This window comes from Heloderma suspectum, chromosome 4 (genome assembly GCF_057233095.1).
Source record: "Heloderma suspectum isolate Gila_16-S chromosome 4, 16-S_ref, whole genome shotgun sequence".
Lineage (NCBI taxonomy): Eukaryota > Metazoa > Chordata > Lepidosauria > Squamata > Helodermatidae > Heloderma > Heloderma suspectum.
In genome coordinates, this window is record NC_139461.1 from 203313282 (window position 1) to 203457460 (window position 144179).

The 144179-nt window shown below is 44.4% G+C and overlaps 2 protein-coding genes and 1 long non-coding RNA gene across 3 annotated transcripts; 1 reads left to right on the plus strand and 2 right to left on the minus strand.

The window, feature by feature from the left end:
* Window positions 1-17054: 17054 nt before the first annotated feature.
* On the minus strand, window positions 17055-44547 carry SH3GLB1 (SH3 domain containing GRB2 like, endophilin B1). The gene is made up of 10 exons (XM_084852029.1): window positions 44516-44547; window positions 44404-44485; window positions 38792-38933; window positions 32368-32496; window positions 31833-31966; window positions 31478-31570; window positions 22948-23037; window positions 21247-21347; window positions 18606-18840; window positions 17055-17973 (listed from the first exon to the last, which is right to left on the minus strand). Exons 2-10 carry the CDS (start codon window positions 44473-44475, stop codon window positions 17866-17868), a joined length of 1104 nt encoding a protein of 367 aa, XP_084708155.1. The 5' UTR covers window positions 44476-44485; window positions 44516-44547; the 3' UTR covers window positions 17055-17865.
* A 102-nt stretch (window positions 44548-44649) lies between these two features.
* On the plus strand, window positions 44650-71603 carry LOC146347969 (uncharacterized). The gene is made up of 3 exons (XR_014790487.1): window positions 44650-44970; window positions 53012-53145; window positions 70252-71603. It is a non-coding gene; the product is annotated as an uncharacterized LOC146347969 (long non-coding RNA).
* Window positions 71604-74368: 2765 nt separating this feature from the next.
* Window positions 74369-117543, minus strand: LOC146347970 (calcium-activated chloride channel regulator 1-like). Its single transcript, XM_084852028.1, has 14 exons — window positions 117133-117543; window positions 115555-115695; window positions 103205-103355; window positions 101417-101525; window positions 100411-100579; window positions 98259-98480; window positions 94523-94747; window positions 92054-92231; window positions 89634-89740; window positions 86751-86981; window positions 85227-85497; window positions 81627-81791; window positions 78492-78728; window positions 74369-76602 (listed from the first exon to the last, which is right to left on the minus strand). Exons 1-14 carry the CDS (start codon window positions 117286-117288, stop codon window positions 76268-76270), a joined length of 2697 nt encoding a protein of 898 aa, XP_084708154.1. The 5' UTR covers window positions 117289-117543; the 3' UTR covers window positions 74369-76267.
* Window positions 117544-144179: the final 26636 nt, after the last annotated feature.

Below are 144179 nucleotides of genomic sequence, written 5' to 3' on the forward strand. Positions count from 1 at the left end.
TAGTCTTCCTGAGCAGATGGTGGTTAGGTTGTGAAACTGCTGGGGGCCCCTTACATTGGGAACATGAAGATCTAGAGACCTCTTTGTTCCTGGGCCTGAACAAAAAATAGACGTTGTTTGTCAAGTCTCATTAGTAAACAGTTAGAACACTTTACTGGCATATAGAAGGGGAAGAAATGGAAGCTGTGACAGATTTTATTTTCTTGGGCTCCAAGATCACCGCAGACGGTGACTGTAGCCATGAAATTAAAAGACGCTTGCTCCTTGGGAGGAAAGCTATGGCAAACCTAGACAGCATAGTCAGAAGCAGAGACATCACCTTGCCGACAAAGGTCCGTCTAATCAAAGCTATGGTTTTCCCAGTAGTAATGTATGGCTGTGAGAGCTGGACTATAAGGAAGGCTGAGCGCCGAACAATTGATGCTTTCGAACTGTGATACTGGAGAAGACTCTTACGAGTCCCCTGGACTGCAAGGAGGTCCAGTCAGTCAATCCTAAAGGAAATCAACCCTGACTGCTCATTGGAAGGACAGATACTGAAGCTGAAGCTCAAATATTTTGGCCACCTAATGCGAAGAGAAAACTCTCTGGAAAAGACCCTGATGCTGGGAAAGACTGAAGGCAAAAGGAGAAGGGGACAGCAGAGGATGAGATGGCTAGATAGCATCACCGATGCAATGAATATGGACTTGAGCACACTCCGGGAGAGAGCGGAGGACAGGAAGGCCTGGCATGCTATGGTCCATGGGGTCACGAAGAGTCGGACACGACTGAACAACAACAACAAGAACACTTTACAATTATTACCTCTCTTGTTACATTACTTCTCTTGTTACATTACCTCTCTTGTTCATGTATATTGTTCTGTTCATGTGTTTTTTATGGAATTGGCTTTTAAAATCTGTATATTGTATTTTTAAATGTTTTAATAGTTGCAAACCGCCCAGAGAGCTTTGGCTATTGGGCGGTATAGAAATTTAATAAATAAATAAAAATAAAATTCAGTCCTTGGCCTGGCCTTCTGAAGTCTGTTCCTGTTCAAGCGTCCTGTTCCCATCATTTCTTCACTGCTATCATATCCTTTTCACATTCTCCAAATACTCAGGACACTTCTAAAGTCATCTCTGTGCAGCACTTCTGCTCACACTCTACATCTAGTTCTTGAAGTCCACACGCACAAGGGCTTTAGCCTGAGCTGCTCTCCTATGGTCCACCTAGCCAGCAGGGATTATGACAAGGTTATTGTGCAAGCTGCAATATTACTCATCTGTCCCAGGGATACCTCCCACGTTCCATTAATATGTAATGCACCATCCAAATAGGACCCAGACATGTGCCTACAAATATACATAAAAGTTTGGTGGTGACTCAGGAATTTGCTTCCAATACTATAGCAAATCCATGTGGTGTTGGACTACAACTCCCATCAGCCCCAGCCAGAATGGCCAATGGTCAGGAATTATGGGAGTTGCTCAACAACATCTAGAGGGCTACAGGTTCCCATGCACAGCTTTAGAAGAACTGTTGTTGTTCAGTCGTTAAGTCGTGTCCGACTCTTCGTGACCCCATGGAGGCACACCAGGCCTTCCTGTCCTCCGCTCTCTCCTGGAGTGTGCTCAAGTTCAGTTCTTTACAGAAGAACTGTAAAAGCCTTTTAACTGAGACACACATTCAGTCTATAATCTGTTGGAAGCTGCTCAGTGTAATTTTGACCCCAGATTCTGTTATTTCAATTGTTTTTATGGCTTTTAAAATGTTTTATTTTTATATTGTCTTAGCAAGTTGTGAACCCCTATGAGGTTCATGATCAAAAGCAGGATATAAGTTTCTAAATAACACAAATGAGTAAATAAAAATGCACTTCTCACTTTGACTGATACTTCTTTTTTTTCACATGCATGCAAATAATGGAGTAATTTTCATGGTGGATAGGGCTATCAATGGTTACTTTTCATCATGGCTATTTATTCCCTCCAGTATTGTAAGCACTGTGCCTCTGAATACCAGTCTCTGGGGAATACTAGCAGGAGGGTGCTGAATTTTGCTCCTGTCCTTCTTGTGGGCTTCCCAGCATCTGGTTGGCCTTGTGGGAAACAGGGCACTGGACTAGATAGGCCTTTGGTCTGAACCAGCATGGGGTTCCTTATGTTCTTAATTCCTACCCTCATAAAAACAAAACAAGCTCTGAGCTTGATGAGATACACAAAAATACTTCTTTAAAAATCATGAATGAGTTCACTATCTAGAGTCATGATCTAGAGCAGTACTGCTGAAGACATTTGAACAGCGCTTGCAACCCAGAACTTGTGGAACGGCACACTCCAGCTATTTCTATCTCATTGTACTTATCACACATCCCTGTTGCATGTAACCAATATACAGCTGTGAAGCTGCAAACAGTCATATTAGGCACAGTTAAGCACACTTAGTCTTGTAGATTACAGGGAGCATCCACAACACATACAGTATAGATGTGTGGACCTGCTATTTCATTCATCACCTGTGGCCTTTAGTGATGCAGTACACTCAAACTAAATGATTTCTGTTTTCCTTAAAGGGAATAAATGGTGCCATCTGCTGGTCAAATTATATCACAAGGAGGAAGTTAAGGGCATTGCCGCATCACTAATCTCAGTGATCAGAGACAAGCAAATGTCTCATGATGATGGCAGGTGGGATGTGTGTGTAGAGGGATGGCTTGTATGTTGCAACCCGTACAGTGTGCAACATATAGCGGGGGGTTCAACATGACATTGTTCCTCCTTCTGGGATCCATGTCACTGAGGGCTGGGTCATCTGGAAGGCAGCTTCCCCCCTCATTACAACCATGTCCCTTAGGGCAGAACTAGATATTCTGAGACAAACAAAGGGTTCCCAACCCCATGTTTGCCTTCTAATATTAATGGAAGCAAGGGATTGGGTTCGTGGTTCTTTGTTTGGTTGACTGGTTGGTTCAACCATTAAAGGTGGGTTAGAAATAATTTTAGATAGATTTTTAACACAAATTTTATTCAGCAATGGTTCTTTTTCCAAAATTAAGACAAAAGGTTAGAGTTAAGAAAGCATACAATAAAATATCTAACCTAAATACAGAAAAATAACAAATACAAAAATAATAGAGAGATTTGATGGTAGGGAAACAGGGGAAAGAGTAGAAACATTAGCTAATTAAAATAGATTAAAATATGCACATTTGTGTTTAAGAAAGATACAATCACTTAGGGGAATAGCAGACACTGCACCTTCATCAAGTCAGATTTTTTTTCTTCCTATACCCCTCCCCACCACCACCCCTGGCAAGCTGCTTTTTGTAACATTTTGCCTGATAAAGGGATCTGGAGGTCTCAAACGCTTGCACATTTTTTGTGACCTTTTGGTTGACATGCATGATATTTTGAGCATGACCAATGTTACTTGAATGGTGACTTGCCCCACAAGTAACTACCTAGCCTACCTGTATTGCGCTGACCCTGTAAGAAATCTTCATGAATTCAAAGTTCTTTGTTTTTGGACCCTGTTTATTGGGGGGGGGGGGAACCTATGGTCTGAATTATGTAGGTTAATCTGAAGTAGAATTTTTATTATTATCATTATCATTATCATTATTATTATTTTCTATACTGCCGCATAGCCAAAACTTTCTGGGCGGTTTAAAGAGATTAAAAACCATTAAAAATACAGTATACAAAGTTTAAAAACCATTTACATAAAACACACAGACAGCATACACACAGAGCATCTCTACAGCAGCCTAAAATCCTGCCGTTCCGCTTCCGTTTTAAATGCAGGATCATGATGGGCTCCCTTTACATGAGTTTCCTTTCCCCCCTCCTTTCCCCACTTATCTGAGTCTTTGATATATTTCATTATACAGCCACTACATGGCTCTTATTCTGCGTTTTCCTCTTTTCACAGGGAACTTAAGAGGAACTCAAGCGCTGTAATTTGATAGCTCATTATCTCCAATCTTTTAAAAAATGGAATAAAGGTCATTTAGTGCAGGAGATGCAATAAAGGGCCCACAAACTTCCATGAGTAACCAATGTCAATAGCAGGATAAAAGCCCCATGTGAAGAAGCCCACAGGGAGACAACATATATCTAAAAAAACTTTGAACAATCAACCATAAGACAAATCCAGGACCTGATTAAAACTCATCATATGCTGCCAAATGCCTGAGAGAAGAAGGTCTTAACTTGGCACTGAAAAGATGACAATATTGGCACCAGGAGGGCCTTGTTGGGGAGATCATTCCATAATTGGGGGGGGCACCACTGAGAAGGCCCTCTCCCTTGTTGCCACCTTGGAGGAGGCACCCGCAGAAGGACCTTAGATGCTGAGCAGAGTGTACTGGTAGTTTCATGTCGGGAGAGCCGCTCCGTCAAGTATTGCGGTCCCAGCCCCAATATTGGCAGGGCTTTGGGCTTTATGTTCTTCTGATCCCTTCCAGACCAGCAAAGTTTGGTGAAAATATTTTTCCCTTTGCAGGAGAAAATAACTCATAGAAGGTTCAACACATATGTGGGAAATGAGAATATTTCTTTCTCTCCTCCTGTCTTCTACACACACACACACACACACACACACGTGCGCACACACCATTTTAAAATAGTAGGTATTTGGCAAAGATTTGCTTTCCCTCGAAATGTGCACAAAGCAAGGCTGAATCTACACATAGCAGTTATATCGTTATCATAACTATTGGTGCCCACTGGTGTCATGTGCACCAATAGTTATGATAATAGTATGATAACGATATAACTGCTATGTGTAGATTCAGCCCAAGCACCCAGAAACATCCTGGAGAAACTCCCCACCTTTCATCACTTCTGCACAAGCACAAAGAGGTTGTGGAGCTCTGTACTCTACCACTGATTTATGATCCCTTCTCCCAAAGAGGCTGGCGCACCTAAGAATGAAGAGCTTGACTAGGTGGCAACGGACAGAGGGAAGGCGCTCTGTAGGATTTCTCTCAAACATGATTCCTGAGGCAGCCCGTTAGGGATCTGATTCAGAGTGGAAATCCTGAGGCCTGCCTCTCTAGGGAGTCCAGCCTCTGTAGTGAGTGTGCATAACCATCAACCATCCTAACCCACAAAACAGCTTAGGAGGATGGAAGAGAAAGCAAACCACATGGGGGGGGGTGTCTCATAAAATATATCATGGCTCCAGTATTGATTAGTCTCAAGCTCTGCTCGTAAGTGGCAGCTTAAGGAGTACACAGAGTTAGAAGCAAGGGAAATCAATATACAAACATTGGCTTGATCCTAAGATGCAAAGCTTGGGACATGAAGTCTTCTCTGCAGAGCTAAGAAACAGGCAGGTATATATGGGAGGAGATACTTCTCAGTACACAGGACTTTAAAAGATCATTGACAGCCTTGGGGCTTGAGTGAGGTGACCGGGGGTAGTTAGGCAGGACAAAACAGAGCAAAGAATTAACATATTGTGGTTCTTATCTGTCACCATCTAGTAGATGGGAATTGATGCAGATTTATTTTTTATTAGGTAGTGCTAGATTTATATGGCTGCACATCGATACTCCTTGGCAGTAGCGCCCCACTTGTAGAATTCTCTGGTTGGCTCCTGTGCCATATAACAAGAGAACTCCTTTTAGTCCGAGGGTCAAATTCCATTTTGGAGAAGCTTTCAGGAGCCACAGTCCAGGCATGGGCAGGCCCAAAGAGAGAAGGGGCTGGTTGAAAAATGCCAGCATAGTTTAGGGTAAAGTTCGTACTGCCAGTCACTAAGCCTTAGGAGAGGCATTTCAACCTTTTAGAACGGGGAAAACTGCACAAAAGGCAGGAAACCATCCAAATGAACAGTAGTTGGGAGAAAAAGGCATGAGTATCTGGGGAACCCTAGAAGGCCAGATTTGGCCCCCAGTTCTGAAGTTCTGCACCCCTGCTATATACCTTTTGGCACTGATGGCTTCTCTTTTTCAGCAGGGCTTTGGGTACTGGGTTTTTATGTTTCTGTTTTTAAATTGCATCTATTTTTATTTAATTGTTTTGACCCTCGCCACGGTCACATGTGATGAAGGGTGGATTATAAATGTTATAAATAAATACATAAATAAATAAATAACTATCCATCTTCTGGGCAGTTTACAAAGCAAAGAATAAAATACAAGATAATAATTAAAAGCATCAACAAAAACGATAAAATGTAGCAATTAAAAAAACTATAAAATAGATCTTCCCTTGCATTTGCTGGTGGAGAAAAATACAATCAATTAGCAGATCAATAAAATAAAATGCAGCTTACACCATTACCACTCCAGTAGTGCTTACAGCAGAATAACTGGCTAGTGAGAGGGGCGAACCAGAGAATGTGAGGGGATACAGACTCATTAGCATTGCCTTCCCCACATTCTGCAATCTTCCCCAAGGTTTCTACCCACACGACATGAAAACTGTTCCTGAAAATCATGCCGACTACAGCTTGATTTTGGCACGATTTTCAGGAACAGTTGCATTTATGGAACCTGCACCAGAAACAGCATATTTCAAGAGAAGTAGTTTATATATGATTCTCCTCTAGAAACAGCAATTTCCTAACTCATTATTCCAATTTTGATAGTTGTGCTTCTGCCCATAACTGTGTAAAGACATTTGAAAGCTTTAATTCCATTTTGCAGTTCTAAATAGATTCCCTTAATTGCTCATGTCAGACACCAATTTCACATTTTTAAAAAATTTATAAAGCAATCCTGATCTGTCAGAGAAGGGAGTCCTTAGCATTCAAGTTTATTAACTTACTACACGTTCCTCATACTAATGAGTTTTCCATCAGTCACTCATGACAGGAAACTATTTGTAAAAGATTTAATATTCATAAAGTAACTCTGTATTTTCATTTACCAGACATCTATTGTACAATGCCCCAAAGCTCAGACGTAACATTCATCAAACTGTCTCCATTGTTCAGGGCAGGTTTTCCTCATACCAGCTGCCTTGCCTCCACATCACTGAACAGCAGAAAGAGGCAATGATCAGAAAAAGACACATGATAAAGAGAATGTGAGGGCTGTGATACATTAACAGTTTTAATGATTGCATGCCCATATGATGTACTTGCTGAACCTATCACGGTTAAAGTGCAGAAGCGTTTTTCCCTCCTGCATCTCATATTTGTGGTAACAGGAAAGCTGTTACAAAATCCCCGCCCCACACAAAACCCTTTCTCCCTCCATTTCTCACACACATGCAGCCTCCATCTATTCAGACATACAAGCACACCATTCCACCCCCACCCCAACACCTTCCCCACCATCACGGGTGCTCCCAGCCGACTCTCCCAGCCCCTGTGGCTTCCTGTTCCGCTCATTCCTCCCTCCCTGCTGGCTTCCCTACCCCGCCCCCTTACCAGAGGAGTCCCCATTTTCCCTTCTTTTTCCTGGTGGCTGAGTAGGCCTGTAGCCAGACACCATCTTAATTTCCTAAGAATGTCTCTTGGGGCTCCTTCACACTGAGCTTTTATCCTGCGATTGTGATTGCTCCCTCACAGACGTTTGTGGGCTCTTTACATGACACCATGATCATTCAAGGCTCTCCTGCACGAAATGCCCTTTGTTCCTTTTTAAATATGTCGCAGATAATGAGCTATCAAATTACCCTGTTGTGTTCTGTTTGTTTTCTCTTCAAAAAGAGTAAAAGCGGCAAGAAGAGGAGCAAGATCAATGAAGGGTAATGGAAGACTCAGGAATACGGGGAGAAGGAGGGGGAAGGGGGAGAGGGGAAAGGAAGCAGGTGAAAAAGGGAGTCGTTGTGATCCTGCATTTAAAATGGAAGCAGAAAGCCCCGTTTTAAATGCAGGATTTTAGGCTGGTGTAGAGATGCCCCAAGTCCAGAGACATTCATGGGAAATGAAGACTGCAGGGGCTGGAGGCCTTCAGTTTGCTTTGAAGTCAGTGTGTTAATTTTTTTATTATTTTTTTTAAACTGGGTTAGGGCATCTTGGCAAATGCCAAGAAAGGTGTTGGTGGGGAGGGCACACTGGTGTCTGCAGGCCGCACACTACCTACCCTGACTTAATTTATTGCACAGGAAGAGAAAGAATGGCCAATTCACATTAATATAGGGGGAAATTGACAGAGATTTTCCTAGACTCCAATATAACTTTCCATTACCACTTGCTGTAATGTTATATTTAGATAGATTAGAGACCAATCAGTTATACAATCCATACATATTTGGTTGATTATCCAATCATTTAACTGAGAGCATCCAACTTCAAAAATTGCAATTGCACTGATCCATTCATAGTCAGCAGGCCAGGTTTGGGAGAACTGTAAGGTTGAATGTGGTTGGTGCAGTCACAGGCATGTTCCCCCCAAGACTCCATGCAAACAGTTATGTGCCCGGATTTTTCCAAACAGCCTGTTGTTGTTGTTTATTCGTTCAGTTGCTTCCGACTCTTCGTGGCTTTATGGACCAGTCCACGCCAGAGCTTCCTGTCAGCTGTCGCCACCCCCAGCTCCCCCAAGGCCGAGTCCGTCACCTCCAGAATATCATCCATCCATCCATCTTGCCCTTGGTCGGCCCTTCTTCCTTTTGTCTTCCACTTTCCCTAGCATCAGCATCTTCTCCAGGGTATCCTGTCTTCTCATTATGTGGCCAAAGTACTTCCAGAAAAACAGGAAGTTTATCTAGCCCTAGTGGGCAGCCATTCAGACCTAGTGGGCTTCAGATTAGTGGGTCACCATACTTTCCTACATTTCACAGATACTGCTGTACATGACAGGAAGGAACTCAAGGCAGAGAATGGCAGCCCAGAAATGTGGTCTGATATAAAATGATGGTACCAACAGAATTCAAACTCATATATGGCGGAAGTGAGAACAAGAAATGGCTCTAGTTTATGAAAACATGAGAGACAATCCACAAGGAAAGTCAAATACATATAATACACAAATATGTACTATATTAAGGAGTTGTGCATTTATGCCATTTCATGGACAACAGTCCCTTCTTACACCCCAGAAATGCTGAGCCACAGCAACAGGTGGCTAGCCCAGGGGTGGGCAGAAAGTAGATTTCCAGATGTTTTGTATTTCAGTTCCCAGGATTCTTGACCATTGGGCATGGTGCAAAGACTTTTGGGAGTTGACATCCAAAACATCTGGATTCTACCTTCTGTCTACCCTTGTACTAGCCCTGATCAGTTGGTGAATCCAAAGCAGATAATTCTTAAGCAGAAGTAACTTCCACCTGCAAACAACCCACAAACTCAAGAGTGATCCACACCTATGGGCACATTTGGCATTTTGAAGAAGTATCCTGGGTGCCACCAAAAAATGGCGGCCTTGTGGGGGAGTGGCCAACCACAAAATGTTGGGAGTGCCCCCCACTTTCTGTGTGCATTGCTTTCTGTATGTGTGTGTGCAAATGTGGACGAGTACACTTTCTCTCTTTCTGGCAGCACTCTCTTGCCCCCTCTCATGACTTCCCCAACCCATCTCCTACCTTCCCTAGCCCCCCTCCCCGTTGGCTTCCCTAACCCCTTCACCACTGAATACCTGACCCCCACAAGCTTACCTGGCAGTAGAGTTTCCTTTGCTTTTTTCTTTTTTCCTGGGTGAGCTGCTGTCAGCTTGAAGCCACCTCACATCTTCATTTCCTAGGAATGCTGTCTGGGGCCATGTGGTGCCCAGGGGCACTGTGGGGAAATGAAGATGGTGGCAGCTGGAGGCCAGAGCTCTGCTTTGAAGTGATTCTATCCACTCAGGGGCAGGGTTTTGGTTTTTTTTTAATTAATAAAATCAGGAGGGGCCAGGTGCCTTGGTGGGTGGTAAAAGAGGTGAGGGCACACTGCTGCCAGTGGGCGCAGTGTTGCAGACCCCAGCTATACTGTAGTAAGATTGCAGAAGTGGAGTTTGGAGTTTTTTGTTCATTTGTTTTTTGTCTTGGTTCTTTGCACTATGCATGCCTGAAACAACTTTGGTAGGCAAGTCATACGTTGCTATCTCAAGGTGTAAGCTTTAGGTAACATTGTTGTTTATTCGTTCAGTCGCTTCCAACTCTTCATGACTTCATCGACCAGCCCACGCCAGAGCTTCCTGTCGGCCGTCGCCACCCCCAGCTCCCCCAAGGTCGAGTCCATCGCCTCCGGAATATCATCCATCCATCTTGCCCTTGGTCGGCCCCTCTTCCTTTTGCCTTCCACTTTCCCTAGCATCAGCATCTTTTCCAGGGTAGCCTGTCTTCTCATTATGTGGCCAAAGGACTTCAGTTTTGCCTTTAATATCATTCCCTCAAGGGAGCAGTCTGGCTTTATTTCCTGGAGTATTGGACTGGTTTGATCTTCTTGCAGTCCAAGGCACTCTCAGAATTTTCCTCCAACACCACAGTTCAAAAGCATCTATCTTCCTTTGCTCAGCCTTCCTTATGGTCCAGCTCTCGCAGCCATAGATTACTACAGGGAATACCATTGCTTTAACTATGCGGACCTTTGTTGTCAGTGTGATGTCTTTGCTCTTAACTATTTTGTCAAGATTTGTCATTGCTCTCCTCCCAAGAAGTAAATGTCTTCTGTGTTTGTTAATGTTAATTAACATTAATTGTTAATGTTTCTTCCAGCAATTTTAACTCCAGCCTTGGTTTCATCAAGCCCAGCATGTCGCATGATGTGTTCTGCGTACAGGTTGAATAGGTAGGGCGAGAGTATACAACCCTGCAGTACTCCTTTCCCAATCTTAACCCAGTCCGTTGTTCCTTGGTCTGTTCTTACCATTGCTACTTGGTCGTTATACAGATTCCTCAGGAGGCAGACAAGATGACTTGGTATCCCTATACCACCAAGACCTTGCCACAATTTGTTATGATCCACATAGTCAAAGGCTTTAGAATAGTCAATAAAACAAAAATAGATGTTTTTCTGAAACTCCCTGGCTTTCTCCATTATCCAGCGGATATTGGCAATTTGGTCTCTAGTTCCTCTGCCCTTTCTAAACCCAGCTTGTACATCTGGCAATTCTCATTCCATGAATTGCTGGAGTCTACCTTGCAAGATCTTGAGCATTACCTTACTGGCATGTGAAATAAGTGCCACTGTTCGATAGTTTGAACATTCTTTAGTGTTTCCCTTTTTTGGTATGGGAATACAAGTTGATTTTTTCTAGTCTGGTGGCCATTCTTGTGTTTTCCAAATTTGCTGGCATATGGCATGCATCACCTTGACAACATCATCTTGCAAGATTTTAAACAGTTCAGCTGGGATACCATCATCTCCTGCTGCCTTGTTATTAGCAATGCTTCTTAAGGCCCATTCAACCTCACTCTTCAGGATGTCTGGCTCTAGCTCACTGATCACACCGTCAAATCTATCCCCGATATTATTATCCCTCCTATACAGATCTTCTGTATATTCTTGCCACCTTTTCTTGATCTCTTCTGCTTCTGTTAGGTCCTTGCCATCTTTGTTTTTGATCACACCCATTTTTGCCTGGAATTTACCTCCGATGTTTCTAGTTTTCTGGAAGAGGCCTCTTGTCCTCCCTATTCTATTATCTTCTTCCACTTCTGTGCATTGCTTGTTTAAAAATAATTCCTTATGTCTTCTGGCTAACCTCTGGAATTTTGCATTTAATTGGGCATATGTCCCCCTATCACTGTTGTCTTTTGCTTTCCTTCTTTCTTGGGCTACTTCCAGCGTCTCAGCAGACAGCCATCTTGCCTTCTTGGTTTTCTTTTTCTTTGGGACGTTTTTTGTTGCCGCCTCCTGAACAATGTTGCGAACTTCTGTCCATAGTTCTTCCAGGACCCGATCTACTAAATCTAGTCCCTTAAATCTATTCTTCATCTCCACTGCATATTCATTAGGAATATTATTGAGCTCATATCTAACTGATCTGTGGGTCTTCCCTATTCTCTTCAGTCTGATTCTAACTTGTGCAATAAGAAGTTCGTGATCTGAACTACAGTCAGCTCCAAGTCTTGTTTTTACTGACTGTATAGATGTCTGCCACCTTTGGCTACAAAGGATGTAGTCAATCTGATTTTGGTGTCGACCATCTGGTGAAGTCCATGTATAAAGTCGTCTTTTAGGTTGTTGGAAGAGAGTGTTTGTTATGCACAGTGAGTTGTCTTGGCAAAATTCTATCAGCCTATGTCCCGCTTCATTTTGTTCTCCCAGACCATGCTTGCCTGTAATTCCAGGTGTCATTTGACTATCCACCTTAGCATTCCAGTCTCCTGTAATGAAAATAACATCTCTTTTTGGTGTATTATCCAGTAGGTGCTGCAGATCCTCATAGAACTGATCTCCTTCTGCTTCTTCAGCATCTGTGGTTGGGGCATATATTTGGATCACTGTGATGTTAAATGTCTTACCCTGAATTCGAACTGAGATAATTCTATCATTTTTTGGATTGTATCCAAGCACTGCTTTAGCCACTTTATTTTTAATTATGAAGGCTACTCCATTTCTTCTGTGGTCCTCTTGTCCACAGTAGTAGATCTGGTGGTCATTTGATGTGAAGTGGCCCATTCCAATCCATTTCAGTTCACTGATACCCAAAATGTCTATAATCTTGACATCTCCCCAATAACCACATCCAATTTGCCCTGGCTCATAGATCTTACATTCCAGGTTCCTCTGGTGTGTTGATCTTTAGAACATCGGATTCGTCGTTCACCACCAGCACCATCAGCCACTAGCCATCCTTTCGGCTTTGAGCTTGCTGCACCATCACATCTGGGGCTAGTTGAATTTATCCTCTGTTCCTCCCCAGTAGCATTTTGTCCAAACAGCCTACAACACCTAAATAGTGGAATATTCATTCTGCAACTTACTTAACCCTCTATGCAGAGTGAATTCTATTGCTCTGTCTGATGGCATCAGAGAATACATTCTTCACCACTTCTATATGTTATGTTTTGTTTTCTTTGTTGTTCTTGTTGTTGCAGATACTGCTTCCATGAATTTCTGATCATCTGCTACAGCATCAAGCTCAATAGCGTGGGAGATTCCTATATGGTCACACTTTTTGATGGGTATCTAGATAACCAGAGTTTGAGTTCCTGCTTCTTTGATGTTCATTGCTGACAATGACTCTGCACTCAGTGGCCCTAACACCAGGGACAACTTTAGGCTTATATAAATGTTTGCATGTGCCCAGCAGCATTTCCATAGGGCTCTTTCCCTCCCCACATTTGGAGCAACTCCTTAACCCAAAGGTGATCTGTAGCCATGTGGTTTCCGCCAGAATGGGGGGTGGGGAGGGTTCTGTTTTGCAATCCCTGTTTTGCATGTTGCCGTTTGGGTTGTGGCTCAGATACCCTAGCTGCAAAATAGCAATGATTGGTGGAGCACGCGGCATGCTTAGGAACAACAAAGGAGGAGTGGTGAAACCTGAAGACATTTTTTAACTGACAATACGCAGTCATGACATCTCCATTTGTGTTGAGTATGCCCTATAGGATGTGGGTCAGAGAAGGAAGACACAGCCTTGGCAAAGGCCACAAGGAGCAATACCCCATTTATGATTCATATAGTCATAATCATTTGAACAAAAGTAGTAGCCACATTAACACAGCCCAAGAAACTGAGCAAGAGATGCAATGTTGTTATTGGACCTACTAGTACTCAAAGTACTGGAATCAAGCTCTTGACTTAAGATCCGTTAGTTATTCAAAGCAAAAATGAAATGTAAGGAAACACTTTTGAGCGTTGTTTCTTTAGAAGCCCTCCATCTCACATGGGCAATAAATGAAATCTGTTTCTTTTAATATTTCAGCATACACCAGTAAAACCTGCAGTTGAAAGGTTTATGCCACTTGCATAGTTTACACCTATCAATTGTTGTCACATTAGTGCAGGCAGATCGAATATAATTACTAGCTTTTACAGATAAACAATTAAAATATGCATGGGTCTTAAGAGTAACTTCTCGTGTATCCTCTTCAAATGCAGAATTCTTTATACTCCATTACTTAGTGCAAAGATGTAGCAAAGAAGTAGATACATTTTTATCCACCATAAAGAATAAAAATATCTTTCTACACTTTTTGTCAAATTTTAGAGAGATTGTCTCATGGCTGAATCATACGTTGATCTTTAAAAGTTTTTACAAGGCAAATTTATATTTCTGGATTCAGTAACAGCAGGAAAGCTAAATGATTAGCGGTAAAAAGAAAAAGAAAAAAGAGTAGCTTGGTTTAAGGGTTCCACCCTTCAAGGTGGCCTAAGATTACTTTTAAATAAATAAAATATAAATACATTTAAAATGTTATTTCCAGACTAGTACAAGTAATAGATATACTTAGCTACAAAATGATTTAATACTATCTTTTTAGCAAGTGAACAGCTTTATGGCTGAGATGAGATCTGAAGAACTGCAAAGTGCTTTTCCACATGCACTGGGACACTGAGCAGTTCACAACAGCCCCACTCCAAAAGATCAGGGGACCCTTTGGTGAAGTAACCGATACAGCACAAGAGCCACTAACATGATTGAAAGTCGGGAAAGTTATGTGCCTATTGCAGCTTCACTTCAGATACGCCAACAGAACTCCATGGGTCCAACTAATATCATTGTGGAGACACTCATGTGCACAGAGCATGCTCACCATTGCAGCATTTAGCCATTTCCCCTTCTCTTGAAAAAACAAGAGAGAGCTCATGTAGGTAGATCAGGTGGCAGGTAGCAAGTCTAGAATTATTTTGGCAAAGCCCGTTATGAGGCAGGAAAGGAGCTACTTCTATCTTACGGTCTATGTAGTTTTGTGGTCCCTCTCTAAAATGGCACTTTCCCTTCTCCCTCCTCTATCGGAATTCCTCATGAGTGAAGGTTTTTTCATTTTGAAATTTTCTGAATAGAAAATATTTATGGAATTGTTTACTTACCCTGAATGCAACATCCAGTTCTTTCTGTGGGCTAATATGTCTAAAACCGGGGCGAGCACCTTGTAGGCTAAAACATCTGGCCACAACTCCCATCATCCCTTGGCTATGCTGGCCTCAGCTGAAGGGACTTGTAGCCCAAAACATCCGGAGGACTACAAGTTGTCCACCCCAGTCTGAAATGATCTGTTAGAGGCAGAGTATAAAAGTAGCCCCTCTCCACACCAATATAAGTACAATTGTTCCACTACTCCAGCTATCTGGATAGAAAGCACAGTAACTGGACAGCATACAAGTTGATCTTGCAGATGAAAGTGACATGTGTACATGCTTATCCCCAAAAGCTCCAATACTGTTTCAGCACCTCAAATTCAAGATACAAGAGACATTAACAAAGACCCAGTTTACAACGCAGTCCATTTTAAGTAGCCAAGGTGAATACCAATATCCAATTTGACAGCCGTTCATCATCCAGCGCTTACCAGATCTCCCTGACCAACCCTTGTACAGCACACCACTAGTATAATCAACTATAGCGCTTTAACTTTTCTAAGATCATCAGGTAAGAATTCATTAAGTTGTCTGGTGCCTTGAAATGTGCTATGAAACTTGCCAAACCATCTCTGACAAATAGCTAGGTCACTGTAGTCTTAAATGACACTCTTTCATTGACAGCCAAAGCAGCACATGCAGTCTTAAATATCACAGTACCTGGTGAAAGATTTTGCTGCAGATATAATTGGATTCCAAATTATCTATAATAAATTGGTTATATTGCTTCCAGTTGAAAACAAAACAGCCAAGAATACTGTCACAGGCTCTAATGCCTTCATGTATACAGCAACACTGAAATGTGCAGAGATTTCTGCATCAAGAGTAGCTGTAGCTTTAGGAACAGGATATACCAGTTTTTGGAGATTGGGATTCCCTTCCTAATTTCCAAGCTCTCCTCCAGTATGCTAGTCAGACTCCCCAAACATGCCCACCCTCCTCCCCTCCACACACAAAAAAATGACTTGCTAAAATGGCACAAAATCTGGCAGAGCAGTATTAACTGTGCTTTTAAAAACTGTCAAAATTCTGCACCAAGCTGAATTCTGCAACCTGTGTAAATCAGGGGTGGCAGAAGGTAAGTCTCTGGTAATTTGCAGTAGATGGACAAGGATTTCTGACTCCCATTAGCAGCAACAAAATGACACTCACACCATTATACTACTGAAATGAGGAAAGTTCAGGTAAGCAGGAGTGGATTTTTGTGTAGGACTATGAGCTCCATTCAGTTCTACTATTCCTGGGTTGAGAACACTAAATGTGTCTGTTTTGCACCATGCTTTGGTTATTGGATCTTGGGGCTCTAGTAAAGAACAGTAGATCTTGCAAGCCTGAAACCTGCCTGTACCTTGTGTAGGTTATACAGATCAAGCACTTTCACGGTTGAGCTTATTCTACTTCTACTAGTTGTGAGCGGTGATGCAGAGTACCAAAGCACTGTCAAGTAATTACTGGAAGGATAATTCAGCCACCCCTCTAGTTTCTGCAGTTCTTTATTCTGACCCATGGAACTGTTCAGTGGTCATGATTAGCAGTGTGTAGTAGAATGTATACACTCAAAGTTTTGTACACTCCCTCAGTGTACAAAACTTACTTCAGTCTTCACTGTTCAATACCTGCTCTTCTCAGGATCATTCTTTCACAAAAAAAAAAAAAAAATCCTTGATCACCTCCCAAGTTTGGACTGCTTTATACAGCTTGAACCTTTGATGTATGACAGCCACTTCTCTCTCTCTGCTCCAGTTACTGCAAAATGAAGACAGGCCTCTTCTCTATCCTTGATCACTCTTTTTTTGTTTCATGGATGTCTGGCCCATTCATACAAGGAAGGCATTCAAACCTCTGTCAATAAACCAAGCAACTGTAGTTCCCCTCCCCCATACATCAAACTCCTCAAGTTCATTTCTCTCAGTCAGCCAATTCCTTTTCAGGAATCCTAGCTAAGGAGTTTATATCTTATGGTCCTAGATTACATGGAAGTCCCTTGCCTACAAGGATGTGACATCCCATATTTTGTTCACCAACTGTATTAACAGCTGTGCAGCCTTCTTTCAAGATATTTAATAAAGCTTAACTAAATCCTCAATTCTTTTTCAGATTGCTCTTGAGCAGAAGTATGCTGTTGCTCCTGTGTAAAATGATCAAGCACAATGGATTTTGCAAATAAATAAAACCAGCATTTATTTTCAATTCCGTGTTTTCCAACATAAATGAAAGGTTATGTTTGTGAACACTGCAACTGTGTTTTGATTTTGGTGCACAATTTGTGACCCAGATATTTTCATTTGTGACACGGGGTGGGGGTGGATAGGAGTTCTGGTACCCAAACCTATACTGAAAGTCTATAATTCCGTCGTAACAAAGGATAGCCTATTTTTGTAAGCTATGCTTAGGAATAATGCTTCTTGGACATATCTGGAGCCAGACTGAGAAGTTTGAAAGAAAGAACGAAGAAACAAAAAATGGAGCTGTTTTGTGCTACCTTTTCGTTCATAACTGTATTTTATGTATGCAATAACATTGTAGCATTCTGCTGAAGACAACGATAGCCATAGCCCTTTAAGACATTAAACATTAAATCTGTCTAGCAAAAAAAGAGAGTCAGTCATTGTTTAACCATTTATTGTTTGTGAGAAGCTTGCCATTATGAAAAGTTCTGTAGAAAACAGTTCCTCCTGCTCTCGGGTTTAATTACTCAAAAGTAAATGTTTGTTTTTAGTGAAAACTCCAGTAGAAACAAAATTCTGTAGGAAACAATCTTGGCACATAAAGTAAAAGCTTTTAAACAACTTAGATCTGAAAAGAGTATCTACCATGCAACAATATTGGCAGGAAAGCCCATTTCTAATGGTTGGTATTCTTATCCATTAAGACATTAACATGGAAGACACTTAAACCTGCTTTATATCAAGTTAATTGCATATAAATATGGTCTCACCATAACTGGCAGTCTTTATACAAGCCAGTCATTCAGTTTAACAGTTCTAAGTAAGTAATAGGCACTTTGCCCTTTTGATTTCCTCGTTCACCCATCAACCAGTCTGAATCCATGCCAGGGATACTGTACACTGTTATTACCTAAAAACAAAAGCAAAACACAGCATTTGTCTCTTATGGATATGTCATTAATAAAGAAATCAGACAATTTGCTTATCTAAGTTCTCCTCCTACTTGCTAAGCAAACACTAGTCCAGAATACTGGGGTGCCTCCTAGTAGGGAGAGGGGAGAGCACCCTAGTGAGCTGGACTACCGAATGGTAACACTTTTATATGAAAAATATACACAACAAATCAGAATGTTGACAGATTTTGCAATCTCACTAGTTACCCCCAAAAGAGGTGTACACTTAAGATATTTGCCTTGTTAGCTTCGCAGAAAAGAAATGAGTGTTTTAAATATTAGTCTGTTGCTGATGAAATAGTTACATGAAAGATGGTGACTGGAACATCAAAGTAACATTACAATCGGATGATGAACATAAAAAGCAGCTTAATGCTCAGTGGCACCACAAGCTTTACATAAGTAGCTATTCTTTCCTCACTGCTACAGATTTAATTGTTGGTACAAAGACACACCCATTTCCAAGGACAAATGACTACTCAGGTTTATGGCTTGTGATGAGGATGATGTAAAGCTAAAAGATCGGTTCTCTTGTGCATTTAGCTTCCAAGATATTCACTCTTTACAAAGTAGAGTAGGAAGTGTGTACCTCATCTGCAAGAAGTGATAATTCGCTGCTGTTTGCAGCATCATAATCATAGAGAACTCTGGCTTTCCGGCTGCCACTTGATGACTGCAGTTCACCAAAGCTTGATGTAACTGCTGCATTGCTTATTGAAGACAGTGAGGGTGTAACAGAGGCAGAGGATGCAGTAGTAGTAGAAGAACTACTTGGAGCACAGGTTGAAGACTGATTATTGTTGGCGAGGAACGTAGATGGAAAGCTGTGAAACACACAAATTAACTTAGTAGTACTGGGTAAATACCAATGTGCAATGAATGTTCAGCTGGCAACCTAATTACGACCCAGTTATTATCAGCAATTTGCCATGCTCTGTCTTAAGACCTAAGCAGGCCTTTAAGTGCTTCTTCTAGCTTCCCCTCATCTCCCAAAAGAAAGCTCTTATGACAAGATGAACACCACAGCTATCCACAACTTACAACAACTTCTAGAAACTATTGCTGAAAAATAGACTTTACAAAACAGATTTAATTTGCACTGTCTTGTATGGTCGTTTAAGACACATGCACCCCAAATTTCTTTCGCTATTCAAAGAGAAAGTGCGTGACTGTATCTTACCATTATTACTAATTATTGACCTACCACTTTATATGATCAGAACCTTTCCACAATAAGATTCTCAAGGACCAGCCTTAAGATCTTTAAATAGCAAAGAAGAAATCTTTAGGTCAGATAGTTTCAGAGAAAATCCAATAATAGGGCTGTACTAGTTACATCCTTCAGGAGGCATCCCTGTAAACATCTGCAGTTTAGAGCAGCAAGTACTGTGCAATTAGAATCCTTTAAAGAGAGGCCTTTATGGGACTCAGTAGAGCAAACCATCACACATCCTATCTTTATGTATACAAGAACAGCTAGTAGAACAGTCATAGTCTGTAATACAAAGTGTAATTCAAGTATTATTTTTACAAGTTGCGTGAGAGAAATATTCCACACCAGTGTTGCATCTTGTTTTATGTACACTGCCTCAGTCAACAGTTAGTTGGAGATTATTTTAGAATATCACCCGCCACAAAGGAGTGGATTTGTGTGTGGAAAATATTTCCAGTCCCAGGATCATTGTCTGGATGGCTAAATATCTCAGGTGACTAGTCCCAAAGTACATTTATCCTTTTGCCTTAGTATAATTTTACAACATCTTTCCTGCTGACAGAGATATAGAACGGAACAGATACAGATTAAAGCCCCTCTGAATCTTGCCTTGCCACCATCTTCTTATATTTCTATTCTGCAAAAGGAATTTGAAGGCGCACATACAACACACATCTTCTTAAATAGATGAATCTGTAAAGTTAGCAATGGAAAAAGCAGCTACCCACTTATTTCTAAATCGAACAGGATTCAGAGAAGCCACAGTACTGCTGGTGTCGTTTTCAGCTCCAGTTGGGGGTATGTCGAAGAAGGCAAGAGGGTGTAGATCCTAGGCCATCCCTGACACACCCTCATCCTTCTTTCATCCCCACCACTGGTGGGGCAGCAACGGCAGTAGACAGGTCTGTCACCATCCCCAAAGTACCTCCGTGGACAGAACTCCCTATCCACAGGCAGAGGGGGAGGACTGCCTTGCAAGCAACTGCAGGATTGTATCATAACTAGACAAAACCTCTCTTAATAACCATGTAATTCCTTGAGATAGCATACTGCAGAAGACTGCCATTTCCAAGAACTAGAAATTTGTTAATGCAATAACTACAGTTAATTCTCAAAGTTTTTTTTCTGGCAAACAACACATTAACTTCACTGAGACTAGTTCTAAAATAAAACTGAGCTTTAGATTCCTAAATGTTTAAGACACCTTGACCAGCATATTGATATCTAACATTAAATGACTTCTTGCACTTGCTCTGAAAACAGTTCATATAATTGATCTATTAAACTACTGCTTTAGCCCTATTAACTTTCTACAGTAAGATATATATTCTCTCTCTCTCTCTCTCTCTCTCACACACACACACACACACACACACACCTCCATAGCAGCTTTCTGCACTTGTAAGCTGCTGTTATGTTCTGGCATGCTCCCAGAGATATTCTCAAACCAGGTCAAGGCTTTCTATTAGCAAGCCAAGTGTTAAGATGCAGCTGCCTGTTAGAGACTGCCTTTAGTGAATGCAACAACTGTTTACTAATATGAAGTAATACCGTTCTAGCTGAGCAGTTATTCTATGTTAGAAGAAATGTGGTGAACACCCCCTGCCAGAAGATATTTATTTTGAAGCATTTATTCCTTTGCTGGGCTCTACTTAGTTTAGTGCAGATGTCCTGATGTACACCCACATGCACCAGGACAAGCCTGTTGCACTTCAGGGCAAGCTTGTTAATTATTCAAACCTGCTATCCATATTACACTGGCTGAGCTGTTACTGTGCTTTGTCAGGACATTTCCTCAGATGTCTGAAAAGTCACCGAGGATTATAAAGAGACTGCTGCTTCTACTCATTTTTTTCTATCTCATATGATCTCTGTGGCAACCTTTTGGGTTAAATGGGCCTGTCAGAACAAGAAGGTGAAGTAACATCAATATCGCAGTCCTCCAAGTTGCCTTTATTTGGATGGTTTATTATCCCTCAGTTTAGGCAAGTAGCTATAGAGGATATAGTTTTGTTACCTTCCAAGCTGTTTCTGAAGGTCCAACATGTACTGGTAACACTGGGCATAATAAGTCATCTGAGCTTCTACAAAATCATTCAAACAACGAAGGTGATGTGCCTGTAACACAACAGTTCAACCTGTTAGTACAAAACCCCCAATGTGTTGCATTAACTAGATTGCAACAGTTACAGTGATGTTTCAATTAAGTTATGTTTGACCTTGATTCAAGAGGATTTCAAGAAACTGTATTTTAAAGCAGGGGTGGGCAACTTGTGGTCCTCCAGATATTTGGCCTGCAACTCCCATCATCCCTCATCACCAGCTATGCTGGCTAAAGCTGATGGGACTTGCAGGCCAAAACATCTAGAAGGCCACAAGTTACCCACTCCTATTATAAACATTACCTATAACAGGGGCCAAACAAAAAATCAATTTTGTGACAGTTAGGGAGCAATCTTATGTCCCCTAAACTGTGTCTGGGGGATATAGGATATTTCAGTTTCCTAGATCTGAGCTCAGAGACGGGGCTCCAAGCTTGAAGCCAGGAAACCACACTCCCCTCCCCCTTGTAGCCAATGAGGAGAAATGTGCTGACTGCTGTTATGGGCTTGCAAACATGGGTTCATAGGAGGGGAAAGTGGGCGTTTCCAGGGACAGGGAGGGGAGAAGACTGGGGACGTGGGAATACAAGGTATCCCCAGCCGTCCCCAGCCTCCTCCTCTCCCCCTACCCTAAGCCTCCGCTACCTAAAATGCAGAGCATGAGGTGAGATGTACCTTCTGCTCCACACTGGATACTCGTAATCCTCCGAGTTCGGAGGCTTACTAATAGCCAGGGCAGATCACATGGGATTGTGCCTTAACTCTCTCAAATAACATGATTAACAAGACAACCAGAAATTGACATAACTTGTGGTTCAAGTTCAGCTGTCGCGGCTCTGAACATTTTTAACTCGGGGGGGACGGGGGACTACATACGAGCACCTTAAAAACTAACTTTGCAGCAGCCTACCTGGTGCCCTACAGATGTTCTGTACTACAGCTCCCAGTATTCCTTACCACTGGCCATGGTGGCTGGGGCTGATGGAAATTGAAGTCCAAAAGATCTGGAGGGCACTAGTTTGGGGAAGGCTGCTTTACAGCATGAGCTTTTATTTCCTACAGCCAACTTTGTCAGCATTAGAGGAGGAGGAGCAGGAATATTTTCACCTTATCCTCTCCCCATAATGAACCTGATGAGCATGGAGTGATCAGAAATATTTAAATACTACCATGGTGCTTGTATACTTTTCATTGTCTTACCTTCCATAGTTAATATACAAAGCATCATGCAAATATTTAAATAGCATTTATAGTTAGAGTTATGTTAATAAGTTAAGAAAAAAGTTCAGGAGAATCTTGGCTCTAGGGCTGGGGTCTCCAATATGGTGCCCAAGGACACCTCTCTTGGTATCTGCCAGGCTCCTTGCCCTTCCTGGTTTTTATTTCAAGATTCTTTAAAACAATTTTTTTTTAAACTGAGAGGCTGGCTTGCGACAAAGCCCCATCTTTATTTGGGTTCAACAGAGATCACCCACAACAGTCTCTCAAAATGCCAAATGAGTCCACCAACCCAAAAAGGTTGAAGACCACTGCTGTATAGTATTTCATCTGTGTACATAAGCAGTCGTCAATAAACTATCAGGAGTCAGTTATATTTCCTTCTACTCAGTACTTACATGTGTACTGCTGATACCTTCCAAAAGAAGTCTTGTAATTTCTGCTTGTCGGTCAAATTCACTCTGGGCTATCCTGACTTCCTGTTCAGACTGTAAGGTATATTACAATTTTTAACAAAATGTTGATTGACAAGATTAATTATGCTGCTTGGAAAAATACAGCAAATGCCACTGAAAATCAGTGCAACTTCTTTAACTGTGCACTTCAGATCCATTATTTCAATTGGAAAGAACTCTAATTGCATCATAGTCCTTTGCTATAGTAATCGACATCAGGGTGGCCAGACCTCAGCCTTGTGGGATCTAATATGGTTTTGATTAGAACCCTGAGGTCTACCAACTGGAGCCAGGGGTGAAATAGGGGCTCAGGCAAGTGGACATTAAGGAACAGGGTCACCCTGATGCTCAGCTCAGGAATTTGTGATCTGTACTAGAACCAAGCTCAAAAGTACTTTCACCAAAATAAATAAGAACCCCTCTTGGTTTCTCCTCTAAGCATTCTTTTTCAGCAACCTAATTTTTTTTTGGGGGGGTGACACTCTTTAGCTGTTGCTACTGTTGGACAATTGGGAGTGAGACACACTTGCTTCTTTACTGCAGATCACCCAGAGATCTACCAGCAGATCCCAATCTATGTTCTGCCTATCCCACCCCTGATCTACACTGGTAGTAGAGAGCCTATTTCAGTACTTTATCGTACTAAATAGCTTGCCCTCAAGTCATCTATAGCACCATACCTTTAACTTGCTATCAAATCCTGTTAAAGGTCTGAAGTTGACAAAATGATTTTTTAAAACCCTCAAGCAAGCCACTTATCATACGGAAAAGAATTAGAACGGTGCATCTGCCAGAGGCCTGTCAGCTCTGTTAAAGGCAAAACACTATTTACCAGTAGGAAGGGCTAACCCACTGTTCCATTAAGATTATTTGGAAGTGCCCCCTATAAGCAGAGCAGCAGGAGAAATACTGTTCTATAAATCTTGCCCAGTGGCATTTGTATAGAATAGGCCTGCAATATCTCATTCCTTGTTCTAAGATCCTGTGAAATTCTGCCAGGCACCTACATGTCCTTGTGTTATTCATGAATATTTTTTGCCATTTCTGTACAGGGCACTTTAACAAAGAAGTCTGCTTTTAACTTAGAGAGTGCATTTTGAAATAATACAATGCATAAATATGGGGAAAGGTCCTTTCATAGCCATTTTTGTACATTAATAGCCAACTGAAATGAAGACTGGTCATTTATTCGATACATATTGTTTAAAGAAATACCTTATATCTGATTAATCAAGAAAATATAATTAGGCAACATTCAGAGTAATTCTAGTTTCAAGGTTCTTCAGAGGAAAGGGAGAATATAGGGCTCTAGGTAAATAGTAATTATTTCATAATAAGGCAGCTGATGAGTTCAATATTAAGTATACAACTGAACATTTTAAGGGATCTCAGACAATTCCATAATGTAGTTTTCATAGATTCCATATGGCCAAATGGGTCCTTCGTAACAAAAAATAATAATGGAATACAAGCTAAACAAGGAAATACAATTATCAGGAAGATAGATATGTCTGCTATCATACATCGGAGAACATTTAAACACAGAAGAGTTCCACCTGTTTCTAAAAGAATGAGAACACTGATCATTCCAACTGAAAATTCTGTTGAACCATCCATTTCAACTATGGGTAGTTAAGCTGGGTAGTTTCAGAGGCTGAAGCTCAAAGAATCATGCAGGCTCTTGTATCATTCAGAAAAGCACACCCATCTTCTCCCATGCATATTGTCATAAGTTATCAGATTGTCATTATCTCATCTGGTAGTTATATTTCCCAAATGCGGTATGAATCATTTTGCCATTATCACTCCAAATTGCATCAAACAATACTAGTCCCTTGATATCAAGGACAAAACCAAATCTGAATCTGATCCCAGCAGTATATGAACCAACAGCTTCAGCGAAGAGTACTTACTTTGGTCACTTCCTCTGCCCAAACCTTGTATGCATAAAGAGGTGGAAAAACAACACCATGAAGAATTTATCTGGCAAACTTTCATTCTGGGGTCTTAAGCATCTTTCCTATTTTGACTTCCTAGTTAATTTAATCTACAACTTTTGTAATGTACGTGGTATTGAGTACAGATACATCACTGCTTATATACTAGCTAAAGTAGGGGTAGGCAACCTGGTGCCCTCCAGATGGTTTGGACTACAACAGCATGGTCAATGGTCAGGGATTATGGGAGTTGTGGACCAAAATATCTGGGGGGCACCAGGTTGCCTACCTGTTAAGGTTTGAATTAGTGACTGCCATCACAGGCCTTAGAGTATTATTAGTGCAATATGCTGGTATATAAACTTATTTCCCCAAAATTATCTACTCTATTATATTTAATGACAGAAGTAATGTCTTCAGGGAAGACTAAAGCAGCAAAAGGAAGAGGCTTTCAATCCCAACTAAAACCTTTATGCAACAACTTTCCTCTCAGCTATTTTCAGAAGAAGTTGGGTAAAAGGGAAAGATGGCAACAACAAGCAACTTCTATGTTCTAGCTAGCTGTCTTCAATTGTGAGCAGCTACTTGCCAGAGACAAATCATTCTTTACAATACTGTTCTTAAATGGCTAAAGCCTAGGATCAGAGTAGCCCTTTTGTGAACAGAAGAGCTCCTTCTGTTTGCAGAAGGGGTCATGATGCAGCGGAGGCAATTGTCACCAGTGCCCCTTTCAGCCTTCCATGTTGTTTGATGGTCCCAAACCCTCTGGAGCAGGGTTTGGTATGTGAACACATGCATATGTCAAAAAAGAAATCTAAGAAAATTGCCTCTTTCCCACTTTCCACAAACTGTACTCCACTCACAGGATCTTTGGATTCAACCCATTAAATGTAATAGGCGTATAGCAGAATTATTTTGGAAGATACCAACTACCAACTTGCAAACATACTACCTTGAAAGTACACAAAGACTACAGTCTAAGCAACAATTTACTGAATTATGAAAGAATGCATGGATGAAATTTATTCAAAAATTGTCCTATACAAGATAGGTCTATTGAAAACACAGTTAATACAAATGGTAGTGAAAAGAACAGTGATTTCTCTTGCTATCCAAGGCTGTCTTCATCAAATCAATAATTCAGAAATTTAGGTTATGTCAACAGTTACAGAATACATCCCACTACTCCTGCTACTTGATGGCTGTACACAGTCTTTAAGGGAGCAATCCCACTGGGATAGGCAGCCGCCTCTGAACTTGGAGGTGACCGCCTATCCAATGCAGGGCAGGCAGAGTGCAGAGGGGATCTTCTCCATGCTCCAGCTGCCCTGCCTTCACAGCTAGATGGCCAATTTTGGCTGTCTAGCTGTGGGACTTTGGGGGTGGGGGGGAGAGGCCAGATGACGGATAGGAAGCATCATACCAGCACTTCTGCACTCCCCGCCCCTGGGAACACCCCTTTTGCCCTGCTCTGCTCTTCCGAGTGCGGAGCCAGGGGAGGGGTGGCGGTTTCCTGAAAACCAACCTCAGTGTATGGGCTCCGAGGTCGGTTCCCAAAAACTGAACAAATCTATGGCCATCTAGCTGCTGTCTAGTGGCCATAGGATTGTGCCCTAATGTGCTAGGTGACTGTTTCTACAATCAAACATATTATCTCATGCTTTCGTTGACTAGAATCCATTTTATCAGTTATTGTTTCCTAGAAGATTGCAATGTACTCAAATGTGACTACACAGTTTCAGTAGTGGTATCTGTGGGAGAAAACAAACATCTTTATGGGGCCTTAATACAGAGCAAACTTGTGAACAATCAGGTTTTAAAATTTTCTTGCTGTTTTGTCTTTAAGAACGTGTCTCTGTGCTCTTACAAAAAAGAAATAACCGGATTAGAATGATGCTTCAAATATGACTCATATGTTTTTACCCCATCATTAGTTATACTGGAGTATCAGTTCTAAAGCCCATCTGATGGAATTTTAGTACAATGAGCAAATTTCTCAACTTTATTTGATAACTGCAACTTTTCATGCAATAATGAAGAAGGGACTCTGAGGTAGGGCAGTAATAGAGAAAAGTGCAACTTGTATCAACATCAAGTTGTTTATTCTACCTACAGCTTTAGTTTGACTGAGGAGTGTCCTTAATGTTTTTAGATAAGTGTGGAAGATCCCTCTGATATTAAGGCCCCCATTAGACAAGGACCTGCATAATAAATACTCTGCAAACACACTAAGACAATAAGCATGTTCTGTAGAATCAATTGTACTAAATAACCCAAACAATAAGATAACCTTATGGATTTTATATATAGAAATAAATACTACACACTTGTCCAGATTTACTAAACTCTTCTATACAGCTGCTTGGAAGATAAATGTGAGAAAATAGTTTAGTTCACTATTGCTTTTATTCAACATTTTTAGTGTGATATAGGAGTTTGTTTCCCCCAAAGAAATGAACCCAAATTCAACATTATATACACATATTAATTTGATGTAGTCCTTCATTCCAGGTATCTGAATGGCTAATATATCTCAGCAGGAAAGCAAGAGGAAACACTTGAAGAAACATTATGAAGACAAGAGGCCAACAAACCTTTAGCCATTTTACATGCAGCAAGTTGAGCATGTAAGAGACATTTACCATAATGTTATTTTCTTCAGGTGGAGACAGGTTTAGTTGCTTAAAGTGCATAAAAAAAATTATGTTACATTGTGAAAAAAGTTACAAAACTCAAGGCTGATCATTAAGTTCCAATGCAATATCAGTGGACAGAGCTAGAGACATAAAAAATACACATTTCCCTAACAGTTATACTTCACATATGATTTTCCATTTGTTTCATTTCCATATATGGAACGAAGTTCTCCCACATCAATTTGCCCATCCACTGAGATCATCCTTTGAGGTGTTTCTCTGGGTGTCCCACCATCTGAAGCACAGTGGTTGGTGACCAGAGAGAGAGCCTTTTCAGTGGTGGCTCCTTGCCCTGGGAATACCCCGCCCCCCCATACACATGAAGCCTGTCTGGAGCTTGTTACCATTTCGGTGCCAGTCAAAAACATTTGTTTTCCCAGGCATTTAAGAAATACTAGAGTTAGTATTTTCAACTTAGAGCAGATTTTATTTTACTGTCTATTTGATTGGACTCTTGCTGTTTTAGCTTGTTGTGTTAGTAGACTGTTACTTGCCACTTTGTTAGCTGCCCTGGGGTCACACATTTATGTTAAAGGTACAAGATATAAATTATGTAACTAAATAATCCACTAAGAAATTATTCTAATGTCCTTGTCGTACAACCTTGATTGTGGAATCATCTGCTGTTCATTTGTCCTGTTTCCTGCACTCTCTTATATCAACAAATATCACTTGTGGGCCAGCTTTCCAGGGAATTACAAGATTATAAGCAAGATGCCACATAACTGCAGTATGGGTCTGCGAAGGCTGACAATCTAGATTTAACTTACCAGATTTATGTTTAGGGGTCCAGACACTTTGGTTGATTTTGGTACCCAGCGAAAATTCATGCTCACCATGAACCCCCTCCACCCCACCCCACACACACACTAGGTAACAGGAGCGGGGTCTTGTCTGACATTATACACAGCTTGCAATTCAGTACAACTTCAGGGGGTGAGGCCATGCTCTCCTCCCCGGCTTAGAGCTGTGCAGCAGGACGAAGGAAAGGTTCCTCTTGTGCAGGCACCGGGTCATTGCCGACTCCTAGAGGGACGCCGCTTGTGCTGGCGTTTTCATGGCAGACTATAGCGGGGTGGTTTGCCAGTGCCTTCCCCAGTCGTGACTACCTTTCCTCCAGAAAGCTGGGTACTCATTTTACCAACCTTGGAAGGATGGAAGGCTGAGTTGACCTGAGCCGGCTACCCGAGACCCAGCTTCCGCTGGGATAGAACTCAGGTCGTGGGGAGAGTTTCGGTTGCAATACTGCCGCCTACCACACTGCGTCACACGAGGCAGCAGGATGAAACCTATACCTACTGCACCAAGTTTCAAAGACAATGAAAAACAACACAAGCAGTGTGACTTCTTGCTGATTTCAGAGTGCCTCCAAAGTCAGTGCAACGTGAGAGCGCGCCTTCACCCTTTCTCTAGGTTCAGTAGATGATCAGGGATTCTCCCAAGAATTTGAAATGAGGTGTCATCAGTATGGCAACGACAACTAGCTCTATTTCTCTGTGTGATCAGTCAGGTGAGGCTGTGGAGATGCTAAACCACTGTCTGAACTTAGTAATTATTTGGATGAGGGCCACGTTGAGTTCTGACAATTATTATTTATTTAAATAAGTTTTTATCTTGCTCCTCAGGCAAAAGTCTCCCAGAGTGGATTCAATCAATCAGTAAACAAGACCATCCCTGCTCATAGGCTTACAATCTAAAAAAGATATGACACATAAGGAAAAAGGGATAGGGAGAGAGGAGGATAAAAATTAAGTAAACTAGTCGCAGGACTAGTGGAATGGCCCTGCTTACCTCATCATTTCCTGGGGCAGGGGGAACAGTCCAACAGGAGGAGGCCTTGATATTCCCTTTGCCTGCTCCTGTCTCCCTCATTCCTTTCTTCTTTCTCAGCTTGAAGGCACTGTGGGATGGTTATTCCTAGGTCTGAAAAGTTGGTGTATTACATGGTCTAGAGGGAGTCATATTCCCCTTGAAGGAACAGATGCACAGTCTGGGGATGCTTCTTGATCCAAAATTGTCACTAGAGGCCCAAGTGTCCTCAGTGACTCACAGCACCTTCTACCAGCTTCAGTTAGTTCATCAACTTCAGCTTTTCCTGGATAGGAATAGCCTGGCCATGGCAATCAATGCTCCAATTACCTTCAGGTTAGATTACTGAAATGTGTTATATGTGGGACTGCCCATGAAAATGGTTCAGAAGCTTCAACCAGTACATAATTTAGCTACCAGAATTCTGGCTGGTCTGTCTTGATGCAGCCATGTTAAATCAGTTCTTGAAACAACTGCATTGGCTGCCTATTTGCTATCGAACCCAATTCAAGGTGCTTGCTATCACCTTTAAAGCCCTAAATTGTCTGGGGCACAAAGGTAAGGTTCCTCCATACCAACCTGCCCATAAATAAAGATCAGAAGGGGCCTTTCTCCATGCTCCATCTTTATAAGTACATTATGTATGCACAAAAGAGAGGGCCTTCTCTGTGGTAGCGCCCCAGTTTTAGAATGCCCTCCACAGGGAGGTATGCCCAACCTTGACACTGGTATTCTTTCTGGTGCCAGGTTAAAACTTTATTTTCCCAGTTTTTTTAAATGATTGTATTTTCACCGCTAATTGAATAGTTACTCCTCTCAATTTTATGTATTGCTTAATGTTTTATGTTGCCTTTAATTGTACTGTAGATTTATTTTTTACATATACTCCCCCAAGATCCATTTTTAGATGAAGGTATCATCTATATATTCTTATAATAAAATAACGCTGTGCTCTTGCCAGAATGAGAGATGCACTGCTAGTAGTGAGCACGTATGTGGACCCTTGCTTAGGTTTACAGATGACCCTGAATACCACAACTGCCATTTGGCCAGCTTATATAGTAATTCATTTGGTTTCCTATGGTGAATAAGAATAGTTTCTAGGTGACAAGGCAGATAAAGTCTGACAAAATCAAAGAGGACTTTTTCTTCATTCAGATGATCAATGTGCTACAAATCACTAACATACAGGCAAGCAAAAACTTCTGTAGACTTAATGTCAAGGCTTATGTATGCACGTCCATTGCAGTATATCATCTGTAGCATAACTGTAATAACTGAAGATTGTCTGTAGTCAGCTCTTTTCCTCACAGAGAGCATCTCAGGACTGCAGTCAACATAGTGTCCTTCCCCAACAATATCTCACTTCTAATGTCTTCCCATTAAGTCATGTGCCTAAGAACTGCATCTGTATGGTCTTTCCTCCACTAATTTGAATTCCCACAGATGCTCTTCCCTTTCTAGATAACCTTAGTGGAAGAATCAAGATATCACCCATTACTGTCCACTTCCAAGTAATAGGATTTGGGGAAAATTAGGGGAAAAGAAAATCTTCCCTTTAGAAAATGTCACTGCAGACTGAACAAATTATGTTCACAGGCAGATACATGTAACTACAGAAAACTTAGCCCCAGTAACGTAAATACATATACTTGGTTATTTTCAGAAATTAGGGGCAAATGATGACTGTTTGGAAAAACAGTTGAATCCAGATTTTTTGTTCCACGAACAGAAGGGCTCCTTCCACCCATGGAAGGCCTTTAATCCAGATGAAGAATTTGGAGGGGGGAGCGGCTTTGCCAATTCCCTCTGAAGCTGCCTGTGCCCTCTGAGGATTTGCTTTGTTGGGTCCCCAACTTCCAGAGAAGATTTTTTAGAAGGCGTAAACAGCTTCAGGGAAAGGGGGAGGGAAATTGGCTGAAGTTGCCTTCTGCCACCAGGAACAAAGTCTGGGTCTAAGCCTAAGTTTTTAAGATTGACCATGAGATAATAACAATATTCCAAACTTTCATGGTGATAGATCTTACTTACTGAAGCTCGGGCTTCTGCTACTTTTGCCTTTTTCAGTCTAGTTTTGGCAGCATCCAAGTCTAGTCTTTTATTTTGTAATAATTTGCGTTCTCTCTGTGAAAGAAGAGGAAGATTACTTAAGAGATCTTCATAAGAAAAACTTCAGTTCAATTTCAGACAACATAATGCAGGACAAGTCACTTGCAGTTCCTGTTCTCTCCCTATTCTATAATGTTTGAAGACCTCTCTATGTCAGGATTCCGTTAGTAGAATTTCTTGAGAATGACACCATGCAGTTAACTACACAATATCAAACTGATATTTCTTTGTGCTTTTACAAAAACATTTGAGTTATGTAACTACATTTGCAACTTACAGTAATTGTTTTATAATCTCCTTCTATAAAATTTCTCAGAGGGGTGAGGAAATTTATCGCAGCTGTCTGTATTAGTTCTCTGTCTGCTGCTCCAATTCGTTTTTGTGTTTCTCCGCATTTAATGAGCGCATTTCCTGCAATAGGAAAAAGGATTAAATGGTTCCAACTGGAGTTTACATAACCATCTATCTACAATTACAGAAACTGAAACCTGAATCGCTGTCATAGTGATTTTTCATAAAGTCACTAAGGGTGTCTTGTTTCTGAAAACTATTGTGGATCTTATTAAATATTGTCACTGTTTTTACAATGCACTAGAACTTTTACTTTCAGTATTACATTCTGCTACTGAAGGCAGTTTCACGTTCTCAAACCTGTCCCATACATAGCTTCAGCATGTGAAGTTACACACCATTCTTCCAGCAAACAAGATACTGTATGTCACTCACCATAAATCTAGTTTCTAGTTAATCAGTGCTACTAAGACACGTCAGTCCTGGGTCCCATATGAAATGAAGTAACTGTTATCACTTACCATATGCTGTTCCTGGACCAAACTCATTCCCAGCATCAATCATGTGCTGGCCCAGTAATTCTGGATTATTCATACGACTTGGTGCTTTGCGGTCTAGTTTCTCATACACAAACTCTTCCATCCTAGCATCTGGCAAAAAGTAATACATCACCAATCATAAACAGTTACTGGTCAATTTAATAAGCAGTTGAAGTCACAGAAAATGTTGAGGAAAAAGTTGAGTTATTATTTGGCAGTCAGGGATAATACTTGATGGCAGATTTACAAAATATATCCAACATCTAGTTTACATTTAACTACTGGTAAATGTGACAAATGTAAAAAAAAAAAAAAAAAACTGTGTCAAGGTAACAGAACCCAACCCCCCTTGCTCCAGTCTTTTATGTCTATTCTAGAAACAACAAATCTTAATCAATGAGATAAGAGGAAGATACAACACTATGATTTACCAATAATTTATTCCTGTCACAAGTCTTATACCAGGCTATTTCACATCTAAACTAAAATTACTTCTCTGTGAGAAATACTTTGTACTTGCTATCATAGCTTGCAATTATTTACTTAAGTTGCTCTGAAAATGTCTAGAACTGACAAAAAAATAGCATAAAAACAAACTCCACTTGGTTTTACTTTAAAAAAAGAAAAATTCCTAGCCTAAAAGTAATTTGGCTTACAAAAGTACAAAATGCTTGTTTTCTAGTGTGCAAACCTTTACTGTCTCCAATTTAACTAAATCCCTAAATCATAGTAAGCTACTTTAGAGATGCAAAGCTTTAAAGAATTTCTAATATCATCCATGTTTTCAAGTATCAAAATAAGTCTGATTAGGGCATTACCACTAGGATGCTATATCACAGAATAGCAGGGTTGGAAGGGGCTTATAAGACCATGGAGTCCAACCCCCTGATCAATGCATTATTTATGCCTTACCTTTTATTAGATCATAGCAATATGGCATCTATGTTAATATTTAGAATATCTGAGCCAAATGAATTCTATACAAAGGGGTCCACAAATTTTGTTTGACTTACTATCCAGTCACAATTTAATCACCACTGAACCCTCAAAATCCTCTGCATGTGCCAGGGACCACAAAAGAGGAAGAAGGGGTCTCACAAATTCCACAGAGCACTGGAGCAGGCAGAAGCAATGCTAGTCTTTGCTTCTGACTGCTACAAAAAGCTCAGTGTGGCATAAAAACCCTCCCCTCTGACATGAAATAGGGGATATCACATATACCAAGCAAGGGGTATCATAGCTCCCCAGAAAATGTGTGGGTGTCTGTATATATAGTAAAAAGGTCTGTTTTTAAAATATTTAAATTTTCATGTTTTAAATGTGGATATCTATTTAAGCATACAAATACTCAAGGGACACATTATGACCTCTGTTCCAATACACCAAACAGATGGCCTGTATGACTAAGCTCAGAAGTGTGAAGCTACTTTAACTTAATAGCTCAGCAGGTTTAAGCAGCAGTTCAGTGGGATAGCCAAATACACCAAAGACCAAATATGATTTTCTGTACCATCTCCATTTCAGAATGAAGGTAATTTGTTCTTGTTTTTATTGTTGCAGGGTTTTATTGTTTTGAATTGTTGAACAGTGCCTTGATGGCTTTTTAGCAGATAAGGCAGCATGTAAATGTTAATAAACTACAAGTAAATTAACTTCCCAAACTGCCTCATCCCCATACAGCTTGAGTAAAACAAGATACAGGTCAGAGGGAGCGAACTGCAGAAGGAGTTTTACTGACATATCTTAATATGCTTCTACTCCAGTAAAATGACAAGATCCCACAAGGGTCTCAATACTCCCTCAATTTCCAGAACAATACATGAATGTAGTCTGGCTTCACCGCAAGATCTTTCCCTTTCCTTCACAACCACATGAATACATATTTAGTTACTACTCAGAAACCTGGCCTAGATATTTCTGTATAAATGGAGAAGATCTGAAAGAAGGTTTCTACGTGGTAGAGTAGTATGGATAAGCAATCACAAGGAAGCTATTTGAAGAAACTTCTGTAGAATAATAAAATTGTAGACTGGGCCTGACTCCACAGTAATTTCCTAACTCTTCTATGGATGGAGATTCAGATTCTTCATTCTACTACTTTTCTTTCCAGCAAGAGATAATGAGGTTGGCTCTATACAGGCAGCAGAATGAGGTGGCAGAATAGACATCAGACCGCAGCTGAAGGATATTACTTTTTAACGTTTCCTCACATAAAAATTCCTAGCAAATAGAAAAAACTAACACATCAAGGAGAAAGCAAACCAGCATGGGCTAGACCCCAACTGAAGAGAGTAAAGATACAGGGGAGCATTCAAAAATTTAATTCCCTTATCTGCAGTATCAAGTGGTGCAGTTCATTCTAACAGCTCGGCATTCTGTCACTTAATTCTGCTGTAGATCAGGTTCAGAAGCAACAGGAGTGGTGCTATTTAGTTCTACATATGAATCAAGGACAATCAGGAGTCCACAAAAAGCAAATTTGGTTCCAAGTCAAGGCCTACCTTCAACTGCTGCAAATTTTACTACGTAAGCCAAATCCAATATGCTCAGGATCTCAGACATCCTAACAGTTTCTAAGTCTAGATTTATCATATTGGAATTAATGTAGCAGAGTTAATACAAAGTGACCTGAACCCAATAAAGGTATTACACTAATAGGGATTTTTTTTAATGGCTAACACAACTTCCTTTCCCCCAGTTTTTCTTATGAATGTGCCCTCCCATGTGATGACATTTAAAATATCAGGAGAACAACTATTAATAGGCTGCTTCATGTAGTAAAGAGCACCTTGCCTTAACAGGAAGTTGAAGATAATCTTACATGTGCTCTTGACAGAAAAGGAGTGCAGAGGCATGGTACTCAACCCAGAAAGTCAATTGCAGTAAGTTTCACATGTTTGATAAAACTAGTATGCGAAATCTTTGGCTGTAGTTCTTTCCAAATTTTTTTTTACTTTGCAAGTGTTTGCAATCCCTCTTCTTCAGTTTCATAACCATGTGAGGTATGTTACCACCGCTCCCATTTTAGAGATGCAATTGAGGCTAAACTAACAACTCAGTAAGCTGAGGACTATGATGGGATTTGAACCAAGGTTTAACCAGCCTATATCCAATACTACATACCAACTAGAAAGAATTACTAAATTCTTCTTCCTTTGCCACCAGCTGTCTTCTAGCATTAAAAGACTTGACATTTCAATGCACAATGGAAAGACCTAATACACAATAAGGCTGCATAGCTCATGATTTTAGTTCATCTATCTTATAAGCATCATTTAAAAGTTCCTAATCCAGTTAACTAAACACTCTTTAAATCCTGGGACCTATGCCTCGAAGTTCTCATCTTTAAACATGACCTGAGGAAAAGGTGGTAGACAGTTTTGGGAATTAAAGCTAGGAAAAAGAAGTAAGATTCTAGCTTGAGACCTCAAGTTTTGTTACACATTTCATCCAATCTTTCCAACATACTGAACACATTAAGAAGAAACTAAGACTGGCACCAAACACATGAAAGTTCAAAGAACAACTGCCAATACTACTGAGAATGTTGTAGTTATTGTAAACTAGTAATTGCCAGTGGCAGTTTAACATCAAGCGAAAGGTTGCATCAAACAGTGTCCACCTGCCAGCAGAACAAATACCACTGGAGAAACAGATTGCCCATCCCCTCTGTAGCCCCCTGCACACATCTCAAATCTGCTCCAGCAGCTTGGGGACCCTCTGGTCCAAACACATAGACTCACAGGGGGAGTGCACGGGGGTGAGGAAGAAGAGGTTAAGTCATGTTGCACAAGTGGAAGTCCACTCACGTGATGCTGGATGTAGCCCATAAAACAGCAATTTACAGCCAAGAAATCAAATATGTTTAGATGTCAGGCTCAATAATAATCAGCTGTCATGAACACTTGCTGGATCTCTTACTTGGATGACCACACCAATGAATTTAAAGTCCCGATAAAGACTAAAAGATACCGTGAACTTAATACCATTACAAATCTAAAAAAAGGTTTACCAATTCCCCCCAAAGTTAGAGAGTTGAACGTATAAGAATTTTTAGAAACACAAATAATGTCAATAATGTCACCAAGACATAGTACAGAACTATTAAAACACACCAAAATATACTGGAAACCTATGCTTGGTTATCAACAGTCACCATATAGCAAGATGGTCCAGTCACAACTTTTGGGATGATGCCATAATGGTTAAGTCACAGGTGTGTGAACTATCCTGAGGACTTATACAAGAAAGGATACTCATTCCAAGTCTGCTTTCCTAGGTAATACCACTGAGTGCAGTCTTGCAGAAAACGTGACCTTATTTAGCGCTATAAAGAATATATGAAGGCAGTAATTTTAGTGCAGGAGCAGGAACTATTCAAGTACTGGAGGAAATTGGAACATCTGGAGATTTACCGGATATTGGTTAGGAATAAGCACTGCTTTTTTCTTGTAATAATCCACAAGCTGTTTCCAGGATATACACACCTATAATTCACGACTAAAGGTACCATTCCAAAATGGGTGAATGGGCCAGCCTGCCATAAAGTGAAGAGGACAGTTTAGTATGCAAGAAGATTTATTATTTGTTTTTTTAAAAACCATTTGACTACCAAACCTTTGAGTCTTGTAATAAGAATCATAACATTTATCAAATTATAGAGGATATTTTTCTAGATGTTATAACTTAATAACATCTATAAAAAACAATTAAAATATTCAACTCTATATCCTATTTTGTCACTTCTTATAAACAGAGATCTTTTTAAGACTTGTCTCGCCAATAACATATCTCCCCAAACATACTGGTCAAGTCTGCGTAAGGAGAGAACATTCAGAACTAGCTCCAAAATGGAAACAGGCTTCACTGCATTAAACAAGCTTATAGCTTTGAACAATCAGGGCTTGTTCATCGTTCTTCCTCTACATATACTGCTCAATACTAGCTTTGCTAAACAAGACACAAGCAAGACTGATGTTCGAAGAGCTATCCCAATCACTTTATCACGGTCCGGTTCACTTAAGAAATTATGTTTTCTTTAAGAATGAAATGAGACCAACGAAGTCCTTTATTTTGAAGTGGACAGTTGAATCATAGAATAGTAGGATTGGAAGGGGACTATAAGACCATCGAGTCCAACCCCCTGCTCAATGCAGGAATCCAAGTCAGAGCATCGTTGACAGATGGCTGTCCAGCTTCATCTTGAATGCCTCCAGTGTAGCAGAGCCCACTGCCTCCCTAGGTAATTGGTTCCACTGTCGTATTGCTCTAACAGTCAGGAGGTTTTTCCTGATGTTCAGCTGGAATCTGGCTTCCTGTAACTTGAGCCCATTATTCCGTGCCCTGCACTCTGGGATGATCAAGAAGAGGCCCTGGCCTTCCTCTCTGTGACAACCTTTCAAGTACTTGAAGAGCGCTATCATATCTCCCCTCAGTTGTCTCTCCTCATAGGGCTTTGTTCCCAGTCCCCTGATCATCTTCGCTGCCCTCCTCTGAACCTTCTCCAGTTTGTCTGCGTAACTGTGGTGCCCAGAATGGACACAATACTCAAGATGAGGCCTAACCAGTGCTGCATAGAGGGGAACTAGTACTTCACATGATTTGGAAGCTATACTTCTATTAATGCAGCCCAAAATGGCATTTGCCTTTTTTGCAGCCACATCGCACTGTTGGCTCATATTCAGCTTGTGAGCTACAACAATTCCAAGATCCTTCTCGCTTTTAGTATTGTTGAGCCAAGTATCCCCCATCTTGTAACTATGCATTTGGTTTCTTTTTCCTAGGTGCAGAACTTGACATTTATCTCTATTAAATGTCATTCTGATGCTTTCTGCCCAGTGCTCCAGCCTATTAAGAGCTTACTTTGGAAATAGTCATTAAATTATTGTACTTTTGTAAGCAATGAAGCAATAAGAAGACACTGAACCAGTAGACTCCACATCAACCCAGGCTTGGTTGCTCACTTCAGAATGCAAAAATTACCAACACAAAACTCTCCATAGTCAACAACAGAAAAGCCCCAACTGCACTTCAGTTACTTGAGCATGCTTTGACCTGGTTCACACATAACAACCCAGAGTACAGGTTGAGTATGGGTTGTTAATGAATCATGGGTTGTTGTTACATATGAACCCTGTATTATGGTTTAACGATGGCTTGTTAACCACAAACAACCCAGAGCTCACAACCCAACAACAAACCATGGATTCTCTTCCTGCATTGTTTGTGTTTAACAAGCCAGTTAAACCATAGTGCAGGGTTCGCACATGACGGCAACCCACGATTCAACAACAACCCACAATTCAACCCATTAGGGTTGTCATTAAGTGCAAACCAGGTCTTTATGTGTGCAGACAAAATATTAACAAGCAAACTTGTCAATGGCAAAAGAAAACTTTTCTCTTACTTGGATTTGGTTGCAATAACACTTCTGTCTGTTTCATCACTTTTTCTGTCCATTGTTTAGTACATTCTGCCTTGCACAGAAGATTTTCCAAGTGAGCATCCAATTCAGTCTTCTCTGCTTGCCCAAGTTTCTCTTCTGTAAACTATAATGGTTAAACAAAACATTTTTCAAGATACAGCTTACCAATACAAGTTTTGTCAGATCATCAATAAAAAGTGATAACAAAGAAATTCAAGACAGAGAAATTTAACCACCTGATTTGACATGTAACTAGTACTTCAAAGGTAGATATGTCATTCTTTTGAAATATGACAAAGAATACTATTTTCTATAACAGCTGGTTGCCAGGTCTTACAACAAAAAAACTTTCAGGTCTTACAATAAAAAGCAGAGAAGTCTGGTCTTATTTAAAGAACATAGACAACTTGCTCGGAATTAAGAAGATACATGTACAAATGCAAAAGCATCAATGAAATCTGACACGTACTGGGAGTAAGTAACACTTGCTCTAGGCAAGCAGCCAAATGATAAACTACAGCTGCCCATACTCCTTCCAGAGTTCTGCACTCTCATTTCCTAGGCAGAGGAAATGCAGAACATTACTATGGCTGCTGCTTTTATTTGCAAGGCTACATAATGCCACCTGTCATGCCATATTTAATACGATATTAAATATTTGAATTTGAGCTGGAGTTGTATTTCTCTGGGATTGGACACTGAAATACCTACAACATGGAGTCTACTCTTCAAAATCCACCCTTGAAAAGCAAATAAAATAAAATAAAAGGAAGAATACTTGATTAGCATTACTGTGTGCTCCAATGGTTCCAACATCAGATTACAAAAATTATTTGCAGATGGGTCTCCCTGTTTCAAGCTATTTTTAATTTCTCTTTCAAAAGTCATTTTTCCCCCCAACAAAAGCAGGCATATAGCACTAACTAGAACAGAACACAAAAAGCATGGGTCTACTAGTGTAGTTGCCAGTGCTTACTATCTCTTTGATTTTAGCAACTACCTCCCCACATCCCAGTACCATGAGACACCCCTCTCTTTCCGAAAAATCTTATCTCTGACTTTGCACTGGTCCTCACAGGCCGTCGTAAGTAGTCAGATGTCACCGATTCCAAAGCTCTGTGTAAAGCTGGAGACAAGACAGCTCTCCTCTGCTTGAGCCAGAGGACATGGAGGAGGGACATAGTAGTGGCAATGACAAATAATGGCTGGCTACTAAAACTCCTGATGAGTTTTATAGACTCCTGATGAGAAGCCTCTGAGATGAAGTCCACACCTAATCTCAGCATGTAGTGAGACTCCATTACATACTGTAGGGAGTTGACAAATGCTTCCTTGCAACAGGGAGTGGTCACAGCTGCCTTGAAGGAGGTAGCTGTGAGGATACTCACAAATAACCTTTTCCTAAACCCTGAAAATCAGCAGCTCACAAATATCCCCTCCCCAAGTAACATGCTCAAGCAAACCATGCCTCTGCAAGTTCAGAAGCTCTTGTATGAAACCAATTATCAGGATCCTTCTCAATTTGGTTTCAGGCCCACAGAAACTGTACCGAGCACTGGGAAAGGGGAAGATTGAGTGTAACCTTTTTAGTTCTCTAGAACAGTGGTCTCCTAAGTGGGGCATGTACACCCCAGGCGGTGCGCAAGATGATCCATTGGGCTGTGCGAGCTGCCTGATAACTGAGCAGCCTCCTGCTGCCCCGACAAGTTGTCAATGTGTGCAATGATGGCAGCAGTAGAGGCAGCAGGATGGGATGGGAGCTGAGAGGGAAGCTCCATGGCATTTTTCTCTCAGTTCCAAGTCCTACCCTGCCTCTCTCGTGGCCACTGAGAGCAACTGTACCAGTCTCTGCCAGGCACGGCAGAAGAAGTCGCAGTATGTCATGGATATCCATACTCATACGATATACTCATATGCTAACTTTAACAACAGGCTACTGCAGTGCCTTTGAAGATACACTGTCAATAACTCAAATACAGGTACTAACCTCTCCAGGGAGATTTGACAAGTTCCTATTTTGTTGTGTTTTAGGTGCCAAGGAGAAGACTTTTCATTTTCCCAGACCTTTTAATTACTGACCTGTTTTCATCTCTGCTGGACGTTTTAAACGCTGCCTTTAACTACTGTTTTATTCTTTGTTATTGTTCATGTTGTGAACCACCCTGAATTTATAAAAATCCTGTATCTAATGTGGGAAGAGAAAGTAACCTGTGTAGACACTCTCAAAAGGCTGTGTGATAGATGGTCTAAGAAGGATCCTTTATGCAACTAACTAGTCCAGATAATCATGAAGGAATGAAGAAGGAGCTGGTGAGGAGCAGCTAACGTGAAAGTTTCTAGACTTATGAATGTATAACAGTGGTAACAATATTACTATCATGACCTATTTCTTTGATCCACTTATGGGTCTGATTTGTTAGAACCCCAGTGAAATACTTTAACTCAGACCAAAGAAATACATTTGAAGTTAAGCCAGCATGAGATAAAACATGTTTGGCTTTTTCATATAAAAGTGAATCACATTCAGCATCACAAGACATGCATCACAGGATCTCTTCATTAGAAGACAGTGTGCCTTGTCCTCTCTCCAGTGCCAGTGAAGAAAAACAGGCTACAGATGCAGAAATAGACGATACGGAAAAGAGGACAGACATGGAAACTCTAATCTATGAAACAGTTGTACTTATGTAACAGTCTTTTTTCATTAAAATTTACCTTTAAAATCTCTCTCATTGCTCCCTGTGATGCTTTTTGGAATGGTAAGGTATTATTTACACAATTTATACCCTGCCTCTCAGTCTGGGGCAGTGGGCTTGTGCTATCCCACTAGAACTTTGCTGCGTCCCTGCCCCCTTTGAACAGATCTATTACAATATCACAAGCTGCTTTTGAAACGTTATAGGAACAAAAGCAGTTTACCATTGAGCTTGGAGACTAGTACCCAGTTTAGAGGCTCTGAGCCACAGCTAGCACAGGATTGCAAAGAGGGTCCACGGGGTTCATCCCAGCCTGTCCTTACAAACATGCAGTGGGTACCAGCATCGTGGCCTACTGGAGGATGGATGGCGAAGGTAGGCTATCAGAATACTGGTGGACAGCAGCTGTTCTTTACACCTTTATTAACTAAGGGTGCAATCCTATGCATGTTTAGACAGAGAAAAGGACTACAACTCCCAGCATGCCCCAGACAGCATGGCTGGCTGTGGCATGCTTGGAGTTGTAGGCCTTTTCTCTGTCAAAACATGCGTAGGATTACACCCTAACTCTTTAAATTGAAGGTAAGGGTGGGAGACTAAAGGAGAACTGGGCAGGAGGTAAAGAACTGACAATTCTCTCTAGGGGTGGGCAGAGATGAAATGAACTTTTTGGGAAGAAAATGGAGAACAGATTTACAGGGTTTGATGGTTGGAGTTCAGACCCAGCCCGCCTTCCAATCAGCTTGTGGCTTTAGACATGTGACTTGTCTCCATCTAGTCCAACATCCTGTTCAAACAAAGGCTATTCAACCGCCTCTGTGAAGTTTACAAGAAGGACAGGAGGGCAACGTTTGTCCTCCGTATCTAGCATTTAGACATATACGCCCTCTGAACATGGAGATTCTATTCAGCTAATAAGACTGATAGAATGAGCTTCCATGGGCAGAGCAAGTCAGAGGAGCTGAGGGAAGGTTTGGCAAGTCTAGCTTAGAAGAGTTGGAAACAAACTGGACAAGAGTTTGTTTTTTTTAAAGTGGCAGGGCGGGAGCAGAGAGGAAGTGAATACATTTCTACTTTCTAGAAGTTTCAGCTACCAGAGAACTACCTAATCCTGTCAAAAATGAAATACTACGCTGGTTTTAATGAGACCATGTATTGAAAGGTCTACCACACTAATGTTCTGTAGTAATGATTACGTAATACAGCAAGCCTGATGCAAAATTAGTTCAAAACAAAAACGACAAAAAACTATGAAAGCACTAATCCACCCAAAAAATCCATAGATATGGCTACGGGGACGGGATGGGACTGCACCCCGAGCATCACTCCTTGCTCTGCTCAGAAATTTGAGGGAAGGCGTGGAGATCAGGCAAAAGGGCACAATCCCACTTCCCCCTCCAGGTATTCACATACATGGATCATGTATGAATAGGGCTACAGTTTTCTTACAACTGAGAGAAAGAGTGAGTAGACAAAACAAAGGGTTGCTAGCCAATGATACGTAAGTAGTACCAGAAGTTGTTAGGGCTAGTCTTAGGTAGGGAGGCATTTTCCTTAGCAATTATTGTTGATTGTTTAAAATCGTTTTTAAATATATGTTATTGTTATATGTGCTGTCTGTTTATATGTTTTTATGTAAATGGTTTTGTTGTTGTTGTTCAGTCCTCATGTCCAACTCATCGTGACCCCATGGACCATAGCACGCCAGGCTTTCCTGTCCTCCGCTCTCTCCCGGAGTGTGCTCAAATTCATATTCATTGCATTGGTGATGCTATCTAGCCATCTCATCCTCTGCCATCCCCTTCTCCTTTTGCCTTCAATCTTTCTCAGCATCAGGGTCTTTTCCAGGGAGTTTACGCTGTATAATGCATTTTAATTGTTTTTAATCTCTGTAAACCACCCAGAGAGCTTTGGCTATGGGGCAGTATAGAAATGTAATAAATAACAACAACAAATATAAGCTTTCTAAAATCTTATGTACCCACGGTGTCCTGTGCCTCACATCTCATTTTTATTCATATCAGAAGTTACCTTTGCATTTCAGCTTAGCAGCAGTTGAGAGCGTTCTCTTTTGAGCGGTTACAAAGGGACACACACAAAGGAAAAACAAGCAGCCAGCCTTTCTAGTTGGGAAGCATAATACGCTCCCCTTGTATCGCATCATCCTTTTACTTTCACTCTTCCCAAGCGGACAATGCAGGCCTTCTGCGGGCACAGGCAAGGAACTGTGCCCCTGGCCCCAGAAGGGGCCCACAAGTCACTCCTGTCGCGCAGCGCAACCATGTATTTGTCGACAGACAATATCTGATGTATGTAGAAGGTTTTAAGCAGGACCCGCCTTTCCCCTTCTTTCTTCGGGTGTACTGAGCTGAACAACGAGCCAGGGGAGGGGGTGAGCCAGATCTTGCACAAGCACTTGAGGCCGGTGGGGCGGGCAGCAGAACAGCTGCAGTCAGCTCGGTCACACCCACCACTGCCCAGACGCCGTGAGGGCAGCCAGCCTGAGGCCTCTTAAGGCCCCGGACAGCCAGACGTGATCAACGCCCCCGCCCCGCACGGTTCCCACACGGAGGCACCGCGGAAGGCAGGAGCGGGGATACGACGGGGGAACACCAAGGCCAAGACCCGACCAGGCCTGGTCTGGCTCCTGCCTCGACTCCACCTAACAAGCTACGCGCGAGGCTCACAGGCCGGGCGAGGGGCGGCACAGTGGGGGGAGCGGGGGGTGCGCGCGCGCGCGGGGGGCGCCTATCGGGAGCGCGCACCAACGGCCCAAACAACGTCCGTCTCCCCTCAGAAGCGGGGAGGGAGCCGCCCTCTTCCGCCGAGGCGAGGCAGGTCGCCAGGCCACGGCAGCTGTCCTCGCCCGCCGCCTCCCTTTCTTCCCCTCCGCGTTACCTGCACGGCGCGGCTGAGGAACGTGCCGGCGTCGGCCGCCAGCTTCTTCACATTGAAATCCATAATGTTCATCTTCGGCGGGGCCCGGTCCTTCAGGGGCGCTGTCGGCGGCGCCCGCCTGCCGCCACCGCGCTTCCTCCCCTCAGAAGCTGCCGGCCAAGGCGGCGGCGGCAGCGGGGAAGGGGGAGGCGCCGGGCCCGGCCGGGCGCTGCGAGCCCGGTAGCTGATTGGGTGGGGCGAGCTCGTGGGCGGGACCAAGGGTCAGGAGGCGGCGGCGGCGAGTGTAAAGTGTTAACGCCCCGCCCACAAGGGAAAGCTTCGAGGGACTGCCACGCCTTCCTGGAAGAGACGGGATGACGTCGGCGTGGGTCGCCCCCCCGCCCCCGTTGGCGGTGTGGCTTGAATGACAACGCTCGAGCTGCGCGATCTCGCTTTGGAGGCTTCCCGAGTGGAATCTGATGGACCGACACGTGGCTCTTCTCTTCCTCCTCGCGTGATTATGGGCGGCTTAATTGAGTCACATATTAAGACGGAGCTTTGAGGACCAGTTTCCAGGCTGGGGATCAGGTACGAGGAGCCGCTGCCTTGGAAACGGGTTTCAGGATCATCGGGGGTCTTCGGTCTTAAAACACGTGAAAGCAATAATCATAACTTCAAGAAAATAAGAGTGCCCCTGAGCATGTGCTGAATGCCGTTTCCTCGTTGCTGAAAGGCAATTAGCTATTGTGAGGGAGGAATGACCCGTGGTAGAGCGCAGGCTGCAATTTGTATGTAGGATTCAGAACCCCTCTCATTTTCGAAAGCGGCACCCTCTAGAGCAGCCTTCCCCAACTTGGTGCCCACCAGATTGTGTTGGACTTCAGTCCCAGCTACCATAGCCAATGATCAGGAATGCTGGGAGTTGTAGGCAAAAACATATGGAGGGCTCTAGAGATGAGCCAAAATGTTGCATTTGTGGAACTGTTCCAACCGTTCCAGTTTCAACTGCTTAATGGTTACATATAACAGTTCCAAAATAACGTTGTTCCAGGAAGGGCTTGTAACTAGCAGGAGATGGAACTCTTAATTTTGATACAGTCAAAAACATCATGACGCTACATGGTTCCTGGAAGGTTTTTTATGCTACCTATATACTTTAATGATTACAGGGAATTAAATTATTAACATAGGTTAAAACAAAGCAGAAAAATTAGATAAATCACACTCTTTTTAACTAAACGTGTTATTCCACCTAAAATAGTAAAATTAATAACAAGTAAGTAATCAGCGTACTATAAAATTGAAATCAAAAGGAACTCTTTTTTTGCTTCAGGTAAGTAAATATTAAATAAAAAACTAGTTTAACAAATTTATTAAATATATAATAAAATATAAAACAGCTTACTGATGGACTAGAATAGGTATAGACCAAGTCAAATGTAAGAGTAATTAAAACATAATAATGTTAGACTTTGATAATATTGAGTTCTGATTGCGCATTAAATTTATATAAAATAAAAAAACTCGAACTAGACTAGATACGATATAAAATGAAATTAAAGTAAAAAATAAACAGGAACTTATTATGAATATTTATTTACAATAGCAAACAATTAAAAGCTACTTACATATAATAATATAGGTACCTAAACCATATTAAGTTATAAGGTACTTCATAATCACAGGAATTTTTCAGTGGACAATCAGATCCACTCTGTAGAAAGTTGAGGGGGGAGGGAGGAGCCGTGACTGTTTCTTTTCATATTTATACTGGTATGTTCTTATACCGTGGTATTATCTCTACTCAGAAGTAAGTCAGAGGTTTCCTGGGGGCTGTGAGAAAACAGTACAGCAGAAGTTGAGCTAGGAAAACAAGACACCCTCCCTTTGCACACATGCCATTTAAAAATCTTTCCATTCTCTGGGCATCTCTACACCAGCCTAAAATCCTGCATTTTAAACTGGACTTTCTGCTTCCCTTTTAAATGCAGGATCATGACTCCTTTTTTCACATGCTTCCTTTTCCCCACCCCTTTTCTCCTCCCCCCTCCTTCTCCGAGTCTTCCATTATCTTTCAGTGATCTAGCTTGTCTTCTTGCTGCTTTTACTCTTTTCACAGAGGAAACTGAAGCGGAACATAACAGGGTAATTTGATAGCTCATTATCTGCTATCTATTTAAAAATGGAACAAAGGGCATTTAGTGCAGGAGATGCCTTGATCACTGTGCCATGTGAAGAGCCCGCAAACTTCCGTGAAGGAGCAATCTGAATCGCAGGATAAAAGCTCAGTGACAGCCCTCTGTTTTGGGTGTCTGGAGAAATTCATGGTGCTGGGTTGTAAAATGCAACAAAAAAAACCTTTGCCCCCATCTTGTTTAAACCATCTCTCCCCTGCCAACCCCCAATGACGGAAGGGGGGGGGGGAATCTTTAAGGGTGGATTCCTATTCATGTTTAGACAAAGAAAAGGCCTTCAACTCCCAAAATTCCCCAGCCATCTATGCTGCCTGGGTCATGCTGGGAGTTAAAGGTTTTTCTCTGCCTAAACATGCATAGGATTGCCCCTTAAGTGGTTTCTGCTAGAAATTGCTTTCTTTGTGGTGCTATTCTGGATAAATTGGGGTGGGGTAGGGGGTTGGTGGTCTAAAATGCTTTGTCTTCCATTCTACTTGCCTTAAGTAATGAATTGAGGACCATGCCTGGCCTCCATTTTGGGGTGCTATACAGTGCTTCTCAGGGTGTTTCTACGTTAAGCAAAACCCCCGCAAAACCCCACATCCTCTCCAGAACTTCCTGCTTTCAGTTTCTCTGTGGAATTAGGAAGGGCTTCTTTACATGGCAGCCATGTGGTTTGAACTGAGGGAGTGCCTTCCTCCCTCCCTGGCATGTGTGCAAAGGGGGTGGTGGTGTCTTGTTTTCCTAGCTCAACTTCTGCTGTACTGTTTTCTCGCAGCCCCCAGGAAACCTCTGACTTACTTCTGAGTAGAGATAATACCCCGGTATAAGTCTGCAATCCTGGGCACGCTTACTTGGGAGTAAGCCACATTGAACTCAGTGGGACTTAACTTCTGAGCAGCCATAAGATCACCCTGTAAGTCCTCAACCCCCAGCACACTTACTTGGGACTAAACCCCATTGAACTTAATAGGGTGCTCTGAAACAACAGAGGACATTGCTTCTGGGCTTGGTGGGGTGGGGGATCAGATGTGTCTCCTTTTGTTGCAGGGAGGCATTTTACCCTCTTCTCCCTCCGATTGAAAAATGCAGAGGCAGGAGATGCAATGGGCAGGTGATTCTTGCCCTCGTGCCTGTCAAATCTGCTTGGGTCTCCTTCCCTGCAACCCTACTCCCATCCTCAGTGCCTTCGCCATCCTGACGGTGCCCCCAGCCACCAAAAACAAACGCCCACAGCAGGTAGACAGAGCGGTTTCTTCCGCTATGGGATAATTTCACGTGGAGCTCATGGCGCTCCACTTGAAAAATACTACATTTTTCACTGGGAAAAATGGGAAAAAATACTAAACACAATTTTTTGTGTTTAGGGAAAACATGGGATAGGCTGGGGGACCCCAGAGGGTAATGACGTTATCTAAAGAGCCCGCAAACCGCCGACAGAGCCATCTCAGTAGCAGGATAAAAACTCCGTGTGATGAACTCCTCAGTCTGTTTTTTTTAACCCTTTCTTTTGGTGGTGCACAGTAACACCCTAGAACAGGCATTTCTGGCTAAATTCTTCCTGTTTTCTATTTGCTGGGCAAAACTATTGTTATTTATTTATTTACAATATTTATATACCACACCACATCAAAGATTTCAGAGCAGTGAACAGCAAGATAAAAGAATAAAATCCCATAATTAAAGCAAATGAAAACATTTTAAAAGAATGGATGAACATAATAAACTGTGGCTGGTCACTCAAGAAAAGCCTCTCGGAATAACAACATCTTCAAGAGGCGCCGAAAGCAACACAACGTTGGTGCCTGCCTGACCTCCAAAGGCAGGGAATTTTGCAGGAAGGGGGCCACTACGCTGACAACTCTCTTCCTGGTGGACTCCATCCAGGCCATAGATCCATGTGGAACCACCAGGAGCAAGCCTTCCGATGACTTCAGTGACCGGACAGGTTGGTAAAGAAAAAGGCGCTCTCTCAGGTATCCTTGTCGCAAGTTGTTTAGGGCTTTTCACGCTAGTACTAATACCTTAAACCTGGCCCGATAGCGAATAGGCAGCCTATGCAGTTCCCTCAGCAAAGGGGTTACATGCTGAAAAGGGGCAGCTCCTGACAACAGCCAAGCTGCTGCATTCTGCACTAGCTCCAGCTTCTGGACAAGGGCAGCCCCACATAGAGCACGTTGCGGTAATCCAGTCTTGAGGTTACAAATGCTTGTACCACTGTGGCCAAGCTATCCCTGTCCAGGAAAGGCCATAACTGGCAAACCAGCCGAAGCTGGTAAAAGACACTTTGAGCCTAGGAGTACCCCCAGACTACAAACCTGATCTTTCAGAGGGAGTGCAGCCCCATCCAGAACAGGCAATGCACCTATCTCCCGGACTTGGGAACCAGTCACCCACAGGGCTTCCATCTTGCCAGGATTCAGCTTCAGTTTATTGGCCTTCATCCAGCCCATTACTGAGTCTAGGCACTGATTCAGGACTTGCACAGCCTCTCCTGATTCAGATGTCACAGGGAGATCGAGCTGCATGTCATCAGCATACTGATGGCACTTAGCTCCGAATTCCCTAATGACCACTCCCAGCAGCTTCATGTATATGTTCAACACTGGGGACAAGATGGTGCCCTGTGGCACCCCATAGCTCAATTGCCAAGGGGCCAGGGAATAGTCACCCAATGTTACTCTCTGAAACTGGCCCCGTAGGTAGCACAAGAACCACTGTAACACAGTGCCTCCACTACCCATCCCACGGAGTCGATCGAGGAGGATATCATGGTTGATGGTATCAAAAGCTGATGAGAGATTGAGCGGAATTAAGAGGGTTGCATTCCCCCTGTCCCACTCTCGATAAAGGTCATCCATCAGGGCGACCAAGGCTGATTCAGTCTCATAACCAGGACAAAACCCAGACTGCAATGGGTCTAGATAATCAGTATCCTCGAAGAATGCTTGCAGTTGGTCCACCACAACCCTCTCAAGTACCTTCCCTAGAAAACGGGTATTTGTGACTGGGTGGTAGTTGTCTAATACCATTGGGTCTAGAGTGGGCTTCTTTGTGAGTGGCTGCACTACTGCCTCCTTAAGGATAGCAGGGACCACCCCTTCCCACAGAGAAGCATTTATCACCCTCTGAACCCACCCAGTCATACCTCCTCGGCCAGCTTTTATCAGCCAAGTGGGGCAGGGAGAGAGAGTGCATGTGGTTGGTCTCATTACTGCAAGCACCTTGTCCACATCATCAGACCACAGGAACTAGAATTGATCCCACAAAATTGGGCAGACGGTGGCATCGGACAACTCGACTGGAACTGTGATAACAGCATCATGTTCACTGCAGAAACAAGCAATTTTGTCCTCAAAGTGCGATGCAAAAAGGTCACAGCGGGTCCTCGATGGGGCCAGGGCCCCATTTGCTGGAGAGGGTGTTAACAACCCTCCAGACCACCCGGAAGAGTTCCGCTGGACAGCTACTCGAGGCAGCAAAATAAGCCTTCTTTGCTGCCCGCACCTCCACACAATAGGCACGATTATGTGCTCTAGAGTGTGCTCGGTCATCTTTGCTTCAAGTCTTAATGCCATTTGCACTCTAGCTGATGTCCAGCCTGTTTCATTGACCACAGCTCCCCAATATACCAAGGAGCAGAGCGGGCTGTACAGTGCTGGAGAGGGCACTCAGATGCAATCAAGTCAATGGCCCTCTGCATCTCACTGTTCCACAGTGAGACTAGGGCCTCAGCTGGATCAGCAGCTCTCCCCACTAGAAAATCCCCAAGAGCATTCAGAAATCCATTGGATTCCATCGGTCTCCTGGGGTGGACCATCCGAATGGATCCCCCACCCCTGCAGGAAGGAAGTAACACCGTGAGTTCAGACCTCACCAGGAAATGGTCTGACCATGACAATGGGGTTACATGGATCCCCCCAATCTTCAGACCACCCAACTCACAACTTGGAGCAAAAACCAAATCAAGGGTACGCCCTGCTTCATGTGTTGGGCCGATGACAAACTGAGACAGCCCCATGGTTGTCATGGAGGCCATGAAGTCTGGAGCTGGAACTCCAGAGACAGCCTTAGCATGGAAACTGAAGTCACCCAGAACCACCATCCTGGGTTCCTCCAACACCACACTCGAGGCTGCATCTGCCAGTTCAGTCAGGGAGGATGCTGGGCAGCAGGGTGGGCGGTACACCAGCAGAATTCCCAATCTGTCTTTATGGCCCAACAGCAGGTTCCAGAATTCCCAATCTGTCTTTATGGCCCAACTGGAGGTGGACCCACCCCTTGGCTCCACCTCCAGTGACCCCCCCTTGGCTCTGCCTCCAGTGATCCCTTTTCCGCCCCACCAGTTAGGTTGGTGATAAGCCTCCACTGGAAAGAATACACTATTTGGGATGTGGAATGGTTATAACAGAGAAACGATGAAAGTAACTTAAGAGGTAGGAACTCTACTAGGAACGGTAACTCTTTGGAATGTTTAGAACTGACACAACACGGGAATGTAAGGTAACTGAAGCCAGTTCCAGACATTCCAGTGGGTCAGCAAGTTCATGCATGTCATGCAGACATCAGAGTCATGTGACGGGGGGAGAGGAAGGAAAAACAACCCTCACACACTAACAGTCACCGCATGACCTGTAGTTTTAATTCCACATCGTTTCATTTTGCTCACGTTCTAGACATTATATTGGATCTGTATCTATTGAGGAACATGTTATCTCTGAAGCCATTCCAACTTTGGAATGTTGTTATTTTAGCAGTTATGTTATTTAATGCCCATCCCTAGAGGGCACCAAGTTGGGAAAGGCTGCTCTAGAGCAGGGGTGGGCAGAAAGTAGATCTCTATATGTTTTAGACTTCAGCTCCCAGCATCCCTGACCATTGGCCATGCTGGCTGGGGCTGATGGGAGTTGAAGTCCAAAACATCTGGAGATCTACCTTCTCCCCATCCCTGCTCTAGAGTAGGGTAAAAACAACAACAACACAAAGGTAAAGATGTCATACTATAGCTGCAAAAGTGGATTTCAGGTAGAGGTAGCCTTTCTGTGTGTCAGTTGTGCTTTGGCTAACTGTTGAGTTCAAACCTACTTTGAACCATGACACATCCTGTAGATTCCTAGTCAGAACTAGTGCTTCACGCATCTCAGTGATGCTGTCAGCTGCATTGTAATCTTTGTCTGAGGGCTATAAGGACAAATCTGTATGAACAGTCTCCGCTGGAAGTTTTCATATGAAGGTAATTTGAAAACAAATAGCATTGATGTGTAATGGTGAACAGAAGTGTAAAGCCCTGGCAGCTATCTTTGAATCCAATATGCCTACAATGATGGAATGGTTATGACTCATTTCCTCAGGTCAAACAGTATGTTATCACTGGAATTAACTTTGTAACCCTAGTCATGTTGAAATATTGAAAAACGTATGTATTACTGATGGCCAGATTAGCAACATAACTTTCCTGACACAGGTAGACCATCTTTACTTGAAACACACTATTGCCATTTGTGGCAATGAGTTCCCCACAGTAACAGCAAAATCTAGAGCCATTATTGGGCTACTTATATAATGTGACATCTTTTACTGGACTGACTTTTACCTTGAGGGATACTCATAGATTCAGTCAGCCTCTGCTAGCATGATGTAATTTAGCTAAGTTGGGCAAAGGTCCGGAGAACAGGTTGTAGAGTAGAAGGCTCTACAAGAACCTTGTAAACATCCTCAGACTGCAACAATTAAAACTAATCTAGCAAGCACAATTGGTTGAGGCAGCCCAGATGCCCCATCCACTCCCACTGCAGAGTCCAAATCAAAGCAGATGTGAGTAATTTTTATCTGCAAAGTATTATGCAACCATGTCACAGCAGACATCTGAGCAGGCCTCCTATCCACCAGATCTAGATTTTGTAAGGCCTCTAATTACTCAGTTACTCAAAAAGCTCCACCAGCTGACACTGTGCAGAATGATCCAACACCGTAAGAACGTAAGAAGAGCCCTGCTAGATCTGACCAAGGGTCCATTTAGTCTAGCGTTCTGTTCACACAGTGGCCAACCAGCTGCTCACGGGAAACCTGTAAGCAAGACATGAGTGAAACAGCACCTTCCTGCCCACGTTCCCCAGCAACTGGTGTTTATGGGCTTGCTGCCTCTGATACTGGAGGTAGCATAGAGGCATCAGGACTGGTAGCCACGGAGAGCCTTCTCCACCATGAATTTGTCTAATCCAATTTTAAAGCCATCCAAATTGGTAGCCATAATTATAACTTGCAGTAACTAATTCCACCACTGCCACAGAGTAGTCTCTCAAGTAAGCTTTAGCCCTGAGCCTTCCTCCATTGTCCCTCCTGCTTCATTGCCTAGAACGTTCTCTTATAGTGGGTAGGTGGCAGCATGTGTTCTTGGCAGTGGGAAAAGGCATCTCAGAGCTATGTCAGCCACCTGTGCTTCTTCTCTGTTCCAGCGTCCAACCAGAATTTTGAAGAATAGCTGTTAAGTGCAATGGAAAACTTCCAAGGGCACTCTGAAAACCAGTTGGATCTATCAGGATGTGACCCCATGGGGACCAGAAGCTGCCAAGATTCTGAACCTAACCAGGTAATGGTCTTTCTATGACAAAGGAGTTACTCCAAGTCTTTCCATAGCCAGACCAGTTCTGCCAGCCTATCCCACCCCACAAGTTGAGCATATGACCTGCCACATCTGTGGGATCCATATATATTGGGATAGCCCCATGGCGGTGATGGCGCTCAGCAGCAGTTCATGAGATGGTTTATTGAAGGCTGCTGGTGTCTGCTGAGACATGAGGGTGGAGGGCCCAGCACTCTTACTAGAGGATGGTCCAAGGAGGCAGAGGAGACATCAGGGCCTTTAGCATGGTTTCTGAGTGACTAGCAATGCCCACTGCAGGCCACTAATATAGTAACCCACACCTGTGCTGGGCGCTACTAATTGGTCAGCAACAATGTACCCACTTGGTGCTGAGCTAACAGCTTCAGTTCTTCCTCTGCTGCCTTGCAACAACCTCCAGTTAGAGCACAGTTCCCCTCTGTGTGCAGTGGTGTTCAGTGGAAGATATTCATAATCTCTGCTGAACTGCCTCATGAGATACCGCTACTGCCCAACAAGACCAATCTGCTCTAGAAAGAGGACCTCAGCATGGATGGCTTAAAAACAAGGATTACTAGCAAGTAACCCCCATTGAGTTCAGCAGAACTTATAAATAAGCATTAAGTATGCAGAGGACTCAGAAGTTTTAGAGAGCAATCCTATGTCCCCAGACAGTGTCTGGGGGAAGAAAGGATTTTTTGCTTTCCCAGTTATGAGCTTGTAGCCGGGAAACAGTGCTCCCCTCCCCATTGTAGCTGGGGCGGAGAGAACCGTGGCAGCTGCCCCTCCGTGACTGTCTGTGCGTGTAACACAGAGCATAAAAGGGGCGTTCCTGGGGTGGGGCAGGGAGGAGACAACGGAAGCTGTTCTAGACAGCTTCCTATGAGGTCCCCAGCCCTGTTCCTGCCCATTCCAGAAGCCACGCTTAGATGCCCAAAAGCAGGCTTCTAAGGAAAACTGCAGGGCAGCCAGAGCATGGAAGGAATTCTCTGTGTTTCAGCCACCCTACATTGGATAGGTGGTCATCTCCAACTTCAGAGGAAGTCAGAGGCAACCGTCTATCTCAATAGGATTGTGCCCTTAAGAGTATTTTTACTGGAGGATATGAAACTAAGCATCAAATCTTTTCCTCTTTGAGCCAGTGATGTGGGTTTTCTGGAAAGAATTGAATCTGAAACATTTCCACTGTAAATTAGGTTCATTTGCATAGGAAAATTTTCATTTTGCGTTGGAAAATGTTCTGACGACCCTTGTTGTTCAGTCGTTAAGTCGTGTCCGACTCTTCGTGACCCCATGGACCATAGCACGCCAGGCCTTCCTGTCCTCTGCTCTCTCCCAGAGCGTGCTCAAGTTCATATTCATTGCATCGGTGATGCTATCTAGCCATCTCATCCTCTGCCGTCCCCGTCTCCTTTTGCCTTCAATCTTTCCCAGCATCAGGGTCTTTTCCAGGGAGTTTTCTCTTCGCATTAGGTGGCCAAAATATTTGAGCTTCAGCTTCAGTATCTGTCCTTCCAATGAGCAGTCAGGGTTGATTTCCTTTAGGATGGACTGATTTGACCTCCTTGCAGTCCAGCGGACTCGTAAGAGTCTTCTCCAGCACCACAGTTCGAATGCATCAATTCTTCGGTGTTCAGCCTTCCTTGTAATCCAGCTCTCACAGCCATACGTTGCTACTGGGAAAACCATAGCTTTGATTATACGGACCTTTGTCGGCAAGGTGATGTCTCTGTTTCTTACTATGCTGTCTAGGTTTGCCATAGCTTTCCTCCCAAGGAGCAAGCGTCTTTTAATTCCATGGCTACAGTCACCGCCTGCGGTGATCTTGGAGCCCAAGAAAATAAAATTTGTCACTGCTTCCACTTCTTCCCTTCTATATGCCAGGAAGTGATGGGGCCAGATGCCATGATCTTAGTTTTTTTAATGTGGAGTTTCAAACCAGCTTTTGCACTCTCCACTTTCACCCTCAACAAGAGGCTCTTTAGATCCTCTTCGCTTTCTGCCATTAGGGTGGTATCGTCTGCGTATCTGAGGTTGTTGATAATTCTCCCGGCACTCTCAATTCCTACCTGTGATTCATCCAACCCGGCGTTTCTCATGATGTACTCTGCATATAAGTTAAATAAGCAGGGTGACAATATGCAGCCTTGTCGTACTCCTTTCCCAATTTTGAACCAATCGGTTGTTCCATGTCCGGTTCTTACTGTTGCTTCTTGACCCTCGTACAGGTTTCTTAGGAGACAGGTAAGTTGGTCTGGTACTCCCACCACTTTAAGAATTTGCCACAGTTTGTTGTGATCCACACAATCAAAGGCTTTAGCGTAGTCAATGAAGCAGAAATAGACGTTTTTCTGGAATTCTCTTGCTTTCTCCATGATGCAGCGAATGTTGGCAATTTGATCTCTAGTTCCTCTGCCTCTTCGAAACCCAGCTTGTACTTCCGGTAGTTCTCGGTTCACATGCTGCTGAAGCCTAGCTTGTAGGATTTTGAGCATAACCTTGATGGCATGTGAAATGAGCGCAATTGTACAGTAGTTTGAACACTCTTTGGCATTGCCGTTCTTTGGAATTGGAATGTAAACTGACCTTTTCCAGTCTTGTGGCCACTGTTGAGTGTTCCAGATTTGTTGGCATATTGACTGCAGCACTTTAACAGCATCATCTTTTAGGATTTTAAATAGCTCAGCTGGAATACTGTCATCTCCGCTAGCTTTGTTGTTAGTAATGCTTCCTAAGGCCCACTTGACTTCACTCTCTAGGATGTCCAGCTCAAGTTCAGTGACCGCACTATCATGGCTATCAGGGACATTAAGATCTTTCCTGTATAGTTCTTCTGTGCATTCTTTCCACCTCTTCTTAATCTCATCTGCTTCTGTTAGGTCCCTGCCTTCTTTGTCCTTTATCATGCCCATCTTTGCACAAAACGTTCCCTTGAGATCTCCGATTTTCTTGAAAAGATCTCTAATCTTTCCCATTCTATTGTTTTCCTTGATTTCTTTGCATTATTCATTTAAGAAGGCCTTCTTGTCTCTCCTTGCTATTCTCTGGAACTCTGCATTCAGTTGGATATATCTTTCCCTTTCTCCCTTGCTTTTCGCTTCCCTTCCTTCCTCAGCGACTTGTAAAGCCTCATCAGACAGCCATTTTGCTTTCTTGCATTTCTTTTTCTTTGGGATGGATTGAGTTGCTGCCTCCTGAACAATGTTACGGACCTCCGTCCATAGTTCCTCAGGCACTCTGTCTATCAGGTCTAATCCCTGAAATCTATTCCTCACCTCCACTGTATATTCATAAGGGATATGATTTAGGTCATACCTGAATGGTTTCATGGTTTTCCCTACGTTTTTCAATTTGAGCTGAAATTTTGCAAGAAGAAGCTCATGATCTGAGCCACAGTCAGCTCCAGGTCTTGTTTTTACTGACTGTATAGAGCTTCTCCATCTTTGGCTGCAAAGGACATAATCAATCTGATTTCGATATTGACCATCTGGTGATGTCCATGTGTAGAGTCGCCTCTTGTGCTGTTGGAAAAGAGTGTTTGCGATGATCAGCGTGTTCTCTTGACAAAACTCTATTAGCCTTTGTCCTGCTTCATTTTGTATACCAAGGCCATTCTTGCCTGTTATCCTGGTGATTTCTTGACTTCCTACTTTAGCATTCCAATCCCCTATGATGAAGAGGACATCTTTTTTTGGTGTTAGTTCTAGAAGGTGTTGTGGGTCTTCATAGAACTGATCAACCTCAGTTTCTTCGGCCTCAGTGGTTGGGGCGTAGACTTGAATTACTGTGATGTTGAATGGTTTGCCTTGGATTCATACTGAGATCATTCTATCTTTTTTGAGATTGAACCCCAGTACTGCTTTTCCCACCCTTTTGTTGACTATGAGTGCTACTCCATTTCTTCTGAGGGATTCTTGCCCACAGTATCTACAGTAGTAGATACGATGGTCACCTGAATTAAATTCGCCCATGCTTGTCCATTTTAGTTTGCTGATTCCCAAGATGTCAATGTTCCATCTTGCCATCTCATGTTTGACCACCTCCAGCTTACCTTGATTCATTGATCTTACATTCCAAATTCCTAAACAATATTGTTCTTTACAGCATCGGGTTTTCTTTTCACCACCAGACACATCCACAACTGAGTGTCCTTTCGGCTTTCGCCCAGCCGCTTCACTCTTTCTGGCGCTACTTGGAAATTCCCTCTGCTCTTCCCCAGTAGTATATTGGACACCTTCCGACCTGAGGGGCTCATCTTCCAGCGTCATCTCTTTTAGCCTTGTGATACGTTCCAATGGGTTTTCTTGGCAAGAATACTGGAGTGGGTTGCCATTTCCTTCTCCAGTGGACCACATTTTGTCAGAATTCTCCGCCATGACCTGTCCGTCTTGGGTGGCCCTGCACGTCATAGCTTATGGCTTCACTGAGTTACGCAAGCCCCTTCGCCACAACAAGGCAGTGATCTAGTTTAGCATGTTTATTTTACTTGTATTTAGTAAACAACAAAGCTGAAAAAGTTCCCCTTGTTATTTTTTTGTCCCGTTACACCACAAGTATTTGACCTGTAATATTTGAGGGGGAAAATTAAAGCCCACTGAATGTGATTTAATGTTATATTATGTAGCAAATGTTCATGGAATACTTGGAAAAATTTAAAGATAGTAGATTTCCCTTACATCGTTTAAATGTAAGAAAAAAAACAAAGAGACTGAAAACTGTTTTTTAACACAAATTAATTAAACACTAATTAATCTTAGGAACCCAAATAAATGTGCATGATATGCCGACAACATCTATTTCAACAGAGTTCAACTCTTCCACTGAGGTTGTTGGGCACCTTCAGTTTTGCCATTTTACTCTGAGACATACTGTATATGTATGCTAGGGATCATCACTTGAAAAATATTAATTACAATTTTGAAATGGCCAAGTTTGCCTAATATTGTATTTACAATTGGTATATATTCACTTTTATTAATGAACTTATGAAATGGAAATTTTTCCGTGGAAAAACAAAGCCCTGGAAAAAATGTCACCCCACATCACTGCTTCAAGCAGGACAACTCCTCCCCCTAGAAAGGAGCCTATGAGTCTTGCAAGCCTGCTGCTTTCAGATGTTATGTCATTCCAGTTATGAGACTGGAATGGACAGAAATCAAAAGACAACAGAGAATAATGTGTGATCAATTCTTCTGCAATTTGGATCATTAAGGGCACAATCCTATGCCTGTTCAGACAGAAAAGAGTCCTACAATTTCCAGCATTTCCCCAGCCTGCCCGCACTGGCTAGGGCATATTGGGAATTGTAGGACTGTTTTTCTGTCTAAACATGCTTAAGATTGTGGCCTTATTTATGGTAAAATGAAGTCATACATAGCCATGTTTTACACTATGACAGATTTTATGAAAGAAAACTTTAACACTTACCTTTAGGCATTCATTATGAAATTATTGACATCATACAACCAAAATTCAGGACTTTTCATTCCCACTGATTTCAATGGGTCATGTGTATGCTAAACTTAACTTTTCCATTGAAGTCAATTAGACCTAAAGTGCATAAGGTTGCAGTCCTATACCTCCTTACTTGGAAATAAGCCCCATTTAACTCATTGGATCTTACTTTTGAGTATACATATATAGGATTGCACTGTAAATTTGGCTGGATCATGCCCCATTTTTAAAAACCAAAATAGCATTTGTGAGCACTTTGAGATCTATAGATCAGGTGTGGGCAACTGCAGGAGGTCCCAGGGACATTTTCGCCCCCTGGCAGCATTCCACAGAGTGCCAAAAATGTGTCCATAGTGCTACAGAACATCAAAAGGGTCAAACCTAGAATGACAACAAGCTAAATGTGACCTGTTTGGCACTCCATAGTGATCCAGACACTTTTAGGTGGTAAATAAAACATTAATTCAGAGGTGACAGAGGCTGCATGTGGACCATGGGTGTTGCCCAATCCTGATAGTTGGAGGTAATAGTTACATAGCAGTTCAAAACAAAGCTCTCGTAGAATGTTTAGACAGAACAAAAGCCCTACAACTCCCAGCATTCCCCAGCCAGCATGGGGAATGTTGGGAATTGTAGGACTTCTTTCTGTCTAAATATTGTGCCCTTAAGAGTTCAGTTTTAATGCATCTTTATTCCTATTTTCTCCAAGAACCATAGAATCATAGAATAGTAGGGTTGGAAGGGGCCCATAAGACCGTCGAGTCCAACCCCCTGCTCAATGCAGGAATCTAAGTCAAAGCATCCCTGACAGATGACTGTCCAGCTTCATATTGAATGCCTGCAGTGTGGGAGAGCCCACTACCTCCCTAGGTAATTGGTTCCATTGTCATATTGCTCTAACAGTCAGGAGGTTTTTCCTGATGTTCAGCCAGAATCTGGCTTCCTGTAACTTGAGCCCATTATTCCATGTCCTGCACTCTGGGATGATCGAGAAGAGATTCTGGCCTTCCTCTCTGTGACAAGTACTTTCAAGTACTTGAAGAGCGCTATCATATCTCTGCTCAGTCTTCTCCTCTCAAGGCTAAACATGCTCAGTTCTTTCAGTCTCTCTTCATAGGGCTTTGTTTCCAGTCCCCTGATCATCTTTGTTGCCTCCTGTGTACCCTTTCCAGTTTGTTTGCATCCTTCTTAAAGTGTGGTGCCCAGAACTGGACACAGTACTCCAGATGAGGCCTAACCAGTGCTGAGTAGAGGGGAACTAGTATTTCCCGGGATTTGGAAGCTATGCTTCTATTAATGCAGCCCAAAATAGCATTGGCCTTTTTTGCAGCCACATCACATTGTTGGCTCACATTCAGCTTGTGATCTACAACAATTCCAAGATCCTTCTTGCTTGTAGTATTTTTGAGCCAAGTCTTCCCCATCTTGTAACTGTGCATTTGGTTTCTTTTTCCAGTATTTCCAGTATTCCAGTCATTACCTCTCCCTAGTTTGAGAAGACCCCATTGATGAGCACTCATCAGATCCGATTCTGTAGCCAACTGTGGTTCTACCTGATAGTTATTACATCTAGCCCACTTTTAGCTAGTTTGCTAATCAGGATATCATGGGGCACTTTGTCGAAAGCTTTGCTGAAGTCGAGGTATATTATGTCTTCAGCATTCCCACAGTCCACAAGGGAGGTGACCTGATCAAAAAATGAGATCAGATTCATCTGGCAGGATTTGTTCTTGACAAATCCATGTTGGCTTCGAGTAATCACTGCATTGTTTTCAAGGTGCTTACAGACTGATTGCTTTATCATCTGCTCTAGAATTTTCCCAGGGATTGATGTCTGTAGTTCCCAGGTTCCTCCTTTTTGCCCTTTTTGAAGATAGGGACAACATTAGCCCTCCTACAATCATCTGGCACTTCACCCGTCCTCCATGATTTCTCAAAGAGAATAGACAGTGGTTCTGAGAGTTCTTCTGCCAGTTTCTTTATTACTGTAGGATGCCGTTCATCTGGCCTAGAGAGTTGAGCTCAAAGTAATTAGGTGTTCCTTGACCATATGCCTATCGATCTCAAACTGCAATCCTGCCCCTTCAGCCTGTACTTTGCCTTTGCCAGGAGGCTCATAGACCCTCTTTTGGGAGAAGACTGAGCCAAAGTAGGAATTGAGCACTTCTGCCTTTTCCTTGTCATCTGTTATCATTTTGCCATCCTTATTTAATAGCTGAACAACCATTTCTTTCCTCTGTCTTTTACTGTGCACGTAGCTGAAGAAAGGGTTTTTGTTGCTTTTAGCATCCCTCGCTAACCTCAGCTCATTCTCAGCTTTAGCCTTCCTGACACCATCCCTGCAATTCTGTGCTACCTGCCTGTACTCTTCCTTTGTAGCTTGGACTTCCTTCCACTTCCCGAATGTGTCCTTTTTTTGTTTTCAGGTCATCTCTAAGCTTTTTGTGAAGCCACATTGGCTTCTTCTGTTGTCTTCTGCCTTTTTTTCTTGTTGGAATTGTTTGTAACTGTGCCTTGAGAATTTCCTTTTTTAAAAGCTCCCACCCATCTTGGACTTCTTTTCTCATTAGAGTCACTTGCCATGGGACCTTACTCATCATTGTTCTGAGTTTATTAAAATTGGCTTACCTAACATTCCTGAAATGTTTTCATCTTTAAAGTAGTAAGTCTCTTTGTTTGTTTTATAAACCCGTAGGTAGGTAGGTTGTTGGAGGATGTCACCACACATTATACAGCATTTAATAATCTTGGTCCATTAAATAAAGCACAATTTTAAAAAATGATATTTCGCTGCTTTTTTTAAATATACTTACTAGCCCTACTGAACACAGTGAAGTTTATTTCTGAGTAAACATAGGATTTCAGTACACAATAACTGTGTGTGCTTTGGGAATCCACTAGATGTCAGTGTAACAAAAGCAATGCTCTCTCTGTGTGTTTTTTTAAATTATTTTTAAGTCATGTAAGTCTCTGGGTTTGGTTTGGGTTTTTTAAAAAAATCCATATAGATAGATAGTTTGTTGGAGGATTTCACCGCACATTATATAGTCATTTAATCTTTGTCCATTAAATAAAGCAAAATTGTGAAAAATAATCTTTGGCTACATTTCTAAATAAACTTACTAGGAAGTGAGGCCTACTGAATACAGTGGGGTTTACTTGTGAGTAAATATAGGATTTCACTACTCAATAATTGTGTGTGCTTTGGGAATCCACTAGATGTCAGTGTAACAAAAGCCATGCACTCTTAGCAGCTCTGTTGTTTAGACAATATAATCACAGATTGAATTCATGCAAGCATTTAAATATGTGTCAGTACTACATATGCTGTCTGTTTAACCTATAATGATTAGCTAGATTACCACTTCATAGGGGGCAAAACATCTCCCCAAAGACAGTGTCAAGTAAGTATCCAGATGTTTTTCTAGTTTAGTGGTTTTGTGTATGTCTATGGTCCAAATTAGATAGGACAGAATCAGAGCCATTCATTTAAATCCTGGTCTGTCCCAAGAATACATAAAGCAGGGATAAAGTCTGTTTTTTAGAGCAAAAGGCACACACCTGGATGAGGGGAGCTGAACTGTACCCACATCCACTGTTTATCTCCTCATAGCTTCTCTCCCAACGAACTTTTCTTCACCCAGGCTTACTTCTTGAGTTGAAGCTTGACTGAGGAGAAAGGTGCTCAGGGAGACTGACTGCAGAGGGGTAAGCTGTGGGTTGGATAAGGATTTAGCACAGATAACATCCACACATTTATTTTGCTCTACAAATGAAGGGCTCCCAGTGCTTTATATGCGATTGGAGCAGACTAACAAGCCTGCTATGGTCGCGTCTAGTTGGGCCATATGTGAATGGGAACAAAAGTGGGGTGTGTTGGACCAGAACAGTATTGGACTATATCACTCCCCGCTCCCCAGCGCGCACATACACACACACACACACACACACACTTGCAAAGAGGAGAAAATACATTATCAGTTCCCCTTATGGGATTATTTTATCATTTATATAGTTTTATTTATTATTTATTACTTTTCTATACCACCCAGTAGCCAAAGCTCTCTGGGCAGTACACAAAAATTAAAACCACAAAGTACAGCATAAAAACAATATAAAATATAAACTCTTAAAACTACAGTATAAAAATGCAACCAGAATAAAATCTAGCAGCAGTGCAAAGATTTAAAATACAGTAACAGATTTAAAACAACAATGCTAAAAGACTAGAATGCTAAAATGCTAGGAAAATAAAAAGGTCTTCACCTGGAGCCAGAAAGATCACAATGTAGGCACCAGGTGAACCTCTTGAGGGAGCCCATTCCAGAGCCGGAGGGCCACAGCAGAAAAGGCTTCTATCATGGGCAGAAAGCAGGGCTGAACTATGAGTGAGGAGTCCAGGACTGGCAGACCCCACAAAACCACACAGTCTCTGCCCCTCGTGCACGACAGAGGGAGCCCATTGCAGGAATGCCTTCCTCACACCAACCTGGAGAATCTGATCTTTCCATTCTTACCTGTCCTCTGAGTTATGTCACAAGATAGACTGGAAAAGGATGTTGACCGACCCAAGCCAACTTCAGCAGAAGCCTTGTTCCTTGCAGTTTGATAACTTTCACGGTAGTGTCTTCCAGTAGAATTTTAGAGGATTGACGGGCTTTTACACTTTGTAAGATCTGCTAGTGAATTTTTGCTTTTATTGAATTATTCACTGTTTTGATTTTATGTTATGTTTGTATTTCTGTGGTTGACTGTATTTTAACATTTTATTGTAAACTCCAATTATGGGATGGGATATAAAAGTTATAAATCAATAAATCTCACCATTTTTCAATAGAGTTCCAGGTAACATACATAAATTAGTCTCTCATTCAGGCACTGAACAGACCCAGACCTGTTTATCTTCAGCAAGGTTGCTGCATCCTATGGACCAAGGGTGCAACACTACTTTTAGTCTGAGGGACAAATTCCATTTCAAATAAGTTTTCGGGGGCTGCATTCCAGTGGGGAGTGGAGACAAAGTACAAAACATGCCATCATATCTTAGCTTAAAGCTCTTACTGCCCAATAACACCCTTAGGAGAGGCATTTCAATATTTTAGAATGGGGTAAAACTTCACAAAAGCTGCAAAACCACCAAACGATCGGCGGAACTCCCGGAGGGCTGGATTTGGCCCCCAGGCCTGAGGTTCTGCACTCCTTGCACTAGTGGGAATGACTGCTAGCTCAACAGGAAGCTAGCGTTGGATAGCGCCACCAGAAACTAGTTCGAACTAGGGCTTCTGGAATGGGACAAGTCAGCAAAGTTTGTGGAGGGAGCTGTGTTCACCTGTCTCATTCCAGAAGTGCTAGTTTGAGTTAGTTTTCAGGGTTGCATTATGAAGCACTAGCTTCCTGTTGTGCTATCTGCCATTCCCGCTAGCACAGTGTGATTGGTGCTGGGGGACTGCCAGCATTGGATACTGCCCTATGTCTTCAGACCATAGTGTGGTTATTTAGATGCCATGGATGCAGTCTTTTTATACAGTCCCGCTGCATTCCACTTAAGGATAGTTGGACGTTCAGCACCTTTCTATGAAAATGAATATGGCCAGGCTGGGAAGAGATGGAATCAACAAGGCATCTAAGGTTTTGGATGAGCTCCCAATGTATAGCTATAGCAATTTAGGCAAGTTGCGGGGCTGCCAGACTTAAGGCGAGGCTGCCAGAGACTGCTCGGGAAGGAGCCTGTGGGAAGGAGGACCAGCCAGCTGTACCAGGTGGATCCTGAGCCTGCTTCGGCCCCCACCAAACAGGTACTTAAGGCGGGGCTGCCAGAGGCAGCGCCTCAGCGTCGCGCCTAGTGCGACGCTAAGTGTGCACTTAGCGTCGCACTTGGAGTTGCATGGAACAGCACCTGAAGACCCACCCACCTGCTTCTCCAGAGAACCAGCAGCCACAGATACCAGCAGCAAATAGCAGCAGCAGAGGGCAGCAGCTTTAAAGACCAGGGAGAAAGGGGCAAACATGGATTTTATCTGCTCCTTCTTAGCTGCTGTTCTCTTTTATCTTTTATATTCTTTTACACTGTTGTACATTTTTTATCCTAACATTTTAATATGTGCCTGGGATGACTATTGAGCAACTCAGGGGGTCGGGGAGGTGCCACTATAACTGTGGTCACGGGCAGGGGGAGGTGTGGCGTTGGGGGATTAACAGGCCAGCTGAGGAGAAGAGGGGCTAGACACCTTACAGCTGTCCCCTCTTCTGGTTCTTCCCCCAACCTGATGGTTCCTGGCAGCCTTACCAGTCTGCCCTTGGGCCTGGTGGTGCTGCTGCTGAATGCCAGGTCAGCCCAAAATAAGACCTCCCTCATCCATGATTTGATTGTGGATGAGGGGGCTGACCTGGCATGTATTACTGAGACCTGGGTGGGGGAACTGGGAGGGGTCACTCTCTCCCAGCTGTGCCCTCTTGGGTACTCAGTGCAGCACCAACACCGACTCAAGGGTCGGGGAGGGGGGGTTGCCGTGGTCTATAGGATTTCAATCTCTCTCTCCAGGCTTCCTGCCCATTTAAGTGCAGATCTTGAGTGTTTGTACCTTGTGCTGGGTACCCAGGACAGATTAGGGATTCTGTTGGTGTACCACCCACTCCGCTGCCCATCAGACTCCCTGCCTGAGCTGATGGTGGTGGTTTCGGATTTGGTGTTGAGGACCCCTAGGATGATGGTCCTGAGGGATCTCAACTTCCATGCTGAGGCCACTGTATCTGGGGCGGCTCAGGACTTCATGGTCACCATGACAACCATGGGGCTGTCCCAACATGTCATCGGCCCAACGCATATAAAAGGACACACACTTCATCTGGTTTTCTCAATTGGGCAGGAGGATGGTGATCTGAAAGTGGAGGAATTAACATCTGTCCCCTTGTCATGGTCAGATCACTTCCTGCTGAGGTTTAGACTCCTTGCAGCCTTCCCCCTCTGCAAGGGTGGGGGACCTATTAAAATGGTCTGCCCCCAGAGATTAATGGATTCTGGTGGATTCCAGAGGGCTCTGGGGGATTTTCCTGCTGGTATGGCTGGTGCTCCTGTCAAAGCCCAGGTCGCTCTGTGGAATGCAGAGATGACTCAGGCGGTTGACACGATCGTGCCCAAGCGCCCTCTCCCTCTGAGCAGAGCCCAGCCAGCTCCTTGGTATACACCTGAGCTGAGGGCAATGATGCAAGAGGGGACACAGCTAGAATGCAGGTGGAGGAAAACTCATGCTGAGTCTGATCAAACACAGGTAAGAGCCCACTATCAAGCCTACTCTGTGGCGGTGAGGGCGGCAAAGAGACAGTTCTTTTCCACCAGCATTGCATCTTCTCAGTGTCGTACAGCGGAGATTTTCTGAGTGGTTCACGGCCTGTTATATTCTGGGCCAGGGAGAGAGATGGTAGAACCCTCGGTGGCATGCTGTGATAAGTTTGCAAGGCACTTTGAAGATAAAGTCGCTCAGATTCGTCATGAATTGGACACCATGATTAATGCAGTTCCATTGTAGAGGCGTTCAGAGCACCGTCTGGTCCAGTTTTATTGGATGAGTTTCAGTTACTGAGGCCTGAGGTTGCGGACAAGGTGCTTGGCCAAGTCCGATCGACCACTTGTGTGCTTGAGCCTTGCCCTTCATGGCTTATTAAATCAAACAAGGAGGGGATGTCCGGCTGGGTCCAGGAGGTTGTAAATTCCTCCTTGAGAGAGGGAGTGGTGCCTGCCGCTTTAAAAGAGGCGGTAATTAGACCACTCCTGAAAAAGCTTAACCTGGACCCAGAGGATGTTAACAATTATAGGCCAGTGGCCAACATCCCCTTCCTGGGCAAGGTGCTTGAGTGGGTGGTTGTAGGACAGCTCCAGGCACTCTTGAATGAAACGGATTATCTAAATCCATTTCAATCGGGCTTCAGGCCTGGTTTTGGAACGGAAACTGCCTTGGTCGCCCTGTGGGATGACCTCTGCCAGGAGAGGGACAGGGGGAGTGCGACCCTGTTGATTCTCCTGGACCTCTCAGCGGCTTTCGATACCATCAACCATGGTATCCTTCTGGATAGGTTGTCTGGGTTGGGAGTTGGAGGCACTGCACTGCAGTGGTTCCGCTCCTACTTGGATGGCCGATTCCAAAAGGTGGTACTGGGGGATTATTGCTCTGTGCCACGGCAATTGTGCCATGGGGTTCCACAGGGCTGTATTTTATCCCCTATGCTGTTTAACATCTACATGAAACTGCTGGGGGAAGTTATCCGGAGGTGTGGGCTAAGGTGCCATCAATATGCGGATGACACCCAGCTCTACCTCTCTTTCTCATCAAACCCAGGTGAGGCAATGGCTGTTCTGAATCAGTGCTTGGGCACAGTAATGGACTGGATGAGGGCCAATAAACAAACTCAGTTCAGACAAGACGGAGGTACTGTTAGTGGGTGGTTCATCTGTCTGGCTAGGTGATCTTCAACCTGTTCTGGAGGGGGTTGCACTCCCCCGAAAGGAACACGTTCGTAGTTTGGGGGTGCTCTTGGATCCAGAACCGTCACTTGAGGCACAGGTGAACTCAGTGGCACGGAGCACTTTTTATCAGCTTAGGCTGGTATACCAACTACGCCCTTATCTGGACAGAGATAGCCTAGCTACAGTTATCCATGCTCTGATAACTTCTTGTCTGGATTACTGCAATGCGTTATATGTGGGGCTGCCTTTGAAAATGGTCCGGAAACTTCAGCTGGTCCAAAATAGGGCAGCAAGATTGTTAACAGGGACTGGCCTGCGAGCTCATATTACGCCAGTACTTTTTCAGCTGCACTGGCTGCCAGTCCATTTCCAGGCCCGATTCAAAGTGCTGGTATTAACATTTAAAGCCCTTAACGGCTTGGGGCCAGGGTATCTGAAGGATCGCCTCCTCCCATGTGTGCCTGCCCGGACCTTAAGATCATCGTCAGCGGCCCTTCTCCGTGAGCCCCTGCCAAAGGCAGTGAGGCCGGTGGCTACTATGAGGAGGGCTTTTTCTGCTGTGGCACCCCGGCTGTGGAATGAGCTCCCTAGTGAGGTTCGCCTGGCACCTACATTGTATTTCATTTGGCACCAGGTGAAGACCTTTTTATTTTCCCAGGCATTTTAGCATTTTAGCTTTCTAAACTTTTAGCTTTGCTGTTTTAAATCTGTATTTTAAACTCCTGTACTGCTGCTAGGTTTTATTGTGGTTGTATTGTTATACTGTAGTTTTAATGTTCTATATGTTTTATATTGTTTTATTGTGTGCTGTTTGGTTTTAATTTTTGTGAACCGCCCAGAGAGCTTCAGCATTGGGCGGTATTGAATTGAAATGAAATAAATAAATAAGTTCTGCCTAAATTGTGTTTCCTAAAGATCATTGTGCAGGATCCAAATATTCTCCAACATTTGTATAGCTATCAAATAGGTGGTACACATGTCCCTGAGAAAAAGTACAGGAATGGGCAGACACACAGAAGCATCAATCTGAAGTAACTCTCACAATGTCCCTGTGATCCCTCTGGGAGCTTCCAGTATGCCATAAAATCTCTGAACAGGAAATTTATGTTTCCTAATATATTAGTTAATAGATTGATAGGGCAATGTATTTATATAGAGTCTAGAGAGGAGGTGTAAACATTGAGGTAATTCTATACTCCTATATCTATAGGCATCCAGGACTAGGTGAGGACTAATATTTCTTAGACCATTGTTGAATGTTTGACATGGTATTTCTAAAATGTTCCTATGGAGATGGGCATGGGGCTAAAAGGAATGCCTTTTATCAGTTGGTAGGATTCTTGGTGCATATCTGTGGTCATTGTAGCACAGAGGTTCCTGAAGTTTTACAGAGATAATATTGCAGGATTCCAACATGCTCAGCACATTTATGTAGCTGTTTGAAAGGACAGTGACTTTTTGTAGAAACAGACAATATGCAGTTGGACCTATGTCTGATTCTATATATAGGTATACATCTACCTGAGAGCTGTGATCCTAAACACACTTACTGTTAACTACTCCCGATCACACAGTGGGAATTTCTTCTCAATCAACTTCCATAGAATTACATGGTAGGTGAATTATCATTTTGTCCCCTCTCTGCTCATTGGATCAATTGTAGGTGTGTGCATATCAAAAGAGTGATAATAAAACTTAAGAGTAGATGCAGTTTTAGCAACCAGTCTGACAGATTTCTTCTTTAATATGATTTATCTTAGCTCTGGCTTCGATTTGGAGCCCGCTAAGCACAGTTACATCTGCAAGAGAGCTATCAAAGAATCCCACAAACACACACACAAATGGCTGAACAAAACTGCCGGAGTCATTGTGTAAAATACCATTTTGGTGATACCACAATGGTCCATCTGCAAGACAGTGCAATTGCTGGATATTTATGTGTGAGTATATTGTAGTGTAATGAAATCCAGAGTTCTGTCATCTCATAACAAACTCTAGGGGGGAAAATATGTGAAAAGCCTACAAATTGATATTGAGAATTAGAAATATTACCTGTGTACATGCATCAGATTGCTAACTCCCAAAATATTCCTCTGGTAGCATAATACTCTTGATATCTGGATCATCACCTATGAAGTAATGTGATTGTCCCCTTTGTTGGCTATTTTATGTCCATTTTTTCCAGGGTCTGCTATGGCTTTTTGGAAGACGGAGAAGTTACTCATATTTTTTATATTGTTATATTGAAATAGTATACTATCAAAGAGCCAGGGAGCATTATATGTTATATTTTAGATTTAATTAAAGCTATAATGTACTTGTGCATGAATCTTCAGCAGTTGCACTGAGTTGCAGGTGAACTTTCTCATTGTCCCATTATTTTGTTACCTCAGAAATAGTACAAATCCTGGCCACACCACATGATGATAATTTGAGCACAAGATGAAACTCACAGAAAGGTAATATTCTTGCAGAAATTAGTAATAACACAATGAAATATCACCAGCAGCCCAACCTTATGCATGTTTACTCAGTAGTAAGTCCCACTGAGTTCTCACTTGGGCTCACTCCCAAGTATGTATGATATACTGCAGGCTAAGACATGTCTAATGAAACGGTTGTATAATTTTCAAATGAAAAGTAAGACACTATTTCCTAAGCTGCAGGGAGCAACAAATTTCATAGAATCACAGGGTTGGAAGGGGCCTACAAGACCATCGAGTCCAACCCCCTGCTCAGTGTAGGAAGCCTGATTCCCAGGTCGTCTCCCATCCAAGGACTAACCAGGGCTGACCCTGCTTAGCTTCCAAGATCAGATGAGATTTCGATTGGTTGTTTTACTTACAAAGCATAGGATAGGGAAAACCAGTGTGTATGGTCAAATATTTTCAGGAGTGGAGCCAGTGCTTCCCCTTCTCACTAGTTACAGCTCAAAATATTGTTATAAGATTGTGGGTTGAATGAAATGGCACATACACACACCAGTTTCTGCTTTCTCTAGCTCTCCTTTCATTGTAGGTCATGAGGTGCAACATTGACCATGTTGTTTAATGACAATGTTTAATGGCAATTTTGGATTTCTGTACAGATTTGAATGCTTGAGCTCAAGCAGTGTCTTTTGTTACCAAAATGTATCCTTGATGAGTGAAAATGCTTTTCTTGTTTGATATTTGTTACAGGAGATACCATCTAACTTGACAAGTACTTGAAGACTTTCAAAGCAAAGGCATTGGTCAGTAAAATCATGATATGCTATAGATTTATTTTTGCTTCATTCTGGAATAAATTGATAATACTCTTTGCATCTGGATCATCACTTATGAGGTAATGTGAGTAATGGCAATACCTTCAGCAGTGTGTATGTGCAGTGATTCTTAATGTGAAAATAGGAGTTTTATAAATACACAGTGTGTCCTATTTTCATATGTGAAATGTTGGAGAGTATGAATATGTAATACTGTAATCAAGATTTTAGCATGTTTGCCATAGACAATATTCTTAACTTTTCTATACATTGCATGCTTTGTTCCATTATTCAACCAATGTACCTGTATGTTACTATTGAGAGTCTTTGAAAACCTTGAGATATATCCTAATCCAATATAGAGGGAGATGGATTTAAAGTTCATGCACCTAAATAGCACAGGTGGTATAATCTCTGGGCTGGATCCAGACTAAGTTAGCTGAACATAGGTCTCACTGAAAGCAATGAAAAAAATTAATCAAGACTAACTAACTTAGGCTGGATCCAACCTACTTTTTCCATTGTATCATTTAGGATTCCTACTTGTTCAAAGTTAGTATGTTATTGTTACGTTACATGCTTCTAGGGATTCTGTTTTTTTTGGGGGGGGGTTGCATAAAACACAAACTGTTATATTTACAATAGCACAAATAATTGCAGAAACACATGTTATTACCATGATGATGGTAACAGTATTGTTTTCATTATTAGGGGAAATAGCGGGCAATGGAGAAACAAGAATAACTGCTCTTGCTATCTTAGGTGCTTCACCAACATTGTTGCTGTTTTTCAATGGCTCATATTGCAAAGTAGATTGAGATGTCTTTTCTATTCTGACGTTTTCCATCTTAAACTGAAAAGGATTGTTTGACCCCAGAAACAGCAGTTGTCAGACCAAAAGTATTCACAGAAAGCGTATTATGAAAGGTAGGAAAGGAAAGGTTCCTCCTGTGCAAGCACCGGGTCATTGCTGACCCCTGGAGGGACGGCGCTTGCGCTGGCGTTTTCATGGCAGATTATAGTGGGGTGGTTTGCCATTGCCTTCCCCAGTCGTGACTACCTTTCCCCCAGCAAGCTGGATACTCATTTTACCGACCTCGGAAGGATGGAGGGCTGAGTCGACCTGAGCCAGCTACCGGAGACCCAGCTTCTGCTGGGACGTGGGGAGAGTTTTGGTTGCAATACTGCCGTTTACCACTCTGCGCCACACGAGGCTCTATTATGAAAGGTAGCTTTTCGTAATTCCAAGGGATTGTCAATCATTTTTATCTCATACCTTTCAGCTGCAAATAAAGAACAAACACCATATGCGCATTCGGATCTAGATGTTCAATCATAGAAAGATCTTTTTCAGTGGATTTAAAATTTCTTGTCCTCGGGAACTCTCTCCACATTAGTTTGGAGTGCACGTGTGTCACGGGATCTCTGTGTGTTGCAGGACATGTTATAATTCTTGCTCTCATGCCAGCCAGGCTTGTTGGGCGCTGACTTTCCATGAAAGTATGCGCTGAAACATCCCAGTACTCCCTGCAATTGTACAGTCCGTCCACCTAAATAGCGTAAATCTACGTTGAGATCTTACAGAGAGAATAATAGCATAAACAAAATTGGCATTTGACTTCTCCCCATTTTATGCAGAAAAGACAACATATGTCTTTGATCAACAAATAAGGTTACATCTAGTATAATTTTGAATAATTATACTACAGAATTATGCAGAACTTCACACTTACCTTTCCCCATATCATAGTCATTTCCAGGAGCTGACCATGATAAAAGGAATATATCACCATTTAGCTCTGCTTCAAGTTCTGTTATTTGCTTTGACACACACTTTAATTTTGTATCTACAGGTCAGTCAAAAGAACTGAAATACCTTAAGTAGATTCCATCATGCTTCATAATATCAGCACCTTAGCATATAAATATTAAAAATTAACATCTAAATCAAGGGTCTTACTGCTGATCTTGGAAAATGGGAAAATATCTTTGAGCATTTGCAAAATGTCTTTCCCTCAGCAGTCTTCTGCTTCCCCACAAACGTAGGACTCAGGAACAGGTTCCCTTCGAATTCTTGCTTAGCACAGGATTTTTAGTACAAGAGCTGGGCTGACAATTCTGTGAGGAAACCTTGTTCCCAAGAGGTGGTGAACCTCTAACAGCACTGAGGGGTTGGCCAGACACTGCACAGACCAGGGGCAATGTCTGGAACATGCAATGTGAGAACCCCCAGTAGGACAGATGAGGGTGGAAAAACATGGCAGGGGAGAAGTCAGAGAGGGAAAGGTCCACTAGAAGGTGATGGGATCATTTGACTCTGGATATATGGGAGGAGGACTGGGGACGAGAAGCTGGATTCTGAAGCAGGAGGAAGTGACTTTACGAGGAAAATAAGACAGTGAAATATCTCAGCTGGAGATGAGAATTTCTGCTTCCAAGGAGACCCCCCACAAGAAAAGTCCTCATAAGGGTTTTTGATAGAACAAGTCCTGTCACTGGGGTTTTGACAGCAGGCTGGGAATCATAAGACTACCCATGAGAGGTGTTGGTTTCTGTTTCAGCTTTGATGGGGAGACACTCAGTGTGGGCAGATACTAGCCTCTGATGAGGTAACCTAGCTTCATATAGATGGTGATGTTTGAGGGTTTACTCCCTGACACTCTAGCCTGACCCAGTCTTGCTCATTCTTATTAACCATGCTGAAAAAGTACATGGCAAAAGCTCCTAATCAAGAATTCTCTCCAATTATGATGGGAGAATTTATCTTCTCTGGATTCCCCCATCCCCTTCCGTTTGTCTTTTTAAAATTTATTTTATATATTACATTTATATCCCGCCTTTTTTCCTCTTGCAAGGAACCCGAAGTGGCTTACATGGTCCTCCTCCTCTCCATTCTATCCTCACAGCAACCCAGGTTAGGCTGAGAGTCAGCAATTAGCCCAGAGTCGCTAACTGAACCCCCATCTCCTGAGCTCCTGTCCGACACTTCAACCACAACACCATCCTGGCTCTCCAGTGAGATTTTTGTTTAGTTTGGGTTGGCTGTAATTGCAAATTTGGTGCTGTCACTCATTAGTAAGCTGGACAATTAGCTCGAATAGGCCAAGCGGGACTTCCATTTCTTTTAGTGCCTAGTTATTCCACATCCACTTATCACTTCTCCTAACCTCATCTAAAATGTCCCATTGTTCTCATAAACAAGCATGGGGAACCTCCAGCCTATGGGCCAGATACAACCTGCAGAGCTTCTGCATCTGACCTGACAGCCTCATCCCAAGGCCAGCCTCCTCTCCCTCTTGACAAAGGCCCTGCCCACCCATTAAGATCAACCATTCAAGCCCTGCTCTCTGGCCTGCTAGCAAGTCCATCAGGCTGGTGGGTATAAGAGATAGGGCCTTTTCAGTACCGGCCCCATCACTGTGGAACTCCCCACCAAATTAGCTCCCTTCTGCTGTGTTTTAAATTTGTTTTAAAGACCTGTCTCTTTACATCTGCTTTTACTTATTAATTTCTAAAAAAAAAAAAGGTAAACTATATTTTTACATTGATGGGGCTTGCTTTATTGGTTGTTTTTAGATAGTATGGTTTTGTGGTGATTATACTGATTTTGTATTTTATAATATGTTTTTATCTATTGCAATTCTGTTGTGTAACTCACCTTGTGAGGGCTTATACAAATACAACATTAAAACATTTCAAATAAATAAATAAAATCAGCACATAAAATTGAAATAATCTCAACTTACTTTCAGAGAAAGAAGAAGAATTTCAGGGGAGAGGGCTGTCCTTGGAAGCCCTCTGAGAATCACAAGCTGGGAAAATTATTACGCCAGGCCTATTAATTTTAAAATGTTGGTGTCTTCACTAGTAGTAACCTTAACAGTTCTGAAGCATAAAGACAACTCACCTCTCACCCATACCCAAACATTTGTGGGATCCCATATTTATCCACCTTTTGCTTTAAAAACATATTTGAAATGTATTTTTAAGGAACGAACTTTGATATAAGAGGCTTGATATTACTGCTATTATAGAATGAATAAGTCATAGTAGAGTTAATAGCTTGTATGTATTATTGACACAATGAACCTTGGATAGGATAGTGCAGAGTTTACACTGGCATGGATGCCTCCAAGAGAATGATTAGAGTTTATGTAACTTAAGCAGACTGAGCTATAGTGCAAGTGATAATTGCATGTGGTAATTTCCTACACAGACATCACTCCTAGGGAAGAAATTGTGTGTACCATCCATCCATATGCATCATAACATGGCAAATGTTCATATGTCTGTTTTATCCACCACTAATGGGAGTTGACTAAACAAAACATAGTCAGCATACTTTTCCATAGTTTTCCAAAAGGGCTACACTTCTAATAAATAAACACAAGAATCCAAAAAGATTTGGGATTAGTTTCATTTATGCAGCTTTAAAATCTGTAAGAACTAAACATACAGACTCTACAAAGGGAACCAAAAATTCCCTCTTACTTTAGACCCCCTCTTCTTTAAAAGTATCCACCACTTGTAAAGCCTAGGAACATAACTGATGTAAATGATCTCTATTGTCGAAGGAGGCACTGCCAGGTGGATCTTCGAAAGTCTTCCTGAGATTTAGCACTAAGGGACAAACTGGATGTGTCCGTGTCAGAACTTTATGTTTACGTTTAATTCCAGGTCTCCCCCTGTAATCTCTCCTTGAAATGTTTGCTCCCAGCTGAGTTCCCTCAAGATTGTAGCTGGGCAAAGAACAAAAGTGCCTGGGTGGACAGTTTGCAGAAGGGTATAACACCCTTACCCACACACTCATTTTGTGCTAAAAATTGGATCCCACTCTTCACTTTATATGTGATTATGGCAGACCCAGGTTTAAACATATGGGTTTTATGCTGTCACCCTTAGTTTGATCCAGAGAACCACCAAATGAGAAAAGAAATGTCTGGATGCTCACTCCCCAGTACCTTTGGGAAACAATTTTTTCCATGATGACCTGAGCACCTAGACATGGGTTCATTGATTGGGTGGAGCTCTATGATGCCTGCCAGGGTCCCTGCTCCTCCTGATTTTTATTTCATTTAAGGTGTTGTTGTTGTTTTTAACTGAGAGGCTGGCATACTGCAAAGCAAAGTGCTTCCCTCAGTGCCATCTTTACTTGGGTTCAAAAGTAGTTTTGTGCTTTGGAGCTCAAAACCTCTGCCTTGTACTTAGTTTCTTTTGCAAGTTACTTTTCTTTTACTCTCACCATTTTGATTTCTGGGAAATGAGGGTCCTGTGATGTGCCTTGCCCACCATGGCAGCCATGTTATGAATGGACAAGGCTCCAATGGTAGCCATTTCATGAAAGCACCCACAACATAACACTGTCTCAAAATTTAGAAAGTGCTCACCAACCAAAAAACGGTGGGGACCCCTGACCAAGACCCATAATTATCCCATTATGGATAAATTGAGAGTACAGGTTATTCTGATATACTATAATACATGGGCATAGAGCAGTTGCATAGAATTTCAGGCAAACCTTCACACTGTTTGATTATTTAGCCTTTCTTATCTGAGAAACAAAGACAAATGTGTAAAAATGGGATAGAAACCCTACCCAGTCATTCTCCTCACAAGTAAGCTCTGCACACAAGGAGCAAGGGCAAGGGTGTTAGCTCTGCCCCCTCCACTGCCGTTCTCATCAGCCTTCACATGCGCAGGGCAAATGTCTGCAGAGGAGAGCTCCCTCTTTCTGTGGGGGCTCCCAGAGTTCTCAAAATCACAGGGAGAACCTCTACAGATGGAGGAGGCTCTCCTCTGCAGCTGACAAGAAAGGCAAGAGTATGGTACTATTATGCTCATCCCTGCTCCCCCTCCTCCCATGCTCAAAACTCTGAAACACAGAACTTAAATCCTAAGAACACAAGGGATAGGTTTGTAACCATGCAGCATATGTTAAAACACAGTTGCATTTACGATAGCAGAATTACAGCAGCACATATGGTGAGTAGAATTATGGTAACACCATTTAAGACACTGTTATTGTTTCCATTATTAAAAACAAGCACAACTGCTCTTGCTATATTAGATACTTCTCCAACATTGTCGCTGTCATCGATGGCACGCATTGCAAAGTAGATTGTGGGGCCTTTTTCTTTGGTGACATTTTCTGGCTTATACTGAAAGGATTGTTTCACCCCAGCAGGTTCAGTTGTCAGACCAGAAGTGTTCACAGAAAGGCAACTATGGAAGGTACTATCTCTTAATTGCAAGGGAGTTTCACTCATTTTTATTTCATACCTTTCCGCTGTGAAATGAAGAGAAGACAACACATATGCAGTGGAGTACAGATGTTCAGTCACCGTTCAAAACTAACAGTAACAGTAGGGCCAGCATTCTGCTCATTGAGCTGAAGCCCTATTCCAAGTACCAGACTGGCAGCTGAATTTTACACCAACACTGACAACAGAACAGCACCTGAGTCCTGAGGTCAGCAGGTTAGCTTAGCCAGGCCATGTGGCATAAACAGCTCTGTCCTCCAACGCCTTGCCACAGCTCACCACCACCACCTGCTGTCTGAGGTGTCCATCTCTCTTTGGCTAACAGTATGGCTGGCCCTTGATGACAAATATCCTTTTTGGTGGCTTTCAAGCTTCCTGTCCTCTGGGAACCCTTTCAATATTCGTTTGGAATGCACATCCATCATGAAACCTTTGCATGTCACAGAGGACATTGGTGCACTTTCCAGGGCACACTTTCAATTCACATGGTGTGCTGTCTAGGCTTCTTTGGATTAGTTATTCCATGCAAAGTAGAAGCATGGCCTGAATGGTAAAACACATTGTACACACCCATTTTTATTTGGGGAAGGGCGTTCCAGACGGATTGAAATTTCAAGTGGCTAGATGTCAACAAGTAGGGCTTTCATTCCCCGCCCACCCCTGTTCATTTTCTTCACTATTAACAAAAGAGTGGCACTCCTGCTGCCATCAGCAAAGGCAATTTTGGTTAAATGCTCCTGGACATTTACCCTCCTCACTGCAAGAATCTGAAGTCTCCACTACCTCCAGGTGACTCTCCTAGTATTCTTGTTCTAGTTATACTTTTGGGCACAGATACCATGCCTAGAAGTCCCTGGGTTAAAACAATTACAGCAAAGAAGCATTTTTCCTCCCTTCCCGCTTCCTTTAATCAGCATTGTGAAGCAAGCACACTGAAGATTCCAGAAACTCCCCAAAATGAAAAATTAAAAAACCCCAGAAGACTGAATTTTTCTTTTAAAAGAAATGAAAGTTTCATGTCTATCTGGGTATTCCATAAATGACAAGAAAAGTAAGCAAGAAAATCATGCTTCATTTCTCATAAGAAATGAAGGACATAAAAGATGGATAAGTGCCTTTCTCCCTGCAACTATATATGATCCCCAAGTGTCAAAATTTAGAGCCGGCCCCATTCCCCTTAAGTAACAGGTAAGTTTGTTCTTTAAGCCATGTTCTTGGTTTGTGATTTTTGAAGTGACTAGCAAGTAGCACATTTTCTGCTGTGTTCTGAAGGGTTCCTTCTGACTTACCCTTTCTTTCTGACTTACTGTATGAGTATACAGTATACCTCTCCTTGTGTCTTTCTTATATATCTTTTATCTTGATTCCACCTATTAATCTGGAAGTTTCTAGTAAATTACCTCCCAGAAGATTCTAGATTTGACTCCATCATGGATGACATGTCTCCAGTCCGGTGTGCACTTGGAAGTCACACAGGCAAAGATGTTTACATATGTCGAATTTTTATGTATATGTTTCTGGCTGAGATATTGTCTCCTACTTATACATTCTGGAGGCTGGCACTGTATAAACTAGCTGTCTAAACAGAGCACACTGCCACCAAAAAAATTCACAAACAATAAGATTTCCTAATTTAGCTGTAGGATGAAGCACAGTTTACCATATCCCAGAACATGCCCAACTCACTCTGCAGTTACACAATCTACAGTAAAACTGGGAATGGTGGACTAACATGGTGGTAGAAACCTTCTTTCCACAGCAACAGTTTAATACTACTGTAGGATGGTATGAGGAGAGAATGCTGGGGTAAATAAAGCTGGTGATTCGCTTCTCCACCCTTTTATTCAGGAGAGTCAACATATTTCACCAATCAACCAATAAAAGTCCTCTGTTGAGCACAGAATTTCACACTTACCTTTTCCTATATCGTAGTCATTCCCAGGAGCTGTCCACGACAAAAGGAATTCATCATCCTTATGTTCTACCTCAAGGTCAGTGATTTTACAGGGTGGAAAGGCATCCTGGCGATTCCCGGCAGGAACTCCTGCCATTACAAAAGCACCTCCTGATGCAGTTCTGCTGAATTTTCCTAGGTTGGCTGTGATGTCATCCTCACTAGGCTTAGGTCTTGGTGGATTCATTTTTATTTCACCTATGAAAAACAGTTTTAACAAAAGACATGTCATAGCATGGGACTACAAACCTCCAAGCTTTCTCATTGTCCTGCTGGACTATTTGATCTATTTCCTTTTGTGCTATCTTCATGAAGTGAAGGTAAGACATATACCAAACCATAAGTGTTTTCTTTATTAAACTGCAGTAGATCTCTCCCTTTTTTCTCTATATATTTAATTGCAGCTTCCTCATTTGTTTCATGGCAGGGGTGGGCATGCAGTCCCCCAAGTTCTTGAGTGTGACGCCTGCCACCCCTGCTGCTGTCCACATGCTGCTGACATTCAGCAGTGCAGCAGCAAAACCTCCAGCAATTTTTCTCTGAAATCTAGTAGCAAACCGCTATGGAAACTCAAACTGGAGACTCAGAACTGCCAGATTTAACTTGTTCTCAGGCTAAATGTGGCCTTTTGAGCCTCTCCAGCGGTTTGCTAGAGAGGCAGCAAATTTAGGCACTAAACTGCTGAGTTTTTCACTGCTGCACCACTGGATTTCAGCACCTTTGTTCATTCTTCATTCACCAGCTTGGTATCTTCATTTATCAGACACTAATCTTTTATGCAAACCACATTTTCTACATACCTTTTTCTTTTGACTTTGCTGCTCTTTTTACAGTGGTACTCCATATACCTGGAATGCCCTACCTTAATTAATACAATTGAATTCCTCTCAAGCTATGTTTAAAAACTTATTTGAAACTTATCTTTTTTCTGTTGAATTTCCATTTTAACTGTTCCTTATCAGCATTTACTGTTTTACTGCCCTTCCTGCCCAGTTTCCCTTTCGTTCTTGTATGTTTTTCTTATGAGGGTTTAACCCTGCTGGCAGAAGGGCCATGCTTTTTTACTTTATGCATGTTGCCAAGTATAGCAGCAGGCTCAGGATAAATAACATAACATAAATAAGTGATGATACTTAGATTCTTCATGTTTATTTTCTTCTCCTGGTCATTAAAATCACCACTCTGTACTGCAGCAGCTTCTCACCATGGAGAAACCAAACCCCCTTCACTCATACTTGGGCTTTCTTCACATGGAGCTTTTATCCTGCGATTGAGATTGCTCCCTCACGGAAATTTGTGGGCTCTTTACATGACATGGGGACCCTCCAAGGCATCTCCTGCACTAAATGCCCTTTGTTCCATTTTTAAATAGATTACAGATAATGAGCTATCAAATTACCCCATTGTGTTCCGCTTGAGATCCGTCTGTGAAAAGAGGAAAAGCGGCAAAAAGAAGAAAGAGATCAATGAAAGATAATGGAAGACTCTGATACAGGGAGAAGGAGGAGGAAAGGGGAGAGGGGAAAGGAAGCGGATGAAAAAGGGAGTCGTCGTGATCCTGCATTTAAAATGGAAGCAGAAAGACCTGTTTTAAATGCAGGATTTTAGGCTGCTGTAGAGATGCGCACAGAGACACCTTGGTCCACTTCCCCCTGCGTGTCTGTGTTTGTATGCATGCTACAACTATGTGGGCAGGCTAATCACATGGCTCTTTCCCACCCAATCAGCACTACAGATAACACAAAACTTTTAAAATACCCTGTATCATACATTGTTCCCTAGTGTAATTATGCCAAACAACTATCTAGACTTTGGACTGGCAAATGGATGTATAAGAGAACAAGGAAGAAAAGACTGCAACCTTATGGCTCCTAAGTGGCATATGGAGAACCATATGACACTACAGATTCCATCCTCCACAGCCATAGGTGATGCTATGACTGCAGAGGAGGAGATCCGATGGCACATCTTCCCCCTCCCCCTCCTCTCCCAGGCACTGTGGAAAGCTCTGTGGTGGCCCCTCTTCTGTGGCTGCTGTTGCCAGTGCCAGTTTCAGGTTTTCAGGGCTTTGGGGCAAGACCACCTTAATGTCCCCCTGCTGCTTCAGTGTCCCTAACTTTTCACCACCTTTATCACAAGCTGCTATTGCTTCCATCCTCTCTCTCATCATTGCCACCAGTCGTTTGCTTGACAGGCAGAGAGCCAGTGCGCAAGTAGGCAGTGTGACATCTACTGCTCCTCCTTTTCACCACCGCCATTGTCTGGGCCAGAGCAAGGGGCTGGAGAACAGGCAGGTTGCAATGGTGAAGAGGAGGAGCAACTCCAGGAGGCTCTTGTCAGTGGGCCCCTGCTGGGGTGTGGACATTCGTCAGGTGCCTGACCGTGGCTACTGTGACACCAGCCCTGGCTGTTGCAACCCTGGAAGAGAATGGGTTGAGTGGAAAGGGGGTGGACTGGGGGGAGGGAAGGAGAGGGAAGAGGAGATGGATCCACAAACCTCTCCATTCCCAGCCCCAGCCTCCAGTGAGGTAGGAGAGGTAGCTGGGCCTTTGAGCCCATCTATCTCAAAATGTGTTTAAGGAGGAATAGGAGGCTAATAAACCTCTGCCATTCCTCCCATCCTCTCTAGCATGGCTTAGAATAGACAGAGAGCTCCAAAATCAGAGGCTTCCATCTATCAAGCGTCAGTTCTATTGGATTGCACTCTAACAGGCCTAACAATAGCCAAAAGAAGGATGCCAGAGTAAACTTTAAAATCTTCATAAGAATAGGGGAGATGCTTCATTGATGCCCAACGCATTCAGTTTAACCCACTAAGTAGACAAGCACACATCTGTTCAGAATATTGTAGGAGAGAAAGTACACATCGTGTGCACGTGAGTGAGTGTGTATGAGACATCAACCTCCTTGTTAAATCAAGACCTACACAAAGACAAAGTTGGGAAAGAGAACGGCGGGGAGAAACCTGTGTTTCCCTAATGACACCTGTTATTCATGTTCAGAATTCTTATCTCCATTGTTGATCTCCATTCTACTTTAGCCCCATCCTTCCACTTCTTTCCTAGAAAATAATGCTATTTTACAGTGAATCCTTACCATCTTCTATATAACCTGGTACGTAGAGGGCTTGATTCTGTCTGCGGACTCGTCTGACAGTTTCATCTTTTCCTTTGACCCGCACTTTTATGTTGTGTCTACCATTTTCTTCAAAAGATATGTAATACCTTGAGTAGATTCCATCATTCCTCAGAATATCAGCACCTTAGCACATAAATATTCAAAATTAACATCTCAAGCAAACATCTTTATGCTAGTCATTAAAAAAAACACATAAACTATGTAGGGGATGTTCCTGTCATAATATCCGCTCTGTGGAAATAAATGAATGCCGGATTCTGAACGTTGTAATATGGAAACATAACAGACTTATGTGTTAATGAGTTTGCAACCCCGACCTGCACAACCTGTGACCCACGAAAGCAGACAAAGGGCACTAGCATATGTTGTAGCCTGCCGCATGCTTTCTGCATCCCTAGGCAGGCCAGCAAAACAGGAAGTTTATCTAGCCCTAGTGGGCAGCCATTCAGACCTAGTGGGCTTCAGATTAGTGGGTCACCATACTTTCCTACATTTCACAGATACTGCTGTACATGACAGGAAGGAACTCAAGGCAGAGAATGGCAGCCCAGAAGTGTGGTCTGATATAAAATGATGGTACCAACAGAATTCAAACTCATATATGGTGGAAGTGAGAACAAGAAATGGCTCTAGTTTATGAAAACATGAGAGACAATCCACAAGGAAAGTCAAATACATATAATACACAGATATGTACTATATTAAGGAGTTGTGTATTTATGCCATTTCATGGACAACAGTCCCTTCTTTGTTGTTCAGTCGTGTCCGACTCTTCGTGACCCCATGGACCATAGCACGCCAGGCCTTCCTGTCCTGCGCTCTCTCCCGGAGTGTGCTCAAGTCCATATTCATTGCTGAGCCACAGCAACAGGTGGCTAGCCCAGGGGTGGGCAGAAAGTAGATTTCCAGATGTTTTGTGTTTCAATTCCCAGGATTCTTGACCATTGGGCATGGTGCAAAGACTTCTGGGAGTTGACGTCCAAAACTTCTGGATTCTACCTTCTGTCTACCCCTGTTCTAGCCCTGATCAGTTGGTGAATCCAAAGCAGAGAATTCTTAAGCAGAAGTAACTTCCACCTGCAAACAACCCACACACTCAAGAGTGATCCACACCTATGGGCACATTTGGCATTTTGAAGAAGTGTCCTGGGTGCCACCAAAAAATGGCGGCCTTGTGGGGGAGTGGCCAACCACAAAATGTTGGGAGTGCCCCCCACTTTCTGTGTGCATTGCTTTCTGTATGTGTGTGTGCAAATGTGGACATGAGTACACTTTCTCTGGCAGCACTCTCTTGCTCCTCTCATGACTTCCCCAACCCATCTCCTACCTTCCCTAGCCCCCCCCCCCCCGTTGGCTTCCCTAAGCCCTTCACCACTGAATACTTGACCCCCAACAAGCTTACCTGGCAATAGAGTTTCCTTTGCCTTTTTCTTTTTTCCTTTCCTTTTGGTAGCTGGGTGAGCTGCTGTCAGCTTGAAGCCACCCCACATCTTCATTTCCTAGGAATGCCGTCTGGGGCCATGTGGTGCCCAGGGGCACTGTGGGGAAATGAAGATGGTGGCAGCTGGAGGCCAGAGCTCTGCTTTGAAGTGATTCCATCCACTCAGGGGCAGGTTTTTAAAAAAAGTTTAAAAAAAAAATAAAATCAGGTGCCTTGGTGGGTGGTAAAAGAGGTGAGGGCACACTGCTGCCAGTGGGCGCAGTGTTGCATACCCCAGCTATACTGTAGTAAGATTGTAGTAAGAAGAAGTGGAGTTTGGTGTTTTTTGTTCATTTGTTTTTTGTCTTGGTTCTTTGCACTATGCATGCCTGAAACAACTTTGGTAGGCAAGTCATATGCGGTACCTACCTCAAGGTGTAAGCTTTTGCTAACATAGACATGTCCAACTCCTGCTTTAAAGGCCAGAGTGGTTGAGGGAGAGGGTATGGCAAGGAGAGGGCTCTGAAAATGCCTATACTACAGTTAATGCTTACATAGCGGTCTGCCTAAATCTCTGATAATAGATAATCAAAGAGCTTTAGGCAGATTTAGGTGTATACTGTACAGTATCTAAATAAAGAAACAAGTCAAATGCTCCTGATGCTCCACAGTGCTGTGCCAACGCCATCTGATACGGCGGCTGCGCCCCTTCCTTCCCGACCATCTGCTCCCATCGGTAGTACATGCCCTGGTCTCCTCTCATCTAAACTACTGCAATGCGCTCTACGTGGGGTTACCCTTGAAGACAGTTCGGAAGCTGCAGCTGGTACAGAACGTGGCGGCTCGCCTGATTAAAGGCAGCCACCGGCGAGATCACATCACTCCGGTGCTGAAGGAGCTGCACTGGTTACCAGTTGTTTTCCGGGCCAAATTCAAGGTGTTGGTTTTGACCTTTAAACCCTATATGGTTCCAGCCCAGCCTACCTCAAAGAGCGCCTCCAGCAACACCAGACAGGCCGCTCAACAAGATCAGCCTCGGATGGCCTTCTTTCTGTCCCATCAGCTAGGACAGATAGGCTGGTGAGGATGACGGAGAGGGCCTTCTCTGTGATGGCTCCACTCTGTGGAACTCCCTCCCTAGGGAACTCTGCCATGCCCCCTCTTTAATGAGCTTCTGCCATGCATTCAAAACATGGTTGTTCAGGCAGGCATTTGGGGTGGGTTAGGGTATTTTTTGAAATATCTTTTTAATGTAGTATTTTATTGTTTTAAACTGTTCTTTTGTTGTACATCGCCCAGAGTGGCTGGGTGACCAGCCAGATGGGCGATTAATAAATTTAATAAAATAAATAAATAAATTTGTTGTAGGCATTGGCTACTTGTATCCTGGGGAGCAGGCTTGGGAGAGGAGACATCTCTTAGTGCCAACCTACATGGTGGAATAGTCATATGTTTTGCCCTTGAGTGCCGGATTGTTCTTTCACAAAGAGCCAGGATGGGGGTGGGAGCTGAGCAGGATCAGGACCATAGTATGTGCAAAGGGCACATTCACCTATTTCCCCTGCTTTGGTCCTGGTCTGTACTGGGGCGGGCGGGCAGAGAACATACCTGCTATTCTCTCCAATAGCAGCTCCCCCGCTCAAAAGCAAGAAGCAGGTGTTGGAGCCCTAATTCATATTGGGATCATAGCTGCAGGCAAAGTCCCCTTTCCCCATATCACAGTATTGATCCATTTGGGTGGGCCCTCATGCTGGCTATTTATGAAAGAAAAATCTTGCACTCAAGGGCAAAACACATGACTAACAAAATGTGTCATTTGGCCCTCAGCTGTTCTGCCCAATGTCTCTCAAAGGCAGGAAGCCACAAGATACAGCGAGTGGAAGAGACAGTAGGACTATAAAGGGTTTCACACAGACCCTGCCCAGATTATTCCCCATACCAGTAACAGAGTTGTGAAAATGCAATTAGCTTAAAAGTGTGTGTGTGAGGGGGGCGGGGCGGGGTTTGTAGCTCAGAGGTAGAAGGACCCATCCCCAGCATCTCAGGTTACAAAAGATCTTGTTAATAACTTTTGAGATGTATGCACACGGACAAGTTTTAAGCAGCATAATACCATAAATACTTCAAAATAAACATACCTGAGCCATCATCAAGAAGCTCTATCTCTATAGATTTTCCAGACATAGATTCAATTGTGGCTGTGACATTTGCGCCAATAATGGGCAAAAATCCTTGGCTGACTTCTGCATAAATGACAATTGGTCTAGGATAGGTATTGCTGTCTGCATTCATATAGGTCTTCACAGTCACTGGAGGCACAGTGGCAGATGCTGCTCTGGTGGTGACCGTTATTGACAGGACTTGAGCTGCCGAGTGTGTATTGAGAATTGAATAAGTCCAATCTCCTGCCTGCAAATCAAAGTGGAGGAGAAATCATGGTGGGTGGGTGAGGCACTGTACAATCCCTCAGATGCTCCTAGTTGCCCAGCAAGAGTAACCAGCCACAGTTAGGGCTGGTTAAAAAGAAGGAAAGGTTATCAGGGCAGGGGCTCTTTAAATGGCTCAAAGGCTCTGAGGGAGAAGGAGGAGGCAGAAGCACAGGATAAAAGCCTGAAGGATGGAAGCTCGGAGTAGACAGAAGAAAAACAGAGCTGGGGCAAAGAGGTACAGGAGGAATGGCTGGAAAAAGCAACTGAGAGGGAACAAAGAACAGAAGGTACAAAAGGGGGTAGTTGGAAGGGGGGAAAGACAGCTGGCTCCTTAAAAGGTCAAAGAGCTGAAGCATAGGAGCACCTGCTAGGAAACACAGGAGAGACCTTCCAGTGCAGTCAGCAGCAGTTAGAAACAAACAAAAGCAAGTGGACAAGAAAAGATTTGCTCAATTCCACAGCAAGCTCCATAACACATGTCTTGTCTCTACAACTACTAGAGGCATTTTTTCTGATCCCGTTGCTACTTACCTTTATTGTTCTATAGATGTTCACCCTAGCCCCACGCTATTACCTGAACCATGGACCTTTCTCCTGATCCTGTTAATACTTACTTGTATAACCCACTGATGCAATGAATATGGACTTGAGCTCGCTCCGGGAGAGAGCGCAGGACAGGAAGGCCTGGTGTACTCTGGTCCATGGGGTCATGAAGAGTTGGACATGACTGAACAACAACATAACCCTATAGGCATCTAGCTTGATTCTGCAGACACATACCTTGCTCCATGAACATCCATCTTGGTCCTGCAGCTACTTCACTTTGTGACCTTTCATCCTGGGTCTTGCAGCCACTTACCAGATACTGGTAAGGTATTACTTCAGAGACTTTTTGCCTTATTCTGTAGCTACTTAATCCAGTTCCCAAGAAGTGAGTCTAACCCTACAGTTACTGACTTGAAAGATCCTATGCAGGAACAAGGATTAATTAAGTCTAGAGTAGTTGCATTCACGGCGTCACATTGCTAATTTGGGTTGAGAATAGGAGAAAGGGCCAATACATATAGATGTTCTATATGTATATGAAAGCTACATATAGAACTTCTGTTAGTAAATGATTCCTCCCTACTTCCACAGTCTATCATGCAGTTCTAGCCATTCGCTCTCCTAAAAAGAACAGGTCAATTCTTAGCGTCTGAAAGGTTAAACATATAAAGAAAGCTCAGTTTTTACCTCTGCAGTTCCATCAATCTTGAGTCGAGCTATTTGCGGACTGTTCTTATCAACTACGAAGTTTGTTTGACTGTACTTTTTTCCTTTGGGATCTGTCAGAAGAATTCCTGGTGGATATGGGCTTACACTCCATATCACTACAAAGAAAGTGTCATTTCCCACAGTGTTGTCAATGGTTATTGTACCATCCAGCTGCTGGTTAGGACTGATGGTTTCCCCTTTACTTTCAAGCTGTTGGGAAAAGTAAACCTATACATTAACATTTATATATGTGTCTCTTTAATTTCTTAGACTGTAAACATTGCCTATATGGTGCCCTCACAGTGGATAGTTCTGCTACACAAAATACATAATGCTCAGACAGATGTAAATGCTGGTACTACTACGAGGAAATTGCTCTTGTGCCATGCAGATCTTGGTTATGCAGTGGTAATAAAACTGGTATCTCCCATAGCTAATCACATGCAGGTAGGCTGATAAGCAGCTACATCTCACAGGTACAAGTAGTTGCAATCCCAACACAACAACACTGCAAATAAGTGGCCACAACCAATGTTTTTCTGCATAAAATAGATTATTACTTGTGTGCTCATGTATTGTATTGGTTATTAGCTACCTTGGAAGTTTACAACAGGAAGACAGATATATTTAAAGGAATATACAAATGTCTCATGACAAAGATATAGTTTAGTATTACGTTTCAATGGCATGTTCGAATTATACATTAAGCTATTTCACTAGCATGTTGCCTTGTAATAGCAATGTGTAAAAAACTAGAACTCTGACTAAATGCAATCAAGTGATCACAGACTAGAGATTGAGACTGGAAGGCTCAAATATAATTGCACAGATAAAGATCTGGAGCACCCATCCACCTTCCCATTGCGCAACCCCACCCCACCCCGCTTCCCCTTACTGTAGCCACAGCTGCGCTCCGCAAGAGATTAGCCAAACCCTCATGAGAGCATGCCCAAGCCCTGGCAAGACCTGCGTACTCTCACGAGAGTTCGAGAGAGCTCTCTCACGGACCCTCACAAGAGCCCCGCAGGCATGAAGAAGCAAGAGGCAGAGACAGGAAGGGGTGTGAGGCAGTGCATGTTCTCGCTTCAGGCAACAAATAAGTTGATCTGGGGCTGGTTTGTGTGTGTGAGTGCCTGCATTTTTTTCAGGAGACCGTAGGAATAAACAGCACATTATTGGCTTAGCTGCAAGGTTAGTAAAAACATCTGGCAGGCTATGGTCAAGCAGGCTTGGCTTCTCCTTCTTTAACTTGTGTCCAAACTACATTCCTTCTGTTTGCATCACATCATCCAGCCTTCCCCAACCTGGTGCCCTCCAGATGTTTTGGACTGGCTGGGTCTCATCAGACCCAGCCAGCATGGCCAATAGAGTGAAAGGGAAGGCTTCCTGGGAGGGATTTGCAAGCAGCCCCATTGGCGCTGGCTTATCGACTTTGCCGAAAGAAAGTTTTGAAAGAGCTTTGAAAGACTCAGTCATGAATCCCAGGCAGGGATTTTTACGCTCATGCTGAATCCTAAGAGATTAAGGGTGCAATCCTATGCAAGTTTAGACAAAGAAAAGGCCTACAACTCCCAGCATTTGTAGGCCTTTTCTGTGTCTAAACATGCATAGGATTGTGCCCTAAAACAGGGAGTTTGAAACTGATTCCCACTTTCTAATTGTATAGTAGAAACAGCCCTGCACCATCAACAGAAGTTGAAGATTTCTGTGAAAATGTTTTATCTTTGCTCTTTTTTTAAAAAACCTTAAAAATTCTATCTATGTCCTCCCCACTAGCTTTTGATAAATGGTAAAAATGAGGCAGTGTCTAGTAAGGAAAAAAATGGGCCTCCTTTAAAATAAATACCCTAAAAAAGTATAATATTGCACAGAATTGCTGGTTTTTGATAGGGAAAAATACACATTTTAATAATTGTGTGATGAGAAACTGCTTAAGTACACATTGCAGCTCAAATATTCAGGAGTTAAAATGTTAGTCTTCTGGGAGCTATCGTTCAAAACATCAGGAGGGCACCAGATTGAGGAAGGCTCGCATAATCTATTAGGAATCAACACCGTACAACCCAGTTCACACGTAATAACAACCCATGGGTTGTCGGGAGCAGAGAGCTGCCTCCTGCATGCTCTCTGCTCCCACTTCATTTCCTCTCTTGAAAACAGCCCAGAATTTCGGGTTCACCCTTCACAACTAACAATCCAGGCATTCCTGGGTTGTTTAAAAAAAGCAGAAATGAAGTGGAAGTCATGAGCAGGGAGGAGACAATTCACTTGCTCCTGCATGGCACCAATTAACTGCAGGTTGTTTAATGTGCATGTGTGTGTGTGAGAGAGAATGGGTGCAAGTGAATGGAGGGGGGACAAACACACCAGGGGACACATACCAGCAGTGGGGTGGCCCTGCCCATTTTGTGCTGTGGCCTGTCCACTGCTGGCATGTGCCCCTCTCCAACCTGCTTGTCTGGAGCCAAGGATTAAAGTTTAGCCGTTTCACACTGTGCCATTTTTCTGAGGAACCTGCTGTCCCAATCTGCCATTTACCCTGTTAGGGAAAACTAAAGTGACTGTATAGCCTGCTTTATTTACACATACAATTGAACTGGGAGCTCAATTTCAAAGGGTGGTTTCAGCTCTACCAAACGAATCTGCCTCTTCAGCCTGCCCGCCCTCTCCTCTGTGAATTACTCATGGATCTCTCCTTCTACAACTGTAGGAAATCATGGACTGTGGAATTAATTTCACTCTGCGTTTTTAATTTTTGTTCAGTGTCTAGAAATTTTAGGCATACTACTACTACTAATTAATAATAATAAAAACAGCAACAACCACAGACCCCTGCTCCCTCCAAATCTTTGAAATCCAGACCTGAATAGATTGTTGAGTGATATCTCCACTTCCTGAAGAAATTCCAGTGAAAGCATCTATGAGGCTGTTGGAATCCAAACTATCAGTGGCAGAAAATTTCAAACCTCCTGAAAAGTGATTGGAAGCATAATTAGAATAATCTGCCATATTGGAATAAAGTATAATGCATGCATGTATTGTTCCTTGTTGTAGTGTATCCAAGTGGGGTATGTATGTATGTATATATTTATTTCATTTCTATACTGCCCAGTAGCCAAAGCTGGGATGTTCACAAGCATGGCTGGGTGGGGCTTTTTAATGTTGGGACCTGTGCACCCAACCGCCCACTACAGCACACATGTGAAGTTGGATCAGGATCTGTGGCTTTTGCGAGACCACAGTTGTTTTCCTGTAGAGAGAGTTTTAGCAAAATGAATCAGAATCCTCCATTTTCTCAGTTCCTGTAAATCAAGACATTTACAACTTGCCAGACATCCCGATATTAAAAAGAACTTTACAAAATTTGGAATTCCATTTAAAGATTATGAGGAGATTGGGAGGAAAAACACATTTAAAGGGGAGGCCCGGGGGAGACATCCCAGCTGGCCCTGGAATGGCACTGTGGCCCTGGAAATTGCCCAAGGATGCTGCTGAGTGGCACCAGGCCTGGTTCTGCCATTGCACGGGGATGTTGCAATTCCTACCAACTCTCCCTCCACCACATCAATGGCACAACTTTGTACTGACTACAGAGTATGGATAAAGAAACTGAACTCAATAGAGTGGGGTGGGGGATAGTAAGCACACACTGTCTCCTCCTGCTACTCCACCCATTTCACAATGATGGAATATAGGGTTCGAAGCAACTCTGCATCCAGACCAGTGCAAAGTGTGTATAAACTCCCAACAGGGAGATCACAACTGCCCAGAGAGCTTTGGCTACTGAGTAGTATAGAAATGAAATAAATATAATTAACTATAAATATAACTGTATAGCAATAACTATAACTATAACAATAAATATAATAATATAATACTAATATTATAATAATATATAATAATAAATATAATAACAAGATGTGCAGCATGGGGCTATGATTCTCTGGCCTCAGGTTGAGCACACTTAGAATGCAGAAGGGTGCGCTCTGGTGATGTATAATGCTTCGTACCCAAAGGCAGCACCTTGTACAAACATATTGCTAAAAAGTGTCTCCCAGTACCTTTATTAAGTCCTCTCTCTCAGGATTCCAGATACAAAGCATCCAGCAGCAACACCCACTCCACTCCTGCAAGTGGGGATGCAGGGACAGAGCACCCTACACAGTCCATGCAGAAGCAAGGAGTTTTAAAGACTTTTGTCCATCACCATAGACCTCTGTGTATGGGGGGTGGGGGGGTGGATGGGTGGATGCTCATAAGTGTACAATCCTGTGTTAGGAGATGTGATTGTGGATCTCCCACATGTCTAGTTTGGCCCTCAATGTGTGGCCTTGGGCAAATCACTTGTCTCCATCTAGTCCGGGGGTGGGGGTATCTTCACGACAATGGAATGAGAAGTGCATTGGAGTATTACCTGGATTTTCATGGAATCAGCTTTGGTCCGTCAGGAATCCACGAACCATGATAAGCTGAGTGTACCATACCTTTAAATTCCAGTTTTCAGCGGTCACACAGCGCTTGAAAGGAACATACTTCTGGATTTGGTGGGGGGAGTAGAACTGAATGTCATCAAACTGGCATGGGCTGCTCAATCAATGAGAGAGGCTTGTTTCTCTCCCCTGTCCAGGCTCCCCCCTGCTATTACATTATTATGAATGGAGGGTAACTAATTCACAATTCCATTCCAGCAAACTGTCACAGAGTTAGGGCCCCCCTGTTTCCCCAATGTGTGCACTTTTGCCTGAAGAAGCCAAAATCTCTGATTCTTGAGTGCAGCATCTGAAGGCTCCCCCTAAGAGCACCCCCCCAATTTTGCCCCATTCCAGCAAACTGTCACGGAGTGATAGCTTCCACCCCCTTTCTCCTTCTCTGGGCACTTTCTCCCTGCTCGCAATGACAGGCTCCCATGATCCTGAGACCTCACGAGATCACCACTCTGATAAAGCTGTTATGAATCAGAGAAATGACTTTACATACATCTGGGAAATGATTTAACACTTTGGGGAAGAGAAGTAATGCAAACATCAGTGAAATGCGAAATCACTGAGGCTAATTACTCCCACTGGTGAAATGGGAGGGCTGGGCAATTCTGAAGGCTGGAAAGAGCACTCTAGGGCTTTGATGTGCTGGAAAGGCAAGCAAGTTACTTTAGTTACTTAGGTTATGGAGGGCACATCCAGGTGAAACACCACCACCCCAGGAACACCCCCATCATACCAAATTCAAAGTGGAGGGATGGGCACACAGCAGCAGAATGTCAGGGGAGCTGCTTCCTCACTCACCTGTCATGTCTGACAACATTTCTAGTTCTTTTGCTGCACTTGGCCCCAAAGCAATGGTGTGAATGATACATCCACTACTTTTAACTTCACTAAAGCAGGAGCCTACACCCGAATCTTCCCCATCTGTCAAGAGCACAATTTCACAGCCTTCAGTACTTGTATACTTTTGTCTAAACACCTGTATGGAAAAAAGCAGTATATTTTTAGCAGCAATATTAGAACAAGTAATGTAGAAGCCAGAGGAAGCTGTCGGGAGTTAAAGTGTAGGAGAAACTTCTACAAAGCTCTGCAAAGATGACCGTTCTTTGGCATGAAATATGGGTGAACTAAATGCCCACTTGTAACAGAAGCAAAGCTTGGTGAAATGTATGCAACATTTTCTACTATTGTTAAAGATGTGACAACCTATGCTGCTTCTCTACTTTAGGGAGAATGAAAGGTTACAATATGGGTTGATGCAGCCTTTTAAGTCTACTCAGGGTGGTTGCTCTGCTCTACTCTGATGATCAGGGGATTGGAAACAAAGCCCTATGAAGAGAGACTGAAAGAACTGGGCATGTTTAGCTTTGAGAAGAGAAGGCTGAGGGGAGATATGATAGCGCTCTTCAAGTACTTGAAAGGTTGTCACAGAGAGGAAGGCCAGGATCTCTTCTCGATCATCCCAGAATGCAGGACACGGAATCATGGGCTCAAGTTACAGGAAGCCAGATTCCGGCTGAACATCAGGAAAAACTTCCTGACTGTTAGAGCAATACAACAATGGAACCAATTACCTAGGGAGATGGTGGGAACTCCCACACTGGAGGCATTCAAGACGAGGCTGGACAGCCATCTGTCAGGGATGCTCTGACTTGGATTCCTGCATTGAGTAGGGGGTTGGACGCAGCCTTGTAGGCCCCTTCCAACCCTACTATTCTATGATTCTATTATTCCTCTCCCAGCTGCTCTTCCTCTACAGCTGCCGTAATGAAGTGCAGCACTCCCCTGGAGACACAGTCTGCTTTGGCAGTTGCCGGGCTTGGCCCTGTCTTCTGCCTCTGTGCTCGAAGGGAGAGAAGGCACACAGATTCCATAGCACTGCCGCGGCAGGGAATACACGGTGCTGTGCTGTAGTTCCCTCCAGCCAACCTTCACAGCTCAGGGCTTCACCCACCTGCCCAGACCCTGAGGTCATCGTTGGAGGTTTTCTCTGGGTGCCCCCAGCTTCTGAGGTGAAGCAGGTAGCGACTGGGGAGAGGGCCTCATTGGCCACGGTGATCTGTTCACAGAATACTCTCCTGGGGGAGGCTTGTCTGGTGGCTTTGATGTCATTTCAGCCCCAAGTAGACCTCTTTATTTTTCCAGACCTCTTAAGCCTCTACTAAGCTGAAAACTCATGATGGGTCCATCTTAGCACAGGTAAGAACTCACTATCAGACCTACTCTGTAGCAGTGATGGTGGCAAAGAAGCAAAGTATTCTCCACCACCATTGTATCCTTGCAATGTCATCCAGAGGAGCTTTTGTGAGTGGTGTGGGAATGCTGGTCCATTGGGTAATGTACTAGAACCCTCAGTATCAGACTGTGACAGGTTTGCATGGCATTTTGGAGGATAAAACTGCTTGCATCCCCCATGACTCAGGTTCCATAATTAAGGCAGGTCAGTCCATGCAGACATCCAGAGCACTGTCTGAGCCTGTGTTGATGGGTAACTTTGGTTCAGCCCAAGGATGTGGAAAAGGTGTTTGGCTGGGTTCGAGCAAACATTTGTGTACTTCTTGTCCTTCATGGCTTATTACTTCTAGCAGGGTGGGTACTGGTGGCTGCGTCCAAGAAATAATAAATTCCCCTTTGGAAGAGGAGGTCATACAAGCTTCCTTAAAGAAATTGGTTATGTGACCACTGCTGAAGCAACCTTCTTTGCACCCGGAAGATTTTAACAACTATAGGCTGGTGACAAAGGTCCCCTTATCAAGCAGTGTTCTGAAGAATGTGGTTACCAATCAAGTTCAGACACTCCTGGATGAAATGGGTTTTCTGGATCCATTTCAGTTGGGGTTTTGGCCTGGGTTTGTCACTGAAAACACCTTGATTGTGCTGTGGAAAGAGCTCTTTTTGGAGAGGGACAGGCAGAGGTGACAGGAATCAAGGACTTTCCTGTGATACCACTAGTGTGGAGTAAAGCTTCCTGCGGCTGCCATGAGGTGACAACCTCTGGTAGCAATAGCCTGCATTTGTTTTTCATCCTCTGCCACAGCTTGAATGTTTTGCTATTGACTTTAATAGAAACAGAGCCCAGTAGTTAATAGTTGGATGCTAGCCTTTTTGAGTGAAAATTCCCCCCAAAGCGGGGGGGGGGGGGACCCTCTTGCAAACCAATCTTCTAGATTTTTCAATAACAGAACCCAAGATCAATGTTCATAACTGGAAAAATAAGTTCTCTAAACAGAAACATAGGAGTAGAAGTGTCTGGAAAATGTTCTCTTTCACCTGAAATCCTTGACGTACTCCAGCACATATGTTAGTTCCTCCATTAGCTGTAGTAGGCAGATAATTTGTAAGAGTTTGGCGCACCCTGTCACTGACGACCTGTTGTAAACCAGTCTTAGTTTCTGCTGTACTACTGAACGTGACAACCCCAATCCAGGAACCCAGTTCAATGATCTGTAAGATGTATAGTTCTGCAGCTTGTTTCAGCCGACCAATGCGATTATACTGCATGTGAAGAAAGAGGGAAGAGGGAAATAATAGTGTTGTCAGCATGTGTCAGGAAAAACAGAAAATAACAATTAGTGGAAAGGGTGTGTTCTTAAGAATAGATTGTTGTACGTGGGAAAAATTCAGCTTGATAAACTTCGGTTAATAAAATATAGACAAATCCATAAAATGTATGAGTCTCCCGAATAAACTCATCTATGTTGCAATTTGGGGCACAATCCATGTGGAAGCTTTCCTGCACATGGCCTGTTGAAATGAATGGGAGGTGTGCAAAAGCACAGGTCGTTTTAGTGGGGCTTGTCCCATGGATTGTGCTCTTTCTTGGAGAATACTCATCCTACAACATTTTTGTATGTTTTGTTTTACAAATCTCTGTATGTTATCTACTAGACAAATGTCAACTACATTTCAGAATCCTGAGTTAGCGATTTTGTTTTTATTTGCCTAGCAGTTTTTAAATTAGTTTTGAAGTTTTATGCCCTGGCTTTGATGATTGCTTGTCTCTTAGGAAGCACGCAAAAGTTTTATATCATTTAAACTGCGTACACATCAAGATACCCCCAATTCATAACCACTTTCAGTTTTGCTCTGTGCCTTACATAGGCCTTTCTCACCACTGTGAAGTTCTCCTTTCAAGTCCTTTGACAGAGACATTGACCTGGGGCCCATCTGCATGGGAGGTTATCTCTGATGCCACTGCAGCCTAAAGTCATTAGGGAAACATGACATTATGACCATGCTGCAGCAAAGCCATCTTTTCCAGCCTGAAACCCAGAGTTTTTTCAGAAGCATTTTGTGCCGCATTTTCCCTTGAAGCCAGCTTCCGCCTACTTCCAGTACAGTGTGCCCCATAACCCCAAATTCAATGCAGCTTCTTCCATGAGTGTGGGTTTTTTTTGGGGGGGGCGGGGGTGTTCTGCTGTTGCATCAGTGTAGGTGGGCTGCCCCTTTTGTTTTGTCCCCCCCCCCCGCTGCATCCCTGCTTTGCGGAATGGTGGCTGTCACGGTTTGGGGAACTCATTGCCCACAAGTGCACTTAGGTAAAGAGCAGAACTCCCAGCAAAGGGTAAACACGAGCACAGCATTCCAGAGAACAGCTGATTGCCCCAGTTATATTTTTAATTTAATTTGCTCCACATTCGTTTCGTTTTTTCCTCCCGAAGGCACCAGGTTGGGGAAGTAAATGATTGTCTCCTTGCATATCACTGAGCATGGAAAGCGGGGCTATGGAGGAAGGGATCCTGTTCTTCTCAGTGGGTGCTGCTTCTCTGCACAGAGGGAAAGCTCCACTTCCTCTGCTGGCACCTCTTCACTTCCCTCTCCTGCATTCTTTAGTTTTCACTGTATCACCCTATTGATACAGTGAAATAATGAGGCTGTAGACGTCTGCTCCTGGCCACCTTGTCTAGCAAGTACTTGAAACAACGTGGCTCTGATTTTCTCAATGGGAAAAAGATGCTACAGATTCTCAATGGGGGGAAAGCAGGCAACAGAGGCTGCAGACTGAGAATGGGTGAAGCGGCTAAATCGCTGTATTTACTCCCTGGAAGTGCACAACTGGGGTTTTGTGGCTGGGCAATACAGGCTGCAGACTATCAATGGGTGAAGTGGCTAGATCCCTGTATTTACTCCCTAGAACAGGAGAAAGGGGGAGGGAGCTCTAACTCCCTGACTGTTGGCTGGAATGGGTGAAATTGTGCTGGTGGGGTGCCCTCATGGGGAGCCCTCAGATGCTGTCGGGGATAGTAACATGGTAGCCAGGAGGAGCCTGGACAAGGGCGGGAAACAAGCCTCTCTCATTAGTTGAGCAGCACGCGCCAGGTTAATGATGTTCAGTTCTACTCCCCCCACCCAACCCAGAAGTATGTTGCTTTCAAGCACCGTGTGACCCATGGGAAGCGGATTTTTAAGGTACAGTACACTCAGTTTTTCTTGCTTTGTGTGTCCCTGATGGACCAAAACCAATTCCATGAAAATCTGTATAATACTCCAACATGCTTCTCATTACGTTGTTGGGAAGATCCCCCCTGGTTCACATGACAAAACAAGGAAATTGGAGGAAGTTTCACTTGGGAAGTGCCCAGTGACCTGTCAAGTTAGAGAATGATCAACCAACCCATCATAGCTTAGCGTGACGTGCTAACCCGCCCATTGGATGTGGTTCTTATGGAGTGCATCACAAAGGAAGATAGGAGCCACATAGTTACTGAAGGGTGCTGTTGAATAGAGGAGGAAGCAGAGGGTGGATCAGGGCTGTATGACAGTAACTGGGAAGGATCCTACTACAGACAAGAGGGGCTGGGTGCTCCTGAATACTTTCCAGGTGCTAAATTGTGGAATCTGTAGGAGCTACAGCTATAGTACCAACTGCACCCATCCCGTGAAACATCAGATCACCATTATGACCTATCCTTTAGTCACATGTTGGTTGGATTAGCGTAACGCACACCATCTGTGGAGATGCCTTTGAAAAGTGTTTGGAAACTTCTGATGGTCCATAGTACTCTGGCTAGGCAGTTGACTGGAGCTGGATACTGGGCCATGTTACTCCTTTGTTACAACAGTTGCAATGGCTTCTAGTCTGTTTCTGAGCCAATTCAAAATGGTGGTAATGACCTACAAAGCCCTTCATGGCTTAGGGTCAGGTTACCAACCTGAAGGGCTGTCTTTTCCAATATGAAACTTCCTATATATTATGATCTGTGGGAGATGCTCTCCTCTGTGTCCCACCAACATCTGAGGTACAGATGCTGGGAACAGAGGAGAGGGCCTTCTTGGGGTCTGCATCCAGGCTCTGAATTTCCCTGCCCCGGGAGGCCTATCTAGCTCCCTCATTATTGGCCTTGACCATTGCCAAGTTGGTTATTTATCTTCCCTGTTACTTTGCTTCATTATTTTATGGGGTTGACCCTTAGCTCACTGCTGTTTTGATCTGCTCTCTCTGTAATCTGGAATGTATTCTAATTTTTGTCATTTATTGTTAGTCATCATCTCAGCCACTGAATATGGAAAGGCAAGATAATTTTAAATTATATAATAACGGAAGCAAGCCCCTGCCTCTGCCATAGCCATAATCCCCTGCCTCAGTTATCACAGAGTATCTGTGCTTCACTAGTGCAGTTTGGCAGCTTAACATAATGCTGTTTGGGGAAGGATGTCAATGTTTGCCAGACAGACAACTTCCCCTTTACTCATTAAGCTGGACTGCAAACATTTTAACCACTTCATTCCCAAGTATATGTTCAGCTTAACTATTCAGTATTGGAGGCTTCACTGCAATTACAAGACAATATCACTGGGTGGATGTCCCTATAACTTCTCTCCTGCATGAATCTGGCTCTGTAATTTGATGAATATCCAGATTCATATATCTGATCAGGAAGAGCAATAACAAGAACAGTGTATTGCAGAGATGCATAAATATTTGTATTGATTATTGACATTAATTCCATCATTTTGGAGCTATCTCATTGTATGGAAATATTAGAAATGGGAAAAACAGACTTACAGCGCCCATGCTTCCAGAAACATCAAGAACTAGACATACAACTCGGTCCTGTGTCTGCAGCAAGGAGATAATGGGGTCAGGTGGAGGAGCACTTAGTGGAGATGAGCTAGCATAGTCAGCAGAGTCCATAATTACTTCCCAGGTGCTTCTGAGGTTGCATAGTTTGTTCTGCATATTTGGTGCGTAAATATTGTGGCTACTTTTGTCACAGAACTGAGTAACCTAAACAAAAGGTAAGAAGAATATTTCAGGACTACAACCTTAACAGGAATTCCTACTTTATGATGGCCATGCCCACATTATAAAATGATGGCGCAAATGTGGACATTCCTTGCTATACAAAAAGGATTCCAGGGGCTCTGTGGATTTTTAATTCTAGGCAAACTTGCCCTCAACCTCACAACAATGTAATGACAAGTGTCTCCAAAGAATCTGTCCCACTTCGCCCACAGATCCCAAGGCGCACCGAGAACTATTTCCCATATTACGAGTGAATACCTGTGTATCATCGATACCTATGTAATAGCAAGCTCAGTTCTCCAAGTGCTGATCCCTATGTAACCAGAATGACAATATCCACACACAAGAGCCTTACGGGAACCCCAGCGTTTGCAGAACTACAAACGATCTTTAGAACAACAAAGCCTAGACATGTGTGTGTGGGCGGGGGGGAAGCCCACTGAAGACTGACCCTGCTGAGCGGTGTCGGAATGTGGGGTGGGGGGATGGAATGGAGGGTCTGGAACTCTGGACAGGATCACCCCACGCTGCAACACTAGATTGCAGGTCCCTCTCGCAATATATAAAAGACATTGACCAAGGAATAGAGCCCTGAATGGGGCTTACTGGGGGACACCAGATTTAACTGTCACCTCAGTGGTGTCTCCAACTGAATCTCCTTCCTTTCTCTCACAGAAGTGACACATATGGGGGAAATAAAGCACTATGTTTGGAACATTGCTACACTGAAGGCAAAATGGGTCTGTGGCCTGGCTCTCACTGAGACTGAGAGAGGGGTCCTGAGGAGGGATGCATCCCATCTCCAGCGGTCCCTCTAATATGAAGGCCCCCATCCCAGCAGACATCCCACACATCATAATGACATGTGTATTATTAGCTCTAATATAACAGGCCTTTTATATACTGAAGCTTCTGTCTTAAAGAAAAACGCCCAGCACACATGCTGTCCTCTATACTTAAACCACCCATTAGAAATAGGCGTTATATCTATGCTGAAAGTAATCTAAACAAGCTATACATTCACAACAAAGCAGGGAATGTCAGGGTGCTTCCAAGCTAAGCATATTGTGTGAAAACACACTTCATTCACACTTGTTATAGGACACGGATGGGGAATCTTAGGCTTGCTGGCTGGACTCACCCTTGGGGCTTCCACAACCACCTGCCAGCTTTTCTCTCAAGCCCCACTCAGTTTCCCCAAAGCCCTGCCCCACAGGGGGTTCCCCACCTCAGGGCTACAGAAAGGGCAGACATGCCAGCACCTACCAATCAAGAATTGTGCCAGCATCACCACCCACATGGCTCTTTTTTGAGACAAGAGAGGGTTTAAAATGGTGAGCCAACAGCATGTTTCAGCAGAGTCCCTGGAAGGTCTTCCAGTGCCCACCAACACTGTCCACATTTGGCTCTTGCTTGGAACATTAGAAGGGTTTTCTTTTTAATCTATTGGTGCATGAGATAACTGCATGCTTAAACAGATATGGGCAGGAGCTGGATGTTATAGAAAGAGTATTAAGTAAAAGAGATGAAGAACTGAAGAAACGATAACAGAAAATGAGCATGAAGAGAACAAAAGGATGGCTTGTAGCTTCAGAAGGTCAAAGAATGGAACTGACAGTCAAGAAAAGCAGGGTGAAAAAAAGGGAAAGTTGGAAGGAAATAGAAGAAGAAAAAGTAGGAGGACAACCTACCATAAATGGAATGAGAGGAGGATGGATATCAGATTATTAGAGAAATAATCAGCCAAACCTTGAGCTGATTTTATATTAGGTACAGGAATTTCAACTACAATCTCCTAAAATCATATTTAATCTAACAAAAATTGGCCAGTTGAATATCTTGTATTTTTTAAGACAGACATTGGATTAGAATAAATCCCCATATCTTCCCATCTTATTTTTGTCATACTTACTGAAGGGAGACTTTGCATGTACATTATAGATGCTGGAACACTTTGCTTTTTGGCTGGAACAAAATGGCATCCAGTCTCATACTCCTGTGTTTGGTCTTCAAATCTGCATGGTCTGAGTTTTCTTGTGCTACTTTGGAATATATATTTACCAGTGATATCAAGTGAGCATCTAAGCAATATTAGAAATAAATATAGTTAGCCAGTCAAAAAGTCAAGAAATGATAACACACTGGCATGTTGGTTTGTAATGGATTACAAAAGGAGAGAAGACACATTACTAACAGGTGGCTGATCATGTTAATATGTTTCATCTATGGCGATGCAAAGATATGGATTGTGCCATGCCACTACTGCTAGAACGGAATCCAGTGCCCAGAAACAAGCTAGACCAGGCTTCCCCAATCTGGTGCCCTCCAGATGTGTTGGACAGATGCTGGTTCTGGTTAGTAGAAGTTGGAGTCCAACACATCTGAAGAGCACCAGGTTGGGAAAGGTTCCTTTCCTAGGAAAACCTGTCCCCCTTAGCACTACAGATCATAGAACTGTAAGTAACTGATGGAGATAGTAGTGTGAGGAAGTTGTGTAAAAGTTGTAGATGGAGCAACCATAGAGATGGCTGTTCTACCACTAATCAAAGTGGTAGGAGATCCTTCATTCTATATGCATTTACAAGAGCTGCCACCGAAGATACTTGCTGCACTAATTACCTGTCCTGATACTGACACAAATTACTTCTACTTTAAATGATTGCTTGTTGTTGTCTATTTAAAAACTACACGGAGATTTCAAGTTCATATCACAATGACCATCCAGTGACTGTGGGGTGACTGTGATTAGGCTCAACACAATTGTTTAAACTCAGGAACTTCTGGTGAAAAGCAAAACCTCTCCATATAATACAAAATCACTGCTTAATCTCCTAGACAACGGTTCACACCCAAACTAACAAGCCCAAGGCAAACATCACCTGTAAAACATTTGTTATCGAACTACTTTTAGGAGGTACCTTGTTGCTTCAAGCTCGTTTTCTCCAGCATTATAGAAAGGTGCATCATTGTTATATTCATCAAAGACCCCCCATCGGAGGTGAGCCCACTCATGGACAAAGACTCTGCCTGTGGTAAACCAATAACAAATTTAATTGTAACAGAATATGAAGTTAGATACTGGCTATAACATTTCCAGTAGTGCTGTGCTGAAAATTTCTCCCACAGTATTTTTGACCATTCTCATTCAATCTCATAGAAAACAATTTGCTTTCAAAAAGAAATTGAAAAGAGAAGAAATGTTGGTGACATTCTCATGGGTTGGCTTCAGGGTTATTGTGCTTACTTTACATATGAGGTGGCCAAGCAGTGTGCATGGGGATCCTGTATGTCACTGTAAAATCATATCTCTGTACCTGCATTAGAGACAAGATGTCTCCACAATTCACCCTCAGAAATTTAACATTTGGAAGATTCTGGGGAAGGTGCTGAACCCTAAAGAATGACAACTAGAGCTGATCTAAAATTTCACAGAAGACATTTATCTCAGAAAAGTCCTAAGATGTTTCTTTTCTTACCACCTAGAAATAAAAGGCCATTTTGCAGAATTTCCCCAAATTTCTTCCCCATTTTTGGTATGTTTTGCCTCCCCCACTCCCCACAATGCCCTGGAACGATGCTAGGTATGGAGTACTGTGGACAATTCAAAATGGGGGCCAGGCTGCCAACACAGTCGCTGCTGTTGCCACTTGCAATGGCAGTACAACCCCCCCACACACACACACACACACCAACCCTTAGGAAAATAGAAAGAAGTTGTGCTACAACCCATTCTAGTGGTGAGCCCTACCTGTGAGAAATTGTCAGAGAATTTCTCCTCTCATTGGAGAAATTTGGTGAAAGTGTCCGCCCAATTTCTCTGCCCAGAAATAGAGTGGAGAATTTCAAGAGGTCATTTCTGCACAGCTGTAATTATCACCCCTCAAAAAAGCTCTAAGAGAGAACTAAAAATGCTTTTCAGCCACACCAAAAACTGTTTAAGTATAACAGGGATGGGCAACATTTCAGTTTGATGGCTCCTGTGCCTTTAATAGTTGTGTTGCTAAGGCAATTGTGGAAAGTACAGCTAGGCTTCTGTTGTTCAAGAGATAGATGCATTTTAAGTTTGCTTTACTTTGCTAATGACTTCAGGTTAAAGTGTGGAATGGGAAACGTTACACTTCCCAGTAAGGGCCAGCCAAAGACATTTTGCTGCCTGAGGCGAAGGTCAAGATGGAGCACCTGTCCCCATTATACTTACCGACTAGCAGTTGAATCTTACTTCAACACTGGTGACAGGAGAGCATCTTCCACTGTTTCTGAGTGGAAAAAAAGCTAGCTTATAGGGAACAAAGCAGGCTATGTGCAGACACAGGTCTGTCCTCCAACATCTTGCCACAACTCCCCGGTTCCCAGCATCTACCACCTGAGGCAGCTGCCTCAATCTGCCTAATGGCAGGGCTGACCCTGGTAGTGCGCAGATTGAAGGTATGCGATTCCCTTGCTGGAATGGAAAAAGAGCTGGTCCAGCTAGCTTCAAGAAGATTGCTTTTATGCCTTGAAAATGTACTGATGAACCTAACATGGAAATATCACTGATTCCTATATACAACTGGGGCCCTTTAGAGAGTTTATAGAATAAAATAAGCCATTACTAGTGTCTCACGACCTTTCTTATTTTGTATATTGTCTTTCAAAACTATTAAATATTATTTTGACTATTTAACATTTTAATAATACAAACAGAAATTTGAATTAACAGGTACTACCTCGTGGTCCATAAACAGCTCGCAAATGGTCATTTGTCAGGAAGTTCGGCGTAAAATGAATGTATTGTCCCTTTTCCCCACATCCTCCATACTGCAGGGCATAGGGATCATCTCCATATTTCTGATAAGGCTCTGCAACAATGACATCAGCCTAAAATAAAATAAGACCTGGTTTAAAGATCACCAAGAAAAGAGAAGACCAGGACTTTTAATACTTGTGTTACGTAGCAATTTTTGCTGAGGCAAAAATTCGCTAGATCATTGTTCTGCATAGGAATGTAAAGATTTGGGGCCTGGACTTGCTATACACACTTTGACAGGAGTTTTTGCCTGCCCAAGGAATCTCCTGAAGGAGCTGGGATCCCACCCTCCCCTTGAGTAGATACTTGTGTAATATGGGACATGCAGCCTAATACTGTACAGGTTTATTTAGACATACAGTAAGTGTCAATGTTGCTGAGCTTACACCCAAATCAGCATACATAGGATTGCAGCGTCATGCTCAGTAAATGCATATATCAGGGGCCTCCAACGTCTGTTATAAAAAAACATATAATGCAGTTAATGCAGTTCCATTACTAGAGGTGCCTAGACCACCATCTGGTTCACTTTTATTGGAGTGCCCAAAGAATCCAAATTAGCTTGTTTTTGAGCTAATTTTGACCCTTTTTGTTCTCCATAGTAGGTATGGAGCGCTCCAAAGGCCAAAAAAGGTTCAAAATGGCCACTCCAGATATTTATTTATTTTACCACTTGGGGTGGGGGATCAGTGGCTGCATGTTGCCAACCCCTGGTATATGCAAATGTGTATGCACAAATGTGTATACAGGCAAATTTAGAATTTATTTACATTTCACTAACATTAGCAAAAATAACAGTGAAATAAAGAGTGCATCTTACCATATCCATACTGCTGTTCTCTCATCACTGAGCAACTGCAGCTTACCCCTCCCCACATGCTTAGTACTACTTAGTACTAATGGCATATATCCCACACAGATTAAAGAGTCAGCATACCCTTTTTAGGGATTAAGCACTGACCACACCTGTTGCAGGAAAACTACAACCAGATCACATGAATCCAGCAAGAATCCCTCCTCATTTTTCCATACTCCAGCAGCTTCATCAAACAGATGCTACCTCCTTGTTGTTATGTGCGAGCTCCCCTTGTCTCCTCATCCCCATAATTTAATTTGTGCAAAGACTTCAACACAATTCAGCCAACAAGTATGTTTTCAATACTGGGGCTAAGTTATAGAGAAAGTCCTTCTTAGCTTGTACAAAGTGTTTTCCCCTCACCACTGAAGCTAGAGTCAATGACAAAACACAGATGACAAAACATGCACAGGATTGAGCTGAAAGCATAGGAAAGTCATTGGAATGGAATGGGATGGACAGTTCATTAAACCTGCAGTACCATGCCCACAACTCAGGACTTATTTCTGACTACACATACAGTGGATAAAGTGGCAACAAATACCTTGGTCCGCAGTCCTATGTACAGTTTCCTTGGAGAAAGCACCATTGAACATAATGGGACTTACTTCTGAGTAGACAGAGGATTGCATAAGTGAGTGGTGTTTAAACCCCGCCCCCCCAATTCCTATTTTTATTAAACCTTGTCATTCCATTGCTGGATAATGGCAACTCAGAAACAAAATTGTCTCAGATTTCTTCCTCTGCAACCATGCGAACCCATTTTTCCCAAAGAGTTGGATGAACAGAAGGAGAAAAATAAATCATCTTGTTTGCTTGTATAAAGTCAAATACAGTTCAGGGCATCTCTTCTTCATGGTCTCTGTGATTCACACATATGGGTTATGCGCCTGGGCAGAACAGTCATTCGGAACATGATTCTAGAGCTAAACAGAGGTTTAGGTGGGAGCCCCACATGCTCCAGGGGTGGCTGCCACCTGCCTCTCTGTTCCTTTTAATCTGCCACAAACTAGCAGCATTTGGAATGTTCTCCGCCTCACGGCAAAAAAATAAATCCAAAAAGTCTACTGTCCCCTCCTGGAACACTGAACAGAGTTCTCCTTTCTTCTTCCTATTTTGTTCTCTTGTTTCCCCATTTTCTCAGAGGTCTTTTTCTTCCTCTTTATTTTCACTGACTCGTCAAGGCACATGGCCTCCAAGGCCTTCTTCAGATATTGCACCCACTGTGGTAGGAAGATACCGTTAACCAGCAGAAACTCCAATTGTCTTCTCTACCTTAGAGAAGCACACAGGGTGGACTCCTGTATCCACTGCCAGGCTTTACGAAGTAGGCCAGGAGAAAAAAAAAGAAAAAGATAAGAGTCCAACATCAAACCTGAATCCACACCAGTTCCAAGCCAGCCGCCTTTGGCACAGACGGTGCCTCAAACTTTAATGCAATTGCTGACAACCATCCTAGAGAAACTACACGTCCCATGGGTCCAGAACTCCCCAGATGATATCCAGTGCCTGGGTTTGGTATCAGAGGCTGAATACAGGGAACATTTTTCACTGGAACCATACTATCAGCTCTCCTGAGATTGCTGTCCAAGGAGTATAGATCTGCTTGGTATCGGCAGACCGCACCAGTTTCCTTTGCATCTTCAGGAGGTTTTCCTCATCATCATTTCGATATGCTGTAGGAGAGCCATAGACACCCTTGCTTCTACAGATTTCCTTCTCATCATTATGAGGACCGTTCACCACCAATATGGTATCATTATGACTATCGGGATAGAGACTACCTGCATCATCATCATCATCATCATCACCACGAACGTTCTCATTCCCCTTACTTTCTGGAGCAACTTCTAACTGTGCAACACCTTCTCACACAGTATCTAAACCACCTGACACTCACTTACCAGAACCTACCACAGTACCAAACTTTATAAGTTTGCCACTTGCTCTCTGCCCTCCTCTTCTGGCCAACATAATCCTGAAAAAAACCTCACAGAGTCACCAGCCACTGCCAGTCACCACCGGCAGTACAACTTCCCCAGCTGTCACTTGCCCCTAACACACAAATACCAACTAAGGAGCCAGGGGCTGCAGGAGAAGCCACCACCACCGGGGAAGAGGCGTGCCTGCTGCTGCTGGGCCTGCTGCTGCTGCCGCCGCCGCCACCACCATCAGGCCTTCCCTTCTGCCTGGCAGACCGCCAGTCCCTGCAGGACCAGGCCCCCAGGCACCGAGCCAGCTGTGCTGCTCCACCTGCCCCTCCCTGGAGGGGCTACATAAGCTGGCTGGCTGAGGTGGCCTGGGAGAGCCAGGGCCTGCAGGAGAAGCCACCACCACCGGGGAAGAGGCGTGCCTGCCGCCGCTGCCACCACCACCACCACCACCACCAGGCCTTCCCTGTGGACTCCTGCCTGGCGTTATTTTTATGCGGATTTTTTTTTTTTTAAATTGGATTGTTTTTTCTGGGGGATTTTGTTGTGTTTTTAGGGGTGGGTAGCCTGCGTGATAGGTGGGAGCGAGGGGGCATGTGTCCACCTGATGGAGGCAGTGGGGGGAGTGTTGGGGGCCAGAACATACCGAGGCTGGGCGGCAGGCGCTGGCGGAGCGCTAGGGGCAGGCCATGCCAGATAAGGGGAACAAGGGAGAGATGTGTAGTATCTGTCCCCTGCTCCGGGCCTGTCCAGAGCCAAAGGATGGCTGGGGGAGGCGTGACCCCATCTTCTGGCCTTTGATTGCTGCTCTGCAATGCCAGGTCTGTTACCCAGAAAACCTTCCTCATCCATGACATGATCCTGGATGAGGGTGCAGACCTGGCATGTATTCCGGAGACCTGGCTGGCCGAGGCTGCTGCTCCAACTCTTGCAGCCATGTGTCCAGCCGGATTTTTGTATGCACAGCAGCTGAGGGCTGGGGATTGGGGAGGGGGAGTGGCTGTTATCTACCGAGAGTCCTTGGTCTTCACCAGAACCCCTCTCCGGGAGACCAAGGTTGCTGAGTGCATGTACTGGAGGTTGGGCCCGAAGGGCAGTCTGGGGATTCTGCTTGTGTACCGTCTACCCCGCTGCACGACTGACTCCCTGGCTGAGGTGCTTGAGGTGGTCTCTGATGTGCGTGTACAGTCCCCTAACTTATTGGTGTTGGGGGACTTCAACATACATTTGGAGGCCATCCTCACAGGAGCACCTCGGGACTTCATGGAGACCATGGCTTCCTGGGAGCTGCACCATATTCTAAGTAGGCCCACCCATGTAGCCGGTCATGCGCTAGACCTTGTGTTTGTTTCTGGAGAAGCAGGGAGTGATGTGGAAGTCGGGGGTATATCCACCACCCCCTTGTCATGGTCAGATCACTATCTGGTGACGCTGGACTTCTCGGTTCCACAACCCCTCTGCAGGGGTGGAGGACCCATTAAAATGGTCCACCCCAGGCGTCTTATGGATCCAAAGGGATTCCTGAACGCGCTTGGGGATTCTCTGGGGCACACCAACGGCCACTCGGTCGAGACCCTGGTGGGTGGCTGGAATGCCGCAATCACTGGGGCATTAGATCAGGTTGCTCCGAAACGCCCTCTCCCCCTGAACAGGGCTCGGACTGCACCATGGTTCAATTCGCGGTTACGAGCTCTGAAACAGGAGGTGGGATGGCTAGAGCGCCGGTGGCGGAAGTCTCGCTCCACAGACGATCAGACATGGGCTAGAGCTGTATCTTCAGCCCATCACGTGGCAGTGAAGGCAGCAAAAAAGGAATATTATGCTGCCTCTATCGCGTCTGCAGAGTGCTGTCCCAGGAGGCTGTTCCAAGTGGTCCGGAGCCTGGTTGGTCCTGTGGCTCCGGAACCACTGGAGCATTCTAAGGCCTCCTGTGAGGCCTTGGCAAGGCACTTTGCAGATAAAATTGATCAGATTAGGTGTGTTACTCTGCAGGCTGTGGATACAGTTAGTGAGCAAGAGGCAGCCTGTGGCAAACCAGTTTTGTGGGATCGGTTCCAGCTTCTTCCTCCTGATGAAGTGGACAAGGTGCTTTCATCTGTAAGGCTGACCACCTGCTTACTTGATCCTTGCCCATCATGGCTCATTATGGGCTGCAGAGAGAGACTGGGTGAGGGGATCAGGGTGGTGGTGAACGCCTCCCTTGAGGAAGGAGTGATGCCATCAGCCCTCAAGGAGGCAGTGATAAGATGGCTCTTAAAGAAGCCCTCCTTGGATCCTCAAGTTTTGAACAACTTTCGCCCAGTCTCAAATCTGCCATTTTTGGGCAAGGTGATTGAGCGGGTGGTGGTGATGCAGTTGAAGGCACACTTGGAAGAAACTGATTATCTAGACCCATTTCAGTCGGGCTTCAGGCTTGGGCATGGGACAGAAACAGCCTTGGTTGCCTTGGTAGATGATATGAGGAGGGCTCTGGATAGGGGTGAATGCTCCTTCCTTGTTCTCCTCGACCTCTCAGCGGCTTTTGATACCGTTGACCACGGTATCCTCCTGGACCGCCTGGAGGGGTTGGGCATTGGAGACACCGTATTGCGGTGGTTCCAGTCCTTCCTCTCTGGCAGGTACCAGAGGGTAGCACTGGGAGAGGAGGTTTCAGACCCATGGCCACTCACTTGTGGGGTGCCACAGGGTTCCATCCTCTCCCCGATGCTATTTAATATCTATGTGAAGCCGCTGGGAGCTATCATCAGGAGGTTTGGGGTGCGGTGTCATCAATATGCGGATGACACGCAGCTCTACCTCTCATTCAAATCTTCACCAAGGTTGGCCGTAGAATCCCTGTCCAAACGTCTGGAGACGGTGAGTGGCTGGATGGGGAGGAATAAGCTGAAGCTGAACCCTGACAAGACCGAGGTACTTTTGGTGGGAGACAAGAGGAGGCTGGGGGATGTTGACCTGGTGTTGAATGAGATACGGCTACCCTTGAAAGACCAGGTCCACAGCCTGGGGGTCATTTTGGACTCCCAGCTGTCCATGGAAGCTCAGGTGTCAGCTGTGAGCCGGACAGCGCTGTATCAACTCCATCTGATATGGCGGCTGCGCCCCTTCCTTCCCCACCATCTGCTCCCATCGGTAGTACATGCCCTGGTCTCCTCTCGTTTAGAGTACTGTAATGCGCTCTACATGGGGTTACCCTTGAAGACGGTTCGGAAGCTGCAGCTGGTACAGAACGCCTGATTAAAGGCAGCCGCCGGCGAGATCACATCACTCCAGTGCTGAAGGAGTTGCACTGGTTACCAGTTGTTTTCCGGGCCAAATTCAAGGTGTTGGTTTTGACCTTTAAAACCCTATATGGTTCCGGCCCAGCCTATCTTAAGGAGCGCCTCCAGCAGCACCAGACAGGCCGCTTAACAAGATCAGCCTCGGATGGCCTTCTCTCTGTCCCATCAGCCAGGACAGCTAGACTGGTGGGGACGAGGGAGAGGGCCTTTTCTGTGGTGGCCCCCACTCTGTGGAACTCCCTCCCTAGGGAACTCCGCCATGCCCCCTCTTTAATGAGCTTCCGCCGTGCATTAAAAACGTGGTTGTTCAGGCAGGCATTTGGGGAGGGTTAGGGTATTTTAGAAAATGTTTTTACTGTAGAATTTTATTGTTTTAAACTGCTTTATTGTATGTTGTACATCGCCCAGAGTGGCTGGGTGACCAGCCAGATGGGCGATTAATAAATTTAATAATAATAATTATAATGAGCCCTCTTTGGTGCAAGTCGGCTATTGCTCAGAGTTGTCTTCCACTTCTTCTGTCTGGATTTCAACCTCCTCACCAGACACCGCAGTAGAGGATCAAAATCCTCTCTCCCTGTCAGATGACATCAGGCCATACGTTGAACAAATCCTCAGAATGGCAAAACCCCTTGGACTAGAAGTCAGAGTCCCCCTGGTCCATGTCACAGATCCAGTCTTTATCAGGGCACAAGCAGACGTAGCTCCACCAGTTACTATCCCAATGCTTTCAACATTACTGCTTGTAATCAAACAATCCTGGGTGACACCAGCCACTCTTCCACCAACATCTAGGAAAATGGAGAATCCATAAAGGGTTCAAGATGAGGATTGTTCCTTCCTTTTCAAACACCCCGCACCTACGTCCGTAACAGAGGAAGCATCCCAGTTGAAGACAAAACAAAAGCCCGCTCTGGTCCCATGGATTCAGAGGGAAGAAAATTAGACCCAATGGGAGGGAGAATTTATTCCACTGCAGCCCTGTCACTCTGCATGCCGAACTATGAGGCATGCATAGCAGCCTACCAGCAGTTCTTATGGGAAAAAGCAGCAACCTTCTTCAACCAGTTCTTCAGCTAGCAGGCTAACAAATCAACACAGCCCACTACATGGTTGATTGCAGCTCAAAGGCCAAGGCACCCACCATTTCATTGAGATGTCATATCTGGTGCCATACTCCAGGACTCCACCCGGAAGCTAGATCGAGAGTGGAGGACCTATTTGATGGTGAAGGCCTTTTCAATTCATCCATGGATGACACCCTCAACTGCATCTACAAAATGAAAACATCCATACAGAAGATGGGAATGGGATCCCAGTCTTTGACAACTTCCATCAAATGCTCATGTCCAGACTGTCAGTGCTAGGGATGGCATGGGTGCCTGATTCCATCCAGGAATCCAGAAGAACCCCCCCCCCACACACACACACACACCCAAGCTGCACTCGCTGAGGCCCTGCCCACACTCGCCCCCTGCCTGTGCTTGCCGGGCCACCCACGCTCACCCAGGCTGTGTTGTTGAGCTCGCAATCGCCATTTTTCAGGGGGAAATGGCGATAATGCAAAAGCACATATTTGCATATACACAAAATGGGGCCATGAATAGCCCATATAGGCAAGATTACAGGTGTTTGCTTGCCTGTAATCTTGCATATATGGGCCTGTCACAGCCCCATTTTGTGTATATGCAAATGTGTGCATTTGCGAAAATTCACACATTCACGCACATATATGGGGTGTTTTGTCCAAATCACAATGGACAATACCACGGTTGTCATCTATATGAACAAGCAGGGTGGGATGATATCTCTTCCCCTCCTCCGACTCACCCTCGATTTCTGGGACTGGTGCATTTGTCATCACATTGCCCCTGTCACCATACACCTCACAGGAATGTATAACACCCTTGCTGACTTGCTTAGCAGGTCAAGAACCACCCTTCATGAGTGGGAGCTCCATCCAACAGGCACATGAGAACACTTGGCCATGTGGGGCATTCCAACTATCAACCTCTTTGCTACAGTACTAAGTGCTAAATGCCCATTTTTCTGCAACATAGTGGGTCACACAACCCAGACTCTCTGGGAGACGCTTTCCTTCTTCCCTGGGGAGGCACTCTAATTTACACGTTCCCTCCTTTCCCTCTAGTCACATGAGTGGTGTACAAGATACAGGACAATTGGGCTCACTGCCTCTTGATAACTCCATGGTAGACAAGGCAAACACAGTTTGTGACACTTCTTCTCCTGTCCAATCACTCCTTTTTCCATCTCCCTCACCTCCTGGATCTACTCACAATGAGCAATGGGAAGATCAGGCACCCAAGCTCGTAGACTCTACATCTCACGACCTAGAAAGTGGGCAATCCCATAAATCCTCTGACGAGGTCTTGGACATAATGACGGCTTCATGCAAACCTTTCACCTAGGCCTCATACTCTGCCAGGTGGAAGGCCTTTTTGAAAGTTCTCACTCCAACAGAACAGGACCAAAAATCATGTGGTCTACCAAGTATATTGGACATTCTTTTCTTTGAAATCTAGACATTTAGTTCTTTCCTCTGTCAAAGTTTACTTAGCAGCCATATCAGCTAATCATAAAAATATTGAAGGTTTCTCTCTTTTCTCACACCCTCAAGTTAAATGATTCCTTAAAGGACTTGCTAATCTCTACCTACTGGCCACTCTGCCAGTTCTGGCTTGGGGTCTGTCAGTGGTACTCGCTCAATTAATGGCAAAACCCTTTGAGACTATGGCCACAGCCAGTCTTAGGCTCCTCATGATGAAAGTGGCTTTCCTCATTGCTATTACTTTGTCAGGATGAGCAAGCAAACTCTGCCCTCTAAGGCAGCGGTCCCCAACCTTTTTTGCACCAGGGACCGGTCTCATGGAAGACAATTTTTTCAAAGACTGGGGTAGATTTATGTAGCCTATTACTTGAACAACAGGGATGCAAATGGCATCCATTACGCAGACGCCATTTGCATCCCAGCAGCCGGAAGTCCTCCAGTGGCTGGAGCCAGCCGGCAGCTCTGTGGAATCACTGCAGAGTGGAGCCAGCCGGGACCAGCCGGGATTCCGGGGGGGAGGGACGGATCGCCTCCCCCCCCATGGACCCCCACAGACCCAAGGTAAGGGGGTTTCGCACACCCCTACTGCGGCCCGGTTCCTAACAGGCACAGCCTGGGGGTTGGGGACCCCTGCTCTAAGGCATGATCAACTATTCCTAACTTTTCACAGGGACAAAGTAGTATTACGCCCAGACACCTCCTTTCTTCCAAAGGTCATCTTACAATTCCATTTATTTCAGGATATTGCACTACCAACTTTCCTTCCTCAACCTACCTTCCTGATGGAGGTCAAGCTTCATTCCCTAGATGTCACAAGGGCACTTTCCTTCTACATCCATAGAACATAATCTTTTAGGAAATCAACCTGTTTGTTCATCTGCTGCTTGGGACCCAAGAAAAGTCACCTTGTGTCATCTCAACAATTTGCCAAGTAGGTATTTCAGCTATACTTCTCACCTATCAATTAGCACACTTACCAGCCCCCTACAAGTATGGGGTCACTCAACTAGAGCCATCACATCCTCTGCTGCTTTCCTCAGAGGCATCTCACTTCTGCAACTTTGTAGTGCAGTAATCTGGGCTCAGCCATTTACCTTCATCAAACATTACCACCTGGATATCAAAGCTCACACTGATGGGGCTTTTCACAGAGCAGTCCTTTCTTCAATTCTGACATGACATCTCCCTCCTCCGGTAAGTCTCTTGCCTTTCAGTGATCCATATGTATGAGTCACAGAGACTACAAAGAAGAAGGACAGGTTGCTTACCTGTAACTGTGGTTCTTCGAGTAGTCATCTGTGAACTCACACAACCCACTTTGATGCCTCACCTTCCTTATTCCTCCACTGTGGCAGACTTGGAACTGAGAGGCAAGTAGTAGCCTTGCCTGGAGCTTGAGCACAGGAGGTGGGCAGGGCTCCCACCTAAAACTCTGTTTAGCTCTGGCATGTTCTGAATGACTCTTCTACGTAGGCACGTAACCCATATGTGTGAGTTCACAGATGACCACAGTTATAGGTAAGCAACCTGTCCTCACCCCCCACCCCACCCCCAGCCCAACACCCCCTTGAGAATTCCAAGACTTGCTCTGAATGGAATAAAGAAGAGAAAGTAAGACCAGGATAGGATAAGGTAGGGAAGGAGAATAGTGACTGGAAATGGAGAAGCAGTGGGAGAGAATTCCCCAAGCCAAGTAGCTCTTTTCAACAGGGTAACATTTCAGAGGAATTGGGATGCATGGAAGGTGTGTGAGAGTTGTACACAACTTAATTAACTATATGAGGTGAGCAGTCTGAGGGCATTGGGGGGCTTGTTTTCAACAGTAAAACTTATGTAAAAGCGCCATTGGTCAGGGGCCATAGCTCACTGGTAAAGTACCTGGTTTTCATGCAGAAGGTCCCTGGCATCTCCAGGTACGGCAGGTAAAACCCCTGCCTGAAACCCTGGACAGCCATTGCCACTCGTTGTCAACAATACTGGATTAGATGGACCAATGGTAGACTCAGTATAAGGCAGCTTCCTATGTTCCTATGGCAGTAGAGTGAAGCAATCTGCATGCAGCCTCCCCAGCACTTCCTAGAATATAATGCCATATAGTCCTAAGCCTCCTTTTGGTATAATCTGCTGCCTACAACGATGTGGGAGAATTTAAAGATGGAAGGGAGGGAGGATGTTTGTGGAGACTAATTACATCCTTTGCTGGGCTGAACCCACTGAGCTTCAAAAATTCCAGTTTGGAGCAGTAAAATCAGTTGTTGCATAAAATACCAATATTTGACAGGGAACTCTTTCTGCCCTTCCCCCTCCTTCTTCAAACTTACATTGCAAGCAAGCTCCCAGCAGTGGGAGTGTAAGAGTAGAAAGCTGGGGGGGAGGGGGAGAAAAAACAATGAACAGACTGTGGAAGGCAATGTGGCAGTGTATCTTATAGTTTAAAAGGCTTCTGCCTTCATACTACACCCCCTACTAGTCTGCCAAGGGAGTGAGTCCTAATGTCTTTTAGTCACTGCAAGGCTGCTGAGCTCAGAGGGAAGAGGCAAACTTGTATTAAGGCAGATGATGTAACTGGGGCATCTCAAAAGATCCAGGGCACAGCTCAGAAGATCTGGGGCACATACCTAGGTTTGCTTGTTAGTAACAATGCTCATGGCTCAGAATCAAGTAACAGACAACTTATCAAGTAGAAGGCAGAGGTGGGGCCTGAGCCCCAAATGCAAAACATACCCATTTCACAGAAGATAAAAGTGATGCTCAGAGGAAGACACATCACACACAAGCAAAACACTCATCCATACTCAAACAAACTAATCAACCAGCTAATTCACACGCGCGTGTGCGCACACACACACACATGCAGCACAGGCAAAATATGTAACCCTCGGTCTCCCTGTGCCCTCTCACACCTAAGGATGCTCCCTACCACCTCCAAGTTATATTTCTCTTATATTTCCTGGGCACTGGAGCACCCTTTTCATTTTCTAAGAATGTCTTTGGGGCCCTTATTGGGCCCAGAGGCATTCTTGGAAATAAAGATGGCAGTGGGAGACTTCACTTTGGTTTTCAGTACACCAGCTTCCAAATGAATCTTTTTAGAAATATCAGGAAGGGCAGGAAGCCAGGTGGGCATAAAGGGAAGTGTCTGTGGGCACAATGTATATAGTCACACTAATGTATGAATGCAAGACTAGGCCTGCAGCATCAGACCAAGGGCATAACTAGTCCAGCATCCTGTTTCCAGCAGTGACTTTCCTATCAATGTACTTTCTCAAAAGTCCACAACCAGGACCTGAAAGCAACAAGGTCCTATTTGTACCCCCCACCCTCACAGCCCTAACATCTCATATGCAGAGATATCCAGCCTCCACCTGAACCTGAACCTGGAAGCCACATTCAGCTCTTATGGCTAGTAGCCATTGTTGGAATCTGTCTAATCCCCTTTCATCACCACATCTATAACAAGATTAAATAGTGTACAGCCCAGTTGTGTGCATGTTTATTCGGAAGCAAGTCCCCCTGTATTCAAAGGATTTTAGATCTGGTAAGTGTCAGATTGCAGTCGTATTTTGTAATTTTTGCCCCAATGTTTTTAAAAATAGCACAAATGCATTTACATTCTAAAGAATACTCCACACTGACCTTTTCATAGGATTCTGTGGTTACTCTTTTATATTCAGGTTTGGATGTCCATGTCAAAGGAATGACAACTTTTACAGTCTTGAAATAAAACCTTCGCTTTGTAGCATTGAAGAGATAAGCAGAAGCCTCTTTAATCATATTCTAACAAGGAAAGAAACAAAAATTATGTGTTTTGGAGCTGTGTTCAGTCAATGGGTAGTATTTGCATTTGGATTTATAGGATTTTCATTTGCAACTTTCCCCTTCCTCCTTCCTGAAGCTGGGATTCAGCCTGTGAGAAACTGGAGGGGGGAGAGGGGACGGGGATGACAGGCACATTTTCCTGAGCTGCATTTCCTAGAATCTGAGCGGCTCAATTCACATAGTTACATTTGGCACTTACTTTTACGGATCTTCTTGTGCCTTTAACTGCAGCTTGACACATTGAAATTTATTTAGTACATAAAACTATTCCTATGGAGCAAAGTGGTGTCCTGTGCCTGTTGAATTCCTGTGGTGTCACATGCTGTTAAAGGCAAAGGAATGGCTTGGATTCAGACTATGCCTGTTGAACTTAGGACCTATTGAAATCAATGACATGAGTTACTCATGACTTAACTCAAGTCCCATTGATTTCAATAGGAACTCAGTGCAACCAGCTTAGTCTGGATCCAACCATATGTATTTTATTCTTTGTTTTATTATACTTTTATTTGTAAGCCAACCTGAAAATATTTTCTTAAAAGTAAACAAACACATAAAAATACACATGTCATCCAAGGTACCGTGGTTACTTTAGAAGTTTGAAAAGGGTGTGTGTATAAGCTGCCCCTTCTCATTAACACCAAAATAGTTAACCTACTTCTATATCACCTGCTCTCCTGAACTTTGGTACACACATAGCCCAGTGTGCTCTGATTAGTAGAGAAGCCTGTAGATGGGACATCTTTATATGCAATAGTCAAACCTGCACAAAAAGTACCTCAGAGTACAGGCCGGTGTTCTCTCTGGCACAGAGCCAGCATAGGCACATGCGGGATGGAATGTGGGCCTCTCGGAGTTCTGCTGCTGCTTTGTAGTGATCATCATTCCCTCTATTTCTGATGTTCAGGCTGTGAACATTGCTCATGTAGCAGAAACGGCACCATCCATACACAAGAGGGAGGTACCAGGAGGCTTGGGGCAACCTCAAAGTTTGCAGAAGCACCCCCACCCCAAAATCTTTAGATCAAGAACCCTAAAGGGGTTGGACTCCCCAAACAGCCTAAGACTGGCCATGCTCAGAGCTATGGAACTCTGACAGACAGTTGGGAGGTAAAAGCAGAAAAGCGGGTAGGAGGGAGAATCCTGGAAAAGGGAGAAGCTGACTCACTGGAACAGTGAACAGGACCACTCCACACCGCAACATTTTATTGCAGGTCCCAGTGAGACACTTGAAAGAGGCAGGTGGGGGTGGGGCAGAAAATTTGAAGTAGCAGCCTGGAATGTACATCTGTGGTTACAGAATTCCAGCTGAATTTACTAGTATATCATAATTTGGCAAAGCTGCTAATGGATACATTGCTATGTTAATATATTATCAACGTTTAACGATCTTACCTTGATGTTGTCAATGATTTTGTCGTCTTTGGGTACCACAGGGTTAATCGCAACAACAATATCTTCAAATCCACCATTGTTGAGCTTTATCATGGTTCCTGTTGCCCCATCTAGTAGCATCAACACCATCAAAAGTAGCCATCGATGAAGCACCATCTTTGCTTGTGCCACTTTTAATAAACCCACTGAGAGAAATACTAGCTCAGCAGGCTATTATGCAAGTGCTTTTATATCCGCAGAAACTCTCTGTTTTTTTGTTTTGTTTTTGACATCATGTTGACCTGTCAAGGGAACCCAGCTATTTGTTAGTATTAATAGTCTCTTTGGAAGAAGACATAAATGAATCAGAACTTGGATTTCTTGATCTTGCCCTTATAAATATCTTGCCAGCATTTCTGAAGAAGTTGGAATGAAGTTAATCATGACTGCACTTTCTGTTTTGCTTTAGAGCTCAGCAAGCCTGCTCTAGACTTGCCTGCAATGCTGTGCAGACTTACTGGGGAGTAAATTCCATTGAACACAGTGGGGCTTACTTCTAAGTAATCATACATAGGATAGGGCCATCTTTGGTTTTCACCCCCTCCTGCCCCTTCACAGTAGTAAGTCTTGACTTACAGCTACTGCAGTGAGAAATCCCAAAGGGTGCAGCCTTATATGTCAGTCAGGACTGGCCCTAGGATAAATAGCGCCCTGGACGAGGAGTGCCTTTGGTCCCCCCTCCCCCTTGTAGTCAGTTTTGCAGGGCCACGCAGAGGATTTATGGGGCCAAGTGCAGGGGTGATGTCCATTGAGAATGACATTGTTCAAAATTTTGATCTCTCAGCCACTGTGCTACAGTTTGCACAAACCAAAGTTTGGAAAGTCACATTCTGAGCAGTGGTAGTGCACAGCAGAACTATCACAGGTTTTACTTATGATATTCTTCTTGTTTTGTAGCGGTTCCTATCTTTTGGTGAGCATTCTTTATTTTAAAACAATCCATTATTTTTATCTTTAAAAATAATAAAGACAAGTTATAAATAAAAAAGGTATCCAGCTGACCGCTTACAGCGTACAGCTTTATTTTATTATTATTTATATAGTGCTTATAGTGGTTACAGGATTTAAAGTACCAAGTGTTTGGTAACATTCTCTCAAAGTAAAGCTGATTTTTCCCTAGCACAAACAATATTAGGTAGGTTGGAAGAGGGTAGGGGGAGAGCTTCCGTTTCTTGCAAAGGGAGGGCTTTGAATAAGATAACCCTGGGAACTGTTCAGAGCACAAGTGGGCCATTAGAGAAAATAAAGGAAACAGAGAAAAATACAGTTTAGCAAAAGCAGCCAAGGAGAGGGAATTCCCTGGCAGTGGAAGGATTAGGAACACAGGATACTTTGTTTGATGAAATGCATCAGTGACTCCATCAGAAAGGGCTCTTCACTCCCGTCTGGCTGATGCTGAGCAGTGAGGTGCTTCGGGATCGTTAGAGTGTAGGTTGGGGTGAGACTGGAGGAGTGGGGGGACGTGGTATCTTAGCCAGAACACAACTGTTTTTCACTGACAGAAGCCCCTCAACCTCCTGCCTGGCTATGTCACCACAGACGCGTATGCAAGCAACCACCCCATCAGAGCCTGTAAGCTGGTTTGCAGTCCCCTCCCTCTCTCACTGATGGAGTGTTTCTCCCGTCAAGCTGTTAGACAGGGTGTTCTGTGTGTTCCCCTGCTGGTATGTCTACTCTGTCACTGCTCCTTTGCTGCCTCCCACCATCATCTGCTGCTCTGGGGCTTTGGCGGGGTCCTCTGCTCAGAGAGGTGGCTGTGGGGCCCTGGACGTTTGCCCAGAGGTCCATTTCTAACTGGCCCCCAGTGCATGTGTTTGTGTATGTATGACTCCAAAGCATGAAGAGCTGTAATATGAAGTGCTGTGACTGAGGCGAGATTTGAAGAAGCTTCTCTCCGTGTATATGCATAGCTTTCGGCCAAAGAGCCATTGAAATGCAGCAGATTGGCTATCAATTCTGCACCCAGACCTCCAAGTTTATTTCCTATTGACAAACAAAAGTTCCATTATATACATGACATTAAGAGATGACAGGGCAGGCCACAGTCGTAGCCCTATGTTAAGGGTGAGTTGGATGAATCCCATCTCATCATTATAAGCAGAAATTAGGGGAGCCAGTAGGTTTTATGCTTGGTCTGAACATGATCCATGCCAATTTTGAGGTAGAAAGGGTAAGAAATTGCTCATATGTAAGAGTTTATAGATTTCTGAGTGATCTCCAGCAGTTTGATAGGTATTGCCTGTTTTCTTTCTCATACAGCCGGTTCTCATGTAACGCTAAGCCACCCTGGAGGATAAGCCACTGTGGGTTGGCTGTTCGCTCACCAACCCATGTTACTCCTGACAGACGATCAGGCAAGTGGGGACTCCACATGGCTTGTTTTTCCTCATTCTTCCAGCCCACTCCTGCATGTATCCCAGTGTCCTTCATGGCACAGCCCCTCTTCTCTCTTTGTCCCTGCCCCCCCACTCTGATTGCTTTTAGAGTTGCAATTCTAAAAATTAATGAGGTTTGTGGTTGCTGCAGAGAGAGTTCTGTCCTAGGCGTCTGCCTCCATCAACATCTTGGATCCCATCGCAGTCTGTATTCACGTAGGTCCCCTTTTTGGATCACTTACTTTGTTCATCACTTAAAAAAACACACACACCACCTTGGTCCTTCAGAACTGCACAAATGGGGTTGTTGTTGGTGTTGTTATTTCCCGATCTATTGCAAGTGTGCATAAACGCATTTGCGGCTGTCCGATATGTGTAGTCCTGCCTGGTCAATTTCCTTGTACATTTCAGTTGTCAACAGGAGCAGGGAAGTGGCTCAGGTAAGGTACAAGGAAATTGACAAGGTGAGACTGCATGTAGGCTAATTTGTGCACAGTTGAGAAGGACTGGGGTGGGGAGGGGGAAGACAAGAGAAGTGCGTGCAACAAAGGGAGGGGGACAATATCTCCCACTTAGCAATGTAATCCTTTTGCTATTAAGTGTTGAATAGACACTTGTAAGTGTCTCCCTCCCTTTCAACACTTCCTTGAGTCTCCAGCAAGTCCAGAAAGGGAAGTCATTTGCCCCCCCATACATTTTTGCAGATCCTTGTCAGAACAATGACAGATGTTATGCCAATTTCCTGTTTATTTCCCAGCCTCTAAATTAGCACAAATTTCCCCTCCATTTACTTCCCAAATTTGTGCAAATTTAGAGGCTGCGAAGTAAAGGGAGGGGAATTTTGAGCCAAATTGTGGGCCCTTTAAAAAAAAAGTGTAACTAAAAGGTAACACATTCTGAAATCTGCCTTTCCCAGAGTTTTCCCTGTTACAGCCACTCTCTAGGACTGTATGTAGAATGATATGGCAAGAAAATAATTAAAGGTTAAAAAAATCAAGGGAAATCTAGATAGAAGAAAAGGACAATACGGAAAATACAAATTGTGGCATTTTGCATTGGGCAAACTATTCTCTCTCATGCATCACTCAAGTATGATACATGTTTACCTGATTAGCAGCTTCAGGGATTCTTGCCTAAGCCAGGAGTAACCTTGCCCTTTTTAGGCGTCTGACTATTGCTGTCGGAGACATTTCAAGACGAGAAGACTCATCCTATCTTCCTAGAGTAACTAGAGCTACATCAGTCACTGGAAAGTACTGTTTAGCAATGTAATAATTGCCACAAAATAGTGTGTATGCATGTACACACTACCCCACCACAGATTCCTATAGAAAATAGCATGTGGGAGGGGGAAAGAACCAGAGACAGCCTGATCCTATATATGATTACTCAGAAGTAAAACCCACTGTGTTGAATATTTATTTATTTATTATTTATTATATTTATTTATATCCCACCTTTTCCCCCAATACTGGGACTCAGTATTGGGGGCCTTACAATGTTAAAACTGCTACAATTAAAACCTATAAATAGAAATATAAATACAACTGTACAAAAGTTAAAAATATAATTAAATCATCAATATTAAAACTGTAAAAATATCAAAACATTAAAAGACAACCAGAACAACAAAAATGGTATCCATACATCGCATTTTCAAGGTCCAGACTAGTTATCCCCAAAGGCCTGCTGGAGCAAAAAAGTTTTTGCATGCCTTCAAAAACATATCAAGGAGGGTGCCACTCTCGCCTCCCTGGGAAGGGAGTTCAAGAGCCTTGGTGAAGCCACTGAGAAGGCCCTCTCCTGCGTTCCCGCCAGGCGTGCCTGTGATGATGGTGGGATGGCGAGAAGGGCTCCCCCTGAAGATCTCAGGGCACAAGTAGGCTCATAAGGGAGAATACAGTCTTTCAGATAACCTGGACCCGAGCCGTATAGGGCTTTATAGGACATAACCAGCACTTTGAATTGTGCCCAGAAACAGTGAAGCTGTTTTAACAGGGGAGTTGTATGCTCCCTGTAACCAGTCCCAGTCAGCAGTCTGGCTGCAGTTCCTTGAACCAGCTGAAGTTTCCGAGCACTCTTCTGAGGCAGCCCCACGTAGAGTGCGTTACAGTAATCCAAACGGGATGTAACTAAGGCATGTGTCGCTGTGGCCAAGTCAGACATCTCAGGAACGGGCGCAGCTGGCGCACTAGCTTTAACTGTGCAAATGCAGTCCTGGCCACCGCTGAAACTTGGGCATCCAGGCTCAGGGCTGAATCCAGAAGTACACCCAAGCTGCAAACCTGTGTCTTCAGGGGGAGGGCAACCCCACCCAGCACTAGCTGTATCCCTATTCCCTTATTTACCTTTCGACTGACCAGGAGCACCTCTGTCTTGTCTGGATTAAGCTTTAATTTGTTTACCCTCATCCAGTCCATTACTGCCAACAGACACCGGTTCAGCACCCCAACAGTTCCTTGGAATTAGGTGGAAAGGAAAAGTAGAGTTGGGTGTCATCAGCGTACTGGTGACACCGAACCCCAAAATGCCGGACAACCTCCCCCAGTGGTTTCATGTATATGTTAAATAGCATGGGGGACAAAACAGAACCCTGAGGGATCCCACAAGCCAATGGCCAGGGAGTCAAACAGGAGTCCCCCAGCACCACCTTCTGGGTCCACCCCTCCAAGAAGGAATGGAGCCATTGTAAAACAGTGCCTCCAAGTCCCATCCCAGAAGGATACCATGGTTGATGGTATCGAAAGCTGCTGAGAGGTCCAGCAGAACCAACAGGGACACACTCCCCCTGTCTAGTTCCTGGCGTAGGTCATCAACCAAGGCGACCAAAGCTGTTTCTGTCCCATAATCAGGTCTGAAGCCAGATTGAAATGGATCTAGATAATCTGTCTCATCCAGGAATCTCCAGAGTTGGGAGGCCACCACGCGCTCCAATATCTTGCCCAGAAATGGAATATTGGAGACTGGCCGATAATTACCCAATATAGTGGGGTTCAGGGAGGGCTTTTTTTTAACAAAGGTCTCACCACCACCTCCTTCAGGCAGGCTGGAACTCTGCCTTGCCTAAGGGAAGCATTAACCACTCCCCTTACCCACTCGGCCAGTCCACCTCTGGCTGCTTTTATGAGCCAGGAAGGCAAGGATCTAGAACACATGTGGTGCCTCTCACCTCTCCCAGGATCCTGTCCACATCCTCAGGCTGTACAAATTGAAAAGTATCCAACAACACTGGACAAGCAGGGGCCAAAGTTACATCCACTGGGTCTGTAGCAACTATAGTGTCCAAGTCAGAGCGGATCCGAGCGATTTTGTCTGCAAAGTGCTGAGCAAATTGTTCACAGCGGGCTGTCGAGGGGCTTAAATTATCCTCTTGCGGGCTAGTGTGTAAAAGTCCCCTAACCACTCCAAACAGCTCTGCTAGATGGCTCTTTGCAGATGCAATAGTGGCAGAAAAAAATATTATCTTTGCTGCCTGTATTGCCACAGAGTAGGCCTTCAAATAGGCTCTAGCCTGTGTTTGATCAGATTCACTCCAAGTTTTCTGCCAATGTTGCTCCAGTCGTCTTCTCACTCGTTTCATCACTGCCAGCTCCCTAGAAAACCAGGGTGCTGGTGCAGCTCCACTTCATGAGAGAGGATGCTCAGGAGTGATTGTGTCCACGGCCCTGGTCATGTCTCCATTCCAGAGATCGGCCAGGGCTTCGACAGAAGCACCTGCTGAGGCAACAGGAAAATCCCCAAGAGCTGTCAGGAAACTATTCGGATCCATCAGCCTCCTGGGGTGGACCATCTTAATCAGCCGTCCACCCCTGCAGAGGTTCCGAGTGCCAGCAAGTCTAAACCCCACCAGGTAGTGATCTGTCCATGACAATGGAACTATAGAGAGTTCCTCCACTCTCAGATCACTATCACCCCATCCAGCACAGAAAACAAGGTCCAGAGTGTGCCCAGCAGCATGGGTGGGGTCAGATACTTTCTGGGACAGACCCATGGTTATCATGGTGGACAAGAAGTCCTGAGCTGCTCCCGACAGGGCAGCCTCAGTATGGATGTTGAAATCCCCCAGCACAACAAGCCGAGGGGTCTCCAACACCAACCCCGAGACTACCCCGGCTAGCTCAGGAAGGGAGACTGTTGAGCAGCGGGGTGGACGGTACACCAACAGAATCCCTATTCTGTCCCAGGCACCCACCTTCAAATACATACACTCAAACCCAGCAGACTGCGGAACAGGGCACCTGGTGAGGGGGATAGAATCATGATAGACCACCGCCACTCCACCTCCCCACCTCCCAGGTCTTGCCTGCTGCTGAACAGAGAACCCTGGAGGGCAGAGCTCAGAGAGATTCCCCCCCCCCCGCTTCATCCAGCCACGTGTCTGCAATACAAGCCAGGTCAGTGCGCTCATCCAGGATCAAGTCCTGGATAGCAGTTGTTTTACCATTCACTGACCTGTCATTCAGCAGCAGCAGTTTCAACCCAGCAGGTCTGTTGCCAGGCCATCCAGGTTATTTGAGTTGGGGGACAGTTTAGGAACAGTCAGCACCCTATTGTTACACACTCTGCCTTTAGAGTGTGACTGTCTCCCCCCTCCATATCTCCCTCTGCCCTGTAGAACTGTAATGGCCATCCAGGTTTACTCCCCAGGAAATCTGCATAGGATTGCAGACAGCATTGTAGGGTGAACAGCAAAGCCAAGCAGCGGCAATTACCCAAAGAAGCAAGGAGACCCCAAAAGGTTAAAGAAGAGGCAGTCATCCTCTGGCTGGACAGGCAGCCTTAATTCAGCAAAAATTATTCCCAAATAAACATGCACAGGGTCAGCTGGCCTGGCAGCAATCATTTCTGGGTCAGTGCCATTGAACAACTGAAAGGAGATATCTGCAGACAGGATCCAGCTGGAAGGTTTACTGTGCCTTTGAATTCCCAGGGAAAGCTTTAGCTGATTCCATGGAAGCGGGTGTGGCAGGAGCAGGAAGGAGAGCTGGCAAGGATTTCCGCACTGGTGCTGCATCGTCCAAGTCAAGCGAGAGCATCTACATTTGCAAACAATCTCCCCCCGCCCCTGCAACGTCCTCACCTCTCCGGTGCTTCCTCCTTGCCAGCTCACACCCCAGGGGGTGCACCCTACCCTGGTGCAAGCTCTCCTGCTGCCTGAGGTGCCACCGTGTTGCCATGGCCCCCACCCCAAACCCACCTCTGGCCACCATGTTGCATACCCCTGGTTGCCCTCTGGCTCACGTTCTGGATCCTCTCAGCACAAACCAGAGGGAAGCGGGGCTCTCTGGAGAGTCGTGTCCTCTGGGGCAAGGGGCCGGTGCGGCTCTTCAGAGAACCGGCAGAAATGCCTGGCTATGAGGGGCATAGCCTGCCTCTGAGGCAGGCAGTTCAGCCTGGCCCGCTCAATGAAGAGATCTGCAAGAAAAGATCTGCAGAGAGCCACCCCACCCAACTCCTGGCGCACGCTGAGGGGCGGGCAACACAGAAGTGAGCGGCTGCTGCAGAGAGCCCCATGGCCATTCTCGCCCTGCAGTCAATGCCATGGTGTGCAAGCAGCCGGCGGGGCTCAGCACAGCAGGGAAAGTGGCAGGCCCCGCCGGGGCGGGGAGTGCACAATTCACTGCTCCTCCCACTACACCACCAGAGGCCAGGGATTCACCCCGCCTCATGGAAGGGCCGGCCTGGGGTGCAGCCAATCCACCCCAGTGCCTTGCGCAGATGCACACTGGGTGGAGCAGCCAGTCAGCCACCAGGCCTGCTCGCTGATGCCTGCCCATCCTTGCAAGTGCTAGTGCTCCTGACACAGCCCAGAGCACAGCCAAGGCCACCCTAGCAGAGCCCGTAACAGGTTAAAGCCAGTTGGCTCTTATCCAGCATACAGCCCTCTTTCAGCAGCTGGCGTTTCCCCCACATTAGGAGAGCTTTGTCTGTGTCTGTCTGTCTGTCTGCCTGTCCTCCCCCCCCACACACACACTGCTGAAGTGCTGCTTCCAGTCAAACCCTATATTATGGACTGAGCCAGTCTCCACAAAGGGGCCAGGGAATAGGTGAGACCTGCAGGAAAGAGTAGGACCTCCTGTGCAAGACCACTGCTGATGAGCTCTGTTATAGTTGACCGGGTTGATGTGGCCATTGTTTGAAAGCGACATGCATTTTCCCTTGGGAATAAACACGTTATCCTTCCTCAATTATGGTTTTATCCATATAAATAGAGGGGTGAATGGGCGGATGTGTATGTTTTAAAGTAAAACTGAGACATAGCCTTACATGTGATTAAACTCAATCCTACCGTATCAGGAATGTAGCAAACTGACCCATCCCTAGATTAAATTTCCACAATAAATCATGAATCTAAGGCCAAATGAAATGGGAATTCTTTGTTTGTGTTCCTGACATCTTCCTCTTTCTCAAAAGCAGGCATGGGAGGGGCGCAATTTGGAATGGGGCCATGGTGTGTGGGGAAACTAGCTCTTTCCCCCCTATACCGCAGGCCCAATACAAGTCAGACACATCCCTGAAGCTGCTATTAGGCACAGAGAGGAAAACCTATGGGCTTAAGCCGAGGTGGCCCTCCAGATGTTTTACCCTACAACTTCCATCAGGCCTAGCCTGCATAGTCAGTGGTGAGGGATGATGGGAGCTTTAGGCCAAAACTCTGGAGGGTCACAAGGTGCCCACCCCTGGCTTAAGCTCTTTTGTCTGTAAGTCCCCACCCCATGGTTAATAACAGCTTGGGGGGGCACGATTTAAGTTGGGGAATTGGCACTGTAGCAGAAAGCTAACTCCTCCTGTCCCGGCCCCGGCCCTAAATCAACCCCCCTTCTCTTTTTGAGAAATACATTGAGAACACCAAACTTAGCAATCTGCCTGGTCACTCAGGTCATCAGAGGGCATGTTGCTCATAGTTCCACAAGGACCCATGGCCCAGCTGGAGTCCACCAAGAGCAGAGCTTTCAGTGTGGTGGCCCCCTTCCTGTGGAACTCCTTGCCTTTGAAGGTCAGGCAGGCACCAACCTTGTGTTGCTTCCAGCACCTCCTGAAGACATTGTTATTTCGGAAGCCTTCGTTGAGTGGACCAGCTGTGGTTTATTAAATTCGGTCTTATCAGAACTTGTTTCTTTTTAAAATGTTTTAATTGTTTTAACATGGTGTTTTATTCTTTTATCTTTGTTGTTCACTGCTCCAAAATCTTCGGATGTGGAGCAGCATATAAATATTGTAAACAAACAAACAAACAAACTCTATATCATAAACAACCAAGTATGAGGCTCCTGCTTCATTTTTTATCTGACCCATAGTTTAAGCATCAAGTTTCCATGCAACTCATGGCTGAAAGCTAAAAGATATAGGGCTCCTTCACATGGAGCTTTTATCCAACCTTTGGTGAGCGTTCTTTATTTTAAAATAATCCATTATTTTTATCTTTTAAAATAATAAAGAAAAGTTATAAATAAAAAAAGGTATCCAGCTGACCGCTTACAGTGTATGGCTTTATTTTATTTATATAGTGCTTGTAGTGTTTACAGGATTTAAAGTACCAAGTGCTTGGTAACATTCCCTCAAAGTAAAGCTGATTTTTACCTAGCACAAAAGATTTAGGTAGGTTAGAAGGGGGGCGCTTCCATTTCTTGCAGAAGGAGTGCTTTGAATAAGATAATCCTGGGAACTGTTCAGAGCACAAGTGGGTCATTAGAGAAAATAAAGAAAAACAGAGAAAAATAAAGACAGTTTAGTAAAAGTAGCCGATTCGCTCCCACCTGGCTGATGCTGAGCAGTGAGGTGCTTCTGGATCGTTAGAGGGTAGGGATGGGGTGATACTGGAGGAGCGGGGGACGACGACGTGGTATCTTAGCTAGAACACAACTGTTTTTCACTGACAGAAGCCCCTCAACCTCCTGCCTGGCTATGTCACCACAGACGTGTATGCAAGCAGCCTCCCCTTCAGAGCCTGTAAGCTGGTTTGCAGTCCGCTCCCTCTCTCACTGATGGAGTGTTTCTCTTGTCAAGCTGTTAGGGTGTTCTGTGTGTTCCCCTGCTGGTGTGTCTACTCTGTCACTGCTCCTTTGCTGCCTCCCACCATCATCTGCTGCTCTGGGGCTTTGGCGGGGTCCTCTGCTCAGAGAGGTGGCTGCGGGGCCCTGGACGTTTGCCCAGAGGTCCATTTCTAACTGGCCCCCAGTGCGTGTGTTTGTGTATATATGACTCCAAAGCATGAAGAGCTGTAATATGAAGTGCTGTGACTGAGGCGAGATTTGAAGAAGCTACTCTCCGTGTATACGCATAGCTTTCGGCCAAAGAGCCATTGAAATGCAGCAGATTGGCTATCAATTCTGCACCCAGACCTCCAAGTTTATTTCCTATTGACAAACAAAAGTTCCATTATATACATGACATTAAGAGATGATAGGGCAGGCCACAGTCGTAGCCCTATGTTAAGGGTGAGTTGGATGAATCCCATCTCATCATTATAAGCAGAAATTAGGGGAGCCAGTAGGTTTTATGCTTGGTCTGAGCATGATCCATGCCAATTTTGAGGTAGAAAGGGTAAGAAATTGCTCATATGTAAGAGTTTATAGATTTCTGAGTGATCTCCAGCAGTTTGATAGGTATTGCCTGTTTTCTTTCTCATACAGCCGGATTTCATGTAACGCTAAGCCACCCTGGAGGATAAGCCACTGTGTGTTGGCTGTTCGCTCACCAACCCATGTTACTCCTGACAGACGATCAGGCAAGTGGGGGCTCCACATGGCTTGTTTTTCCTCAGTCCTCCAGCCCACTCCTGCATGTATCCCAGTGCATGTATCCCAGTGTCCTTCATGGCACAGCCCCTCTTCTCTCCTTGTCCCTGCCCCCCTGCTCTGATTGCTTTTAGAGTTGCAATTCTAAAAATTAATGAGGTTTGTGGTTGCTGCAGAGAGAGTTCTGTCCTAGGCATCTGCCTCCATCAACATCTTGGATCCCATCGCAGTCTGTATTCACGTAGGTCCCCTTTTTGGATCACTTACTTTGTTCATCACTTAAAAAAACACACACACCACCTTGGTCCTTCAGAATTGTACAAATGGGGTTGTTGTTGGTGTTGTTATTTCCCGATCTATTGCAAGTGTGCATAAACGCATTTGCGGCTGTCTGATATGTGTAGTCCTGCCTGGTCAATTTCCTTGTACATTTCAGTTGTCAACAGGAGCAGGGAAGTGGCTCAGGTAAGGTACAAGGAAATTGACAAGGTGAGACTGCATGTAGGCTAATTTGTGCACAGTTGAGAAGGACTGGGGAGGGAAGGGGGGAAGACAAGAGAAGTGCATGAAACAAAGGGAGGGGGACAATATCTCCCACTTAGCAATGTAATCCTTTTGCTATTAAGTGTTGAACAGACACTTGTAAGTGTCTCCCTCCCTTTCAACACTTCCTTGAGTCTCCAGCAAGTCCAGAAGGGGAAGTCATTTGCCCCCCCATACATTTTTGCAGTTCCCTATCAGAACAATGACAGAAGTTATGCAAATTTCCTGTTTATTTCCCAGCCTCTAAATTAGCACAAATTTCCCCTCCATTTACTTCCCAAATTTGTGCAAATTTAGAGGCTGCGAAGTAAAGGGAGGGGAATTTTGAGCCAAATTGTGGGCCCTTTAAAAAAAAGTGTAACTAAAAGGTAACACATTCTGAAATCTGCCTTTCCCAGAGTTTTCCCTGTTACAGCCACTCTCTAGGACTGTATATGGAATGATATGGCAAGAAAATAATTAAAGGTTAAAAAAATCAAGGGAAATCTAGATAGAAGAAAGGGACAATGCGGAAAATACAAATTGTGGCATTTTGCATTGGGCAAACTATTCTCTCTCATGCATCACTCAAGTATGATACATGTTTACCTGATTAGCAGCTTCAGGGATTCTTGCCTAAGCCAGGAGTGACCTTGCCCTTTTTAGGCATCTGACCATTGCTGTCGGATACATTTCAAGATGAGAAGACTCATCCTATCTTCCTACAGTAACTAGGGCTACATCCATCACTGGAAAGTACTGTTTAGCAATGTGATAATTGCCACAAAATAGTGTGTATGCATGTACACACTACCCCACCACAGATTCCTATGGAAAATAGAGTGTGGGAGGAGGAAAGAAACAGAGGCAGCCTGATCCTATATGTGATTACTCAGAAGTAAAACCCACTGTGTTGAATAAGGTTTACTCCCCAGGAAATCTGCATAGGATTGCAGACAGCATTGTAGGGTGAACAGCAAAACCAAGCAGCGGCAATTACCCAAAGAAGCAAGGAGACCCCAAAAGGTTAAAAAAGAGGCAGTCATCCTCTGGCTGGACAGGCAGCCTTAATTCAGCATGAATTATTCCCGAATGCACAGGGTCAGCTGGCCTGGCAGCAATTATTTCTGGGTCAGTGCCATTGAACAACTGAAAGGAGATATCTGCAGACAGGATTCGGCTGGAAGGTTCACTGTGCCTTTGAATTCCCAGGGAAAGCTTTAGCTGATTCCATGGAAGCGGGTGTGGCAGGAGCGGGAAGGAGAGCTGGCAAGGATTTCTGCACTGGTGCTGCATCCTCCAAGCCAAGCGAGAGCATCTACATTTGCAAACAATCTCCCCCCACCCCTGCAATGTCCTCACCTCTCCGGTGCCTGCCTCCTTGCCAGCTCACACCCCAAGGGGTGCACCCTACCCTGGTACAAGCTCTCCTGCTGCCTGAGGTGCCACCGTGTTGCCATGGCCCCCACCCCAAACCCACCCCTGGCCACCGTGTTGCATACCCCTGGCTGCCCTCTGGCTCACGTTCTGGATCCTCTCAGCACAAACCAGAGGGCAGCGGGGCTTTCTGGAGAGTCATGTCCTCTGGGGGAAGGGGCCGATGCGGCTCTTCAGAGAACCGGCAGAAATGCCTGGCTATGAGGGGCATAGCCTGCCTCCGAGGCAGGCAGTTCAGCCTGGCCCGCTCAATGAAGAGATCTGCAAGAAGAGACCTGCAGAGAGCCACCCCACCCAACTCCTGGCTCGCGCTGAGGGGCGGGCAACACAGAAGGCAAGCAGCTGCTGCAGAGAGCCCCATGGCCATTCTCGCCCTGCAGTCAATGCCTTGGTGTGCAAGCAGCCGGCGGGGCTCTGCACAGCAGGGAAAGCGGGAGGGCCTCCCGGCAGGAGCGGGGGGGAGTGCACAATTCACTGCTCCTCCCACTACACCACCAGAGGCCAGGGATTCACCCCGCCTCATGGGAGGGCCGGCCTGGGGTGCAGCCAATCCACCCCAGTGCCTTGCGCAGATGCACACTGGGTGGAGCAGCCAGTCAGCCACCAGGCCTGCTCGCTGACGCCTGCCCATCCTTGCAAGTGCTAGTGCTCCTGACACAGCCCAGAGCACAGCCAAGGCCACCCTAGCAGAGCCCATAACAGGTTAAAGCCAGTTGGCTCTTCTCCAGCATACAGCCCTCTTTCAGCAGCTGGCGTTTCCCCCACATTAGGAGAGCTTTGTCTGTGTCTGTCTGTCTGTCTGTCTGTCTGTCTGCCTGTCCGCCCCAAACACACACACTGTTGAAGTGCTGCTTCCTGTCAAACCCAATATTATGGACTGAGCCAGTCTCCACAAAGGGGCCAGGGAATAGGTGAGACCTGCAGGAAAGAGGACCTCCTGTGCAAGACCACTGCTGATGAGCTCTGTTATAGTTGACCGGGTTGATGTGGCCATTGTTTGAAAGCGACATGCATTTTCCCTTGGGAATAAACACGTTATCCTTCCTCAATTATGGTTTTATCCATATAAACAGAGGGGTGAATGGGCGGATGTGTATGTTTTAAAGTAAAACTGAGACATAGCCTTACATGTGATTAAACTCAATCCTACCGTATCAGGAATGTAGCAAACTGACCCATCCCTAGATTAAATCTCCATAATAAATCATGAATCTAAGGCCAAATGAGGTGTGACATGGGAATTCTTTGTTTGTGTTCCTGACATCTTCCTCTTTCTCAAAAGCAGTCATGGGAGGGGTGCAATTTGGAATGGGGCCATGGTGTGTGGGGAAACTAGCTCTTTCCCCCCATACTGCACGCCCAATACAAGCCAGACACATCCCTGAAGCTGCTGTTAGGCACAGAGAGGAAAACCTATGGGCTTAAGCCGAGGCGGCCCTCCAGATGTTTTACCCTACAACTTCCATCAGGCCTAGCCTGCATAGTCAGTGGTGAGGGATGATGGGAGCTGTAGGCCAAAACTCTGGAGGGTCACAAGGTGCCCACCCCTGGCTTAAGCTCTTTTGTCTGTAAATCCCCACCCCATGGTTAATAACAGCTTGGGGGGGCACGATTTAAGTTGGGGAACTGGCACTATAGCAGAAAGCTAACTGGTCCTGCCCTGGCCCCGGCCCTAAATCAACCCCCCTTCTCTTTTTGAGAAATACATTGAGAGCACCAAACTTACCAATCTGCCCGGTCACTCAGGTCATCAGAGGGCATGTTGCTCATAGTTCCACAAGGACCCATGGCCCAGCTGGAGTTCACCAAGAGCAGAGCCTTCAGTGTGGTGGCCCCCTTCCTGTGGAACTCCCTGCCTTTGAAGGTCAGACAGGCACCAATGTTGTGTTGCTTCCAGCGCCTCCTGAAGACATTGTTATTTCAGGAAGCCTTCGTTGAGTGACCAGCTGTGGTTTATTAAATTCGGTCTTATCAGAACTTGTTTCTTTTTAAAATGTTTTAATTGTTTTAACATGGTGTTTTATTCTTTTACCTTTGCTGTTCACTGCTCCAAAATCTTCGGCTGTGGAGCAGTACATAAATATTGCAGATAGATAGACTTTATATCATAAACAACCAAGTACGGGGCTCCCGCATCGTCTTTCATATGACCCATAGTGTAAGCATCAAGGTTCCATGCAACTCATGGCTGCAAGCTAGAAGATATAGGGCTCCTTCACATGGAACTTTTATCCTGCTATTGAGATTGGTCACTCACAGAACTTTGAGGGTTCTTTTCATGACGTCGTTAACCACCAGGGCACATCCAGAGGTATTTCCTGGTTATTTCATTTCAAAAAGATCCAGAATGAATGAACCATCTTTTAAACTTGGAATGTTATGCGATTAAAACAGCCACTAGATGGCACTGTTTCACTGATCTCTATGGAACCTGGAAAATTAAAAGCTTCCCCTCTCAGCAATCCCATGGTTGCTGTCTGGGAGCCTGCAATAAACACGGAAATGCTCCAGAACGGGAGGACTGCAGGGGTTTTCCTTAGTGTAAAGGCAGCCCACAATAAAATAGTGAAATGTGAGACAGTATGTTGTAGGGTCTAGAGTTTAAACACATTAGACTTTCAGCCTGATCCACTCCTATGCTGTAACTGATATTGTGCCAAATTCAGGCTTGTATCACAATATTTAGAATGTACTGTAGCGTCATACTGCCCAGCTCATCTTTAAAACCTGCTTGAAACTCCAAACCTATTTGTGCAACTCTGCATCAGGGCTAGATGGAGAGGACAACTCCCATATTTTGGCATTTGAGGTTCCGCACTAGAGTTTCTCAGTGCTGGGAACAGCTGCACCTACCAAATTTGGCCAGTGCAGATGTTCATTTTGTTTTGTTTTTTATAAGGACTTACCAACATTCACAGATTTCTTCATCAGCGGGATGAAAACAGCTTTAGATTTAAGAAATGTGAATGTGAAAGAAATCGAAATTGACAGATTGTCCATCCCTGCCAGTAACCAACTCAGCATCATTGTGTGCTGGGCGGGGCTTGCCTCAGAGGTTCCACATTCCCCAATCCTTCCTGATGCACAATCTGACAGCAAAAACAGACCTTACTTGTAATCTGCATCTAGCAACTACATCTTTTCTTTTTTTCTTTTTACTCCAAAGTAAATGGAGGGGGAAGACATAGCTGGTAGCGAGAACAACGGCGAGGCAACAGAAGAAGCTTGCCCAAAGGCGATGCAAGCAGGCAATAAGAGACGCAAAAAAGCACTTTGAAGAGCATATCGCTAACAATATCAATTACAGGCCAACAATAAAGAATTCTTTAAATATATCAGAAGCAGGAAAGCAGCTAGAAAGACAGTTGGACTGTTGTATGGCAATGGAGTTAAAGGAGTACTACAGGAGGACAAGGAGATTGCAGAGAAGCAGAATGAATTCTTCACATCTGTCTTCATGTCAGAAGATATATGACAGAAAGCTGTGCCTGAACTGATGTTTGGGGCAGGGGGTGTGTGTTTCCACCAGCGATTTACTCCAAGCTGGCTGCATGTTGAGGTCGTTAGGGATATATGATGTTGTGGCCATCTAGCAGCCACCCCGGAGCTTATCAGGGAAAACCCGGATTTCCTGAGCCTGCTTAAAATCTGATTCTTTTCCTTAAATTGGGTTCTCCCCAGTATATTTGTTGTATGCCCCAACCCCCACATTTAGCTCGGGTATGCTAGCCCTGCCCAGGGGCGTGCCTTTCACCATGACCCCAGTCAAGGGGTGCTTCCTCCCATTGTGCTGAATGAGACTTGCCCTCTCAGTGACCACAGAAATAACAGAGAAGCCCCTCAGTTGACATGGCACATATCGAAGCCCAATTCCTTGAATGCAATTAAGCACGATATCAAGGCTCTGATCCATTGCCTTAAGACATAACTCCTTCACAGCTTCCTTATAGAGATCCTGTGCATTAAAATGGGGGCTGGTTTTGGTCTCTTTCCCACAAGAAACCCATTAGTGTCTCCTCAGAAGTAACTCCCATTGCAGTCAATGAGGCTTGTCTTTGAATGCCCACATCAGAACCATGGGCTCCTTCACACTGAGCTTTTATCCTGCAATTGAGATTGCTCCTTCACAGAAGTTTGCAGGCTCTTTACATGATGCCATGATTATTCAAGGCGACTCCTGCACTAAATGCCCTTTGTTCCATTTTTAAATGGATTACAGATCATGAGCTATCAAATTACCACATTGTGTTCTGCTTCAGTTTCCTCCGTGAAAAGAGTAAAAGAGGCAAGAAGAGGAGCAAGATCAATGAAAGATAATGGAAGACTCAAGAATACCCGGAGAAGGAGGGAGGAGGGGGAAGGGGGTGGGGGAGAAGGAAGCATGTGAAAAAGGGAGTCATTGTGAACCTGAATTTAAAATGGAAGCAGAAAGCCCCATTTTAAATGCAGGATTTTACGCTGGTGTAGGGATGCCCTTACAGAGATTCCCCCTCAGTTGAAATGGCACACTTTAAAACCCAATTCCTTAAGTGTGATTAAGCGATCTTGCATGATCTCGAGGCTCCAATCCATTGCCTTAGGAAGTACTTCACAGCTTCATAATTGATCTCCTGCAGGTTACAATGGGGGCTGGTTTCTGTCTTTGTGTTTACTGGTATCTTTCCCACAACAAACCCATTACTGTCTCCTCAGAAGTAACTCCTATTGTGGTCAGTGAGGTCCTGCAAGTTAAAATGGTTTCCGTCTTTGTGTTCTCCCTCCCCTTACCCAGCATAAGCATGTGTGTGTCTACTCGGAAGTAACTCCCATTGTGCTCAATGATGCTTGCTCCTGAAATGCAGGTATATCTATTTTATTTATTTATTTATTAAATTTATTAATCGCCCATCTGGCTGGTCACCCAGCCACTCTGGGCAATGTACAGCATATAATAAAACAGTTTAAAACAATAAAATTCTACAATAAAAACGTTTTCTAAAATACCCTAACCCACCCCAACTGCCTGCCTGAACAACCACGTTTTTAATGCACGGCAGAAGCTCATTAAAGAGGGGGCATGGTGGAGTTCCCTTGGGAGGGAGTTCCATAGAGTGGAGGCCACCACAGAAAAGGCCCTCTCCCTCGACGCCACCAGTCTAGCTCTCCTGGCTGATGGGACAGACAGAAGGCCATCCAAAGCTGATCTTGTTAAGTGGCCTGTCTGGTGATGCTGGAGGCGCTCCTTAAGATAGGCTGGGCCGGAACCATATAGGGTTTTAAAGGTCAAAACCAACACCTTGAATTTGGCCCGGAAAACAAGTGGTAACCAGTGCAACTCCTTCAGCACTGGAGTGATGTGATCTCACCAGCGGCTGCCTTTAATCAGGCGATTTCACCAGTAAGCAGGTGGCCGGCCTTACAGATGAAAGCACCTTGTCCACTTCATCAGAAGGAAGAAGCTGGAACCAATCCCACAAAACCGGTTTGCCACAGGCCGCCTCTTGCTCACTAACTGTATCCACAGCCTGCAGAGTAACACTCCTAATCTGATCAATTTTATTTGCAAAGTGCCTTGCCAAGGCCTCACAGGAGGCCTTAGAATGCTCCAGTGGTTCCGGAGCCACAGGACCAACCAGGCTCCGGACCACTTGGAACAGCCTCCTGGGACAGCACTCTGCAGATGCGATAGAGGCAGCATAATATTCCTTTTTTGCTGCCTTCACTGCCACGTGATAGGCTGAAGACACAGCTCTAACCCATGTCTGATCGTCTGTGGAGCGAGACTTCTGCCACCAGTGCTCTAGCCATCCCACCTCCTGTTTCAGAGCTCGTTACTGCGGATTGAACCATGGTGCAGTCCGAGCCCTGTTCAGGGGGAGAGAGCGTTTCGGAGCCACCTGATCTAATGCCCCAGTGATTGCGGCATTCCAGCCACCCACCAGGGTCTCGACCGAGTGGCTGTTGGCGTGCCCCAGAGAATCCCCAAGCGCATTCAGGAATCCATTCGGATACATAAGACGCCTGGGGCGGACCACTTTAATGGGTCCTCCACCCCTGCGGAGGGGTTGTGGGACCGAGAAGTCTAACGTCACCAGATAGTGATCTGACCATGACAAGGGGGTGGTGGATATACCCCCGACTTCCAGATCACTCCCTGCTTCTCCAGAAACAAACACAAGGTCTAGTGCATGACCGGCTACATGGGTGGGCCCAGTTAGAATATGGTGCAGCTCCCAGGAAGCCATGGTCTCCATGAAGTCCCAAGGTGCTCCTGTGAGGATGGCCTCCAAATGTACAAACACCAATAAGTTAGGGGACTGTACACGCACATCAGAGACCATCTCAAGCACCTCCGCCAGGGAGTCAGTCGTGCAGCGGGGTAGATGGTACACAAGCAGAATCCCCAGACTGCCCTTCGGGCCCAACCTCCAGTACATGCATTCAGCAATCTTGGTCTCCTGGAGAGGGGTTCTGGTGAAGACCAAGGACTCTCTGTAGATAACAGCTACTCCCCCTCCCCGATCCCCAGCCCTCGGCTGCTGTGCATACAAAAATCCAGCTGGACACATGACTGCAAGGGTTGGAGCAGCAGCCTCGGCCAGCCAGGTCTCCGTAGTACATGCCAGGTCTCCACCCTCGTCCAGGATCATGTCATGGATGAGGGAGGTTTTCTGGGTAACAGACCTGGCATTGCAGACCAGCAAACGAAGGCCAGAAGTTGGAGTCACACCTCCCCCAGCCATCCTTTGGCTCTGGACAGGCCCGGAGCAGGGGACAGATACCACACATCTCTCCCTTGTTCCTCTTAACTGGCATGGCCTGCCCCTAGCACCCCGCCAGCACTTGCCGCCCAGCCTCGGTATGTTCTGGCCCCCAACACTCCCCCCACTGCCTCCATCAGGTGGATACATGCGCCCTCGCTCCCGCCTATCAGGCAGGCTACCCACCCCTAAAAACACAACAGAATCCCCCAGAAATTTAAAAACACACACACCACCATTAAAAAATCCCCTTAAAAATAATGCCAGGCAGGAGTCCACAGTAGTGATAGTGGTGGTGGTGGCAGTGCGGCAGCAGCAGGCCCTGGCTCTCCCAGTGGCAGCTTCTCTTGCAGGCCCTGGCTCTCCCAGGCCACCTCAGCCAGCCAGCTTATGTAGCCCCTCCAGGAAGGGGCAGGTGGGAGCAGCACAGCTGGCTCGGTACCTGGGGGCCTGTTCCTGCAGGGACTGGCGGTCTGCCAGGCAGAAGTCCGCAGGGAAGGCCTGGTGGTGGTGGTGGCAGTGGCAGCAGGCCCAGCAGCAGCAGGCACGCCTCTTCCCCGGTGATGGCAGCTTCTCCTGCAGGCCCTAGGCCCTTTCAGGGTGGGGAGGGGCGAAGACTGTCTTATTGGTTGAGCAGCCCCTGCCAGTTAGATGACATTCACTCCAACCCCCACCCCCACCAGGAAGTATGTTCTGTGAAGTGATTTTTACTGCTGCGGAGAATTAGGGTTGGCGGAGAATTTCTCCCCGAAACTTCAGGGGGCCGAGCGCCAACGTGTTCGGCCCCCCGAACAAGTTTCGGGGAGAAATCCTCCGAACCCCCCCGCCCCCCACACCCCCCCCGGGACGGGACGTACCTTCGCCAAATGTCCCTCCCGGCGGCGGGTCCGGCCCGCGGTTCGGCGGGTGTTCGAGCGGGGCGGGAGCGGCAGCCCGTCTTTCGACCGGCTGCTGCCGCCGCCATTGCAATAAAAGAAAAAAAAAACACGCCACGATAGGCTACGTGACGATTAACGTAGCCTATCACAGCTAGATCTGCAAAGTCAGCCGTGATAGGCTACGTCAATCGTCACGTAGCCTATCACGGGTGACTTAAAAAAAAAAAAAAGTGTGTACGGATAATGGCGGCCCCCATAGGGAGCCGCCATTCCCGTTCCTTATTTGGTCGCTGTAGTCTACGTAAAGATTTACGTAGACTACGGCGACTAAATAAGGAACGCGAATGGCGGCTCCCTATGGGGGCCGCCATTAGCGTACGCGCTTTTAAAAAATTTTTTTAAAGTCACCCGTGATAGGCTACGTGATGATTGACGTAGCCTATCACAGCTGACTTTGCAGATCTAGCCGTGATAGGCTACGTGAATCGTCACGTAGCCTATCAGGGAGCGTTTTGTTTTTTTTTTTAACTTTCGCGTTCGCGGCCAGGCGAGGCGGGAAGCCTCCTCCCCGGCCTGAATTTCGGCCGGGGCGAGGCGGGAAGCCTCCCCCCCGGCCTGAACTTCACAGGGGGAGCAGCGAAGCGCCTCCCCCCCACCGCGAACATCCTTCGAGGACAGGTAAGGGACTTTCGTCCACCCCTACCGGAGAATCTGCTCATGGAACCCTGCTCACAGCAAAGCCAATTCCTTTTTTAAAAAATCCATTACTCCTCCATTCGCCTCTCCTTCTGTTGTCGTGGAATCATGGCCCAGGAAGGGAGTCTGAGGAACTGAGGCAAATAGTGGTGACAAAAGATGAAGTTCTCAACCTTCTTGACAAATTGAAAGTAAATAAATCACTGGGCCCAGATGGTATCCATCCTAGAGTTCTCAAAGAAATCAAATATGAAATTGCTGATCTTTAACCACAATATGCAACATGCCCCTAAGATCAGCCTCTATAGCAGAGGACTAGAAGATGGCCAATGTAACACTAATTTTAAAAAAAGGATACTGGGGGGGGGGGAATCTGGTCCAATTAGCTTAACATCTGCTCCAGGTAAATTGGTTGAAAGCATTATTAAAGGTAAAATTAGTAAGCATATAGAAGGACAAGCACCGCTGAAAAAGAATCAACATGGCTTTTGCAAAGGTAAATCCTCTCTCACTAAACTTTTACAGTTCTATGAGAGTGTCAATAAACATGTAGACAGGGGTGATCCAGTAGACATTGTTTACTTGGATTTCCAAAGGCTTTTGACAATGTCCCTCACCAAAGACTGCTGAGCAAACTTAGCAGTCATGGAATAAGAGGAGAGGTTCCTCTTAAGGATCAGTAACTGGTTAAAGAACAGAAAGCAGAGAGTAGGAATAAATGGTAAATTCCCCCAATGGAGGGATGTAAATAGTGGGGTCCCACAGAGATCTGTATTGGGACCAATGCTTTTCAACCTGTTAATGAATGATCTGGAATTAGGAGTGAGCAGTGAAGTAGCCAAGCTTGCTGATTACACCAAACTATTTAGGGTGGTTAAAACAAAAAAGGATTGTGAGGAACTCCAAAACCATCTCTCCAAACTGGGAGAATGGGCATCCAAATGGCAAATGCAGTTCAATATAAGCAAAGTGATGCACATTAGGGCAAAAAATCACAACTTTCAGTTTACCTGATGGGCTCTGGGCTAGTGGTGACTGACTAAGAAAGAGATATTGGGGTTGTGGTGGACAGCTCAGTGAAAATGTCAACCCAGCGTGCAGCTGCTGTAGAAAAGGCAAACACCATGTTAGGCATAATTAGAAAAGGATTTGAGAATAAAACTGGCAATATCATACTGCCTTTCTATAAATTTATGGTGCGACCACACTTGGAATACTGTGCACAGTTCTGGTCACCACACCTAAAAAAGGAGATTGTAGAGCTGGAAAAGGTGCAGAAAAGGGCAACTAAAATGATCAAGGGGTGGGAGCATCTCCCCTATGAGGGAAGGTTACAACAGCTGGGATTGTTTAGCTTGGAAAAAGGGTGAGTAAGAGGAGACATGATAGAGGTCTACAAAACTATGCATTCTGTGAAGAATGTAGACAGGGAGACATTTTTCCCTCTCTCATAATACTAGAACCCAGGGTTATCCCATGAAGCTGATCGGTGGGCAATTCAAGATAAAAGGAAGTACTTTTTCACACAGTGCATAGTTAATCTATTGAATTCACTACCACAAGATGTAGTGATAGCCACCAACTGGGATGGCTTTAAAAGGGGGTTAGACAAATTCCTGGAGAAGTCTATCAATGGCTACTAGCCCTGATGGCTATGTGCTGCTTTCAGTACCAGAGGCAGTTGCTGAGGATCATGGGCAGGAGGGTGCTGTTGGACTTGTGTCCTACTTGTGGGTTCCCAGTCGACAGGTGGTTGGCCACTGTGTGAACTGGACTAGACGGACCCTGGGTCTGATCCAGCATGGCTATTCTTATGTTCTTAAGAAGAAATGCCTAGAAGCAATACTGGAGTGAAAGATCCTAAGGGGTATGGAGTCAGGTGAGGGTTTCCTCTGCTCCTTTAAGATTTTTATTTTATGTTAATGACATTCTACTAGGCTGCTCAAATTATATGAAAATAATAACATTCCATAGCAAAGCATCCCATTTGAATAAAATATTTCATAAAGTGGCCTTCTCCAAACTGGTCCCAAAGATCCAGATGACATGTTCTGGATTTTCACTCCCATCAGCCCCAGCCAACATTCCCAATGGTCAGGAATGCTGGGCGTTGTCATCCAAAACATTAGGCAGGCACTGGGTTCGGGATGGCTGCCCTAAAGCTTACTATACACACATAGATACACACTAAAACTGTGGTGATGGCAGCAAGTTGTTTTTCTTCGCCACCACAGTAGCACAGTTCTCACAACCACGGTGGACGAAATAAGCCACAGTGGCTTATTTCCCCTGCCTCACATGCTGAGGGGATTTGCATAATTACCCTCACCAGTGCAGCTTGCCATGTCATGCTAAGCTGGCGAGGGTGGCTTATTGCCATGGTTAACAAGCCCCCCACCCCAAAACCTAAAACAGCCCATGGATTCTGGGAGGCTTGATATCTGTGGCAACAAGGCAGCCTCATTGGGTTCTCATGACATGGCAAGCTGCATCAGCGAGGGTAATTATGCAAATCTCCCTGACACAAATTGGGCCAGTGTCATCCAGCAGAATTGTTTCAACTTGCAAAGCGGTTGCTACATTTTGGGTGCCAGAAGAGTGAGAGGGAGGTTTCAACAACCCACTGTGATGTGGGTTGCACTGTGAGTTGCAAAATGCTTTGCTGATGTTTTTGGGAAATCATAGAAACAGATAACTAAACAATTTCAGTCTACCCAGTAGCTGGTAGGAGGTTTTACTTCCACTTTGGAGAGATTCAAAAATCTGCTTACATATTCACTAAAATTCCCACAAACACACATTGTAGACTTTGCTCAAAGTCCACTAAAGGATAGCCATGTTGTGAATTGGTGGAAGATACTTTTTTTGTAAACCTCACAATGAGAGATTGATTTTTGCCATTGCTACCTACATAGACAAATAACAAATCTGCCAAGTTGCATCTTCTACCTTGTTTGAAAGAGGGTAACAAGTACATACATCCCACTCCTCCTCCATAGCTAAGAATTGCATACCTCTATATTAATTCTCACTTAAAAACTTCAAGGCTGCAATCCTATACACACTTACCTGGGAGTAAGCCCCACTGAATTCAATAGTCCTTACTTCTGAGTAACTACAGATAGGATTGCACTCTAAAAAGCCTAAATAGTACATTATAAATCTGAGTGTCATAGTACAGCTTCATCAATTGTCACTTTCTTCTTTTTCTTTCTTTTTTATTTATTACACTTATATCCCGCCTTTCTTCCATTGTGGAACTCAAAGTGGCTACATGTGGTTCCCAGGTGGTCTCCCCTCCAAGCACCAACCAGACCCAGTCCTGCTTAGCTTCTACAAGGTGACTGCCTCATGTGCCTTCATACAAAGTCTCGGGATTTCTTTAAAGTCCATAGCTCTGTGCTTAGAATAAGGCAAGAAGCAACCAGGGAAAACAACCTACTATTCTTAAGGCACTATACTGGGCAGGACCAATATGACTATTCTTCCAGTTGAGAATAACTGCCTGTGCTATGCTGGATATCTCAGAGTACAGGAAGGATATGTCAAAGTACGAGAAGGCTTTATCAGCCATGTTAGCAGCTACATAAATGGAGAGCGATATTTGCCAAAGCATCTGGCTGAAACACAAACTTCCTTGGAAGTCCCTGCTGAGGTGTCAGAAAGGAAGTATTTATGTATGCAGCCTTTTCAAAATTGCCTCCCAGTTCCATGGTGTCAAGGAAGGAGGATCCCCACCGCCAGGACCGGCCCCAACCTCCCTGCGAGGGAGGACCACCCAGGACCCAATCCTGGGATCCCTGTCCCAAAAACAGGACTGACCAAACCCGGCCTTTCAGTCCCCCAAAATAGCCAGTAGCCACCCTCATAAGCCAAGAGGCACTGAAATTAGCACTGAGGTTATGCAGAGAGATCACACAAACTAAAGGTTGGATAAAGGTTTATTAAGATCAACATAAAGGGGTAGAGGGAAAGGGAAGAATGGAAGTAGACAGTTACACAGAGGGTACAAAGCTAAATCACTTAACTATAAACAGAGAGCTTCATGAACACACACCCAAGCAAAATAATAAATCTACCTGGCCTATCCTTACATACCTAAGTACGGCTCTCCCTGGAGAGCAGCCAACCATCTGCAGGTCCAGGACCACCAGGATGAATGGAGACACCATGCCTCGACCTCAGCCCACTTTTAAAGCCCAGCCATGGCAGCCCAGGGCAGATTTGGCCTCAGCAAATCACTGTCTCAGTCCCTGGGCAGACTGCCCTGGCCTCCGAGAGGCTGGAACTCCCCACCACCTCCAGCTGTTGGCACTTTCTAGTTAGCAGGAGCTAAAAAGGTGAGAAGCCTCTAGATTACCAACAATTCCAGGTGGTTACATCCAACATGACAGCCTGACCCGATCTTATCAGACAGTTATCCTTGACACCCTCCCATTTGGGAAGATGAAATCTCGGGGTGCATACTCCAGATTTTCCATCTTCATCTAAATAAGCTCAATCCCAAAACTTAAACCAATTAAAACTAATAAAACAACAATAAAAATGAAAAACATGTACAAGGCATACACCATTCACTAACATTACAGTTTTTCACGAACCCACTAGTTAAAATCGTCCCCTTCTTAATTCAATAAAAAATATTTTATTTCTTTAACCAACCTAAGGGGAAGGGGGAAAAACCAGTTATAACTAAAACTTTCCCTTGGTAATAACTAGAGTTTCTTCGGATTAAAAGAAACATTTTGCTCTAACATGCAACAAAAAGAGGTCTACTGGGCCAAAATAAAAAACAAAACAAAAAATAAGGTCCTCGATCACTGAATGCTGAGCCAAGGATGCTTGATCAGGCCCAAAAAAGAGCACCGTGGGATGGTCCTTGGCCAGTTCCCATAGCTGGCACAGCTGAATGAATAACAGTGAAGAGAGGAAAGCAACATTGGCCCTTAACAGATCTAATGGGCCCCAAAGCTCCCTCCCCAGTGTCAACTGAGCAGCGGGGGAAACTTGAACTCTCTAGAGGCACATCTTCTTCAGCAAAAAGCAGAAACTGCAGGGCTAGGTCTCCCTCAACAGGAAGCCTGGCAAAGTTATCTTGAATTGTCCTGCCCAGCATCTGACTAAGCCATGCCACCAACCCTGCAATCAAAAAATAAGAGGGGACACTGTGGAAGGTTTCCACCACCCTTGTTGACAGCAGCCCGAAAACAAACCCAGAGCCCCAATTTGAAACAGTAGTCTGGGGCATTCCCAGGCAGGAACAAACAAAAAGCAAGGTTGTAGCCAGCATCATCACAGTAATATAGAACAGAGGGGCAAGTCTTTCCCTCATTGTCGCAGGGGCTAGAGAAAAACCCAACAGGTCAGTGTCTATCTGCTCTAAAGGAGCCTCAACTAGAGGGAGGGGGTAGAATGGTACCCCCAAATGATCACAAATAAAGCCCATGTTCTGGTTCACATCACAGAACTTGCAGAAGTTTTCCCCAGCTATAACCACTGGGGGTCGAGAAAAACTTTTCGCTACCCGGCACTGAATCTCGTTAGTGCCTAACTGCCCACCCCTAGCAACATCTTGGGCTAAACCATAATCCTGATCTCGAAGGACCTGGGGCACTACTCTGT

What these genes read in the sequence shown, in the direction of transcription:
- SH3GLB1 (XM_084852029.1), bottom strand. Translation starts at nt 44,475, where the DNA reads ATGAACATTATGGATTTCAATGTGAAGAAGCTGGCGGCCGACGCCGGC. An exon ending in GAGATTATAAAACAATTACT is followed by an intron (nt 31,571 to 31,832) that starts GTAAGTTGCAAA and finishes CTTCTTTCACAG; the next exon opens with AGAGAACGCAAATTATTACA. An exon ending in TATCACTTCTTGCAGATGAG is followed by an intron (nt 17,974 to 18,605) that starts GTACACACTTCC and finishes TTTTGTTTTTAG; the next exon opens with GTAATAACAGTGTACAGTAT.
- LOC146347970 (XM_084852028.1), bottom strand. Translation starts at nt 117,288, where the DNA reads ATGGTGCTTCATCGATGGCTACTTTTGATGGTGTTGATGCTACTAGAT. An exon ending in CCACAGAATCCTATGAAAAG is followed by an intron (nt 103,356 to 115,554) that starts GTCAGTGTGGAG and finishes ATTTTATTTTAG; the next exon opens with GCTGATGTCATTGTTGCAGA. An exon ending in AACGAGCTTGAAGCAACAAG is followed by an intron (nt 100,580 to 101,416) that starts GTACCTCCTAAA and finishes AATATTGCTTAG; the next exon opens with ATGCTCACTTGATATCACTG.